Source organism: Drosophila virilis, chromosome 3, assembly GCF_030788295.1.
Source record: "Drosophila virilis strain 15010-1051.87 chromosome 3, Dvir_AGI_RSII-ME, whole genome shotgun sequence".
NCBI lineage: Eukaryota > Metazoa > Arthropoda > Insecta > Diptera > Drosophilidae > Drosophila > Drosophila virilis.
Genome location: NC_091545.1, coordinates 12022276 through 12144171, shown reverse-complemented (window position 1 = coordinate 12144171; position 121896 = coordinate 12022276). Strand labels below are relative to the sequence as shown.

Below are 121896 nucleotides of genomic sequence, written 5' to 3'. Positions count from 1 at the left end.
TGGCCATATCTTGGCCAAATGAAGTCCGATCTTGAAAAGATTAGCATTTTCGGACTCGTGGAGCTCCATAGAATCAAATAGAATCCAAGTTTTTCAAATTTGGAAGAAATCCCATTTTAAGCTAAAAGCGTGATGTAACAACCCCTTGCTATTTTTCGAAATTTGGTCAAGTCTAAGAATGTGGATTTTTGGATGCCAATCGTTAGTCGGAATCTGTACGAGTCTAACAAGCCATATCATTCCAAAATCTGACTTAATTTACACGAGATATTCAAGTTTTAAACATTTTCAAAAACCCTAAAAATGGCCATATCTTGGCCAAATGAAGTCCGATTTTGAAAAGATTAGCATTTTCGGACTCGTGGAGCTCCATAGAATCAAATAGAATCCAAGTTTTTCAAATTTGGAAGAAATCCCATTTTAAGCTAAAAACGTGATGTAACCCCTTGCTATTTTTCGAAATCTGGTCAAGTCTTAGAATGTGGATTTTTGGACGCCAATCGATAGTCGGGATCTGTACGAGTCTAACAAGCCATATCATTCCGAAATCTGACTTAATTTACACGAGATATTCAAGTTTTAAAAATTTTCAAAAACCCTAAAAATGGCCATATCTTGGCCAAATGAAGTCCGATCTTGAAAAGATTAGCATTTTCGGACTCGTGGAGCTCCATAGAATCAAATAGAATCCAAGTTTTTCAAATTTGGAAGAAATCCCATTTTAAGCCAAAAACGTGATGTAACCCCTTGCTATTTTTCGAAATCTGGTCAAGTCTTAGAATGTGGATTTTTTGGACGCCAATCGATAGTCCGGATCTGTACGAGTCTAACAAGCCATATCATTCCGAAATCGGACTTAATTTACACGAGATATTCGAGTTTTAAGATTTTTGAAGGCCGATTTTGGAAGATTCGGCTTTTTGGACTCATTTTTACCAGTTAAAGGCAGGCACAATATTTGTTTTTTGATTTTACAGTTTGTATTTTTTTCAATAGTTTTTATGCGACCTTAAGCATTGCTTGGGTATACATGTGTTTATGTACGTGTAGTTAATCCTCGAATGCTAACCCGATGCTCCCCTACCTTACTCAGTATAAACTAACGTATACGTAGTGTATGGTGAACAATATAATTAAATCAATTAATAGATTATTGCTGTCATAAATTATTAAATCTAATGCAAACACTACGAGTAGCTCGAGCACATGATACAATGGTCGATCGATCGATAGCAGCCTCGAGTGCTACTAAATCGTGCACACAATCATGCTAACTAAATCTAAATCAAATAATTTACAATACTTCTTCATGTGACTGCGATGAGTGGGTTCCCTAAATTAAATCGTTATATGATGGTTTGGTATATAATTATAAATGTTAATATTAATGCCATAATGGATGACAGGTGCGACTTCTATAGAGTATGAGTGTTTGTTTGTTTAATTGTTTGTTATGTTAAGCTGCCGTATGCCCTAACTAACGTAACCTGCTTTTACTACACGCTATTATTCATATAAATAGATATATATATATATCACAAAGTCAGTGAAATGAAAATTCGCTGGAGTATTTCGCTTGTTTCGCTTTGGATGATGCGTGAGAGGATGAAGCTTGATGAACTGGCTCTTAATTATGTTTTGGCAATGATTGTTATTGGTCCGGTCGAGACGCGTTTGTCATCTGAAGCTGATGCCGCACTTGCGACTAATCTTGGGCGTATGGATGTAGGCGATGGACAGCAGCAGCGGCACATCATTCTCGGAGAGCTGCAGCGGTGTCGTAATGTCGCCCAGGCGGCAGGGATCCGTTTCGAGCAGAAATGCAGCCAATGTTTCCGATTGCATATAGATCTCCTGCAGCTTCGACTCCAGAAAGGACAGGCACTGCAATTGGATACAAATTCTGATTAGCTTAAACAATTTATATAATTATATTGAGAAGCACTTACGTCGTAAGCGGGTATGCCGCCGGCGTGCATGGCCTGGACAGTCTCGAGCATGCTGGAAACCAGCTGGGACATGCCCACCGGCGAACTCTGACCGCCTGCATAGGGGAACTGCTGTGACTGTGATGAGATTAGGCGCACATCCCACTTATCCATGTCCGCCACAATGGCAATATTCTCCGCCGGCTGTGAGATAAGCGAGGCGGAACGTGCGGCCAGCGCCAGATCCTCGCGCAGATTCATTTCCCACTTAAAGGGCGGTGCACAGGTGCCCTGCAAGAAATATTTGTTAGCCATGCACTTGGTTTTATTAAGTTTCGAGTTTGCCTCACCTGGAGCACCATGTCGGAGACGTAGTGATCGCTGACGCTCAGCATCAGCGATGGAATGAAACCGGCGCGCAGCTTGTCGCCGGGTGGCTCATCCTCCTGCGGCAGCTCCTTGATGCCCGGCACGGGCAGCTTCAGCATCTGCTGCGACTCATTGACAGCCGCACACTTTGCGGCCACCGATGAGACGGAGCTGCGCTGGGAGGGCACACGCTTCGCCTGGGCCCGTCGCGTATAGCTGGGCGTGGACGCCGGCTCCGGCATCGACTTCAGCGTATCGATGGAGGCAGCTGAGTTGACCGGCTGCAAGGCGCTGGAGCTGTTGCTGCTCTCGTTGTAGCAGTGCACCTCATCCGTCTCAAACTCCAGTTCAGTGGCATTGGAGGGCGTCTGGTATGTGGCTCCTCCGCTGAGCGCGCCTCCGCTGTTGCACACGATGCAGCGTTCGCTGCCCACAGCCGCTGGCGAAATTGTGGAGCTGCTGCTGGCCGCCAGTTGCTGCTGCTGCTGCTGCAGGGTGACGCTGCTGTCACTAGACTTGAGGGATTCGCTGGCCTCCAGTTTGCTGACCTTGTCCATCAGCAGATCATAGTTGGACATGAGCAGGTTCTTGCTCTTCATGTAGTTCGTCGCAATCTGCGGATATTGCTGAAAGTTGAACTTCATGCCCGAGTGCTTCTTGTTGGCCATGCTGGCGTCATGGGTGCGCTGGTGCAGGGCGCACAGCATTGAGGGCTTGGCGTCATCGGTGAGATCCTCGTTGCTCTTCTTGAGATTTATCAGCGGCTCGTTGTCGCCCAGAACGAAAACAACGCCGTTGCCATTGTCCGCCGAGGTCTGGCGGCAGATGCCGTGCTCCCGTTCGATGAGTTTCTGGCAGAGATCAAAGTGGATTTGCTCCTCGAGACTAACATTCTCCTTGATGGGCTCAATGCCCCACGTCATCCGATCGCTCTTGCCCATGCTGTTCTGTGTGATCAGATCCGAGAGCGACAAATGCGAGACACGGCGATCCGCTCCCAGTTGTTCCAGCGACTCGTTGCCGACGCACGGTGGGGGCTCGTTCTCCACGGAGTAACTGCTGCTGCGGCGCTCCAGTTTGCGATTTATCATTTTGACGCCCTGCTGCAGCTTGGCCAGATCGCTGAGACTGAAGCCCTCCTTGACACCCGTCGTGGGCACAATGTTCCAGAAGAAGTTCTTCTTGCAGGGCAACGCCGGATTCTGCTCCGTTTCCGTTGCTGCTGTTGCAGCTGTTCGGCTCTCATCGAACTCGAGGGCTTCGATGGCGCCGTCATCAATGCTGCCGCCGGTGCCGACAGAGCCGGCATTCGAGTCCTCCTCCATGCACAACTCTACGTTCTCCGGCGTGGTCACAGTCAAACGTATGCGCCCATCCTTGCCGGTGCGAAAGTACTTTTGGGCCTGGCGCGCCAGCAGCGTCTTCTTCTCGATGCCCGTGTCCATGAGGTAGTTGCCAATGCGCAGCTCCTGCTGCACAAAGTGCGAGTCGCGGAATGCCAGCACCGTGGGAATCTCGTTCTTCTTCAGTGTGCCAATCAACTTGGCATCCTCCTCCTGCTGCTGCTGCTCTAGCTCCAGCTCCTCCAGCTCCTCATCCCCGCTGCTCAGTTCGTCCTGCTCCGCATCGTCCACAATGGCATTCAGATTCTGCTTGCAGGTTGTGGTGCGGCTGAGGCCAAGGCCAGCTGCCGCAGTACGTCGCCGCATGGCGGGCGGACTCTTGTGCCGCTCCTGGCCGCTCTGGCTGATGACCAGTTCGTTGATGAGCTGCTTGTTGAAGTCCTCCCGCTTGGCGGCGCGTCGCACCTCGCTGCAGCGTATGAAATAGGTGAGCACGTTGAGCAGCTTGTCCACCCACATCTTCTCCGAGCCGTAGATGATGGTGCGCGCCAGCTTGGGCGGCATGCCGATGGCGCCATACAGATCGCCCAGCTGTGCCCAGAGCGCATTGTACGGATGCTTCTGCGAGACCTGCAGCAGCTTGGCGCGCCGTTCAATGGCCGCCGACGAGGCGGATGCAGTGCAGCGACGCGAGCTGGAGCTATTGAATGCCGACACGGTGGCCACCCAGCCCAGATGATACGTGAGTATGCCCGTCAGCATGGTGCTAATGAAGCTGCAAGGCAACAACAAGAGTTTAGACCAAAGGAAAAGGACGAAAGAAGTGAACGCTTACAAGTTGGAGTCCTTGGTGTCCGCAAAGGAGAGCAGATCGCACAGCTCCTTCATGAAGCGCTCGGCCACGGTCTTGGAGTACTTGCTGCCGCTCGTGGTGATGCTCAGCCAGACGGGCGTCTTGATGCGCGGCGCCGTAAACAGATCGCTGAACCAACGCTGCGCATCCTGCCAGGCCTGGAACATGATCTGCAGGAGCAAAAGGCGAAAATATAGTATAAACGACATATGTGATCAGCCAGGGGGAACGCACCTGCAGAAAGTTCTTGTGATTGATGTAAGCGTGCTCCGTGCTGGCCCGCAGACGACTCAGCATGGACTCGAGCAGCGCAATGTGCTCGCTGCAAAAGAGCTCCATTTCCTCCTCGAAGGACTCGCTCATGGTAATGCACACGGCCAGGCCGAGCTTCGGACGACGTCTTAGGTTCGCCTGGCGGCGTCCCATCTCCGGATTGCTGCGCGACTCGTTCGCACAGTAGCTGGCGCGCCTGTACTGAGGCGGAGCCATGCCGCCTCCCTCGCTGCCGCCGGTGGCGACGCCAGCGCCAGTGGGATTGCCGCCATTGGGCGGGGCACTGTTGCCGGCGTAGTTGTCGCTGAAGAAGCCAATAAAATCGTTCTTGGAATGCTCGTACTCGAAGGAGGTGCGCAGATTGCGCGAGATTCGGCGCTGCAGGCAGCCATCGCTGGCGAACTCATCCAGATGCGGCGAGCTGGCATAGAAGGCCCAATCGTCCAGGCTGAGCTTGCGCATGGCCTCCGACTGGTCGGAGAGCACGCTGCCGAAGCTGCTGCGCGTGGAATACTGATACGACCACTGATCCCCGCTGGAATAGGCGCCGCCGGTGCCACTCCCACTTCCGCTGCCGCTGGCGCTGGCCGAGTAGCCCGAATCGGTGGCATTGCTGTACGTGGAGGAGAAGCGCGGCCCGCTGTCCGCAATGGACAGCGATTGTTGATCCGGCGCCGGCGCCGGCGTCGGCACATCCAGCGGCGGCGTCAGACTCATGTGCCTGCCGACGCTGACGCTGAACGGCATAGAGAAGGAGTTCATGGACAGCCCGTCCATGGAGCCGTGCTCGCTGCAAATCGAACTGCGCGGCGTCAGACTGTTCATCGAGAGCGTGGAATAGGGCGAGTGGCTGCCCGTGCCGCCGGCTCCCGTTCCCGTGCCCACGCTGCCATTGCCATGAGGCGTCAGGTACACCTGGGAGCAGAGTATGCGCGCCGGCTGCGGCAGCCAGTGCACCTTGAGCGCGGTGCCGCAGAAGGACATGGCCAGCGAGCCGAAGACCATCTCGCCAATGGGCGTAATATCCGCGCCCGTCGGACGATTGTGCTGCACAAGAAACGAGTCGAGATTAACCTAAGAAGCTGGAGTTGGGGTTCCGATTGGAATTGGAAGGCAGCCGCTCACCTTGTAGCCATATTCCGGGCACACTTCGATCAGATTGCTGCCGTTGTTGTTGGAATGTGCCTTGGCCTGAATCTTGCCATTCTGCAACGATGTGTACTTGTCATTCTTGAGGAACTTGCCGCCTGAGCTACCGCTGCTGTTGGATTCCTTCAGCGTCACCTTCTGCAGGGCATGCGAGTCGAAGAGCAGACGCCTGCCGTGACTGTCGTCCTCTCTGTAGAGCAGGACGCGCACCTGGCTCGCATCGAAGGGGAATTGGCTGCAAAGCGAAAACAGAGAGAGAGAAGGAGAGAGAGAGAGAAGGAGAAACACAGGAATTAAATGTCAATTCAAGCCAGGCCACATAAGGATGGGGTGAGTGCATCTTCTTGAGCTCATTTTTTTAATAAATTATACAAATATTTATATTAAACAGGGCTGCAAGCCCAACAAGTAAAGTCGCTGGTTCAATGCACGTATAACATTTGCAAATTTTTAAAAATGAAATATTACAATTTTTTATCTTTTGTTGCCCGTTCTACTGAGAATATTGCTAGCCATAAATATTTTCATATAGAAGTCGCGGGCTAAATTAGATCTGCGCCGAACATTTATCTAATCATTTGTGATGGATACATATGATTAGATAAATCCAAATTGTTTAAGGCTTAGAGCTGAATTGCCAAACAAAAGTTTTTTCATTTTAAGCCAAAAAAAATTTTGAGTATAGCAAAATATGCAAAATATGCGATTAGAAATATTTAACATTAAATTTATTATATATAATATAATATTAATATTATTATATTTATATTCAAAATAGAATATTTACGAATACAGCTTAGGGTTCGGGAAAAGTAAATACTAAGATTTGATGCAAATATCTTGTTGATGTTGATGTTAAGTTGAGCTCAATGCTATCATGTGATTTCCAAGCTGTTGATCACAATGTGATCTGTGACTCAGATGCGCCCCTTCAATAAACAATTTCTCTGTCCCTGTCTCAATGCCTGTCTCTGTCTCTCTCTGTCTTTCTCTCAGTCTCCCTCTCAATCTCAATCGCTCTTTCTATCTCTAGCTCTCTGCAAGTCTCAGTCTCAGTCTCTGTCCCTGTCTCAGTCTCTATCTCTATCTCCCTATTACAATCCCTATCCCTGTCTCTCTCTCAGTCTTTATCTCAGACCCTGTCTCACTCTCTATATCAGTCCCCGTCTCTGTCTCAATCTCAGTTTCTCTCTCAGTCTCAATCTCAGTCTCTTTCTCAGATTCTCCTTGAGTATCAGTCTATCTCAGTCCCTGTCTCAGTCTCTGTGTCAGTCTCTCTCTCTCTCTCTCTCTCTCTCTCTCTCTCTCAAGCTTTATCTCAGTCTCAGTCTCTCTTTCAGTCCCTGTCTCAGCCCCTGACCCAGTGTTAGCCTCTATCTCAATCTCTCTTCAGACCCTGACCCAGTTTCAGTCTCTATCTCAGTCCCTGTCCCTGTCTCTAATTCAGTCTCTCTCTCAAACTCTCAGTCTTTCTCTCAGTCTCTCTCTCCTTCAGTCTCAGCCTCTGTACTCGAACGACGGCAATTTGTGTATAATGCGCACATCTTTGCGCTATTCATTGTCGAGCGGATCATTTGGGTAACTTGTGTGCGCGCCTTATAAATAGAATAGAATCATTCGGCACGTGACGATTACTCATGACGAGCCATCGAATGCACCCCGAATGCCCGCGCGCGTCATCGAATGGTTTTCGCTTTTATTTTAGTTTATCTTATTTCGATGGTTGCCAACAAAGGTTTTTACGATGCTACCGAATAGCAAAGCGATAAGATCGATCCGATTCGTATTATCGTTAATTGGCTTGAACTTTGGGCACTTTTTGGATTATTTACGCCCAATGGAAGCGTGTTTTAACACACGGAATACGTTTGGTTTAAGGTTTCCAGTTATTTCGTCACATCCACTTGAATGTGAACGTCGCAGATTTGAGCTAATTTATTTTTAGTGGGTTTATAAATGGCTCGTCTAACAATAAGTAGCGCTAAATTGAAAATACGCCAACTGCCTAAATTAGCGCTATAATTAACGAATTTTTCAGTGTGCATGCTTTATGACTGGAGCTACGGGCGGGCTGGCACGGGGAGGAGATGGTTGCTCTGGTGGAGGCGGGCGCGACGTGTTTTATTGCTTCATTTTGTTTTATGCCAACGCGATAAGACGGGGGAAATTTTTGTGTACACATACATAGATTAGTTAGTGGGCCCGGCTGGATCACGAGTCTGGCCGGAGAATGTTAGAGTGTGTGTGTGTGTGTGTGTGTGTGTGCCAGCGCCCCACATCCACACACACACGGGCATTGGTCGGCCCGTTTGTACTTAAAGACCTAAAAGTCCGGCAATTTGATAATTGAGGCCGGACTCCAGCTGGAGGCTTACCTATGCTTAAACGGCGCCGTATGCATGCGGATATGCTCAATAAAGCGACGCTCGAGATCGATAAATATCGATTGATTATCAACTGTTAACACAAACTGGATACCGTTACGAATCTGTGTGCATTTGCAAAATAGACCAAATAGAAGTAGAAAAAAGAAAAAAACACGTATGATCGCGCTCACAATGGAAAACAATGTTTATGGCCGCGATGCTAGACGCCAAATGAAGTTCAAGGCGTTACGAATCGTAACAGAATCGGAATCGGAATCGGAATCGGAATTGAATCGCATCGCATCGCATCGGATCGGATCGGAATGGATCGTCCCGTTCAAAAAGTGTCGACTAAATAAACGACGATAAACAAACGAGTAGCGATGCCCTCCTCCCCCCCATCTCGCCCCTTCCTCTCCTGCCCACTCCGTATGAATATGAGTACGAACAAGTACTCGCATGATCGATATATATACACACACTTATATCTTACAAATACACAGTCAATTTATATATATATATAGAGAGAGATATATTTATGCAGATAGGCAACGTCTGCGACTACGCGGGCCAACTACTGCCTCATGAGGCACACGGCACCTGGGGCACGGGCACGGGCCACGGGGGCATCAATTGAGGAGCGAGCGCAAGCTCACATGATTCCCGTCCAGCTGCGACGCACTGACAGAGCATCACATGTGGCCCCGTCTACTTATTATTATTTTGTCTTGTCGGGTGATGTGTTAATATCTTGTGAGTGTTGAATATAATACGGCAAAGACTTTCCGACATTCGTGATGGATTAGCTAGAGCGAGAGAGGGAGAGATCGGCTGGCGCTCAAAGCTTGTCAATTACGGTTAGACCTTGCACCCGACCACAAAGTGGGGGCCAATAGACTTCCGGTCTACGTGCTTTGAGCGATGGACCTGCCACTGACCTGTCAACTGTCACCTGGCGTCGATCAGAGAAAAAAAATAATAATAATAATGTGCACAAATAATTATCGTACGATCGCTAAATTTTGGACTTATCAGCAGGGTCTACGTACTTTCATTCAGTTGAGTTTTTTTTTGCAATTGGTTTTCATTTATTTATAACAAAGGGTGGATTATATGCGATCCAATTGATTAAAGAATATATATATATATATATACCTTATCAGTCTAAGGCCATGACAATCGTATACAGAGAGCTCTTAGATATCAGTTGGCACTTTTTTTTTTATTTATAAATTTAGATGATATCTCGGAGCTTCATAAAAAAATGAAGATATTCTATTGAAAGATTAATAAGGAAATCTGACGAAGAAACCTCCAGGTTCAGGTTATAAATTTCCTATGCGAAACGATCCTATATCAAGGCGCACCCAACCCAAACCATATTTATGGCCAGCCTAGGCTAATTATCAATTATCAGGTACGTTCCAGTTGTGTCAGCAGATTATAAATCGTAAGCCAATTGTGAAATTTAAAGTTTAAATGAAAGGCAGCGAAAAAAAAGTTGTTGGCGACCTTTTTCTTGTGCTTGTAGATTATAGATAGTTGGAAAGTGCGCGCTATGCGATTATTAAAATCAATTTTCTAGGGTATCTCAGGGTCGTCTTCGTCGTTCGATGCACTCTTCTCCACGGAATGCGATTAGCCGCCTTGCACAGGGTAATCGAACCCAGGTCCAAGGCTGTTGTTGTTACTCGTGTTATTTACAAGTGTTTGTTGTTTTTTTTTTTTTTTTTTGTTGACTTAAGCTTTGTGCAAGGGTATCTTTGGCTTCGGTGCAGATGCATGCGAAACAGCTTTTACTGCTATCTCGCTCTCGCTCTCGCTCTTGCTCTTGTGTTCATGCTGTGATCTTGCCTTCTGCTTCTTGGCATACGCTGGGATCACATGCTTTTTTCAGCTACGCAAGCAAAACAAAAGAGAGCAACAAACCAACAAAAAAAAAAACAATGAAAAACAAGGCAACAATACTTACTAAGCAAATACATGCAAAGAAAAACATGAACTCATATACGTGTGTGTGTATATGTATGTGTATTCATGTTTGGAGAGCTACTCTGGGCCAGTGGCCACTTGAGCAGATTGCGTCGCTCTGCCCCGCGCTGCCCCGCGCCACCGTCGCCGTCAACGTCGACGTCTTTGGGCCAAGGCAATGGGGCAGGGGCAGCTGAACAATAATTTTGATTGATATGCTTCTGGTTATCAGCTAGAGCTTGAATTATGTACTGTATTAGCCCTTTGGATTTAGTTTGAATATACCACACATACATATACATACATAACTGTATATGTCACTATATATAGCCGCAATTGGCGGGCATAATCAAATCAAGCGGCAACATCTGTTAATCATATTACACAGCATGGACTCTCCTCGTGTGTGTGTGTGTGTGTGTGTGTGTGTGAAAGAGAGCGTGCAAATAAAAACAGATTTCCAAAGCGACTACAACAAAGCAGAAACAGCAGCAACAGCAGCAACAACAACAACAACCAGTTGCTCCATACAACAAGTCACATGACCAAACCAACCAACGATGGCGACGATGGCGTCGCTGCCAACGCCAACGAGCGACAATGAAAATGACAACAAGCTGCTGCTGCTGCTGCCGGCAGCGACGCCAGCGTCGGCAGCGCACAATTTCGTTTGGTATATTTTGTTATATTTTCCACCCTATACCCATTAAAAATGGGCAACAGTATATTGCAATTGTGCAAATTTATGTAACAGGCAGAGGACTTCGACTTTAATAGTTACAGGACCCGAAAAAGTCATCGATGAGGGTAAACTTTATTTGCATACATCATCAGGAAGAGGAACCGACTCGGTGCAGCCATAACCCTTCGATTCTGCAAACAGCTAGAGCTGAGCAGATTTGCAAAAGTGTGACCATGCACAAAACGGGTTAATCTCTTTCTTTCCGATATTTTACCCCATATGCATATCGATTAATATCGATAAAATTATAATTTAAAGATCATTAAGCTTAACAGTCATGTAAGTATGTATGTATGTATGTATTGAAGGTAATTTGAATGTTTGTCACAGTTTACAGGATATCTACACAACTGCCACTCTCGACTTCTAGCTGTGCCTTTTTTCTTTTTGTTTGCAAGCTACGGCAAATTGACTATCATTATCATGAGATGCAGCCCATTTTGAGCATGTATATTATATATATATACACCTATTGTGTGTGCACACACACACACACACACACACACATGCACATTTAAATACATGCATTTGTATACATATATAAGTAAAGATAACGTTGACCTTCACCCCCGCAAGCACAGCCCATTCAAGTGCGCAAATAATCGAATGTCAAGTTCAAAGCAAATCGGCAAAAGGCTTTGTTGCCGCTTCTGTTGCTGTTGTTGTTGTTGTTGCTTTCGGTAATTGCCAACGTTGTCATGTCCCCATGCAGAGTGGGCCAGGTAATAGCCACAATAACACGAGAAATGTATCTGGCAAACAAATGTGCAAATGACGACGACGACGACGACGACGACTGATTGCCAAGTGACACTTGAAACAGAGCAAATATAAATAAAAATCAACGCAAACAATGAATGGCACACACACACACACACACACACACACACACACACACACACACACACACACACACACTTGCGCGCACTTACAGACACGCGCCCCCAATTGATTAATGAATAAAACTTAAATTGAACCACTAAAAAGACAACAGAGCAAAAGAGTGAGAAACGCAAACCAGAAGCGTAGAAATCATAAACCAGTTAGGCAAACGAGCAGGTGCGCACAGGTGGGGGAGCGACGTCCGAGGGGAGTTGCCACCTTACCTGTGATCATGTGACGTTGGATTTGTGTACAGAATGAATCAACTTGGAGATGACGAAACTAAGCAAAGTTTCTGAATAATGATTTAGGTACTTGTTGAAACGTGCTGAAAACGGAGAAAGTCTATTGATCATGTCTAGAAGTAAATATCTCAAGTCTGGGCGCTCTTCAAGAGTCTTAGAAGCAGCGAAAGTCTGTTGATAAGGTCTAAATGCAACTATCCTGAGTCTGAAAGGGTATTGATTAAGTCTAAATGCCTTGGCGAAAAGCCTTAAAAGCACAAATCTAAAGTCTCGTAACGCTTTCAAAGTCTTTGAATGTCTAGATGGAAACATCGCAAGTCTGGCAACTCTTCAAGAATTGTTGAAGGTCTATTGATCATTTTTAAAGTCTTATAAGGAGCGTAGTCTATTAATCATGCCCAGATGTAAATGTCATTTCATATCTGGCAAGCTGTAAATGTCATATCATATCTCATTAGCCTTCTGAAAAGCATCAATTGTCACATAACTCTAGTTTACCTTTCTAAGCATTCGCTAACAGTACGCTAACATTAGCAACTTTATGTTAACATACTAACATACAAGTAACAGAGGCGAGCTATTGAGCACTCACATTTCCTGTTCTTTCTAATATTTCACAATAACATACGAGTGTTAACCTTTCGTTAACAGTTGCTTAGCATGCATATGTTATTTTAGCTGAACAGCAATTTGTAAATGACTGAAAAAGGGGTCAAAACATTTTCTGATTTTTCTTGAGCAATAGCACATGTTGACATTGATATATTAACTAAACTAACGATAAGAAATACATTTTCTTCGTATCGAAACACAAAGTAATAACAAAACAATATCAGCTTTGCAGCCAGAGACCATCTGGCTACAAACAATACCGAATACCAAGTAATTAATCTGAGCAAATACTTTTAAGCCGAATTCGCTATTAGAATTAAATGTATTTCTTATTGAATTGTGCAATTGCAATATTTATAATTCCTTGAAGTTGGCGCTAGTCACAAATTTCAAGTACCGAATTCCTCAAATCGAAATGTAAACATATCGCATTGATTGTCGGAATTGATTTATATGTCAGAGATATGCGTGTCTAAACAGAAGTACAACTTGACGTGGCCGGGCCGGGCCGGGCCAGGCCGGGCCGGTGCTTAGCACTTTTATTTACAGCTGACAGCAGCACTTTCTACATTTGGGCATTATGTCTAATTTGACGTTGCTTGTTGAAAAGCAAAAGCAATTTTGTTAACTGATAATTAGCAGCAGCAGCAACTACAACGACGACGACAGTAGACAACGCAGCTATCAGTCCCCTAAAACAACAACAGCAACAACAACAGCAACAACAACAACTGCGACGACTCACTCATATGACTTGGCAGACCACGAGACTTCACACATGAAGCCACAGTGGCAAAGTCGACAGCGTTGGCATTTAAATGTGATTATACTCTGTAAAATGCAGCAGGCCCAACTGGGCCATATTAGTTGAAAAGCCAGAGCTGAATTTGGCAACTGTAAGTTGGCCTAAACCGAACCATGATTTATATATTCTATTTATACTACGCTTTAAATCATGTCAGAGCTTTCAGAAGCTTTTGAAAGCACATATTCTGCTCTTAATCATATAAGAGGGAGAGCGCGAGCGCTTATTGAATCGCAGCTTTCGCATAGAACTTTAAGCCGCTTTAAAGCACATATTTTGATTATAGTTATAAATTATCTAATCCCATTACCATTTTTTTAAAGAGCTTTAAGCCGCTTAGGGTACCGCTTTATTCAGCGACTGCCTGCTTGGGGTATAATTTAAGTCAATCAAGGATCTATAGGCCATTTATAGGTTCATATTTACTGATGGCGAGACCGAGACTTGTAAATACACACACACACACACACACACACACACACACACGCGCACACACTCGCTTAAGGCGCATATACCCACTGATAATAGAGGCAGGGTGACTGTTTGCACTAAGACACGAGGCTGCTGCGAAGCAAATGTGTTGGCTCAAGGTGCACAAAAATAAAAAATAAGTTAACAAATAAAAATGACTCCCTAACAAATACACACCGTGTGAAATGTGATATGTGGCCGAAGGGTCCGGCAGTGACCAGACAGTTGGGCGCCCAGCGGCAAATTAGATGATCTCGTAATGGGCCATGTAAATCACGATATTTATACCACATAAGCAGGGGGATTACGTTCGCATTTGGCATATGGCAGAAGTGAAGCGCTAATGATTGATGTCTTGCCATGTGTGTGTGTGTGTGTGTGTGTGTATTTGTTAAAGCAATTCGCGCACACTTATCAAGTTTAATGAATTTCCAATTTACAATCAATTTTGGCACTCGGCTAGCCACAAAAAAGATTCGAAACCAAATTATTTATAACATTTGTAGATTGATTTATTTATGTGTGAAGGAGACGATGACAACGGCGCATTGTCCGATTTTGATTAGCAATCAAATAAATCGACTATTTCACACGATCCCCCCCAATACCATATGCAGACACAATATGAGTATATGAATACGATTGTTGGCATAAAATTTCCACAATCGAGTGCTAATTGGGGCATAGACATCGTCATATATAGAGATATGTATGGCCACGTGCTCCGCTGATCTGTTCGTGTGAAAGCTGGCGACTCACTGTGTAAACATTGAAAATCCCACCAAAAATAAATAATATATATATATATATATATATCAATTTATCGAAAATTATTAACCACGTGCTAAAAACTAAGCACACATATATAAGTTTATGAGAATGTGTGTCTGTCAAATGATTTGGCTATGTGGGTTAGGGGTTTCGACGCTTTTCAAATACATGATGCGCCGCTGTTTTTGGTTTTACCAATTTATTTATTTATATTTTTTTTTTTTGCCCGCACGCAAACTCCTAAATTTCGCATATTGAATGCGGGTCTGTGTAGTCATGTGACCAGCTGGCTAGCCAGTCAGCGAATGTCTAAATATGGACACGACTTGGCCATGATTCAGTGTGAGGGGAGCGGCCGGTTAGCCGGCCGGATGGCAGACATTTGCCAGCTAAGTAAATACACAGTTTTAGCCAGTTTTATAATAATAATTATTATAATAATGACGATCGCACACTTACTATACGAGATAAAGTGAGTGATAAAAAAAAGAGGAGCATTTACTAAAGAATTTAGTCGCAGGCCAAAATGGAAATGAACGATAACAAAGCACACACACACACATAGACACACAGACACGCGCCCGAAGTTGATGGAAATTTACCCAAGCGTGTCGCCCATATAAACAATTTAATAAATTAGCGTTAACTGTCAGCAAAAGCAAACACAATTTTATTTGGTTTACAGCGGCCAAAACCTGACCTACCACAATGTTAATATGCCATACTCCACCCACCAGAGCAGGGAGAAGCAGCAGCAGCAGCAGCAGCAGCTGAAATTCTCAATGAGTTTTAACTGCCAACGCTTTGAAGTTTACATTTTAGCAAAGTGCAAAAACCTCGCGTTTAATTAGCAGAGTGAAAAGTTTATCACGTGATGGCGAACAAGGGAGAGAGCAGCAACAGCTGAGTGCGAGAGAGTGCGACTGTAATGGCCATAAATACATGTGCACACACACGCATATGTGTGAGCGTGCGTGTGTGTGTGTGTGTGTGCGCCTGCCCTGTTGCCACGAATTGGCCAATACACACTTGAAAGTGCCAAAATGCTGATGATATATGCTATATATTCCGCGCCTTATCGGGCATTTAGGCCATTAAACCACCCCGCCCCAGCCCCCTTCACACACACACACACACGCACACACATACGCGTGCATGTGTGCTGATCGCGGTAATCGATTTAACAGAAATCGCTGCGCAAACGATTCGCGCACATTGTGAACTGAATGGGAAATGCAAATTGTAAGTGAACAATCGAAATAGCTGTTGTTATTATTATTATGATTGTTGTTGTTGTTGTGGCTGCTGCTGCTGCTGCTATTGATCGAACGAGTCACACTCACACTAACGCACAATCAATAAGCAAACAAATAAACAAATATGCATACAAACATACAAAGAGAGACCGCAATCAGAACCGTTGACGGCGGGTGCAAGCGTCAAAAATCAACATTGTTAACGCGCACAGTTCAGCATATAATATATAAGTAAATAAACAGTAATAAATAATAATTAAATGAATTAACAGCAAAACAACAGAGCAATGCATGTGACGCACCGGAGCGAAGACTAGATACCCTATCTTTCTATTATGTTGTCTAAGAATAAACCTATACTCGACAAATCTGTCCAATTTTAAATATCCTTCGCTTTAAGGGTATTTATACACACACACACTCAGCCATGCACATACCTCACCCAATTGCGGCGAAGCCAACAACAAAATGTGTATGACATAATAATCACGAGAGCAGGCAGCGACTGTGAACGCCGATTAGCAAGTCATGTGATTCGTTTTTATTTACATTTGCGCCTGACGTCCGCCGTTGCCGCAGCCGTCTCGCTGCCACCAATGCCAACACAATCATACTCACACACACATGCAGACGCCTACGTTACCCCAACGACGTTGTTGATCGGAAGAGAGCGCGAGAGTGGCTGTCTGAGAGCTCGTTTCTACAAACGAAGCGAAACTAGCCGAGGCGAAATTAGTGGGGCGAATGGAGAGCAACAGCGCAGTCGCGGGCTGGTTATAGTGTCGTTGGCTGGGGGCGCACCTTTGATTTGCACTTTGACTTCCAACAGCACCACACAACAGATATCAGACCACACACACACACACAGACACATAGATAGGCATATGCAGAGATGGGGCCGCGCAGCATTGCATTTTGGCGTACGTGACAAATATCGAAACATTTGCCAAAATGTTTGTTGGGTTATTGTCCCCATTTACGTTCGCCAATTTGCGTACGAGGCACAAAGAGGAAGAGATAAAGAGCGTCGCGAACTGCCAGTCACAAAGGCTAGGCAAAGCCAATGGAAATGCTATCGTTCCAATACATGTGCATAGCTTTTGTTTTTGTATTTTTTTTTTTTTTGCCCACACGCTGATTGCATGTGCAGCTGCCTCACAGCCACAGGGGTTGTGCGCCTTTGTTTTCGACGTCCTTTAACGGACGACTTAATGCCAGGTGCTGGGCGACATTAGCGACAGCCGTTAGAGATGGGTGCGTGATGAGTGTAGCTATCACGACACGTGCCGATCAACAACACTTAAACGTATTCATATGTATGTGCATATGTGTACGTTTACATACAAACACACTCTACGACAAACACTTACCTTAGATAATTTCTGGACGTTTGCGTAGCTTTTGCGGACGACGAACTATTGTTGCCGGCAGAGGCGTGTGTACGTGATGCCGCCTCCGCTACTGTTGTTTGGCCATAATTTAGCGTTGCTTGCGCTGTCGTTGTTGTTGGGGTTGTTTGTTGGGGCGCAGAGTACTGCGGTGGCGCTGCCGATGGCGTCGCTTGCGTGGGTGCTGCTGCTGCGGTTGGCGCTGGTACCGACGGAAAGAACAGTTTGTTCAACAAGGCCATAATAATATACAACTGGCGCAATCGCAATCATTTATTAAACACATCTGGCCAGCCAACACAAATTATTGCAATTCACTTGAAACAATTGCTCTGCCTTTTGCTTTTCCGTTTGCCTTTAGTTTTGCAGCTCTTTTTCTTTGCGTTGTTGCTGTTGTTGTTGTTGTTGTTGCTGCTGCTGTTGTTTCTGTGCATGTGTCTCGCGTCTGGAGAGCTGTGGCGGCGGCAGTTGCAAGTGCCGTTATTTGTCTAACACGCGCGCTGTCCGAGACGCACCAATACAAGCAAATAAAAAAGCTAAATAAACGCTTGACGCACACTCAAGATTTTACACAATTGAACTTTCGCTTTGCACTTTTCTTTTTATTTATATTTACTTGTATGCACACACACACACACATGCAACTTTAACAGACATTCACACACATGTGCACGAATGCTGCTTGCTCTTTTTGGCAAATGATCTCTTCCTGTCTTAGCCAAAATACACACGCGCGCGCTGTTCTTTGGATTGAATATTGCTATTTTTGTGTTTATTTGCGCGAAAGTCGTCCGGCGCGGGTTGGACGGAAGCGGCGGGCTCTGCCAATTTCACAAGCAAGCATACACAAATTCTGCATTTATTTTCTCCACTTTTAATCAAAATAATTAACGATTTTGCGCGCCCACACACACACACACACACGTTCGCCACAAATCAGATGTGTATTTGCTGTTTGATGCATGTACATATATACCGAATATTGTTGAAACCCACAAGCAATATATACGTATGCGCATTTAGTTGTCGTTTTATTTTTCAAACAAATTATTATTTTTTCATTAGACGCGCGACGTGCATGCTACTCCGACGGCAAAACAACAACAAATGTTATTCTTCTTTAATGTTAATACGTTAACAGGAACCACCGCGTCTACATGTCAAACTTATGCTTGAAGAGCTGTTATTGCTCAAATGAACTGGGGCTGCTCAAATGAACTTTTAAGTTACTGTTAAGTCTAACATACTATGTTAATGGTATTATCGAAAACTTATCGTTATTATCCCATTTTATTGGCTGTTATTTTCAAACTTGTATCACATTTAGAGAATAAAATTCGAGTTTTAAATTTAATTTAAACAACTGATTCAAGGTAGTGACAAATTTAGTTAAGCCACTTATATAATTTGATAAATTTTAATTGTTGAACTTTATTTGTTGACTTACATAAACATACTCAAAAAATTTAAGACCCACATACATGCGAGGAAAAAGTGGGAAATTGGTTTTACATATGCTGTTGCTTTCTGCTTTTTTCTTTCTATTCTTCATTTCTAGTTTAACTGATCAAAAGTAAAAAAAAAAAACATTTCATTCTTAGACATTAATGCTAAGTATTTATAATTCCTGCCACCAGCGATGTGTAGGAATACCGTAGATAATTGAAAGTGTTTACGTTTGTCGCAATAACTATAAGAGATTTTGATATCAAATAGAAATAAATGATGCGACTTTGAGCCGCTCCATAGAGAGAAGCTTACATAATGGTTTTAGTGTTTTATACTTTGTTAAACTGGTTGCTTGCTTGCGTGCCTGTATATGTAAGTATGCGTGTGTAAGTGTACGTGTGTGTGGTGTGTGTTGTCTGTGAGTGTGGAGCGTGGGAGAGAAAATATGTTGGCCACAGAGCTAACTATTCCTTGCATGTGGAAGTATCCATGGGACTGGCCGGCTGTATAAACGCCGTGGCCGCACCACTTGGTTGATTGGTGGGCGTAAAAGCCGAAAGGGATGAGTTGCTGCTGCTGTTGACCAAATTACCGCTGGACGAATTGTTCATCATCAAGTTGGACGACGAGGACGAGGCGCTGCTGGATGTGCCCGTTAACTGGTTATTCAACGATAAGATGCCGCCGGCAACGAAAGTGCCAGCACCGCCGCCGGCATTATGTGCCGTTCCCTGCGTTAATCCACCACCTAAGCTCAGTCGTTCGCTGCTAAGATTCGATAGAAAGCCGCCCATACCACCGCCAACACCAACGCCAGTACCAGCACCAGCGCCAGCGCCAGTTGTGTTGCCGCCATAGATGCCAGCGGGTCCGGTGGCCATCAATGGATTTGCGGTGGTTAACACATTCGGTGCGGAAGTGTTTAGGCCCAGCATGGGCGTAGGCAGTGCTGGCTTGATGAAGCGCTCGCTGGCGCGACGATTCTATAAAGTTTATATATTTTGTTAATATGTCTGTCCGGATATCACATTGTAATCGTGCTTACCACAAGTTGCCCGCAGGCATAGCAACGGTTCTGACCGGCCGTTCCGGGACTAAGGGGACGACTGCTTGAGGGACTGTGCGAAACGGGACTGCTAATGGTGCGCTGTCGTTGAGCATTTACAGCTGCGGCAGCCGTCGGGCCGCCAGCCATAAGATTCTCATTGTAAAAGCGCTCCTCGTCCATTTCTAGCGACGACTCCGATTCGGAGAGATGGCGGCACAGAGCCTCACGTCGTTCCACCTCCTGTTTGAGTTTGCGCTGCAGCCTGGCGTTCTCCTCCCTAATGGACTTCTCCTCCTTTTGGGCGGTAGCGAGATTGGCGCGCAGACGCAGCACCTCGGAGCGCAACGTCTGGATGTGTGCGCTCAGATTGGTGGCGGTGTCGCCATTGGCATTATTGGTGATATCACGTGGCGTTGTCGGATCAGAGACCGGCTGATCAAGTTTTATTTGCAGTGAGCGCTTCTCCGTCTCCAACTTGTCCATGCGCTTCCACAGTTTGTTGACCAGCGCCTCCTGTTCCTGTTCGAGTGTGTTCTCCAGCTCAACCATTTCGCGACGCAGCTGCTCGAGATTGGTCTGCTTGTTATCTGTTTCCGCTTGCAGTTTTTCGATTTTGCGCATCAGCTTGTTCACCAAGCACTCCTGCTCCTGCTCCAGCGTCTGCTCTAGCTTGCACTTCTCCTGGCGCAGCTGATCCAGTTTGCGAGACAAGTCGTTCGTGAGGCACTCTTCCTCGCGCTCGTAGTGATGCGCCAGGGTCTCCTTTTCCTTCTTAAGTGCTTGGATTTTCTTCAACAACGTGTTGGAAATGTACTCTTCCTCCTGTTCCGCCTTGGCTTGCTGTCAATTAATGGAAATCATTTGGTTATAGATGGCCCACACGTGTCTACTGCAAGTACTCACGATTATAACAGATGCCTGTTTCAAAAAGCGATTCTCCTCCTGCACCACTTTGCATTTTGTCTTGGACGTGTCCAGCTCAGCTTTTAGAACTCTGCGAAATAGAAAATTAAATAAAAGGTTTGGAACTGTACAACTCCTTGGGCGCACTCACTTATTTTGCTGTGTCAGCGACTCGATGCGCTTCTGTAGCTGCTCCCGGGAAACTGGACTCGGCGGCAGCATTGTGCCACCATCCAGGGAGCTCTCCGACTCACAAGGACTCTCCATAGCTGCTGGTAAAGAGAGAAAACAGTCGCAACGCGACGCTGGCAATTAAAACGAATTTCTTGACTTTGCTTTCGCTTGAAATTCAATAAAGAAAAATAAAAGGGAAAACAGCGAAAAACAACAAAAGAATAATGTATGCGCTTCTGGGACTCTGATCGCAGTTGTTGTTCTTTTATTTCTTGAATATTTTTTTGTTGCTGTTGTTGTTGCCGTTATTCTTATTGTTGTCGCGCAGCGCAGCAAACAAAGAACAGCGTCCGTGCCATAGAAAATTGTTTAACCTTCACTTGTGTGCAGTTCACTTGATTTTTGCCTCTGCTGTCTGCTTTTTTTTTTATTTTATTCTCATTTTCACTTTTTTTTGGGCTATTTTTTATGCAATTTCAGAAATCGATAGCAGCACAAGGTCAGCCAGAGTGGCAGTGGCAATGGCATTGAATGGAACATACATCTCACGCCGAAGGCGGCTCCAGGGAATCTGAATGTCCAGTGCCACCCACCCCAGCAGAGGCAGGCGGGCGCCCCTGCGTACGCCCCTTCTGCACAACGCCTGACCCCTTCAACAACAGCTGCCGACAAAAACGTTGCCGTTCAGGCGTTGTTCGTCGTTTTAATTGAAAAGTTTGCATTTACACTTGGCAAACATTTTGCATTGCTTTACACTTAATTAACATTTACCTGAACTCTGCCGTCGCTTCTTCTGTTTGGCTCCCTAAAAGAAAATTTTTTTTACTACGCGCCGCCTTTGCTGCTGGTGCTGCTTCTTGCCAGTGCCAGTGCCAGTGCCAGGGCGAGAGTATTGAGCTTTTATATTTTTTGACAGCGCTCTGTCAGTGTTACTGGGCGTTTGGCGTACAAAGGACGTGTATGCGTGTGCCAGTAAGTCGGGCCTATTTAATAGGTTTTCACTTTGCCAAAACGCAAAAGCATTTTGCAAGTTTAACTAAAAATGAATAATGCGAAAAAAATTGCTTCGCAGCACAGTGTGACCGTTTGGCCCGCAAAACTAAAATGCACCGACAGTGTGACCGGAATTCTTTTTCAAACGAAAATGTCAAAAACCCTTATGTCAAGCTTGGTATTAAAATACCAAACTGTTTCATTTCGCCGCTAGCACGTGCAATCCCACACATAAACAGTTGCGGAATTTTATATTATTTTATTTTGAATAATGGCCGATGATGCTGGCCAGGACAAGCGCAAACAGCACCGCGCACGCCAGTCCGGCGTCAAGGCGGACAAGAAGAAGGTAAAGGCCAAAAAGGACGCCAATCAAAAGGAACCAGAGCTGACTGCGCGCCAACGTAATCCAAAAGCGTTTGCCATCAACTCGGCCCAGCGTGCGGAGCGCAATTTTCGACGCAAAGAGGATCTAACGGCCAAGAAGCAGCACATACCCGTCGTCGACCAGACACCCGATGAGCCGCCGCCTGTGCTAATTGCCATTGTGGGCCCACCCAAAGTGGGCAAAACAACGCTCATCAAGAATCTGATCAAGAGCTTCACGCGCACCAATGTCACGGACATACGTGGTCCTATCACCATAGTCACCTCAAAGAAGCGCCGCATTACCCTGCTGGAGTGCAACAATGACATCAACTCCATGATCGATGTGGCCAAGTGCGCGGATCTGGTGCTGCTGCTCTGTGATGCCAGCTATGGCTTTGAAATGGAGATCTTCGAGTTCCTCAATATATGCCAGGTACACGGCATGCCCAAGATAATGGGTGTGCTGACGCATCTGGACATGATCAAGAATCCCAAACAGCTGCGCAAACGCAAAAAGGAACTGAAGCATCGCTTCTGGACGGAGGTCTACGACGGTGCCAAGCTCTTCTATCTGTCGGGTCTACTACATGGCGAGTACTTGCGCAATGAGATCAAGAATCTGGGTCGGTTTATATCTGTCATGAAGTTCCGGCCGCTCCAGTGGCGCGGTGCGCACAGCTACCTTCTGGTGGATCGTGTGGAGGACATCACCAACACGGACACGGTGCGCCGCAATCCCAAGTGCGATCGCGAAGTTGTCCTATATGGCTATGTGCGCGGTGTGCCGCTCAAGCAGGAGCATATGGTGCACATTGCAGGTCTGGGCGACGCACGCATCGACGAGCTGAGCCTTATACCTGATCCGTGCCCATTGCCGGGCACAGAGAAGAAGCGTAGCCTGTTGGAAAAGGAGCGTCTACTCTATGCACCTATGTCAGGTGTGGGTGGCATCGTATACGACAAGGATGCGGTCTACATTGAGCTACAAGGATCACACTCGCACAAGGAGAAGACGGCCGAGGCCACGGAGCAGGAGGCGCTAGTCAACAAGCTGATAGACAAGAAAACCACCATGGATGAGCAGATTGAACAGCAGGAGTTCCGGCTCTTCTCAGACAGTGTGCCTATCAAGTCCAAGGATTTCAAAAGCGAAGATGAAGCCGAGGACGAGTCAGAGCAGGAAGATGACAACGATGCCGATGATTCGGGGCTGGACGCAGCCTCCGGTGATGAAGACCAGCCCGACGAATTTGCGGCCGACGATTGGCGTGATGAAAATAGCGATGAGGACGAGCAGATGGAACAGGACAGTGACGATGCGTCCTCTGGCGATGAGGAGTATCAAAGTTTGGCAGATGTCAAGGGAGCCACGGCGCCCAGCGATGGCTCCGACGAAGAGGATGAAGAAGCACGCATCCTGGCCAGCAACATGAGCTGGAAAACGAATATGGCGCAAAAGGCGCGTGATGCTTTCCTGCAACGCCACTCGGAGTCGCGCAATCTGATGCGTCTGGTATACGGAGTATACAATCAGGGCGAAGTCAACAGGCAGCAGCAAGAGGATGCCGACGATTCTGAGGAGGAGTTGGGCGGTCTGTTTCGCGTGGCCACCAAAAAGCAAACCGAACTGCAGAAGGACAAGGACGTACGCGACAAGGACGAGCGCTGCTTCTTCGAGTATCAAAGCGGTAAGTCTGTTCAATATTTTAGGCTAGAGTAGATTAGAACTTTTCCCGCATCAGATGCTACGCGCGACTGGCTATCCGAAGCGAACAAGGAGCTAATCAAGAACTGTTTTGTGACTGGCAAGTGGAAAGCTTCGGAGGATGCCGAAAATTTGCTTAAGCTGGATGACATGAGCGATGCGGACAGCGAGGTGTATGGCGACTTTGAGGATCTGGAGACGGGTGAGCAGCATAGCGGCAAGCCGAAAGCAGCGATCGCTGAGGACGAGCCAAACGATGAAGAGGCAGCTGCTCCAGCTGCTACGGCTGCCAAACGTAAAATGACGCGCGTGGAGGAGGAGAATCTAACAAAAGCCGAGCTGATGGCCAAGAAGCTAAAGCTGAAGGCCAAGTTCGATGCGGAGTACGACAATAGCGGCGAGAAGGCTGAGGACGATGGCGGCCGCATCACTGGCGACCATTCCTTCTACGAGGACCTCAAGGCGGAGGCGCAGAAGCAAAGCGAACTGAACAAACGCGAATTTGCCCAGCTGGACAACGAGCTACGTATTCAAATCGAAGGCTACCGCGCCGGCCTATATGTGCGCCTGGGCTTCAAAACAATTCCTGCGGAGTTTGTGGAGAATTTCGATGCCAGTTATCCCGTGCTGGTGGGCGCACTCAACATGACCGAGGAGAATGTGGGCTATGTCAATTGCAAGGTGAAAAAGCATCGCTGGTACAAGAAGATCCTCAAGACGGGCGACCCGCTTATCGTCTCTATGGGCTGGCGTCGATTCCAAACGGTCGCCATTTATGCCAAGGTGGAGGATAACCTGAGGCATCGTTATCTGAAATATACGCCCAATCATGTGACCTGCAGCATGACCTTTTGGGGTCCAATAACGCCACAGAATACTGGCTTTTTGGCGCTGCAAACGGTGCGCCAGGATCAGGAAGAAATGAAGCGTTTGGGCTTCCGCATAGCCGCCACAGGCTGCGTTACCGAACTGGACAAATCGTCGCAGATAATGAAAAAGCTTAAGCTGGTGGGACATCCATTCAAGATCTACAAGAACACGGCGTTCATTAAGGACATGTTCACCTCCTCTCTGGAGGTGGCCAAATTCGAGGGCGCCAAAATCAAGACCGTATCCGGTATACGCGGCCAAATCAAGAAGGCGCATCACACGCCCGAGGGCTCCTATCGTGCAACATTCGAGGACAAGATTCTGCTCAGCGACATTGTTTTCTGTCGCACCTGGTTCCGTGTGGATGTGCCACGTTTCTATGCTCCAATCACATCGCTGCTGCTGCCGCCAGACCAGAAGAGTCAGTGGCAGGGCATGAAGACGTTGGGCCAGTTGAAGCGGGAGCGAGCACTTCAAAACGAGGCACAGCCGGATAGCATGTATACAGATATTGTGCGCAAGCCGAAGATCTTCCGCCCGTTGGTTATACCCAAGGCACTGCAGCGTGCGCTACCCTACAAGGATAAGCCTAAGCTGGCGCCAGAGAATCCACGGCAAGCGCTTGAACGCGTTGCCGTTATCAACTCGCCCTACGAGCAGAAGGTGGCCAAAATGATGAAGATGATCGAGACCAACTACAAGGATAAGCGCCAACGCGAACGCAAGGAAACCAAGCAGCGTATGCAAAAGTTCCGAGCACAAAAACGTGACGAAGAAGCCTCCAAGCTGAGGCGGCAGAAGGAGCTGCGCAAAAAGGTCTCCCGAGCCATCAGCAAGATGCGCGGTAAAAACAATAAATGATAGACCCTAGGATAAGCGTGAAAATAAATTTGTACAATTTAGAATGGTTTACACAACTCGCTTTTACTTGCTCAACGGCGCTGGAGCAGGTGCAACACGCACTGAACCAAATCCTGGCACAAATGGGCAAGCCATCCATATGGACCAGCACTTGTCCAGCAATTGCTGCACATGCTACGGCTGCCGCGCCTACGGAGCTCTTTACTTGGAATCAATTAAAAAATATAACTTAACGCAGCTTAAAGTCTAGAAAAAGAAAAACTGAAACTAGTCCTCATCCTTGTTGTCATCGATGACCTTGAGAGCGGCGAGCAGTGCATGCTTGCGACTGGCAACCATTTGGCCCCCAGCACCAACTCCGGCGGTGCCTGTCGAACTGATGCTGCTGCGCTTCTTCTTGGCGGGATCATCGCGCATGTTGCTGCCAGAGTTCGGGCGACAATGTATATCCAAGAAGCTCTCGCGTTCCTTGTAGTCATCAGAGATCAGCTTTCGCAAGCCAGACACATTCTCCTTCATGCTGGGCGCACGCAAATTACCCTTTTGCTGTGTTTATGGAATAGTTGTTATACTTATTAATGGTTACTTTAGAGATCATTTGATTAGTTACCAAGCCTGCTTTGCTTGGGGGCTTTGGTGATTGTTCGTCGTCGTCGTCGTCATCTTCATACTCCTCCTCCATCTCGAGCATCTCAGCCAGTTCACATTTTGTATCCAAGTAGGGGGCATATTCGTCATTTTGAGACTCCTCCTCTTCGGTTCCATAATCTTCTTGGTCCATGTTTCCGTACTTTTTGGCATCGCCATCTTCCTCCTCGTCCTCGGCACGCTCGGAGTCCTCTTCGTAGTCGTATTCAAATGTTTTTGCTAGTGCCTCCAGTTTGTCGGCAGCCGCATCGGCTGCTGCAGTGTGCTTGGCACTTATATCGTTGTCCCGGCGCTTGCTTGCCAGGCTGCTCCGCGCATTGCTGCTGGCCAGAGTGGATACACTGCCGCTAGCGCCGCTGCGCAGACGAGGATTGGGTTTGGGCTTGGACGGATTCAACATTTGGCCGAGACGGGACGAATTGTTTGCATTGTTGGCCAACGGCTTGGGCAGAGTGGTGGCCGGTGGCAGCGTCAATTTGGCGCGTGTTGGCTTGTCCTTATCCTGAGCATCCGGCATTTGAGCTGGGTTCTTCTCCTCATCGGCATCATCCTTCTCAAAGTCAAAATTGGAATCGGTCTCCAGGACGTCAGTCAGCGCATTAAATTCACTCTGGTTGTTCTTCTCAATGGCCTTGTCCAGCATTTCGAGTGACTTTTCCAGTTTCTCAATTTTGTCCGAATCCTCGACGGCAGTCAGCTTGGTGCGACGACCAGAGGCCAAGGGATTAGCCTTGTCGACCTGCAATGGCGCGTATACAATATTGTTCAATAAGTATATGTTTAATTTGGACTAACTGTAAACTCTTCCAGCTTGCGATAGCCGCTAATCTCGAGTCTGGCCTTCTCCAGCTTCAGCATGACCTCCTTGCATTTCTTCTGTTCGTTGAGCAGCTGCTGGCGGAAGTTCTTTGATTCCAGCTGCACCTTGCGTGTCATGAGCTTCATATCGTTATCCTTCTCTTGCAGGCGCTGCTCCAACGAGCGCAGCTTATCCTGCAGCTTTTGGCGTTCGTCCAGATTTCTGCAAAGTAACTTATTAGTTTCAACCATTCTCTTTGGCTCAACTAACGCTTACTTGTCCCTGATGAGCTGGCTGAAGTGTCTGTTCTGGTCGCTTAGCGTTAGAATCTGTGCCTCCTTTTGCTTCAGCTTCGCCTCCAGCTCCTTGTTGGCGGCTTGCACGTTGCGATGCTTGGTCTGCCAGACGCGCAGCTCCTCGGCATGGGAATGCAATAGCTGCGGCAGCTCGGCTCCGGTATTCTCATATTTGTTGAGTGCCATCGACTGGCGCTTGTGCATGGTGCGGAGCATGCGATTCTCATGCGCCAAATTGGATATCTCTGCCTGGGCATCGGCCAGCTGATTCTGAAAGGTTTTCGCGCGCAAATTGCGCGCCGACATTACGCGCTGATGTATCTCACTGGTGGCATTGTTGGGCACCATCGAGGGCTGGCGGATGCCATTGGCCTTCAAGCCGCGCGCCGGCTGCTTGCGCTGATAGATCTGGCTGGCGGATTCGCGAGAGCTGGCCGAGTAGAGGCTCTCACAGCTTTTTGCCGGCAACCTGAGAGTTGCGAGTCGAGGATGGGAGAGAGTTGAGCCACAATGTTAATGTGGTGCGTACCGCTTGGATACGGATACTTACGACATGGTGTTATTATCCCAGGCGAGATGCTGCACTAAAGGTCGATGCGGACTCGAGGCGATACCATCAAAGTGCACACACAGTGTGCAATATATTTTATTTTGTTGCGCTGAAAAGTTGTATTTATTGTAGCGTGCTTTTTTTCTATGTGTAAATATTGTTAATGCTGGATTCGAATGTGGGTATTGGGTATGTGTTGCCGGCTGTTCAGCTGTCGATTTATAACTGAAAATTGACTGGCTGCTGCTGTGGTTACGAATTTCTCGTTTGTTTATTGTTTGCTTATACAAATTCATTTAAAACTCTAGCCTTGGGGCTGGTCAAATCTGTAATCCGTTGCCATGGCAAACAAAAAAATAAACCAAAAAAAAAACAAAACGGTAGTTGGCGCAGATGTAACGGTACTGGCCAATTGCCAAGCAAATGTCTGCCTATCGATTGGCGCAGAGCTGGCAACTTGTTGCAATTGCCAAAATGGTTCGCTCATCTAGTTCGCATGGACCAGCCAACCGGTTCGGCCGTGAACGGCAACAGCTCTCAATTGAACACCGAACGGCGAACACTGGGCGCTTTCTATTTCAATGCATTTTCATTAATTGCTCCAGTTTGTTAAGTGAAAATCAATCAATGCAATTGCGCGCATCCGGAAGTATTACGACATATGTAGCGTGCCCGCATTAAAGTGTGTAGTTGAAACTGAAAGAATGCGCTTAAATGACGCTATAATTAAACAGCTGCCACACAAACTCATCTCATTTGTAGAAGAAATTCAACGCACGTAGGCGCCGCCACAAGGACGTTTGAGGCTGTCAGCCGGAGAGGGCACATTTGACGTCAGCATCCACAATAGCACAACAGCAAAAGTACAAAGAACAGTTCAAGAAGTCTCGCAATGATTCACGTTGGCGAAAACTCATGGAATCTGCGCATCTTCATAACGGATCTGGCGCTGGAGCGCACAATGCGCGTGCGCGGCGATCAGCACCTGGGCAGCATACTGCTGCAGCTGGTCGATCCGGAGAATCCGAAGGACTGGTCCGATCATGCGCTCTACTGGCCGGCCAAGAACGTTTGGCTAACACGCACACGCGCCACCCTCGACCAGTGCGGCGTGCAGGCGGACAGCTTGCTGCACTTTACGCCCATGCACAAGGTGCTGCGCGTTCAGTTGCCGGATCTGCGCTATATAGACTGTCGGGTGGACTACTCGGCGAAGACGTTCGGCGCTGTTGTGAATCTGTGCAAGCAACTGGACATACGCTATCCGGAGGAGCTGTCGTTATGTAAGCCGCTCGAGGCGGAGCATCTGAAGAAGAACTTTGCCCAGCTGCCGCATCTGAAGCGTGTGCCCATAGCCGAACCGGATGGCACCACATATCTGCAACCGGCACCGGATACCAACTCATTTGTGCCCATCAATTCGGGTTTTAATGGCGGCAGCAATGGCAGCCTGGACAAGCCATCGGCGCCGGGCCTGTTCTTCTGTGCGCCCCTGTCGCCGCACAATGCCGCAGGCAGGCGTTCACCCACGCCTCATACGCCCGGCAACTGGAAGCCCAGCCAAACTGGGTACGGCACCTACGACTCCTCCTCTAGTCTGGGCGATTTTCAAGAGAACTTGGCCAGCTCGCCGCATACGCCCAGTGCGGATGTGCGCGCACGCCTATTGCGACCCAAATCGCTGGTGGAGAAGGCACGCCTCAATGTTGGCTGGCTGGACAGCTCGTTGTCTCTCATGGAGCAGGGCATACGGGAATACGATACACTCTGTTTACGTTTCAAGTACTATACGTTCTTTGATATGAATCCCAAGTACGATCAGGTGCGGATCAATCAGCTATACGAGCAGGCCAAATGGTCCATACTGAACGAGGAGCTGGATTGCACCGAGGAGGAGACGCTTATGTTTGCCGCCCTGCAATTTCAGGTGAACCATCAGGTGGACATGCAGCCGCTGGCAGCCATTGACTCGGGCATTGAGACGTCCAGTCAGGAGAACGACGATGATGATATCGATTCCGCGCTCAATGAGCTCCAGATCACACTGGAAGGCAGCAATGCACACGATCCCGTTAATATCACACGCATACCGGAACTCTCCGATTATCTGCGCTTTCTCAAGCCTCAACGTTTCACGCTGAGAGGCTACAAACGCTATTATTTTATTTACCGCGACTTGCATTTGCATCTTTACAAGACGGCCGACGATTCGCGATGCACTGCCCCCGCGATTACCATCAATTTGCGCGGCTGCGAAGTCACACCGGACGTGAATCTTGCGCAGGGCAAATATGCCATACGCCTGGAGGTCTCGCCCGAGGACCATCATGGACCCAACAGCGAGGTCTGGGTGCGCTGCGAGAACGAGCAGCAGTACGCCAAGTGGCTGGCAGCCTGTCGCTTGGCAGCCAAGGGTCGCTCCTTGGCCGACAGCACATACGAGAGCGAGGTCGATGGCATCTTGTCGCTGCTGCAGATGCAGCGACCCGTGCACGGCGTGCATGTCAACATTGATCCGCGGAGCGTGGATGCCGTAGACTATCTGTCACCCAAGATGCTGCGCAAGCTGTCCGGCAAGGCGGTGCAGCGCATCCTGGAGGCGCATGCCAATGTGCGGGAGCTGACGCTGCTAGAGGCCAAACTGAAGTACATACAGGCCTGGCAATCGCTGCCCGACTTTGGCGTCTCGCTGTTCATCATCAAGTTCGATGGCCATCGTAAGGAGGAGCTGCTGGGCGTGGCTCACAATCGCATTATGCGCATGGACCTGAGCACTGGGGATCACATCAAGACCTGGCGCTACAACAGCATGAAGGCCTGGAATGTCAATTGGGGCATAAAGTGCATGATGATACAGTTTAATGACGAGAATGTTGTCTTCTCTTGCCACTCCGCCGACTGTAAGGTGGTCCATGAGTTTATAGGCGGCTACATTTTTATGTCCATGCGCTCCAAGGATAACAATCAGACGCTGAACGAGGAACTCTTTCACAAGCTGACGGGCGGCTGGTCGTAAATTGAATATTTTTGCTAATTTATTGAAATCTTTTGTTGTTGACAGTGGCCTTGCTTAGAGCCCATTTTTATAACCTGACGAATGTCCCTAATCATTTTTGGACGGATGCCTTTTTGAAGCGTTTATCTTAACTAATCCTGGATGGATTCTAACTGATTTTAACTGAAAGTCTACAATACTAGCCAAGGGCGCTTTTGCCTTCCTAACTTTAATAACTGAGCCTTTCTACAACTAACTTTTAAGCAGAAATAAAATGACGCATTCTAACAAATGGTATGGTATATCATATTTAAACTGGCCCGCGCGCCATTTCTGTTATCGATAGCACGATAACTAAATGGAAGCTGCACTTGATATCGATAACTGTATCAGCTGTTCGGCTGTAAACAAACCGTTTGTCAATGTTTTTGGCACTGAATGAAAAATGGCAAAAACCACGTACGGTAAACGAAAGCCTTGGGTCAAGAACCTCTATTCAAACCGCGAATATCCGGATAACTATACGGATGTGAGTTTCCTGAAAGATCTGCGCACAAATCTTCACGTGCGCCTGTACACTTTCGGCGAGGCTGTTGCCGGCATAACCGTGCTGAACAATCAAATCTCGTGCATAACCGGATTCCTGATACTCTACCATATGATGCTGGTCGAGAGTGTCGCACCCACCAGTATATTGGTGCCCTCGTGCATCATTACTGGCATCGGGTATTTGTTCTATCGCGGCAGCAGTCTCAGCATGTTGCTGTTGGGAGAGGACTCCAAGACGCTGGTCACGGTGCTGCTATTTGGCTACATCTTTTCACCCATGCTGCACACATTGACACAGGCCATTAGCACGGACACCATATATATGACGACTTTCTTTATGATGCTCTTCAATCTGATGTTCTCCGACTATGGCCTGGATGTGGCCATGGTCTCCAAGGCCATATCGCTGAATGCGGCCATATTCGGCGCCATCTGCCTGGCCTCGCGTCTATCCACATCGTATCACGCCTTTGTTCTGCTCGTCGAGGCGGCGATCTTCTTTGTGCTCTATCCCATAATGATAGCAGCCACATGGCACCCGCTGTGCATGGTGCCCATGTTTATCATCTGCTGCACGGCGCTCTATAATATATCACGGCCGGTTCTGTATCTATATGCCTGCAGCATGCTCTTCATCAACTTTGTTTGCCCGTTCATATTTGTGAGGCAACAGCGCCACAAGTTCAACATTCACGGTCCCTGGGACGAGGCAATCGTTGAGGAGAACACCGACAAGAATCTGGACGAGAATTTATAGCGCCAGCTTCGCTTCTCAGAGATGCAAAGCATCGATGACGGGGAGCATGAGCCAGAGCACTAAATACATAAAATGCACGCTTAATTTATATATTTATCCACATTCAATGTAAAAAGCCTTTCTAATTAATGTAAATTTATTTATTTTTTTTTAATTTCAAATTCATATCTAAATTGTACATAGAGACATTTCCACTGTAAATAAAATCCATTATTGTATTAAAATAAATTTATTGAACGTCGAAGAAATAATAAAAAAAAAAAGAATAAATTTATATTTACAAATGAAGATTAGTTGCACAATGAAACTAGAAGGGCTTTCGCATGGCTATTATAATAAAGCTATAGACCGAAAATAAAATGATTTGTATTGGTTTTAATTTGTATCATTTAATTATAATAATTATGTTTGATGTAGGCATATTTACAAACATAAACGCAAACATGTTGAAACAATCATAAAATAATACAGCATTTATCGAATTAATGACAAAGTTGACAAAGCGCTTAAATTAACTGAAGTCTTAATTGCCATTGCAGTAAAAACCTTTTTACATTTAGCATTATGATAAAAACTACTAAGAATAAGAAACTAATGCCTAACGCTTGCGTACATATACAGTATGTATTTGTGTTTTATTTTGTTTTCCTTTCATAGAATATGCATATGATAATACACTAGGTATTTGTAATTCTATCAACTTTTCGCTAAACATTCGCACTAAACGCGCCCAACGGCCACTGTCTTTGATCATTAACTATATATATATATATATATATATATATATAACTATTAAATACAATATATATATATATATTTTGTTGTTTTCGTTTCATGTATAAACTTTTTCAAAATGTAAAAAACGTACATATGCTTAATTGTTGTTACATGTTGCTTTGGACTTAATGCTAAAATTAACTATTCCTTTGTGTTATTTTGTTTTTTTTTTTTTTTTTTTTGTGTTAACGCTATCAACATCCCATACAATCATTTCTACGAATGACATTTTAACTGCATGTTTTCGCGGCTCTAAGTCTAAAGTTGTTTTGAATTGAATTAAACTAGCACAGAAAATCGAATGAAATACGCTGTGTGGTTTGTGGCTGTGCAGTGTTTGGGGTGGGTGGGGCTTCACAAAAACACAGACACGCTCAATATTTTGTTTTAAACTAGACACGCGCAATAACAACAACGCTTAACCACGGCTCAAGTCGACTGGCCCTATAAACGTAATTTGTTTATATGTAAATTCTACTAAAGAACAGTTTAAGTTGCCAAGAAGAATGCGTGTAATATATAAGATAGAAAAAAAAAAGCCCAACACTACAATCTCCTTTCTCTGTTTTTTAGGTTTAAAGCGCCACCTCGTCACCGTTGCGCGTGCAGGCGCCGCCGCTGAGCTTCACCTGCTCCTGGCAATGCTGCTCGGCGCGCAGCTGCAGTTCGCGGCGTCGTTGTGCGGTTAGCGAGAGACTTGGACTGGCATCGCTGGCCGCGATGACTTTGGAAGTTGCTTGACTGTTTGGCTCGTAAAATATATCACGTGTTGATGTGCTTGGGCTTGTGGCAAAGTGTACTTGATGTTGTTGTGCTGGCTGCTGCTGCTGTTGCTGTTGTCAGACTATTTCATTCTTTGGCGTTGGCTCCGCAGATCCTGTGACAGCGCTGCCGTTGCTTAACGCCTGGTTACCACTGGCTGCGGCGGCGGCTTCTAGCAGCGAGCCGGCCTCAACATCGCCAGCCTGGCGTGCCGCATTGCGTTGGCGGCACATGTACGGCGAATTGGTGGGCGAGGGCAGTTGATTCTGTAAGTAGAGTTAGAGTTAAGTTGCTGAGCAAAAGCAAAAGCTAATTTCGAATTACCAATTTGTTGTTGTTCTGGCAGCAGGTGGCCTTCACGCAGCCCTCGTCCGTGGTGGGGCAGTCGAGGGCGCAGCAATCGGAGCCGCTCATGTTAATGCTCGAGGTGCCATCGGACATATTGCAGCCCTCAATCTCACTGAACTCCGGCTGTATGGTAGTCGAGTGTATGCCCTCATTGTGAAAGAACTCCTTGACCTTCTCGGCTATCTTCATATACTCCGACAAATTGCGACAACTACGGCGGATGACAAAATATCATTAGATAGCGGTATGGAATTATGCTGTCGACTGCTTCCACCCTACCGTATATGCGCGGAGGCAATGATGCGATCGCCGGCCAATTGCCAGACATGAAACTCGTGCACGGCCAGCACGCCGTCGACCTTCTCCAGAAGACGCTTCTGTATGGCATCCACCTGAATGTGCGTGGGCACCGTTTGCAGCAGAATAAGCGCAGATTCACGCAACAGCGGCCACACAGAGTGCAAGATGAGTGCCACTAGTACAATAGACAGAGCCGGATCAATGTACAAGCGATACTGCCAGTCGCTCTTCCAGACGACCAAAGCGCTGACCACGACAATGACGCTGCCCAGGGCATCGCTGAGCACGTGCAGAAAGGCGCCACGCATGTTCATCTGGCCGGGATCATGGCTGTGACCGTGACTGGACTTCTTCACCTGCTTCTCCTTCTGCTTCTCATAGGCATAATCGTTCTGCTCATCCTCGCCCTCGTCCATGTTGGCCAGCTCCGTGAGGCGGCTGTGATTGCGCGTCAGACCACCGCCATGCGAGTGTCCATGATGACCGCCGTGCTCTAAAGGTATTTCAATTGATTAAATGCTTGATAGACAATTAAGTGATATTAAGTATACGCACCATATAGCAGACACAGGCCAATCATATTGACCAGCAGACCCAGTATGCCCACAATAAGCAACAGCTCCGGTTTATGTATCGGCTCCTGCTCGATGAACCTATTGGAGAAAGTTGAAAAGTAAGTTGTGGGAGGAATAACATTTAGTTTAAACTTAACAGACTTGAGCTCTGTTAAGCCGACAACTGTAAGCAAATGGCGTGCTGTTGTTTATATTCAAATAATAATCGATTCACTTGTAACGAAGTAAGTCTTAATAAATAATGTTTTACATTTGTATATTTAGAGACTCTGATGAACGTAATGAGAACGCATTGAACGTAATGTTTACATTTAATATCCAGTTCTATTGATAAGCGCGGGCGTGTGCCATATCTTGGATTACCTTGTTATTGACAGAACAACATAAAGGAAAGTGAGAACATTTGTTAAGGTAAATACTGTTAGCAAATGAGACGCCGTTAACGACATTAATTTGTTCTAATTTGTGTAAATGACATGCAACCAAAGTGGACTGAACTGGTTTAAAATATTTGTAATCTTATTGCAGCGATTCCGGGTCTACTGCGCCCAGCTCCACAGCGCTAATCATAGCTATTTGAAGGCAAAGAAGAAGAGCTGGCACGTTTATACAATCGTCAGGCGTATAAAAACGCGCATCGTAAAGTGGCAAGAAATATGCATGCGGCATGCAAATGGAAACGCTGCGAATAACAAATGGCGAATATCGAAAAACGTAAATTAAAATAAAAGATAACAAAATAAACGACTGACTAACAACAACAACAACAGCAACAATAAATAAAATAAACAAAAACAAATTCAAGAAAATGTGAGCACACGAAACGGTGACAAGGCGAAACGTTCGGAATTGCGCGCTGGGTGTGCGAAGGCGTTGACCACGACAGCAGCTACACACACACACACACACACACACACACACACACTTAGAGAGAGACACACACAGGTACGTAATGGCACAGGTGCCTCACCTTTTGCAAGCCTCAATCGTGATGCTGAAGCAGAGCGCGACCAGAAACACCGCATTGACCAGAGCGCCCAGGACCTCGGCGCGCGCCCAGCCGAATGTGTTCTTTGACCATTTTTTGGGTGACATCTGTTTTGGATTGAGAATATGCATTAGTTATAGACACAATCAAAGCATATAGCAAAATATAGTGCGCACCTTAACTGACAGAAATGATATGACCAGGGCAGCTATATCGCCCAGCATGTGAAAGCTGTCCGCGACGAGAGCCATCGAATTGGTCACATAGCCGACTATGATTTCCACAAAGAAGAAGAACGCCGTCAGCCACATCATCGAGAGGAGGCGGCATTTTTTGCCCGAATATTTGGACATCTTGGAGAAACTGAAAGCAAGAAACGTACATTCAAATTTGCACAGGCATTTTGGAAGACGCCGAAGATATTTCGGGTAAATATATATATATATATATAAATTACTTAATATAGCTACAATAACTAGATTAGTATATATGCAGCGTGTATATGCTTAATCTTTGACTATATAGTTGCTTTCATTAAGTTTTATTTTACGTTCATTCACCTTTCGATTCAAAATTCGATTGAATTGTTTCTTCGGAAAATCGTTTGGCAACAAATTTGTTTGGCAAACAAATTAACAACAAATTGAATGCATTCAGTTGTCACAAGAACAAAAATAGAATAAAACTTTTACCTGAGATTTAATTGAATGAAAATGTAGATAAAATGGGAAAACAATTTAGGCAACGCTTGAATGCGCCCTGCAAATGGGCTTGGCCTGTTCCTGGCCTGTTTTTTGTTTTTAATGCTTGACTAGAGCTGGGGGCAGCTCTTTGGGCTCCGATTGATTGATTTGGGTAAACTTACGCAAAGAACTTCATTTGGGTGCAGGATTTCTGGAAGCACAGAAGCTGCCGCTGCCGCTGCGTTGGCTCTGCGTGTGGCTTATAGACTGTTATGTGCAAGCTTCAATTGTATGTATTATATATAGATATATATAATATATTATTACTAAGAAGCGGGCGTTGCAGCAGCAGCAGTTTTTTTTTTTTTTTTTTGTGTAAACATATACAAAAATTATACAAAACAATTTCAACTGAAACGAATGAAATACAAAGAACCCCGCGCGCACAGACGACAATAAACTTGTCGTCAAGCGGCAGGGTAACTCGGAGAGGGGTAGAGCTGGGGGTGGGTGGGGCTTGGCGTTGTGGAGGCAGGGCAAGGGCTGAAGCAGCAGGCTAGTTGTTTTTGTGCTGGTAGCTAAGAAAACAATTTGCGATCAGCCGTTGACTAAGCAACCAAACAAAGCAAGCAAAAGTGGATTCTGGCCGGCAGTAATCGACTGGCAGATACCCTGTACTTCAGTTGAGCTTTCCTTACGCGATGGAAGTTTCTGCCTGTGGTCCCTATTTATATGTCGACATTTCCTACTAACTTGACTAGTTAAAGGGAATAGTTTCAGCGCCCAAATCTGACACACACAGGGGTTTTTATAAATAAAGAAAGCTACTCCAAATAACTGACAAACATTTGCACAAGTAGGAAAACAATATACCCCTTTACCCAGTCTTTAATTTGCAGGCAAGCATTTGGGCAATGCATCATCTGCTGCACGCCAAAAAAAAAAAATACAAAATCCCCAACAACTAAAATTGATTTTACAATCTGCTCCGTAGTTTTTGCCCCGTCTTGTATCGGATTATCTCGGCACACGAGACGCGAAAAAAATATGTTAACTATTTTTAGTTGTTGTCTGATACATGCGATAGAACAATGAGTAACTCTTATCGCGTCTAATATTTGCTTTTATCGTGTTATCAGTTGGTGCTAAACGAGTAGATAAAAATCTGAAGTAGACAGCGCAGGCATTGCTAATGTTAGGCTTGTGCGCCGAAAAAAAGCTTAGTGAATGAACGAAGCTTAAATACACTTACTTATATAAGACATAATAGTGTATATATATATAGTATATTCCCCATTCAAGGCGCAGCCAGTTATCTGTTTGCTATGTTCATAAATCTCGCCGTTTTATCAACCTGACAACTTGCCTTTCGTTCAAAGCTTAAACTTGTTGCGAATTTTAACTCATCAAGAGCCCAGCCATTGCTAAAAGAGCTAACTGAAATGAACGATGTCTCTTAGATATAATCTAAGGAATACAACCAGAACCAGATATAAAACCCAACAAAGCTGAGCATAGTTTCTGTTTAGCCTGTTTAAGTACCTCGAGGTTCTATCAACACGATATTGCCCACAGCTTGCCATTAGCTCAAAGCTTAAACTTGTTGCGAATTTTAATACAACAAGCTACGATAGTGGGGCATAAATATAGTATTTGATTTGATAGTATACAGTTTAAGATCATAGTCTACGTATAAGCTTTTTAATATCAATAGTTTCTACATAAAAAATGTAGTATCTATATATAAGCTTCATAATATCCACAGCTATTGAAAAACTCAGATCTTTCAAGTGTCAAGCCAGCGTATAGACCTGTCGGCAGGCATATAAGCCCTACAGGCTAGTTGTGTCTGCATAAATTCATGACGCGTGATATATGAACATGATAATACCCTTTTGAAGAGTAACCGCAGGCAATTGCTTATCGGGTTCTGTTGGGTTGGTTGGTTGGAAACTGCGGAAAACTGCCAGTGGAGATTAGGCATACATAATTACTAAAATAAAAAAAAAACAATGTGATTACAATGTTGCCAGGCTAATTGTGCGATAAGTATGCTATTGTTATATATTTATAGATATATCCATATGTAAATATACATGTGCAAATATGTAAAGGTTAAAAAAAACTTTGATTTGCTTTAATATAAATTAGTCTCTAAGGTTCGTATTACTTAACAAAGTTGGCTCAGATTAATCAGATGAAAACTTTGTTTCTTCTTTAAAAAAGCTTGCACTTAAAGCATATTACTGTTGAGCATGCCCAGCTATGATATACCCCGTATAATGTTATAATGCATATAACTTTTTCGATTAGAGTTTAGTTTAGAGAAGCCAAGAGTTCAATTTCTCTAAGTCTCTCAAAGTTTTAAACTCCTTAAAAATAAACTATATAAATATATGCACAGAGTAAAAGAGAGCGAGAAATCGGTGTTGATATAGACAGATTTTTTGTGGTTTCACAGCCTGTGACATCGATTGGCTATAGATTTGAACACTTTCATTTTCAGCTATTGTTCAACGCAATATTTAACTATATTAAGTTATCACTAAGGTAATGGCAAGCAGCTCTCACCTGCGCCTTGGACCTGCGAGGGTCCAACGGACATGGCTTTAACTGATAGCACCAGTCTGTTAAGCCTTTGAGCCACTGTCCGATAGCGACGCTGACAAAATATTCGATGCGGACGTGTCTGGCAAGCCAAAAAGGGGTAGCTCAACTAGCCGACGATCAACGGGCAGCAACATGGCCAAGTTAACAGAGAGAAGACAGCTAAACACCCTAAGCCAAAGTAGAAAGAGCGGGCTGAGGGGGGAGCAGGGGAAAGGGCAGCTACTACTAACACATTTAGTGTGGCGTCCATTGATGAAATCGACATTTCACATACTTAGCTCTCGCATTCGACTTCATGGTTATGTCAGAGCCCAAACGAATGAGCTATTTTTTTGTTTTTATTTGTTGGCACGTGATTGTTTTAACCAAACACGAAATGTTCAGAATCGGAGCTTCAGAAACACATGTAATATGCGTATAATAGAAAAATAGTAATTACTAAATTCAAACTGCACTTGACCATGGCCAAAAACGTAGCCCTCAAGTGTCAGCCACGTGCTGCCAGCTAAATTGTAACATTCCGATAAATATATATATATATATACTATATAGTATAGCTAGTCAAATCCAATGTCATTTCGAAGCGCTCATATTTATTATTTTTATGAATTTCCGGCTGCACTGCGCTTTGTTTGGCTAAGCACAAGGATAAATTCGTTCGAAATACGTTTTTATGCCCTTTCCAGTGGGTACTTTAGTTATGTCATTGAGCTAAGTTAGCATTTGCGAGCTTTGATTTGCTTCGAACTACTTTAATAAATAATATTATATATGTATGTGTATATGTGTGTATGTGTGTATGTATGTATGTGGGCGTGTGTGTTAGTGTTTCCATGCATGTATGAATGCATTTATGTATATATGTATGAATGCGTGTTTGTTTTCTAAGACCAAACTTATTTTTCGCTGTGCTGCAAATTTAAATAAAACGTATTTTTACCAAGTGCTCTACTCCTCGATTCTCAAGAATTTAAGTAGGCTCTGTAGTTTTCATGCTTAGCTAGAAGTGTTGTGCCTTTTTTTTTTTTTTTTTTTGGTATTTTTGCGGTTTGTACATAACTATTTACGTATATTTGTATGTGTGTGTGTGCATGTATGTATGTATGCATGTATGTATGTATGTATGCATGTATGTATGTATGTATGCATGTATGTATGTATGTATGCATGCATGTATGTATGCATGTATGTATGTATGCATGTATGTATGTATGTATGTATGCATGTATGTATGTATGCATGCATGTTTGCATATATGCAAACAAACATGCATACATATATATATGTACAAACATACATGTATATATAAGGAGACATGCACAATAATATATGTATGCATGCACATATTTATATGTACAAAAATGCTTACAGACATACATGCATGTAAAAATGAGTAGGTATGTACACATGTATTTGTGCATGTACGTAGATATCCTACATGTATTCATACATGTACGAATGCATGCACGCATGTACGAATGCATGCACGCATGTACGAATGCATGCACGCATGTACGAATGCATGCACGCATGTACGAATGCATGCACGCACGTACAAATGCATGCATGCATGTTTACATATGTATATACAAAACAAACATGCATACATGTATGTACAAATATATATGCAAACCCAAAACAGCTCAACAAATCTGTGAATCGAATTTCAACCGAGGAATCTTTAAAAATGAGCTAAAGGTCGATCGGATGGTAGACAAAAAGGTTGCATACAAACGTTTTTCGCAATTTTTCCACACATGCGGGTGGAATTTTCCTACAGTGAAAAGTTCTGCTTCCTAGCTAACACATGCCCTTTGTACTGAAAGTATTGATAATCGTAGATATTTTCACATTCAGATTACGGGCTAAACTTGATATCCACCTGAAGTTGTCATCTGCCAAAACATGGTTAGATGAATGTAAAGGTTGTTTCTGCTTTAAGACTGAGTCCTCCTCAAACGTTTTCATTTAGATAGAGAGTTCCGGGTTTGAATTAAACTCGGTATTTAATGTGTATATATTTTTATATATGTATGTGTACTTCAATCTATAGCTATACAAATAAATATCTGTAGCACGTGATGTGCCTACGCATTTATTACGACAATTAAACATGCAGAGCACATGCAAATGCTGCACACACACATTTGCATATGCTCATACATGTAAAACACACACACACACACACGCACATCTGTGATTTAAGCCGAGCCGCGCCGGGTCACAATTGGGTTACAATATTCTAGGTCATGTTGCTTAATTGGCCGCTCTGCATTTGCATGTGTGTGTGTATGTGTGTTTGTGTGTGTGCATGTGTGTTTGTATGCGTTAACTGACTTTCGTACATGTTGAACTTTTGGCATATGCCATGTTGACTTTATGCCCTTTAGACACTGCCTCCGCCCGCCCCTATCCCTTCGTATTTATTGTGGCAACATTTGATATGCCTCTTGGCAACCTGACCAGCATAATCTGCTCTGCGATAAGAACTGTTTTTTTTTGTTTTTTTGTTTTTGGGTTTGTAGAGCTCAAGACATGACCTATAAAAAATCAGTTGATTTGGCTTTATCAACGGATTGCGCCTCGATGCTGGTTTGATAAGTAATTAAGAAGCAGCATTATCTATATATATAAGTATAGAATGTTATTAAGTAAGGATTCTAGATGATATAATTATTGGCAATTGATTATAATTGTATACGGATAATCTATAAGATCGCTAAAACCAGCATTATATATAATCTATCATATTATCATTGAGTATTGTTTAGTTGTAAGTGAGCAAACTAATGTATCAGCAAGTCAAGTGACCATGGAGGACATTTAATATTTAAAGTACGCCTGTTGACTCTATATAAATCTGATAGATACATATACTGAACTGAATAGAATATTTAGCTAATCGAAGGTCTTGATAACTGATAACAGAGCAAACAAAGTGAACATAGATCCACAAATGATTGTTAGATACGAATACTGACCATGGGGACCACACATAAATATACACCCTTTGTTATATTTTATAGACCATAAAGCACCTCGTATACGTGTAATAAACCTATGCAACTATTAATAGGATGCATTCGTTAGGATCTAAGGAACCATGGAGGACTCCTTAAACGTGTAAAGCACCATGTAGGACACATACATAATGCATTTGTTATGTTCAAGAGATCATGAAGGATTACATTTGATATGCTTCCAAGTGACCATGGAGGGCATTTATACGCTGCTTAATAGTATTACAGGCCAGTGCAAGCTAGGATCAGTTATTAGGGATTATAATATAATAGAACGGAGACGCAACGAGCTGGAAACCAAAGCCCTTTCGTTTAATTTGACTGCAAATCCTGCTGCCACTCCAATAAATCGTTTGCTCGTGCAACATATTTGGTGTGCTGCCAGGGCAATAAGCTGGCACGACAATAAAAAGCGAATCAAATAATTACTTTAATTACAAAATTGCAAAATTACAAACCAACAGTGGCGGAAATTGTGCCGCCAACAATACTTTTTTATATACAATTTTTCTTCTTTTTTTTTTACAAAAACAAAAAGCAAAGAAGCGCCATCAACTACGCGGCTGACAATTAACCCGTTTTTCCTTCGCTGCAGCGCGGAAAAGCGCAAAAGGCTCACAAAAAAAAAATATACATATATATATATGGGAGACAACTGAAGAGTGGCGAAAGGAAGGGAGTGGGGTGTTGCACAAAAGTGGGGCAGGTAAATGAGTTTTGATTTATTTATGCAAATTCTGTGTTGCAGGCACAAAGCGAGAGAGAGAGAGAGAGAGAGGGATGTATGGTAGGGGGGTACAAGCGGGCGTGGCATTGGATGAATACACAATCAAACCTGCTGACCCAATTCGCACTAGAGTAGCCAAATGGTTCCCGTCAACAGCAACAACTCATTGCAATGACAGCCAAAAGCTTGCAAGTTGCAACGACACTTGTATCATATATACACATATCTTTGTACATCCTTCTTATAAGTCAAGGTTCTGATTCTCCATAGAATTGGAAGATATGTAAGGACCCAAACAGTTTACAGATTGTGCTGACAATATCTGTTAACAATAGCTGTTAGCAATAGCTGTTAGCAATAGCTTTTAACACTAGCTGTTAAGAAAAGCTGTTAGCACAAGCTGTTAGCAACAGCTTTTAACAATAGAACCAAGTATGCTTTACATTCGAAAAACTTTACCAGCTGTGCTGAGAATTTCTGAAAATAACTTATTTTTACTTACTGCTCTACTATGCGATTCTCATGAACTCAATCTTTAAAGGTTTTCATGTTTTGGTTATAATATATTCATATTTATTTTCACATAAACAAAGTTGTGGTATCAATTAATGGTTATACTCTCACCTCTCTCTCTCCCCCTCTCTTGTATTCCTCTTTCTTCTAATCCGCTGTCTACTTACTTTGTTATTTCAGAGATGAAAGCAAATAGCAATAAACGAAACACACTGGGGATTAGTTATTTCTGGATGCACATTTGTGGGTAAGTATACGTTTAAATTAATTAATATTATAAGTTAGGACATAAGTAAGACCACACTTTCGAGACTTTCACTTTATTTTATGGGAGCTGCTCGAGAACTAATGTGAATATTATCAGAGTCTGATTAGCTGGCGCTTATCTGGTGAAACTAATTGCGTGTAATACCGAGCTGTGCGAAAGGAAACCTAACCCAGTTAGTTTTGTCATAAATCTACACTCGTTTATGGTCGCTGGCAAACATAACCCAGTTCTAGTTTCACGTAGAGAGCGCTGATTATTGGGTTCGGGGTCTATACATATGTGTTTACCTACATCCAATCAAATGTTGGCCCCAGACGAATCGGTCGTATCAAATATTTAAGTAGCGCCAATATTTATGAGCAAAGCGAAACAGATTTATAAATAAACGAAATCATATTTGCCGCCAAATTTAATTAACACGTATTGATTTTTTTGCACTCGATGTCACTCAATTATATTGGAATAATTGACAAAGCAGAAAAAGCCACAAAGGGGCTTGAATATGGAGCATGACCTTTAAAGAGAGCTCCCACAAATGTCACGCGGCGCAGCATCCGAGAATGTTAACTAATGAAAATTAAGCAAAGTCAACGAATTGGAAAGAGCTTTAGTTAGATTTTAAAGAAATTCTCTGGAAAGGAAAAGGCACAAAGATCAAATTATGGATGATAATGGACAAAGCTAAACAAGTTGAAGAGCAAGAACAAAGCTTAAGCTCAAGCAGTTGAATTAATAGATAAAACATTAAAATGTTTATTCAACTATGGAATTAATCTGAAAAGAATATTTACTCCAGACTCGACTGTTCGAGAATCTATATACTTTATGGGATCGCAGATATCTTCAATTCCAACCCACATACGAAACAAAAAGGAAGCTAGCGTAAATCACACGCTATAAAAGTTACCCACAACCAGAATTAAATCGTTAAGTGAGTCAGAATTATTTCTGATAAAGAGTCATGCTTACGATAATGACTAAGATGCCGAGGGACTGAGCTTCGATCGGATGTGCCAAGCAGAACCGGTTGCTGAAGCCGGCACAAGTACACAAAAAAAAAAAAAAAAAAAAAACGGCAGGAAAAACAAATCCAACAAGATGCCCGCCCTGCTCAGGTAAATACATATGTAGATAAGCTGGAAGGGGTGGGCCTTTGCGGGGAAAACAAGCGGCTGGCGAGTAGTTTTTCACGAATGTCAACAACTATTGAGACGCATGGAAAATGCCTCATATGGGCCTGTCTACCTGTGCCCAAATGGGCGTGTGCGCGCAGTTCGCTGACCCAATAAAACAACAACAACAGCAACAGCAAGTGCTTGAAAGGGCGTGCGGGTCGAGACATGTTCGCACAGGTTTCCTTTGACTTGGCTCGTTTTGGCATTTGTATTAGTTCTTTGTGTGTATTTGTGTTTTGTCAACAAACATGTGCTGAGAAGTGTTGCCCAAGTTTACGAAACCTGCTAGTTCAAAGGCTAACTCCAATAGTTCTTAATCTAGCTATTAAAAAGCTAAAAAGCCATAAATAAAACCCAAATTGGCCACGTTAAAGGAACTTGAAATAAAGTTGGCTTAAAGGCTAAATCGAATAGTTCTTAAGCTAGCTATTAAAAAGCTAAAAAGCCATAAGCAAAATACGAATGGGCAGCACTGTTAGCTTTGCACATCAATTTCACGATTTTGATTTCATTCCGATTCTTTGTGTGAGTGAGAGAGGGGGAGGCTAGGAATAGACAGCGGGCGAGTGAGTGAACTTACCGAACTTTAAAAGCTGCCGGCACCTTTTCTTTATTTTTTTTTTGTTAATCTGTTCAATTGCTGAGGTTCAGCGCGACTGTTAATGTCCGACGACGTTGGCCGCAGGAAGAGCGGCTGTGATTTAGATCTATGAACACAAAGTGTAATTGCTTATTTATGACATGGTTTGCACTCTTAAAGTCTTCGGCAAAATTCATTGCGACACAATAGGGCTGCCGTTTCGTATGTGTGTGTGTGTGTGTGTGCGTGTGGCGCTCTCGACATATACATGCACACATGCATATACATGTGCAGCTATGATAAAAACAAAGCGAGAGCCGATAAGTTGACGTCGATAAGTAATTTGTAACGCGTGCAAAAAGTTGGTGCTTCAGCAAAACTAAATACAAATCTATAAACAATGTGCAGATTTAAGAGAAATATGTGCGGTGTGCAGTTATCTTGTTAAATAGCACGCTACACTCAAAATTCCTGCACTCTTTTGGACTGGTGGGTGGCGCACGGCACGCCTGATTTATGTGCAACACATATACATACATGCATGCATATGTATGTATGTATGTATATATTGTTAACAGTGAACAACTTAATGACATCGCTACACGTTAACACACACACACACATACACACACACGACACGCTCACAGTGAGCAATACACCCAGCATTTTGGACAACATTCGCCAGCAAATTAACACTTCTGCACTCAGCACGTGCACTTGCCAATATGTGTCAATTGCTTTTATTTCAAACTTCGCATTACCAATTTTTTATTTATTTATTTTATTTTGCTTCCGACACTGAACTGCGAGCACCCTGCACTTGCGACTTTATTAAAATTTTCAAGACGACTAACTGCGCTGACCGAAACTGCCAAAGCCGAAAATACCAGCTACTTTCAGCAGTGTGACCAAACTTGATTTTTGTTAAAGCATGCTATGTGATGCCTGCAGTAATGATTTACGGCTGTTCAGCGATATATCGATATATTTGGTAAGCATTCGTGACTGAACATGTCGAGTGCAACGGACGCACCAAAATAGCGAGCAACGAGTGCGACAAAAGTATAAAATGAAAAAAAAAAATGAACAGTAGAAGAAAGTCACCAACTAAATTCAAGATAGCATTATATCTTTGGCTTCGCATCTGCAGTATATATTGTCACAGCAGAGTTACAAAAGGCTAATCCAAACGTTCAAAACTTGATCATTTAATTTTTAAAAACTAATTTACCTGAATATTCTGTAGGCAGCTATTTAGATCGCGTTAAAATGAAGACCGACTGATCAAGAATTTATATATGTATACACATATTATCGATTTGAAGTGCCATAAACATACAATAAAATCAAAGTAATTTACGAATTACCGTAGAACATAGAAACTTCGAGTTAAATCAGCCATATTATGTGCGCTAACCGGGTATACATAACGATACAATTTCGTTTGAAAGCTCAGAATTGAACGGACCATGAAATCTATAAGCCAAATACACAATTTGTATTAAGATTAAGAATATTCATTAGGTACTAAACACATTCATATACACTGATCCATATGCTATGCACAATTCAGACATTTTCAGGGAAACACCCTACTTTGACACTAAAAGTTCATGACTGTACTCGTTACTTTACGAGTAGCGAGTAACCAGCGCGGGCAATTTAAATTCGGAATAAAAGTACATAACGTATTTTCAGATCCAGTTCAGGGCGCGAGTCGTGTTTTCTTTGGTCATTCAAGCAAAAAAATGTTTAAGCAACAAATTTAATCATTTTTAACTTGATAACTGATAATCATATCGAAATCAACAAATAATTCAATGTAAATAGAAGCTTGAAGGGAACATTTATATAGAATAAACTGGATATATTTATTTTCTGGAGGGTTTTCAAATTGTAGCTCTCCTGCGAAAACTAATGCTTGGTTTATTTATTTTTGTCAAAATTCTGTCGTTCAGATATAAGGGAATTAAACCAGTTGAATATCCCGCCGATTCCATTAAATACTCATAATAATTCTCTTTTGTACTTAAGCACTATAAACTTTATTAAAATATATTTATATAAATTGCTTGCGCTTATAAATAAAATTTTACGCTTGGAGTTAAAACAACATGTTGGTATTATGCATGTCTGCTTACGTTCTAAGACAAATAAATATATGTATGTTTGCATATATATATATATTATGCAGATATTTTTCATTTAAACGCTTACGCGTGCGTTCTAGAATCTACAAAGAATTGAGCAACAATTTGCATGAAAAGCGAAAACATTTAAAGTACACAGTTTATGCAAATTATCATTTAGTTATATACTAGCTTTGATTGAGACAGTGATGAGAGAGAGTATAGGAGAAAGGGGGAGAGTGTTGGATTTGGGGCATGAGTTGAGCATGCCACCAAAAATGCATGCGTGCAACTGCCGCCTTGGCCTAGCTCTCCCAGACTTCGTCGCGCTGTTTGGCAGCTAAAAGTTTCCGTTCTGTGTAGCAAAAAGACAAGGATAAATAAATAGTTCGGATGATTAAAGGGAGTCTTAAATACACACCTTTGGCTTCGCGTAGCACACGCCTTTCGTTCTCCCGCTCCTCCGGTGCTGTGGGCAGCTTAACACCCAAAGCGCCGGATACCAATCGACGCGCCAGCGCCGTACAAGTCTCTGGTCGTTGGCGATATGGCTGCAACGAGGTGGCACCCGCCTTTTTTGCCTTAAGACGTGATTCCAGGGTGGCCTCGGCTAGGGGTTTCAATTTGACAAATGGATGGCCCATGGTCAGTACCTCAGCAGCTGTCAAATGTCGATGCGTTAGATATACATTGAAATGGACAGGAATCGTGCTACTCACCAATGCGAGAGCTGCTAAAGACGGCCAGAGCATGTGTATCATCCACCCACTTGATGTCGAAGCCGGCGCTTTTGTACTGTGAGAAAAGCATTAGCAAATCCGGAGTCTTGAATTCAACAGGAAAATTCGAGATTTCCAGCACATGCGGAAACTCCTCCTCATTCAAAAGTGATTGTTTTATATGGTAGACCTGGCGCAAACAGTAAACAAGCAAATAATTAATACAGTCTGTAGCAATAAAGGGCAGCATTTACTCACGCTATAGTCCATTTTGGGCAGTTCGATTTTGCACTTGCCCACCGATTCGGTGAGCTCTTGCAGAATTTTTGGATTCAGACAGTCGCCGTTCTCATCAAACATATTCTCCCAATCATCTTCGTTTTCCTCATCATCATCCTCGGTGGTGCTGTCGGCAGGTAGTGTAATGGATGCCTGGGTTGCCGTTGTGGCAGCCGTAGCTGTTGCGGCAGCAGCGATGCTGTTCTTGGGCGATCCTTCAATCATTTCGGGTATCTCTAGCACGTCCGACACAAAGGTCTGCTTCATAATGCGACGGTTGCTACGATTGATTTCCTACACGAAAATACAATTAATTAAAGTTTATATAAAATATAAATAAATAAAGTAAGTCTACCTTAGAGGCTCGCTGCAGCTCGCGCACATCGTTATCACATTTGTTGGCATCCTCAGTCGTTGGCGCATTGTGGGCTCTCGGCAGCGCCGCATCCTCGATGCGCAGCGAATGCTGTTGCTGTTTGCCATTGCTGTGGCTTTTGCCCGTCTTTGTCCGCTGGGCGCCGCCCATTGTCTGCAAATGGGAATGGATTAGCTAGCTGGGCGACAATAATATTAAGCATTGGCTAAGCACCTCCTTATCACAGTTGCTATCCGGCGGTGGTGCTGACGTTGTAACCTGGTTGTTGGCTTGGTTTTCGCTAGGCGCAATCACAAGCAGCGTATCTGGCTCAATTGTTTTGCCAACTGTTTTCTTGGCTCGCTCTCTGCGCGATCTCGACTTCTTGGGTTTTGCCTGATTACCGTTGCCGTCGTCTGGCTTTGACGAGTTTGTATTTACAACTGGCATATCCAATGGCTGAGGCAGCTGTTGTGGATTGCACGTAGCCGATGTTGGCGCTGCCACTACTGCTCCGCTGGGCGTCGGCGTCGGCATCGGCATCGGTGCTGGCATTGTTGTTGTTGTTGTTGTTGTTGTTGGCGGCGTTGTCTGACTGCGTCGTGCCCTTGGCACATAAACGGCACGATCGGGACGTCGTTCACGGCGCGTTGCTGCTGCAGCAGCGCTAGCTTGTTGCTCTCTGCGAAACATATGATCAAAACAGAAGCGACAAAAAATCGAAAGGTGCGCGATTAACACAACAGAATTTCGTAAAAACAGTTAAACCGTGCAAGCGCCTTACAAAGAATTGCAAAACAAAAATGCAATTATCAATTATCAAAACTTGATTATAAATAACGTTTGCAAACACTAAATTGATTTATGAACATATACAATTTATGTTTACTTTGTGCACAGATGCTTAGGCTGCTAGGTTTTTAATTTATGATCGTTATATTCGTGTCTACCCACCTTGATGGCGATGCCTTGCGAGCGGCTGAGGTAGTTGTCGATATAATTGATGTTGTTGTTGTTGTTGTTGCTGCTGCAGACTCTGCAAGGGTTTCGTTCGTTGCAGCTGGTGCTGATGCGTCCTCGCTGCTGTTGTGTCTGAGCGCGGGTGGCCTGTAGAGATCCACAGAGTTCGATTTACTTACTGAGTGCGCAAAAAGAGCAAAGAGAAAGGAATACAAAATAAGAAACATTAGCAAATGTTAACAGGCATATATCAGGTGTAGCAACGCGTTTGGCAAAAGGCATGTACAAACATACACACACATTTAAAATCCACTAATGTTGACCCAATTTTACGTTGATTCGCTTTGTGCGCTGCTTCGTGAATGTCAACACGGTTCGCTCAGACGAGGCGCAACAAGTGAGCGAGCGCGCGTGCGAGTGAGCGAGAGAGCAGGCATACAAGAGCTGAGAGCGGAGAGTGTGATGCAACCAAAAAGCTGCTCGCGAAAGAGGGCGACCTTGAATAAGCTGCGTGACCCGAACAAACAAACGAACTGGCGCCCCTACGTTCGCCGGCGTGTTTGGCTTTATTTTTAGTCGTTTGCACATACATAATTAATGGGTTTTTTTGTTAATTTTTTTTTATATATTTTTTTTTTGCACTTTATCTTTGTTTTTGCTTTGTTTTTTTGCAAATATTTTTAAGCTTGCCAACTTTGTATGCATATGGGTATGTTATATATGTATGTACATTTAAGTCGTGGTATTCCGTCAGGTGCGTCCATTTATTTATTTAACAATAATAAAAAAAAAACCTGTAACAAATAATAATGAAATATCACAGTGATATTTTACAACATTGCTGTTTAGAATTCAATTACTAATTTTCCTAGATATTAGCAACAATTGAATATACGGAATACCACTATTATCTTATCTTCATACCACTACTTACAAGGTGTTTCGCTGATATGCTTCTTAACGCCCATTTTACACAGTTCCGTTACGCGTTTTCTGCTGGCGCTGCTACTTCTACCGTTGCTTCGCCAGCTCTTTACTGGCTGTTGCTGTTGCTGCTGTTGTTGCTGTTCCTGTTTACGGCTGTCAACAACAGTTAGATTGTTAGCTTAAGCTGTATTAGTATGGGTGCGCTACTCACGCCTCGAATCCGTGCGGATCAATAAGCTGATTTCGAAAACAGACGACTGTGCGTCGATGCGGGCCTTGACCCACGGAAAACGTCAAAAGATCGTATTGCTGCCGATAGTTCTCACATGTTTGATGTATGAGATAACGGCGATAATTGTTCACAGGTGGAAAGAGCAGCACTCTGGAAAATAAAGAGGCCAAATCATGTTAGCTTCGTGAGTACTGAGCGATATATGCGATGAATGTCTCTGTGTGTGTGTGTGTGTGTGTGTGTCACTCTTTCGCTCACTTTGTTCCGCTCTATCTCTTTCTGACTTTACTGCTAACAGGTTGTTAAGAGCTTGAGAAGACAAGCAAGAAGAAGCACGCAAAGCCAGACTTGTAAATGATTTCTTACGCAACAGACACAACCGCGCAATGTAATAATAACGTGCATCTAATAAAAATAATAATAACAGCAATAGCATATAAAATACACCAACATACAAATATTACACGAACAAGCTGCTAAGGTTTGCGCGTCGATGTTGTTGATTGCACGGCAATTAATTGTTTATTAAACGCGTCGTGCATTTTAAACGGCACAAAAACCGTGTTACCAGCTCCAAACGCAAACGATGCAATGCGGAAAGCAAAGTTGCATGCAACGTTACCGATGTTGTTGTTGTTTTTGTTGCTGTTGTTGTTGTTGTGGGGCAGCTGGGAAAACTCGAAATTGTGGCATTTGCAAACCGGTAGTATTGCATCGAGGCCCCACAATTTGCAGGCATACATTTCAGTGCATTGTTGTTGTTGCACATTTCCGCGTTGTTACAGACACAATTGGGGAAAGAGCTGGGGCAGGGTTGGATATCAGGAGTCTAGTGTCACACACGGAGTTGTATTATTTTTGTTGATTATGTTGCTGCTGGCGCGCAACCAGCTGCTGCCGTACACGACCGAAGCCTATTCACACCACAGACACAATGGCACGCACACACGTTCGCATGTATACATAATATACACCCACACATGTTCGTGTGTCAGAGAAGTTCTAAGAGCTCTTACCCACTGCTCAGGCGCTTTTTTAAAAACAATTCAATATCGATTCCAACATTATAAACAAATTCCTGATCGATCAAGCTTAAACTAGCTGTGAACGTGGTTTTTCGTTCGCCGTTCTCCAGCTTTTTATTAAATATGCGACAATGTCGCCACACATAAATACAGTTTAGAACTTTTTTCACGTTTCACGAAGGCAGTGTGTCCACATCAACTGATTATTTATGCATCGTTCATCGATATAGACTATCTGTAAGGGGTTTGATACGATAGTATTGTCGCGATACTTACAGATATGAAATCAACTATCGATAGCTGTGCAACAAATAACAAGCTAGCCAAAATGTGCTAAAAATCCCTAAAAATCAAGGAAATAATTTAACATTTTCAATTTAACTCGTTTAACCATGCATTTTTCATTGGCTTGCAGCTTAACTCCGTGGTAAGCAACGTCATTTCGTCCCTATACTCCTAAGGTCAATCACAGAGTTTCTCGTACAACTGGATAAGTCAACACATAGCTTATATAATTTCAAATAAATGCATACACATTTAGCACAAAAGTGCAGTACACATGCACTTTCCATGCAAACAAAAAACGTAAACAAAAATCAGCTGTGTGAGATCTATTTGCAATGAACTAGTTATCGAGCCTAATCGGGAAAAATCGTTTAAGGCTATCGTCGAAAACATCGATAGTAATAAATCGCAAAGCAAAAAATTTTTTGGAAAGTGCGAATTGCGAACAACGGTAATACGCAAAGTTGTTTGTTTGTCTGTAGGTTTTTTTAATTTTTATTTTTGGGACAAGTGCAAAAATTATTTGTTTATGGTTTTGTCAAAATCTTAAGTGTGTTAAATTAAAAAAAAATAGCAGCTGAGCTCAAGGTTGCAGCAATAGCAACAACAATAGAATACGAACGCGTCTTTAAGAGTGTGGGGGTGAAAAGCAGACAACGACAACTGTGCCATTGGCATAGAAAATTTTGCATATACATACATACAAGGCGACCAAAAGGGTCACACACACACACACATTTACGCTGATTTGAACTTTTAACAATCATATAATTGCAGACTAAACTGATACAGGGCCAGGGACGTTGACGTCGACGCCATCGTCGTTTTAATTGGAAAGTGCCAAAAAAAATAGAAAAAAATAAACGCCAGCGTACAACGGTAATAGCAATAAATACTCTCACACACACATACATATATGCACACACACGCACGCACACATGGAGGCGTCTGTTTGATGTACAATTTGGAGCAACGAACAAAAGACAGACAAACAAATTATGACGACGCGCGAAAATGTTGCCAGCCGTTTGTCCAAATTGATGCTCAGCAATGCCAGCAGCAACAGTAACGGCAGCAGCAACACAACAGCAGCCACTGCGTCAACCATGTCCATGGTGCAGTCTCCGACGTCGCCTGGCGAACAATCAGAGCTGAATCAATTGAAACGCGATGCGGATCCGCAGTTCTCACGCTTTGCCGATTACTTTGTGATATGTGGCTTGGATTTGGACACGGGCCTGGAGCCGGATCGCTTTGCAGGTGAGGCCACGTCTTCAGATAGTGGAGAAAGCGATCCAATTAACTAATATTTTCCATTATAGGTGATAATCTGCACTGTTCGCCGCTGGATCGCGCCTACAAGAGCAAACCGTTGGCCCACTATCCCGAAAATGTGCCCTGGAATCCATTCGATGCGCACGGCATATGCATGGTAGGTGCAGCAGCCCCTCCGTGCAGCTATCTCCATTCGCTTTGTCTGGGTGAGGTCTTCAATTAAGTTCAATTGCCTGCATGATGCAAGCAATTCTGGCCGCCATAGCCCTCCAATCGGCTCCAACCCATGTGCCCTGCACACACAAATATGAAATTCATGCTTCACTGAATTGATTTGACGCTCATTGATATGACTGCGCGCTGCTTTTAATTGATGCCACATCGACGACGACGACGACGACGACGAAGCCAGCGACGACAGCGCTGCCGATAAGCAAACAGCCACGCGCCGCTTATCATAGAAAAATCTTGACATGTGTTTACTTTTGAGTATTTTAAAATGTCGCTCAATGTATATATACATATTGGGCATCTGTTATAGAAACGTTTTCAAGCCCTGCATTTTATGAACACTCAAAGCCACTTGAGCGCACAAACGATTCCATTGTACGCCATGTCTTGAGGTCTGATCATAATTGATGTTCTAATATGTCCATTAAAAAATAAGCGCTTGGTTACATTTTGTTATGGAATATCTTATAAGTTGATTTGTTTGTTCACTTCTAATCTGTTAATCGTTTTTTTTTTTTTCAGCTGTCGCTGCCGCAGGGTCTGCGCTTTCGCACCCAAAAGCACAACATTGAGCCAAAGTTTCATTCGTTTGCGACAACGCGCGAGGATGGCAAACGTTGTTATGGCTTCAGTCTAGTCTTCTACGAGGAGATACGGAATCGCAACATTTGCGGCGCAATACACACACTGCAGTCCATGTTCATCACGGAGCTATCGAATGGCCAGCAGACGCATTCGTTGAGCAGAATCAAACAGGATGGGCCAGTTAGTCGCTCGCTGCCGCGTCACTTCAAGGTAGCCGGCCAGGCGCCGCAGTCCGCACAAAGCTATTACGACATCAGCAAGGATAAGCTGTATGTGGCCAAAAGCATCTCGCTGATATGCCAGGCGCCATACGCCTTTGCCGCCCAGCTGTTCCTCAAGAATTTGTACCGGTAAATAAATACGATATTATTTTAAATATATATTGAATCCTATCAAAGGTATAGACCTTAGCTGCCTTCATTATCGCCTTGTACTTGAATGTCCTTCATTTTCATATTTATTTTGATTTGAATTTTGCGTATGTTATCAACCATATTTATTATTTTAATATGATCTATGCTAGACTCTGTGATAACACAACTATCTAATCTTGTGCTCGGTTTTTATTTTTAAACAAATATCGATGAGCGTTCAATAACTTTTCGCTATAAGTTAAATATGAGAAGTAGCTTAGCTAATTTTAAAGAATGATCCATTTAAGCTAATATTTGCCATTTTTTTGCAGTTGTCTTCCACGACAGCCAGGCGCTGGCATTAGTCTCGAGTCCTATGTGTACAACATACTGTATGAAGTGATGCTACCTCAGCCGGGCAAGTCCATACGCGTCTATTTGCCGCCCGCTGAGCCGCATTTGCCCGCAATCGCATTGATTCTGCAGCGTCCATCGCTGGCCACCGAGCTGCCGCTGCTGGACTTTCCGTTGCGTCTGCTTTTTAGCTATTTGGGCGTAGAGTGCGTCATTCAGCTGCTGACCTGTGTGCTGCTGGAGAGCCAGGTGCTGCTCCGCTCGACGGGTGAGCCAAAGATTACTTTCGCCTTGATCCACATTTTCATACTAATCTTGCTTACATGTGCAGACTACCAAAGACTCATGATTGTGGGCGAGTGCATAACTTCGCTGCTATTTCCGTTTACCTGGCCGCATGTCTATGCGCCCATTTTGCCCGCGGCACTGCATCATTTTCTGGACGCGCCCGTGCCGTTCGTAATGGGCCTGCATGCCGGATGCGAGGCAGCGCACAAAATTGGCAGCGAGGCTGCATTATGTTTTGTGGACATTGACAAGAAGCACATACAGCTGCCCGAGGAGCTGCCCATATTTCCACACAAGCTGGATTTTATGACCGAGATCATCTCGGTGCTGGACAAGTTCGAAATAGAGCGCGATCGCGCCCAGGAGCCCAGCCTAAAGAATGGCTATGCTTTGCGTGGAGGCGCCGATGCAATGATCTCAAGCTGCACACTGCCCAACGGCCTGCAGGCGGCGCGGCGCTGCAAAGAGCGATTCCCGCAGCTGCAGGAGACCGTCTACACGCTGTCCAGTGCCGGCGGCTCACCGGCACAGCTGCCGGGCGTGGACTATCAGCCGTTGGTGGCGCATCCTTCGAAAATAGATCATGTGCCGCGCATTGCGGATATTCTGCGTCGCAAGGGTGGCATGCGTGCCGCCCAGGGCGGTGGCTGCTCGCCCGTGGGCAGCCCCACGCTGTCGCTGTCCTCGTCGCCGGTGGGCATCTATCATGATGTTGATGCCGTGGATGCCACACTGCCGCCCTCGCGCATGGGCTCGTTGTCGCGGCGCGCTGAGAAGCCGGCTACGCTGTCCGCCGTCGATCAATACTATCAGGATTTGCGCATAAATAACTGTTTACGCGAGATTTTCCTGAATCGTTTCGCGCACATGTTCCATGCGTACGAACACTTTGTCATCTATCCGAATCAGGCCAAGGACGAGTGGCTCTCCAATCGGGAAACGTTGCAGAACTTTGATAAGTCCTCGTTTCTATCCGATCAGCCGGAGCATCATCGCGCCTTTCTATCGCGTTTCCTTGAATCTCAAATGTTCGCCACGCTCATTGACAACAAAATCCTGGCCATGTGGGAGCCGCTACCCGATCAGCAACTGCAGCTTTTCGATCAGCGCATCAAGCTGCTACGGTAGGCAATTCCTGTTTCCCGTCTACTCATGATATATTGATTATACGTCTTATTACTTCACAGACGTCGCCATGGCGAGAACATGATCTGCGCCACCAGCTACGAGCCGTGCGTGCTCAGCCAGGACTCGCAGCAGTGCTTCGAGAAGCGACTCAATTGCGTTGACATTGAGGTAACGCCGCCTAGTGAGATTCTATCCAATCGCGCCGCCTATTTTCGCAGCTTTCCGCTGCTCGAGAAGGGCGTGCTGAATCAGGAGTGCGCCTCGAGGTAGTGTTTTATGCACTTGTATAATTTGCCACCTCCCAAAACCTAAAGCACGCTCCCTTTCCACCTGTTGCACATATTGTTAGCCCCATCATTTTACATTTCCCTCCAGTATGTTGCCACCTTCCCCCTCTGGTCCCTAGCTGAAGCCTCTGATTGTTAGCATATGTATTATGTAGTTTCCGTTTAGACTGTTTAGCCGTCTTCCAGTAGAATTTACTCGTACTACGGTTGCTTTATTTTGTACCTTAATTTATTGATTAACTTTTACTTAAACCAATAAATTGCATATCTCAAAAAAACAAACAACAAACGGTTCGTCAATTGTTGTTAAATTTTTCGTTTCTTTTTTACTTTAAATGCATCTCTTTTTTCTCGTTTTTGCTCTTTGAACCGCATGCGCACACACAAATCCTCGATCCCTGATCCTCCCTGCATTTTGGTTACACTTTTAGTTCCCTCAATTAATCCAAATCTTTATCATATCTTATGTTCTGTTCAAAATTGCACTAAAAAACTTCAATCTCATGCCGCTAACCTTCATAAAATAAAAAACAAAAAACAAAAAAAAAAAAACGAACCAAAAACCAATCCCCAAACAGAGGCAACAGCTTGCGACGCGTCAAGAATGGCAACAAGTGGCGCGCCCGTGAAATCTCGCTGGATCAGAAGCCGGCAAACAGCAGCGGCAATTGCAACTCCAATGTGGCCATCAATCGTCTGTCGGCCAATCTGACAACGGCAGACGTGAGTCCCGCCTTGATAGCACAGGCCAACTGGACATTTGTGGAGCGTCTGCTGAAGGTAACTAGAGTGTTCACACAAGCCCTTGCTCTGCTCCTGCTGTAAATATCTGGCGTTGGCAGGACATTAAGTCGAAGACGAAGCGCATGCTGCTTGAGAAGATGGGCAACGAAGCGGTGGCGCTGGGCCTCAAGGGCGACGGCATTGAGGAGAACACGCTCATAGCGAGCATGTGCGATCTGCTGGAGAAGATTTGGTCGCATGGCCTGCAGAATAAGCAAGGCAAGTCGGCGCTCTGGGCGCACTTGCAGGCCTATCTGGAGCAGCAAGACTCACGCGGAACGGGTTGCAGCGTGGAGCCCGTAACGCCAATTTCCAGCAGTCCCGGCGGCAACAAGATGAACATTGCCAGCGCCTCGCCAGCGTTGGCCTGGAATGCTATGCGCAAGCGCATGGACTGTAAGTATAGTTTTGGAACTTGGCAAGTAACTACTCGTATCTTACATAGCTTTTTCTTTACTTGCTTTACAGACTTGTCCACATTCCAAACGGACTTTGAGAGCCCGCCCAGTCCGAATCGCAGCCGTTCACGGGATCGCAACAAGTTTGTGGGCCTGGAGCAGCTGTGCCCGTTGCCCGAGTCGCTGGAGTTTGATGTCAAGTGGGTTTTTGAAACTGGTCTGGTTGTTTCCGCTTATACTAATAGCTATTCCTTCTCTGTGTCTAGAAACGTGCTGGCCATGGCGGACATCAAAACGCATATTGGTTATACACGCGCCTGGGTGCGTCTGTCGCTGGAGAAGAAGCTGTTGTCGCGTCACTTTCGCACCCTACTCTCGGATGAGAGTCTGCTGCGCACCTTGTACAAGCGCTCCGCTTTTCTGCGCTGCGAGGAGGAGAAGGAGCAGTTCCTCTATCATCTGCTGACACTCAATACCGTGGACTATTTCAGCTTTACCAACATTTATCCCACAACGAGTAGGTTGCGCTAGACAAAAGGTTCCCTTTCGAGCCAAATTAGATTTACATTGCCTCTTTCCGCCTCTTTCCACGCCTTTGCTTAGAGCTGCCCTATCGCGTTGTCATCTTCCCTTCGCGTAAACATGGCTCCTATCACACCTCCAGCAATGTGTGGATCATGGTCTCTGGCACCATGAATGAAACCCAACGTGTGCCCGTGCCCAAGGGCTCATTGGAGTTTATCTTTCATGTGAGTCGTAATTTTATAACATTCATTTGAAGCTCTCTTAACGCTGGCTTATTGCAGTATAAGAATCTGGGACTGCTGACCACCATGCGCATAGGACACGACAACTCGGGACCTAGTCACAAGTGGCTGGTCGAACAGGTGGTAATGCGCAATGAGGTCACCGGGCACACCTACAAGTGAGCAACAGACATATGAGACACATTTAAATATTAACTAAACAAGCAATACTTTCTTTAGATTTCCCTGCGGTCGCTGGCTGGGCAAGGGCGTCGATGACGACTCCACGGAACGTTTGCTGGTTGGTCAGCGCGTTTGCACCAGTGTAAAAAATGCCGAGCTCTTGCCGCCCACGCGGACACCGCCGCGTACACGCAGTCCCAGCGTGCAGCGTCAGGAGTCGGTGCCGCCATCGGAGATACAACATCAGCTGGGCAACTGTGTCAATGTGATTGTCAAGTGGCACTACAAGCCGAGTCGGGATCGGGATGTGGGCACGCTGACGAATCTGCTGTGTGGCGATGATGGGCTGGTTAAATGCCTGGAGCAGGTCTTCCTTTGCGGTTTTCGCTCGTCCCGCTTCTTCGGACGTAATCTATACATCTGGGATTACTTTAGTAAGTGGCCTAAAATCCAGAACTTGATATGTTTTAAATGCGTGTCTCCATTTTGCAGCTAAAATCAAGGAGCTGTTTGAGCAGAATCTGCAACAGGAGCTGGATGACTCGGCTTCCAGCATGGACTCCTCCTTTAGCAATGGCAGCTCCAATAGCCTGCAACGACGTGAGATAGCCAGCATTTGGCGTCTGTATGTGCAGCTCATGGATGAGATTAATGGCACGGCCAGCACACTGGGCAAGGATGGCAAATTTCAACTGCTCATTTGCCTTAGCCTGAGGTAATTAAATGAAGTTTCTTTGCGTTTTTCCCTTAATAAGGTTCTCTGTTTGCAGGGAGCATTTGTTGACGCGTCTTATCAAGCCGATGGCCTTGACGAAGGTCACCCAAGAGCTGTACGAGGAGGAGAGTTTTCTGCGTCGTCGCAATCTTTTGACATTTCTCATACAAATTCTGGAGCCGCTTGATGATTGCCACATCGTGCTGGAGAACTCCATAACCCAGGGCATACGCATTCCATCCCAGTGCTGAACCGTGGCTCAACTTAGCCCGCACCCACACTTACCCACAGACATTTGCAACCAGTGACCTAGAATACTCATATACATATGCCCAAACAGTACATGGAATCACACGGGGAATCTCTGTAACTCGAATTCGTTGTTAGTTTTATGTAAGCTAAAGACTTGTCATCCTTTTTAAACCTAATCCAAACACTTGCCATCTACTCGCTTGCCAAGTGTTCAAAGTCAATGTGAAGCCAAAGTTGAACAAAATTCTGTGCAATTATGAAATTAATCCCAAATAATTCTAAAAGTGTTGTTCAATATGCAATTGCGTAGCTATTAGCGTTTAAGCTTTTACATTAACATGTATCATCAAAATATCTTGGTAACTTTTTCTAAGTTAGTGAATTTATTTTTGAACGTTAGTTTTCCATTTAGTTTATATACACCAAAGATTTTTAGTTTTGTGACACGAAAATTGTCGATTTTATGATATTTTTATTGAAATTAAGAACATGGTGTTTTTGTTGATATCAAGCTTTATTTTTATATTTTATTTAGCCAAAAATGAAAATATTTACAAAGTTATTGAGTGTCAATAAATATATACAAAAGACAGCAACAATATAGCCAACATTTTCGGCTAATTGTCAATTTCAATTCAATTTTAGTGTATAAAAGAAAATTAATGAGATTCAGTACTTCCCCGAAAATACGTTTGGCTTTGGCGATATCGATAACCTAAAAACGTAATTACGATAGTCGCCTTGTATTACTGAAACAGAATCACACTGCGGTTAATAGCTAAGCAATTATATAATTTTAATTAACTTTAATTATATGGATAGTCGTTAAGCAGTGATTATACAACATAAGCTCTAATTAGTATTCGATTGTAAAATGCAGCTAGTGGCAACGTGTTATTAAACTATCGATATAATTGCCATTAACCGGTGGGTGTCGTTAACAGTGTGGCAACGCCAAATGTCAGTTGATGTGAGCGCGATTCCCACTCGTTTTGTTGCGACGCACAGACGCGGACATATAAGCTTTGTACAATTTACAACAATCAACAAAAAGCAATATTAACAAGATAAGCATCGTCGACAGCTTCCAATTGCCACCAGGCGCAGTGCTACATAAAACAATTTTAATTCGCAGTGCGTCATTTTGTGTGAAAAGAACAGACAGAAATTATATATAATACAACGTTGTGCCACGAACACTCATCGATTTTTAGCCGAAATATTGAAGCTAAATTTGAAAGAAAAAGTTGAAAGTAAGTTGCCCTCAATTTTCTTTTGTTATAGTGTGTCCAATGTTTCTTGTTGTCTTTGGGTCACACCAAAAATGTTTGTGCACAAATATATACAAAACGACGCACTGTCGCTGCTGCTGCTCCCTGCCTATTGGCGATGACGTTGACGCTGCCCGTGACGTGAACAGTTACCCTCTCTCTCACTCTCACTCTGTCTGCTCTCTTGGCATATTTGGGCAGCGTGAGCTGGATTTGGATTGTTCTCGTTACATTTAATAGCTGCGTTGCCCACGAAATATGCATCTTTATGGGTTGAATTCGCTGCCAAGGCCCGGATACTTACATAATACTGCCGCCAGCCCCCAGATTTTTGATGCATTCGCACAACAGCTGCTGCTGCGCCATCGATTTGTGCTACCTAACCGGCGCAGCGACGCCAGTCCCATCCGCCTTGTCCCATCCCCTGGACATAGACAACCGCCGCCGCCACGTCATTTCACGGCATCGTATGACTTTCTTGGGTTTGTTGTGGCACTTGCAACGCGTTGGCGCTAGCGTTGCTGCTTTCAGCTCTCTCTCAATCTCATTCTCTCTCTCTCTCTCTGTCGCGCTGCCCTTTTCTGTGTTATGTGGGACCCCTGCTAACGAACTTTGTGCTCTGATCGTACGATTTTAAAGTTGGCATTCGTCATTGTTGGATGGCATTGCGAACAAGAAAAAAAACTAAAAACACATTTAATAATAACCTAAGCAATGCGCACACATTACTCATGCTTGACGCTGACGTCGCTGTCGCTGCCGCCGTCGCATATACCCTCTGCCAGCTGCGTTCGTGCTCCACTTTCCCAAGCGGCCACTCAATACGTTTTTACCGTTGCCTAATTTCAACTCTGGTCTCAAAACTATGAATGTACATGCGAAAGCGCAACAGAAAGAGGCGGTAGAGGAAGAGAGACATAGAGAGAGAGTTTGATCGTGGCGTACGCATGTGAAGCCCACGCACAGTTAGTCAGCTGTTTCAGTTACTCAATGAAACTGTTTATCGTCAGTCATGTGTGGGTGAATATTGTGCGTGTGTGCGTATTTGCGTGTGCAGATTTGTCAGTGTGTACAAACATTTGAAATCGAATTTTATTTGACTTTGTGCATTGCAAATGTCAGATTAGCCACGTTTCGAGCAGCATTTACAATAGGTGTTTAAATAACGCAATTAAAAACCGCTAATAACTCCTTATCTCGCTTAACTGTGAGAATCTTAATTACGTACTTGCAGTAAAAGATATTAATTACTTTTACATAATTTTTCAATATTGTATTGTTTTGCTGTTGTGCAGCGTCACCGGACAAGTTCCAATTTCGTTTAAGTGCGTCCCACATATGTTATACATTTTGGGCATATTTTTTTAATGATGATAATGCCTGGTGGCAACTGTGGGGTTATCAATGCACATGTGCTCATATGGTAGTATATTTGTGATCTATATATAGCAACAGGCAAGAAACAGCAGCTTATCAATGAATAACAGCACTCCTAACCCGTATTAACGTGGATTCAACGTGCCAACTGTACTTTGAAGCCGAACGGAAACTTCTACGAAAACGTAAGGTAAAAATTGTATTTCTTCTGCTTGGCCATTCCACACAGTTTTGGTAACTTAACTTTAGCAAGTCCGAAAGAAACGCGAGACGCGTACGTTAACCCCGTATCGGGGCTAAGGCCCAGAGACGTTTCCGATGACGATTCTGAGCAATGGTTGCGTGTTGGAAATTTTGCAAGGTCCGCTTATTAAAAATATGTAGTACACATATTATATACATGCATACATATGTAGATCCGCCCGAGCTGTTATCGCTGGGTATTGCTGATAACCGGCAAGCTCGTGCCTGAATCAATATATTAATTACTAGCTAAGCACAAAAAATATAACTTTATCTATTTACTTAGTACATATCGTCATTCGGGAACTCATTAACTTATGTACAGAGTGCAGCGGAAACATGTTTCAACGATAATAGACAAAAATTAAAGATAAGACAACAGGTAGCCAAAAAGCGGCCTATCTTATCATTGCTGTTGAGACGGACATCTCTCAATTAGCAGATGCGCTCTGCTCGCAATAACACGTAACCATGTACTCACTTTTTCTCAGTTTGTTTACATTGTGACTCGCATTTACTTTGTGTGTATACGTGTGTATACACTGGCAGGCTATGTCTCTTGTGTATGCATGCGTGTGAGAGTTCGCCGATCGTATGACTGAGCTGACGTTCGCTTGTGACGTCACTGCCTGCGTTGCCTTTGAACACAGTGCAAAAGTTGGCCGCAGCTCTTAAGCGCGTAACGACCCTCCTTGCTGCCTGGCAACAAAATTATTGTTGTTTTTTTTATTGTTGTGTCAATTTCACCATTTCTTCTAGCGCAGAGTAAAAATAACGATTACATCAGTGCCATAAAATCGAGTTTTTTGTAAAACCAACTTGAACTTGAACGAGCGCGCGCAGCCATAGAATTGGCAAGTTTTGAGCCGGTTTTCGCATATGCATGAATCAGCTGCAGCATTAGCATTAGCTGCCTTGAACGGAATACCTTTGCCACATTAATGTTGGTCTATGGCCTGGTTTTCTTTCTCCTTATAAGCTTATCATTAGGGCGATAAGAAGCGCTCATGCTCTTTAATACAAACAAAAAAATTAATTTGACGTAATATGGCAAATCAAGGCCAGGCAGCGCTCTGAGCAAACTATATAAATATTTCATGAGCATTGGATATATTTAAAAATGCCAGAAAACACGCACTCAACAGCTGATTCTTCACAGCAGCGCGTCTGTGTGTGTGGGAGAGAGAGCGAGAGAGAGAGAGAGAGATCATCAAACATATGTATTTGCTTCCCGCTCACACAGCACAAGTTGTGTAAACACTTGTGTTGTGTTCACGTGCGTTTTTTTTTTTTTACATTAATTAATACATTTTGTATGTGTTTTGTGAATACTAATTTTATATTGTGAACGTAACAAGAACAGGCTTGTTCAACTTGCTGTGTCAAGTTTACACACACTCGCACTTGTCTCCAATTGAGTGCGCTCTCTTGCTACCGCTCTCTCTCTCTCTCACCTACTGCTCTTCTTATTCTTATTCTCTTTGATTAATTGTTTTGCGTTAAGTACGTGCCAAAATGTGATTGTTTTTGACATTTTTGCCCGTTGCTTTGATTGTCGCTTTTATTTATCTGTTGCATTTTTATTTATTTTTTTTTTTGAAGAAATTCGCATGAAAGCGCGTGGCAAAACGAAACGAATGTTAATTAAAGCGAATTGATATGTCCATGGCATCCGGCAGCAATGCAATTGAAATATCACGTGTCTCATGCGCCACAGTCGGCAAGAAGAAGCAGCGCCAATCACACACACACTCGCACACAAATAGGTTACTGCAAATTACATATGTACACACTTGTTTATGCATGTATTTACATATTTATTTATGTAAACACTTTCACGCTTTTCTTCCAGTTTGCCGGTGCAATAAATAACAACAGCAACAAAGAGTTCCATATTAACGTACAAGTTCTTGGGAATCGGAAAAACTGCCGCGACCGTTGCAAAAGATACGCTGCGATGGCAACTTCATCGGTAATCGCCAATAACACGAACAGCACAATTAACGCGGGCTCAGCCGCTGCCGCAGCCGCCGCCGCCGTCGTGGTCACATCTACGCTGAGCACACGCAAGCGCACCTACGAAACAGCCATTAGCATGCCTGCCATGGACGCCAAAGAACTGACGACAACGACGACAACAGCACGCACAGCCACGCCATCTGCTAAATCGAGTAGCCCAATTCCCGATGAGGCGGTAATTGTGGACATGAATGGCCCACAGGTAGCTACCACATTGCGCGACTCGACGCGCACAATCTCACAGAGCGATGCCGATGATGGCACCGAGGCGAGCTCACCTGACGACACCCTGCCCTCCTGCTCCACCTCAGCGGCGGCAGACTATCTCACTGGCAGCGCCGGCGTAAAGCGCAAATATATGCCGCCCTCGGCAACGTCCCTCCTGCTGGCGCTCAACACGAAATTACCCTCGGCACAGCCGCCGCCCATGCTGCTCTCCGCACCAACGCTGACGTCCGCATCCACCTCCCACCAAGCGTCCAATAGCAGCGGCTTTGCCGATCTAGCGGTAAGTGAAAACGAAATGTCCTTGACAAGGTCATACGATATTGAATCATCGTCAGCTCGCCTCTCCTCCTCCTGCTCCAACCAGATGCAATGATTTGAGCAGTGGGCGGGGCGTATATAAAGCAACCGTTTCCCGGAACAAGTTCTAAGCAATTGCGCCTTTGTTCTGTAATTGGCCCAGAGATATTATTATGATTTTTTGATAAGGTATTATCAGCTCAGAAGTTAGTTAATTCCTTGGATGTGCTCGTGGTAAATGCTATAACTATATTGTTAAGTATGTATATATGATTTGTATAGTGCATGTTGTATAAGTGAGTGCACTTCGAGATACCCTGTAACTAGTGAACTGGGGTTAGCATTTAAAAATCTAAATATTCTTGATCTGTGCGGCGCAAAAATCGATATTTATCGATGCTTGCTTAACGAGCTATCTTGATCTACGCGGACTGCAGACTACAAATCGATATTTATCGATATCTGCTTAACGAACTATCGAAACGGATACATTTTCTTGATCTAAAGAGGAAGAGATATTCCTTCGATCTGTTACAACCATTATGCCCATTATTTGATTTAAGCTACTTTCTGATAACCTTTTTAAACTATTTTTTTTTATTAATACTCGTTGTGCAATTATTATTAACAAACGGATTTGTTAAAAAGCGCTTGGAAAAGGCATTCGATATGCATTTTGGCCTCTTTAGTTTTTGCAATTTTTCATTTTCTGTTTTGCCGCAAATACATGTATTTGGCCATGCTTTGATTATTCGAGCGTGAAACGATTTCGATATGGACACAAATTTAAAAATATATATATATATATATATACATACATATACATATATATATAAATATATATATATATATAAATACTGTCAGATGTCTGTGGTTTTTTCTTCCCCTGTTTAATTTATGAGCTTTTACTTTTGTTTTGTTTGTGTTGCCCGAAACGAGCTATTAACTTTTTAATTGGCAATATTAGTGGCAAATGTTCAATTTACTCAAACCATATGCTTTTCCCACTCTTTTTTTGTAATATTTACTTTATTTACATTTCACACACTCGAAACTTGGTCAAGTTCAGTTCCATTTCTGCTCCATTCGATGCGGTTGCTTTCAAGTTAAACAAGCGCTGAATGTATATATATATGTATATATATATATTGGTTAGGATATTTTCGGAAATAGCATAGCTGCCCATTCATGGCCAAGTGATAAAACATTGTTTTTTTTTTTTTGGCATTCAATCTTCTGCGCTGCGAGTCTGATTGACGCTTTGTTAGACGCTGATTGTCAGTTATATCGTATGATATCGCCAGATGCCTCGTGCCAGATCCTCCCTTTTGCCATAGCTCTATAAATATACGTGCTCAATTTGCGGCAATTGAAATTTGTCGTCGCCGGAGCAGTCGCTAGCCTGGCCGGGGGGCACGCCGTGTCGAGCCGACCCGACCCGAGCGGCGCCCGCTGCCGTGTCCGTTGTTCACTTTTATTGTAGGCAATTGTATTGATTTGTGGGCAGTTGCCGCCAATTAATTGAAAGCCGCTGCGCAATTGTAACGCCGCTGCCAATCCTCGACAGAAACAGGCACACACACGCACACACTCACTTAGATACTTGGTCGCAGTGAGCCGAGCATTTGTTGTTGTCAAAGTCCCAGCAATTGGTGCCTGGAGCTCTCAGTTAGACAGCTGTAAGCAACCCAATCAGATCATATTTGTACTCTGAACCGACAGCCATATAAATAGATCTGTATATATATATATTTGATAAAAAAAAATTGAAAAAAAATAATGTCTGAGCAAGAAGAGGCGCCACCGTCGCCACAGATGTTCGAATACAAAATGTTGCCCCTGCACATGGACTTTAAGGAATTCGTAAGGGGCGCCGCAAACCGGAGGAAACTATCCGTCAGACCCGTTGACTAAGTTTCGCTTTCTATTCTTACTGTTTTGCAGACCATTTGCAAGCCAGCGCCGTTCTCCTGCGATGAGGAGGCGATTTTGGAGCGCGAACGTTGCGATTACACAAACCGGATTACCTATCAAATGGCCCGCTCCGGGCAGACGAGTCGTCGGGTGCGCGTCTATGCGGATGGTATCTATGATCTGTTCCATCAGGGCCATGCCAGGCAACTGATGCAGGCCAAAAATATCTTTCCCAATGTCTATTTGATTGTCGGCGTTTGCAATGACGAGCTTACGCATCGCATGAAGGGACGCACCGTCATGAACGGCTTCGAGCGCTACGAGGGCGTGCGTCATTGTCGTTACGTGGACGAGGTGTGTGTGTGTGCATGAGCCCATATCAAAATATTGAACCCTCATACTAAACTAGTTGCTTGTGCTTGTCTACAGATTGTGCAGAATGCCCCATGGACGCTGTCGGACGAGTTCATAGCCGATAACAAAATTGACTTTGTGGCACACGATGACATTCCCTATGGCCACGACGGCCTGGATGATATTTATGGTCCGCTTAAGGCGCGAGGCATGTTTGTGGCCACGGAACGCACCGAAGGCGTCTCCACGTCGGACATTGTGGCGCGTATTGTTAAGGATTATGATTTGTATGTGCGTCGCAATCTGGCACGCGGCTATTCCGCCAAGGAGCTAAACGTTTCCTTCCTATCCGAGAAGAAGTTCCGTTTGCAAAATAAAATGGATGAGCTCAAGTCGCGTGGCAAGCGCGAACTGACCAAAGTCAAGGGCGACATCATCACCAAATGGGAGGAAAAATCACGTGAATTCATTGATACATTTCTGCTGCTCTTTGGCCGCGAGCGTCTGAATCATCTGTGGAACGAGTCCAAGGGCAAACTCATACAGGCGCTCAGCCCGCCCGGCAGTCCGTCCGGCTCTGTCAACGGCGATGATTTGGATAACGATGGCAATGACTCCGACGAATACTTGGAACTGCCCGCCGAATATAGCGGCGGCAGCACGAGCTCCCTGAATGGCAGCAAGCAGCGCTACTCACTGGCAAGGCCCAGCTATCAGAGTCGTTCGGTGGTTGCCTCCTCGCCGGATGACTACGATGATGATGATGACGCTGTCTACGATGCAGAGTTTGTCGAGCGGCGCAGCAATTGAATTAGTTGTAGTGTGTTGCAAGCACAACCATTTTCATATTTGGCTAGTTTCACTTTCTCTCTTAAAGCTATTGTATATTTATTAAATTGTTTTTTCGTGCGATAATCGTAGGCATATCATTTGTTGAGAAGCGATGCGAACCTCGTAGTAGTCGTCGTCGTCGTTGTCGTCCTCCTCCTGTTGCCCACGCGTACACAATTTTCTATAAATGTATCTCTAAATGGTATTTTATAAACAGTTTAGATTTAGTTGCAACTGCACTCGCTCCTCCTACCTGTTGCCACCAATCTGCGCTCTTTCTTATTGAAACCTGTAGCCAATTTTAGATTTAAAACAAAAAGAACGGGGCCGCAGCTGCAAAAGCAAATCCTACACGATTTATAAAACTAAGCACGGCATACAAAAATATGCTGTGAAAAAAAAAAGAAGAAAACCAACGCAAGACTCATTTTTTGTATTAAGCCTTAAAGATTTTGCGTGAAGATAAACAATATAGAATTATTTATATTAAATTATTTCGCGTAAGCTAAAACCAACATAAACACATCCATATACAAAAACTATACACATTCGCAGCAAGAAATTTATTTGCAAAACTCAGTTTGCAAACGATAAAAATGAAAAGCTTTGTTGAATATTTTTTTGAAAAATAAACATTGGAATGAAAGCGAAATTTAAAGGAATCTAAACATGTTTTCTTAAAATATAAAAGGAAAAGAACAAGTCAACTTTTTGCCGTGCTCTCGCTGCCTTTATTGGATTATATATTGTTATATATATATATTAATGCGAAATACATATGAATATGGTTTAATTAAATTATAAAGGTTTTATGGTTCAGAAAAAGTTATTTGTAATAACGTTGAAATAATCCCGCGACTTTGGCGCGCACTAACAAAAATTTCTTACTACAATGTATTAGATTGTGTTAATTGGATAATAATGCCAGGAATCAATGTCATCTGGGATTGATTTACGGAGCTCTGTTCATGCCCACAGCGAACAGGGGCACCATTTTCTTGCCCTTGGCCTTCTTCTGCTTCTTACTAACAACAGCATCCACTGGAGCAACATTCGATTTGGCCGCACGCTGCTGCTGCTGCTTCTGCTGACCCAAGGCGCCGACAAGTAACTCGCCCAACGCCCAGGGTCCAACGGCACGCAATTCATGCTCCTCATCCAGTGTGGAACGACTGGCAACAGCAGCGGCTGCTCGGTTTACTGGTGGTGGCGGTGGCGCAGCGAGACCCCAGGCACCCATGTGGAACTCCGATGAACTATGACGCAAGCCCGAGGAGTTACCGGGGGAGGAGCTGCCAATGGTGGGCCACAGCTCCTGTTTGGGACTTGCAGCCACGCTGGAGTAACGCGGGCCGCTTACCTGAGCAATTGTAATGGGCATGGCGCCTCGAGGTGCCGGCAAATCCTCCTCAAAGCCGCACTGCAAAGATTATAAATTGGGATTAGGCGCAAGCAAAATAGGATGCAACAATGCCATGACGTACAGTGGGAAACTCGTGGGTAGAGTTAAGATTCAAATTGGCTGCACTGGCAATAAGTTTGCCCATCTGGCGATCGTTTATCTCATTGATGTGCTGTTCACGTTTGCGTTCCTCGCGCTCACGACGCTGACGCTCCTTCTGGCGATGAAGTAGATCATCTGCAGGATTGAGAGAACTAGTTAGCCGCGACTGGATGCTTATAGTCTGTGGCATAATTACCCTTGAATAACTTGAGTATGCTGCCTGAAATAATTGGTGGCTGGAGCTCCACCTCGACAACTGCAAACTGGCAGGTCAGAGGCAAATGGCCCAAGCACGTAAATTTGCGACGATGCTCCTCGTCCATGGAGTGATGCTCCTTCTGTATTATCTGCGCCTTAATCAGCACGGGTGCCAAATCCAAGGTGCCGTAGCATGCCTGCAGCATTTTCACGTTCAATGGATGCAAGTAGATGTTCTGCCCATCATTCGACTGATAGAAATAATAATATTTGTTGTTGTTGCTGCTGTTGTGGATTGTGGAGCTGCTGCTGTTGCTCGCCTCGCCTAAAGATGAAACGGAGGCATCGTCGGGCTTCTCAATATCAATATCTGGAGTCTTGGCTTGTTGCTGCTCTTCTTCTACCAGCTGGGGCTGCTGTGGCAGCTGTTGTTCCTCCGGCTCCAAACCCAGCTTCTCGCAGCGCTCATTCAGTGTCAGCAGCGCCTGCTGTATGAAAATATCCTCTGGACAGGACACATCGGACTCTGCCCAAAGTTCACGGCGTTCACGTTCAATAATGGCCGCAATATCCGACCGCTTGGCAATCAAAAACTTGGAGAAGCGTTTAGCCTCATCTGCGGCGCCCAACAGCGGGAAACGCTCGTGCGGCTCTAGAGCAGTGGCGGCTGCGCCTGCATAGCGCTCAATGTACATGGAACCCTTGCGACGACGCATCAATTGAAAGCTGATGGTATCAGCCACATTCATGGCGTGCTGCTGCTCGATGGTGCAGCTCTTCAAATCTGCAGCATGGATGGCATCATAGCAGATGGGACACTTGCGCCAGGACTTGTCGCTCAGCGAGAGATAGTGCAACAGACAGGGCCAGCAGTAGGCGTGGCCGCAGCGAGTAAGCTTGGCAGCCACCGGCGGATAGAGGCAAATGGGACACTGCGGCTCCTCGGTGGTGTGTATATTGATCTGTTCGATTAGATTCCAATCGATCAGTGTGTCCGGCGAGCCATTTACTTGGGCTTTGGCGCTGCTGCGTATAACAAACTGAAAGTTGGCCTGCAAGAACTGCTCCTTGTTGTAACGTGGCTGACGGCGTGTCGACAGGGTACCACCATGTCCAGTCGCATGCCAGTCCGATGAGGATGACGTCTCGCGCGGCACACAATGAAAGTTCAGCAGATGGTTCAGATTCTGCTTCTTGCTGCCGTGCGCATACACAGAGTTTAGTTCATAGTCAAGAACGCTACGCATGTAGCCTTCTCCCGCTGCTGCTAATCCGGCGCCGCCATGAGTGTTATCCGTACTGGCGCATGCAAGGCCATCGCCGTGGCCAGACTCTTGGCCATAACCGGAACTGCCACTGCCGCTGCCGCCGCCGCCACCACCGCGGGCACGTGGACGCTTGTCCACATTAGGACGTAGTTTTGCCGGCTGCTGTTGTTGCTGCTGCTGCTGCTGTTGCTTGTTGCTGCGCTGTGGCTGCTCGTTGCGTGGTGTGGGAAGCTGTTCGCGACGTCGAGAATTGCGTGTTTTGTTGTTAACATACAAGTCTGCAGACGAGATCAAAAGACAGAGTTGTTAAATATGACCTATGGAAAACAGTCGGCAGACGAGATCGAAAGACAGAGTTGTTAAATATGACTTATGAAAAACAGTGTGACTGCGCGTAGTAAAAGTAAATATGACCAAAGTGCTCACCACTAGATTTGCGTTGAGCTTCAGCAGATGATTTGTTTGCACGTTGTTGTTGCTTCTTGTTGTTGTTTTCCATTGTAGTTGTTATTTTTGGCTGCGCTTAGGCCGCAAAGCTCGTTGGTGGAAAGGTTGAAAAAGATGGGAGGGGATTGTGCGTTGGCCGTTTGTTGCTGCCAATTGACAGCAAACTGCGTCTCGCGTTGACGTTTGTCTCCACACGGAGTGCGTTGCGCGATTATTTTTCGTTGAGGATTCATCTTTACTGAGCCATGATTATTAACAAATATACCCAGAAATAATACTTGCGTAATATTTCCAAAAGGTTATGCGTGTGGTTTTCGGTATAAATCGAAAATCGAAGCGGTGAAAAGTACTAGATTCAGTACTTGTGTGCTGTTCTTTTTTCTCTTTTCTGTAAAAGACTTTTTGCCTTTTGCTTTACTTTACGTTCGCTTTTTTGCCGTTCTCTTTTATTAATGTATTTGTTGTTGGTATTGGTGTGATGTCCAAAGGTGTGACGACTGCGTTTTTGCACTGCGTAAAATGTCGAATTTGTGGCTCTAATTTCACTTGTCAAATGTGCGCGCACAGACTTAAAATGATTACAAATTGTTGAGAAATATATTTTGTGTCGTGAAAGCAACTAATTTTGATATAAAAACCAAAAAATCCTCGGTTGGAAAAATCAGCATCCGTGCTGACCTATGAAAAACAGTGTGACTGCGCGTGACAAACGGAAAAATGACCTAAACTAAATGAAATACCTGTGAATGGCAATACGACGATAACCATTATAATGCAGCATTATTAAAGATTCTTGCAAAAATTTAGTGAAGAAGCTACTTAAGAATTCGAGCAAATTAATTCATACATTTATTTATACAAGCAGTATAATAGTCGGTAGCGTATATATAATTACCGTACATTTAGTTTAATCAGCGTGCTATTCTTCGGTACAAGCATATATCGATATCATTTGGTATCGATAATAGTTACGGCCGCCATTTTTTTTTGTTACTACTACAATTGAAGTCGACTAGGCCGTGTTGCTGAGAGAAAATTCACATTTTCACATCAATAAACTATAGAAATTGTCAAAATAAATATAGCGTTTGACCTAAAAAAACGAGCCCTTCTCTTTGTGCATTGGTCCCCAATAAGTTTGCATTGCGTTTTTATGGTTTGCCATTGGTGAGTAAAAGTTCATTGATAAAAGTACAAACATGCATGCATACGTATGGAAATATGTATGCATGTATGTACTAGTGCGACGACAAATACATTAGAAATCAGCGCCAGCAGCGGATACACCCAACTACAACGTTCTGCTCTGCACCTAATTAATTAATTAAACCCAGCTATTGGCTACGACGCCAGAGAAAGTGCGCATCGCGTCACGCATCGATTGCAATTTTCGCAACACAGTTTGGCAACGCTATCGATTTATCCAGCCTGTACTTTTGGTCCTGTGTGCGTGTGCGTGTGCGTGCATGTGCGTGCGTTTGTGAGTGTGTTGTTGTTTGTGTGTACACATTTAGGAATACGCTTGCATTCATAATACATAAATACATAAGTCTTAAAAATATAGTTGTAAGTTTAACAGTTTGATGTACGTATTTAGTATTTTAAGCCACGCGATCGAAATGTGTTCGGACGATTGGCGCCAAACGAGTTGGTGCGATAGCTGGGCACACCATTGACATTATTTCCAGTTGCGTAAGCTGGCAATGGAGGCGGCTGCGGTGTTGGCGGGCCCCGATTGATGCCCAGACCATTGTTGCGCAGGCTGGGCGCCACATAAGGTCGCTGGCTGGTAGAGGCCCCAGCGCCAACACCTGCACTTGCACCTCCAGCTCCACCTGCACCTGCACCTGCACCCAGAGACGGGGACTGGGGCTGCTGTTGCTGCTGGGGCACATTTGCCGGAAGATTATTACCCTGCTGTGGCTGTACAATTGGCGGCACCAGCGAGTTAACCGTGGAGAAGTTTGGCGGCTGTTGTGCCTGTGGCTGTGGCTGAGTCGGTTGGCTTGGCTGAATCTGCGTCCGCTTGGCCAGCGCTGGCGCCAAGTAGGGATGATTGGCGCCGCCGTTGATGCCACTGCTGTTGCTCTGCGGTATATCGTAGCTGCGTCCCGACGGTGTCGTCACCTGAATGCTATTCGGCGGCGCCGGCAGAGCGCACGGCTGTGGCTTGCTATAGTCATAGCCATTGGGCAGCACCTGCACATAGTTTTCAAAGAACTGGCTAACCGAGTGCATTGGCGTCGAGTAGTTGACATTGATGAGAGATTCGCGCGTGCGCAGTCGCTTGGCCGGCTCCTGTTCTTGTTCCTGCCTTTGTTGCTTCTGCTTCAGTGCCAGCGCTTGCAGGCGCAGTATGTTCGCCTGTTTGATGTGGGGCAGCAGCTCGGCATCACCCTTGATCTTCTCCACGATTGCCTCATCACTGTCCAACGCATCCTCGGCATGCTCGCTGGTCGCCTTCGTAGCTGGTTGCGCCTTTGTTGTGCTCTCCACAACTGTTGGCTTTGTCGGCTTTGGCTCCTTTGTCTCCTTCTCGGCCGACGGCGCATTTGTCTTCTTGCCATTTACAAAATCAAAGAGCTCGTCTATGTCTGGCACCTCGGGCAGTCCACCATAGGATTCAAAGTTATCACGAAACGTGTTCGCCCAATCCTCATTCTTGTGCAGCTCGGGATTGATGGCCAGCTTCACTTGCCTATTGCTCGCTGCACCCGACGAGCCCGACTCCCCGCCGCTGCCGCTGCCGCCCACATTTTTGATCACTGTTATGGTCTTAACGCGCGTTCCCTCCTTGGAGTCAATGTTGGTAGCCGCATAGCTCAGACTCAGATCTCGTTTGGCCGGCTGGCTGCGCTCTAGGCCCTCGGCGCCCTGCGGCGGATACTTAATGCTGATTATGGTGGCGCCCTGGACGCCGACAAGCAATAGCAGCCCCAGTGCCGACATTGACTAGAAAATTAGGTACAAAAGTGATTTTAGTTGAGTTTTTCTTTCGTTCTAGAATCGGATTCATGGTTAGTAAGGCCACTGAACGATTCTATGTGCCAACTCGAAAATAACTCATGGATAAATAATGGTTAATCCAACATTAGATAGAGTGTTGTCTTTTAACGAACTGTGACGGACTGAGACCTCGTAGGATAATGGGAATATTTAAAATCGTTTTCGTTCCTTTTTTGCTTTAGAACTCTCACAAGAAATCTTGCTCCGTATTTAGTTGAGATTGTATTACTTTGCTTTTGTTCCCCATGCTCTACAATAAACATTGTTAAGATCATATTTATTGCTAATCAATAGTTTTAAGCTTCTAATCAAATTATTTATTTCGCTTTGAGTTCCGCGCAGATCCGACAGCTATTTGAAAAGATATTTACTTTTGTAGTCGGTGGCAGAAAATCCGTTTCGAGTGCAAATAGTTTTTAATAAAGAAAGCCTAGAAGCTGTCTTTAAACAGAAATATCAAGTGCATTTTAATATAAACTATTTTGTAACTTTGAGCTAATTGGTTTGCCTTGCAATAAAGTATTTGCTTTTCCGGATAACATAGAACTCTTAAATGTCGTGCTTAGATATATTGCTAAATTGCTCGAAAAATAGCTTTAAGTTAAGGTTTTTTTTAATGTCTAGAGTCAGTCTTTTCAAGATCCGGCTATTTGGGAGTGCAATTAAATAAATAATATCTTAAGTTCTGTCGAAGATTCTGAAGCTTCGGAAATTAGCACGTAAAACAGCTACCGTTAATATATACCCAAAGATCGTTCGATAGGCGCCTCACGGGATCTTTAATGCTTCATATATATAGATATTTATATATATGTGTATATAGTTTGTTTTTTAGTGTTGTAGTGAAGCACTCACAATTGCGAATCTCATTTCTTTGAATAGTCCTCAAAGCACGCGCCGCTATCTGGCGATAGATGAGGCTGAACAACAACTACGACGACGACGACGACGACGATTGGCAACGATGACGGTAACGCGGTCAAATCTTTTGTGTAACTGCGGCCCAGATGGCCAACAATGGCTTTTTATATAGCCAAGCGGAAGGAGTTGGAGTTGTGGCTTCCTGTAATGTTTTGGCGTTAATCAGCCAAAGCAAAGCGTCAAAGCCAAAAACAAACAAACAAACAAACAAACGCAACGCAAATTAAAACGGGCCGCGGCCACCGCCTCCTCCGACTGCTCCTGGACGCACACTTGGCGATCGGGCTGCTTATTTATATTTGTGCTCTAAGTTGTCGTTGTTGTCGCTCCTCCTCCTTCTCCTCGTTGTTGTTGTTGTTGTTGTTGTTGGTTGGTGGAACGGAGCGTGGCCGCAAATGCGAACCGCGAATTGAATTGTAGCTGCATAATCGCTTTCCAATTACGTTCAATCTGATCAACTGGTTTGGCGCACATTTCTTTTTGGCCAGACAGTTTACGTTTTCGGCCCCGACGCACCATTAACAGGTAATTGAGTGCGTCTAATGAGGAAATTGCAAACGCTTAACGCCAGTGCGGAACGTGCTCAGGTAGTTGTTGCGGCTGCTGTGGGAGCGCCTATAGGCTAGGGACACAGTAGCATCATATTTGGTGGCCAGTTCCTGGGCGACCTTCATTCGGAGCGGGAAGGTCGCGCTGTCTGGGTAAGTGCAAGACGATTTGTGCAAATCTTTCTAATTTCATTAACCACTCACACATTATGGCATCAACATGTCCGCCTGCAATCAGTTTTACAAAAAAAGAAACTGGTCCTCTTATGCAATACACGACCCAAACAGAAACTGTCGCCCGACTTGCCAAACAAAGTCACAGTCAGTTTAGAGAATCTGGCTCGTGATGAAACGCAGCTAAACACAACAGGTTGACAGAGATTAGGTATTCATTAGAGCAGGTGGGAATACCAGCATGACTGGGAAGTGGAAATGGTTTACACTATGTGCTTTATGTTAGAAATGGGACACAAATATAATGTAACATTCTACGAATTGCAGTCGAATCATAAGAATTTCAAGGTTCATTCAAAAAAAGCCTTTGAAAACATTCTACGCCAAAATTTGCCTGATGCTTGTCTGCCACAGATCTAATAATTATATTCTTTTATAATTGATAATTGTAATAATATGTGCCTTGCTTTTAATATAAATTCCATTTAACATTAACAATTTGCTGCCTTCGGAGCCGAGCGCCGGAACGTGCCAGAATAGTCAAAAGATCAGTTTAGTATAGAAATTTCTCTATTGAAGGGCATTGAAAAAAAGTGCTATTAAATTAAAAACAAATATTTACGAAATATAAAAAAAGTACGTATTTTCTTAAAGATTTGAGAGTAGAGATATATATTTTAAATGAAAATTGTTTTGAAAAAGATCTTAAACAAAGAGCATCTTTAGCTAATCCCAAACACTATCATCATGAGTACAGCTTTATCTAAAACTTCAAGGGATTTTCAGCTTTAGTTTAGTCACGTTTAAAAATATAAAAGATTAAAGAAATATGTTGCTTGCTTTGGTAAACGAAATTTTGGTAAGTTTAGCTAAAAATGTTTTAGAATAAATTATTACGTGAGCGAATATCTAGTTAAAAATTTGCTTGATTTGAAAACTTTTGAAATATTCAAAAGAGAATAGAAAATTAGTAATACGAGAGGGGGCTACACATAGAACATAAGGTAAGAGAGAGAGAGAGAGAGCAATAAATATATAATGTGTTGAGCCGCTGTCAAAGATCTGATTGCAAGGATTGAAGTAAACCCTATTATCCATAGAGTTTTTTTTCAAGAACTTAGTACAAATATATCTAAAAAAAGCAAATAATTTTGTGCGATTTTTGTATGCACTTAATTTGCAGGATAGAGATATATACAGACTTATCTTATTACAACGGTTAACTTATATCCAAAACTCAAAAATTGAGTGTGTAAAAAATATTTAAAAAAAAATTATCTTGGTATATTTGAATGCCCAAAAGATATCAGATATTTTTTAACAATATTTTCATATACTCAATTTACGAGATAGGCATTTTTTACAGGATCTTAATGAGATTTAATCCTCGTAAATGAAAGTATAGAAACAAAATTTTAAATCGAATGTTCTTCCTACGGGTGCAATATACATATATTTAGTAGTTCGATGCTGATAAGATATGATGCAAATATATATATGGGGCCTATTTGGAACTGGATGCTGCTTAGTTTTGTTCGAACTATCTAGGAGTTAAAGTTGAAGGATTTCCATGTCTGAACTATTGATTTTTCGCAAGTTTCTTGGTACAGTTTTATGATATAGTTGGGAGATCGATCCATATTAGTCGGATCAGAAATAGAATATCTTATATGTATATCCATAAAAATCGTCTTCCCGATAATCTGATACTTATCTGATATAAACCTGCGAATGCCTTGAATCGTGTTTAATCGGAATCGAATATAAATTGCTTAAAATATAATTTTTCGAAATTTTTCCAAATGTTTTTAAAATCATGAACTATAATTTCCTATATATAGCATGTAAGAATTGTTGGTGGCATTTTCTCCATAAGAGTGTGATTCTTATTTCAGATGCGTGAAAACTGGCTGGGACTCGGCTAGCTGGTCATGTTGGACTGCCCAAATGAGAGGGATACAAGTGTTAGAAGAGGCTGGCCAAAAGCTTTTTAACTGATTCATAGATCAGTACAAACAAACAAACAAAAAAAAAAACTTAATAAGAACAAAAGAAAACTATAAAAAATAAACTGCAACAAAAACAAAAGTCTTAAATCAAGATGAGTGTCATTATTCGTTTGCAAAACCTGCCGTGGACGGCAAATGCCCGAGACATACGAAATTTCTTCACGGGCCTCTCGATACCGGAGGGCGGTGTTCACATAATCGGTGGCGAAATGGGCGACGCATTCATCGCTTTCAGGTAGTTAGCTAACTCTGATCTCTCTCTCTCTCTCTCTATCTATCTCTCTCACTCTATATATGTAAATGTTTATGTAGCTACTCAAGCGGATCCGACTAGGCAGATCTAGATACTGTTCTGTAACATCTGTTATCCTTTAAATTTAAGCCATTGCCCTTATTTGTTGCTTCTCTTCTCTCTCGAACATCCAACAGCACCGACGAGGATGCACGCTGCGCCATGCTCAAGGATCGCGAGAAACTGATGGAGGTTCAGGTGCGTTTGCTGCTCTCCTCGCGCGCCGAAATGCAAAAGGTCATCGAGACGGCGCGCAAAGTGAGCGTTGCTGCTGCCGCCGCAGCTGCCGCTGCAACGTCCACGTCCAAGCCAGGGGAGGCGGTTTCGGGTGCGTCGGCGGTATCAATGCCGCCAGTGCCACAGCCGCCAATTATTGGCGGTCTGAACAGCTTTCTGCTCGGCCAGCAACAGGGCCAACAGCTCAAGCAGCAGCAGCAGCAGCAGCTGGCTCCGGTTGTGGCAGCGGCGGCGGCAGCGCTAGGAACTGTGGCCACGCCCTCATTTTTGGCATATCAGCAGCAGGCAGGCATTTCACTGGCCGATGTGGGCGGCCTCAAAGCTGAGAAGCCAGCATCCGAGCTGGGCCCATTTGGCGCGCGTCGCCGACCGCACAGCCGTAGTCGCAGTCGCAGCCGCTCCAGCAGCTCTGATGACAGCGATCGCAGTCACGATCGTGCGACACGCGATCGTGGACGCAAGCGTCGCTCCGAGCTGCGCGGCGATAGCAGCGAGCGTGAGCTCAAGGTGCTGCCAAGGCCACAGGCGATGCCCATCGGCGCCGTGTCCAATCTGCTACCCTGGGCACTGGGCGCCAGTGCTCCGCCAGTTGCTCCGCCAGTTGCTTCTGCTGCGCCCGCAGTTAATTTGCCCGGCCTGAGCGCTATGCCGGGCCTGCAGCAGCAAATGGGCGTTATGAGCGTGCTGCCGCCCGTGCTGCAGAGCTATAGCACCACCAGCAATGTCACCACCAACAACTACAATCTCAATCTGACAGCTGCTACACAGCAACAGCAGCAGCAGCAGGAGCAGCAGCAGCAACAACAGCTTGCCATGATGGCTGATCTGGGGCAGCCCAAGACTCAGGTAACCAGCGGAGTTGCGGCTACGGCCCAGCAACAGTCGGAGCCAATTGCCTTTGCCAATGTCAATCCGTATGCCCAAATGTATCCGCAGCTGTTCCAGCAGCAACAGCAGCTGCTGCTGCAGCAGCAGGCGGCCAAAACGACACCAGGCATGGCCAACTCACCAGGCTCAAACGCAGCGGCAGCTGCTGCTGGCGGCGGTGCGGTTGGTGTTGGCGGCATCAGCAGTGGCGGCAGTGGTGGTGCTGCCAGCGGCTTATCTGCTCCCATTGCCATTGCGGAGACGTGCTACATCAAGATAAGCGGCATGTGCCCCAGCACCTCGTACAGTGATCTGCGCAAGTACTTTGCCGGCCTCTATATACCGCACAATGGCATCAAGATCGTGAACGGCGCGAATGGCACACGGACGGGCATTGCCTATGTTGAGTTCTCGCGCGTGTCCAGCGCTCAGAAGGCGGTGCTGCGCAACAATACCATGTTCCGGGATCGGCTGGTACAAATCGTGCCCATCAGCGACGAGGAGTTCGAGCAGGCCGATGAGCGCGCCCAGCGACACGGCGGTGGTGGTGGCGGCGGCGGTGCTCTCCGGGGCGATGAGCGTGCCTCGGGAGTCGCTGCCGCAGTGCAGCAAACGAATGTGCTGTACGTGGAGGATTTGCCGCAGCTGACCACCGAGCAGGATATTATGAAAATGTTCTCGGCTACGTGCACCATTGTGGACATCCTGTTGGCGCCCAGTCCCAACAATCGCCGGGAATTCGTTGCCTTTGTGCTGTTCGCGCGCGAGAACGAAGCACGCTCCGCGCTGGAGGATGCCTCGCGGCATTACATTGGCTTCCGCAAGTTGCGCGTGCGCGCCAGCAGCCAGGCAGAGATGCAGAATGCCAGGGAGAAGATGCGACGCGCCAGCGAGCAGCTGCAAAAGGAGGAGCAGCAGCAGCGCGAAGATGCCGAACGCGAGCAGGTGAGCAAACAACTACAGCTACAACAACAACAGCAGCAACAGCAGCAGCAGCAGCAGTTGCAGCTGCAACTCCAACAACAACTCCAACTCCAACAGCAACAACAACAACAGCAGCAACAGATACCACCACAGGAGCTTTTAATGGCCATGGCCAAATTCAACAATGATCCGCGTCGACGCAGTCACGAGCCGCAGCAGCAGCAGCAACAACAAAATGCTCACATACACAACAACAACAACAGCAATACCAACAACAACAACAACAACAGCCATAACAATTTGCAACCGTTTGCCAACACTGCCATGCATAACGGTAACATGCCCTTTGCATTTCAGCAGCAAAATAACGGTAACGCCATGAACATGATGAACAACGGCAACAACATGGGACCATTCGGCGGCATGCCACCCCACAATCAACAGATGCAACAGCAACAACAACAACAACAACAACAGCAGCAGCAGCAGCAGCAGGGTGGACATCCACGCCGTCAGGAGGACGTGTTTGTGCGCGTCCACAACTGCGAATATGCGACTCGCATTAACGATCTGGGCGAGCTGTTTGTCTCGGAGAATCTGCGCATTGAGCACATCGAGATGCTGTTCAATGAGCGCAATCAGAGCGCCGGCGAGTTCATTGTGGAATTTGCCGATCCGCTCAATGCCAAAATTGCCATCCGAGAGTTTCACAATCGTCGCTTTCGCGGGCGTGGCCTGCGCCTAACGCCCATTACGCCGCAAGAGATTGCCGATCGTATGCACAAGCCGTTTATGGACTATTTGCCCGGCGGCAACGGGCCGCGCCAAACGGACGTAGCCGATGCCCTGTCATCGCCCAATCAGCAACCCCAGCAGCAGCAACAATCTTCGCGACGTCGCGGTGCTAGTCGCTTTGATGATGCCGGCAATCGCGGCGGCGGAGGCGGCGGCAATCAACCGCAGCTGGACAGCGACGATAGCAGCAATTCTAAGCAGCACTTTAATCCATTTGCCAAGCGTGTCGGCCCAGAGCTGGGTCCCGATGAGCTAGGTGGCAGCTCACCCATGCTCAGCTCAAGCATTAAGGCGGCCAACAATGGTGGCGGCAGCGACGGTGGCCCGGAAGATGATGGCATACCCGACAAGTTTAATCGCGCCGGCTGCGTGGTGGCCATGCGCAACGTACCCTTCAAGGCGGACCTTAAGGATATACTGCGTTTCTTTAGCGATTACAAGCTTAGCCCAGATGATATTATACGTCGTTTCAATGATGACGGCAAGCCTACGGGCGATGCGCGCGTCGCCTTTGAATCGCCCTCGGAGGCGCGCTCCGCCTTCGAGTCGAAACGGCGCAAGCAAATCTTCAATCGCACTGTCTATCTGGACATTATTTAAGCCTGGGCTCGGCGATTAAAATCGAATAATAAATGTAAATATATATTGTTAGGTTAGGTTAGACACCATGGCAAACAGGGTGATAAGCCAAAATGCAGATGGCACTATTGTCAAATGCCACCAAAGCTGTTAAATATCATTATTATTAAACATTGTACATTAAAGCTTCAATAAATTACTATACACAACTGTATGATGAAGATACAATTAAGATTGTCCATAGCATTTAAATACTTAGACGTAATTTTGTAGCTGTATCACCTGCGACTTTTTCAACGATTCGCGGCATAGTGGACACTCGTCGCGCTCCTCCAGCCAGTCGAGTATGCAGCTCCAACAGAAGAGATGGCCACAGGGCGTTAGGCTGGCGCTCTGGCGCGGCTCCAGACAAAGTATGCACTGCGGCACATCGACTGACAAGGGCTTGGTGCTCGTCTCACGCTGCAGAAAACCTTTGGTCGCCTGTTTGAGTGCCTCCAGCTGCTGGCGTTTGTGCTCCTTCCACGCCTCCCAGCCGCCAATGGCCAACGAGACGGTGACTTGCAGGAATGTGATAATGCCAAGAATCTTGTAGCCGTACAGCGAGAACTCGGGCTGCAGCCAGTGCCGGATGAGAACGTAGTTGATGCCCGTGACGCGCTTGGACACCTGATACTTGCCGGCATCCAGATAGAATAGTGACTTGTGCAGCGCCTTGATATAACTAGGAGACTGTCGCATGTACTGTATCAGCTTCTGCAGCTTCTTCTTGGCGTCCGGCACAATTTCATCATGTTCGGCTATGTGGAGCTCCAGCTTTTGCAGCACTCTGAGAAACAAGGCATCCCCACCGAATTCCAATATGATTGCAACCAGTTGCAGCTGCAGAAAGTAGCTAAATTAGGATTTAACTATAGTTTTATTGATGTTCTTACCAATCGGCTGGGAATATGTTTATACTTCCCGTCGACCTGTATAATGCCCGTGTACTCCTCACCCAGCGTTTGCAGATTGTTTAGCGAGGCAAAACCATGATAGCTCAGCTGCGCTATCAACTGACACAGTTGATTATATTTGATCCAGTTTCGAGGCCCTGTTAAACGCAAAATATCTGACAGATCCTCGGCCAGCTCGTTGGTGTAGCGTGCATCCTTTTGTACTGAGCGCACAATTTCGGGCTGTCGTGCCCGGGCGTTACGAAAGTCCATTTTGCTGCGAGTCTAGGCTGTGTTTACATTTTTTAACCAGTAGTGGCGATCTGCAACGGCAGTTCAAAGTTCAACGGAGATAAGTAAACAAAATGTGTGTTTTGATTCCATGGCTAAATCTTGTACATATATCGATAATGCATACGATAGCCCAGCAATTTTGCAACACTGCTGATCTCAGTATCGCAATATCGATTCACAGCTGTTGGCACTGTCAAATATATCGATATGGAAAATCCCATCCCTGAAAGTGAAAAAATCATCGTCAGTATCGATAATGTATCAACAATCCTGGTTCGCATGTTAGTGAATTGCCAAAAATTGCTGAAATTTGGTGTGCATTATATATAAAATCAGCACGTAAATAATTCACTAATAGAGTGCTGGTTTTATCTGTTGTATTTTTGCTGTGACGGTGTTTAATTTGTCCCCTATTAAACAGCAGAGGAGCACGAACGTCAGTTCGCGTCTCAGCGACGAAGAAAAAAAAATTAACCAGCAATTGTTGGAGCAAAATTAAACGGAATTTCGAGCTGTGAAAATTAAACGCAAAAGCAAATTGTGAAAAGTTGCACTTAAAAGAGGTAATTAAACTGCATTAACGTGTTCGTGTAGCTAAGTGTCTATGTGTGTGTAAAAGTTGATTTCCCTGAAATGGACGTGTTGCAAGTAAAATAACCATTTTTGATGACGAAATTTGATGAGTGTGTGTGTGTGTGTGTGCGTGTTTTTATTTTCAACGTCGTCGACGTTTTTATTTGCATTTGATAAGCAGGTGTGAGTGAGCAAAATGCGTGTATGTATGGGACTTGATAAGCAGCGCAGCGACAAGTCTCCCCCCAGCAGAAAGGTCGCATATGTTGGCATTTAAGCCTCGTATTTATTTACAGTGTGTGGCTAATATTTTGGACACACGTTCGAAAATCAATTTGACTGCTCAAGCAGAAGCCTCACAAAGCGATAGCTTTGCACCCCCCCCTGACCAAAAATGTAATTAGCACTGGCTGAAATTGTTGCTGGTTTTGATTTCGGCCCATACTCCCACAAATCTACATACATACACACACACACACACAAACACATACACACTGTTGGCATTTTCTTCGTGTCTGTCAAAAACGCTTCCGCGCTGCGACTTCAATTGGCCCAGTGGAGACTTTTGCTTGTGGAGACCTTGCCTTGTGCCAATATAATAGCTCTGCTGTATCTTTAGCAGACAGCAACTTGTTGTTGCTTTTTTTCTTCACTTCTGCTTATACTGTGTATTTCTCTTTTTGCTCTACTCTTTTCTACTGTTATTGCAGATTCGTTTTTCACACTTTTTGGGTTTCAGTGTCACAGAATTTATATATGATAATGATTTGTTTAAAAACAGATTTTGTCTTGGGGAGAAAACAGTTCGCTTAACTTCAGGTTAAGTTTCCAGTTCCAGTTTGCATGTCTGAGTCATTTTTGTGTTAATTTTGTATTAAGCGTACTTTTTCTTTGTTTTCGAATAAACGCGATAGCGGTCGCTGAAATACCGCAGTTGTTATATTCAAAATATCCCAATCATTTTGCTTAGAGGCTTGCCCATTCGAGTGGAAAATGGTTATAACTGCACATTTCGTTAATCTTCAATGCCTTAGCCCACACTGATTTTGTAGAGATTTTGAGTTAACAAGTTTAATAACATTGTTTTGTGCACTTTTTGGTTGTTGAGCAGATTGGAAATTACATAGCATAGATTTCTCCCTTTTCGCCCAACATAACACCTGAATATTTCATTAAGTTTTGCACAAAGTTCGATTCAATTTGATTTGAAACGCTCCATGCAGCATTTAAATTAAAATCTGTATTGTTTCCGACTGATTTCAGTTGAATGAACCGGCGCACCGAGCATATAAGTGTGCGTTTAATTGAAAATGAGTGCCATAATGCATATATAATTGCCGATTTGCGTCGCCATTGAGCAGCTTCGCGTGTATACAGCCTGTTTGACACATGTTTATTGATCGGGCAACACAGCTGTATTTAACTACGTTGCATACTTGTCCATAGATCTAGTATAGAATCGATATGGAGCCGTTAGAGTTGGCCCTGAGCGGGAAACTTTTCACGCTAGCAGCCCAAGGAAAGTCCATTTAATAATGTTGCGTTGCGTGTTAGTCGCTATGTTTACTATCATCATCACCATGATGATGAATATGATGATGATGATCTAATGCGTGCCTGCCGCCTCACTGCCCCACATTTAGCTGCTGACCCCATTTGGCTAACATTGCAAGCTGTCTCTCACATTTACAATTGTGGCGTGTCGGAGCTGGCAAAAGTTTCGTGTGGATTGTCAAAAACTAAACAAAAAGTAAACATATTGCTTGTGTGCCTAATCCTAATACTAACATTTTCTGTTTCATCACAATCTAATTCTCAACTTTGTTTTATTGTGGCAGAATGAGCACAACGCCGGCCAGTCTCATCGAGGCGGCTTTAACTGTGAGCAGCGTCGCTGCCGCTGCTGCTGCTGCTGCTGTTGGCAACGCAACTGCTGCATCGACGACCCTGAAACCGAATACGAACTACGTTGTACAAATGAAAAGTCCGTCGAGCGTCGCACAGGAGCCATTGGATCCCCTCCTGCACGTGGGCGATGGCATATTCCTGCAAACCAAGACCGCACAGGTGCTGGCAGGCGTGTTTGTCTGGGCGGCGCTGTTTGTCACGTGTCAACAGGTATCAATTTATTATCGAAATGTATCCACTGCACGATTAACTAATCGCATATCCATTTACAGATCTATCAGCATTTACGTTGGTATACCAATCCTCAGGAGCAGCGTTGGATAGTTCGCATTTTGTTCATTGTGCCCATCTATGCGACATACTCGTGGATTAGTTTGCTATTCTTCAACTCGGACAACGTTTACATTTACTTCTTCACGGTGCGCGATTGCTACGAAGGTGCGTTCTGCTCATAATCGCTTTCTGGCCACAGTCTGCTTTAATCCTACTTCGTTTTTACAGCCTTTGTAATTTACAACTTTCTGTCGCTATGCTATGAATATCTTGGCGGCGAGGGTAACATCATGTCTGAGATACGCGGCAAGCCCATAAAGACCTCCTGTTTGTATGGCACCTGCTGCCTCAAGGGCAAAACATACACTATTGGGTTTCTGCGCTTCTGTAAGCAGGCCACGTTGCAGTTCTGCTTGGTTAAGCCGCTGGTGGCATTTATCATCATCTTTTTGCAGGCCTTTGGCCACTATCATGATGGCGATTGGAGGTATGTTTCTGATTACTAATCATCTTAAATGCTTGCTAAATGTCTGCTTGTTCCTTTACAGTGCCGATGGTGGATACATTTACATAACCATCATCTATAACATTTCCGTTTCGCTGGCATTGTATGGCCTATATCTGTTCTACTTTGCTACGCGCGATCTGCTGACACCGTTTGAGCCCGTACTGAAGTTCTGCACCATCAAGTCTGTCATATTCTTGTCGTTCTGGCAGGGCGTGGGTCTGGCCATACTCGAGAAGGCGCAGGTCATATCGCCCATTGTGGACAGTGCTGGCACTGTCACCTCGGCGGGTACCGTTTCCGCTGGCTATCAGAACTTTTTCATATGCATTGAAATGCTGTTTGCAGCCATTGCGCTGCGCTATGCTTTCCCCTATCAGGTGAGTGAATTGCTTGTAAAATTTGACAGGTCGGGCGACGGATAAGATAAGATCCAAGTCGCTTATCAGCGAAATGTGCCACGCACGAATGACGAACTACAAAGTTTCACAATCACAACAAATGCTTTTACAATTTAACTATCTATTGTTGTGGCTTAATGCAGCTACAGTCATGCGTGTCATGTGACTCATATGGTAGATTCCCTATTTGTTTATAATGTAGCTCCAATTTGTAAATAGTTATTCGATAAGCATGGGCATATCAGATAATGAACAATGTAGGAACATGTTAAACTATCTTATGTATACAGATTGTGAGGGCTGTTCCATTGTATAAGATATTTATATGTAAGCAGCAGAATGACTATTAATAAATCCATTATCTGCAGGTCTATGCGCGCAGCTGCATTGGTGACGGCCATGGACGCTCTGTGACTATGCAGTCCATCTCAAGCAGTCTCAAGGTAAGCCATATAAATGAATTTGTTGGCAAGAGCAGGCGCTTACCATTTTCGTATTTCGTAGGAAACCATGAATCCCAAGGATATTATGACAGATGCTATACACAATTTCCATCCGCAGTACCAGCAATATACGCAATACAGTTCAGGTATGCATTGATTTTTTTCAGTGTACTTTCTGCCTTTTGTCTTCTGAATGTCTGTTGCCTGCGCTCTCTATAGCTGTTGTTAATCTTATCTTTTATTTTGCTTTCATTCGCATTACATTATCATTATGTTTTACACTTTTGTTTTTCTTTCTGTTTCTTATCTTTTGCAGACGTAACCTCAACTCAACGTTACGAAAAACTCTAAAACTCTTATTAAAATACAAAAATACAAAACAAAACAAAAACTCTAGCGATGCCCGCTACTAAACACTCTAATTATAATTCCGAAACAAAAGGAGGGACAAACAAAAAAAAAAAAAAAAAAACAAATTATACAAGCAGATAAAGACAAATCAAGTGTACTTATAGCTAATTATAGGCTTACAATTTGACACCACAGTTGCCTTTTGTTGCCGCTTAAAGATAAAACTAAAAACAAGCGATTAACAATTAAATACGTATTAGGCCTAGTTACTTACAGAAAGCGCGCACTCGAAAACCCAAAACAGAAATTGCCTAGTTACCTTAGAACTTTATGTATCTGAATTATGTACTCTAAAACCGTTTAAAGACATGCCTTGAACAACCCTCTGATGATTTGTGTATTTTTTAAATTATGTTTACGTTACGATTTAAGTCTTTTTATCAACTTATTTAAATGTTAGCATTCTACTATACATACTATACATATACACATATATATATTTCTATATATATATGTATATATATGGGTAATATTGAATAATATTATGTATGTGTAAACAAAGATTTTATTATTATATATGGTATGTAATTATTTGTAGAAATGGCAATACAAACAGATTCAAATGGAGCTTAGCTTGTACTAAACATGGCCCCCGATTAACACACATTTTGGACAGATATCTATCCATATCCAATTTTAACTTGTCAATTTTTATATCAGAATCTTCAAGCAACGCTCAGTTTCTTGCGGTTTTTGTACACTTAGCTTATGATGCATTTAAATTTTTAATTACGAACTTAAAGATCTTTCGATTCAAATATCCGTTAGCTCAAAGATACCAAAAACAAAACATAATATTTAGAGAAGAACATTGTTTGCTTTTTGATTTCCTTTTTTGTGATAGACTCAAATCGAAAGCTCGAGCATTTTAAGTTCGCGTGCATATGTGTTTTTTTTTTTTTTTGATAACTTTTGTAAATGTTTAAACAAATTGTATAAATTATCTATAAATTATCTATATAAAATAAATGTACAATAAGCTTAAAAACGTCGCATTTACTTTGCTTGCAATGTTTATAAGCCCGCATTTTGCATGTTCTCTTACAAGGCATGAATTTCGATCTATTGTAATTCCAACTAATCTACTTATGTGAGCTTTGGCTAATAACTAATTCGTGCAGGTGGCAAGAACTCGCGCGGCATACGCATCTCCAGCTACGACCCAGATGATCCGAACAGCGGCGGCGGCGGCGGAAACCAGGCCGCCTCCATGGGCGCCTCCAATGCGTGCAGCGGTGGATACAATGCGGTGGCCACCGGCGGCGGCAACAACAGCTGTGTGGCATCCAAGACGCTCGGAAATCAGCGTAAATTTATACCGGGCGGACAGCGTGTGGCCACCATAAGCCAGAACTACAACGAGAAGACGATGCTGCTAAGCAGCGACGACGAGTATCAGTAGAGGAACGCTGGCGAGAGCAGAAGTAAGATTAGAGGAGTTGGTCAAGATCCCGAGTGGTTCCATGTTTTGTTTTGACGAGTTGTTCGTTGTCACTTTTCTTCTTTTTTTTTTTGGGAATATTGAAAATGTTTCGTTCGATTTGCTTGTACAATAATCTTAAGTAGCGCAACAGCAAAAAAAAAAAAACAAAACAAAAAAAAAACGATAGAAAATGATTGATATATTTATATACATATAGAAAGGGCAGATGATTTATATACCAGATGTGTATATAATTTGAAGCCAATCAATATGATGATTACTTTGTATTTTTACACCGTGTATGTAAGATGTTTGATCAGTGAAAGTTAAGTTTAGTATGAAATTTTAATTTCATTTCGTTTGAAAAACTTTGTATAAATCAAAAGAAGACAAAACTTCACCTCTAGCGTCTAAAAACCGTCGTTGAGCAAATCTACAGGCTGCTTATACAATAAAACTTCAACAAATATATATATATATATTAAAAAATTCAAAGAAAATAAATAGCAACACAAATGGAAAAACAATATATATATATACACATATATATATTTAACGACTAAGAGAACATTTTTAAAATCAGCAACATAATTATAGCGCGAATATGGTGGGTCCGGGTAAACGCGTAGCAGCAAATAACTAGGTGAATATGTATGTATGTGAAAAAACATTATTGATTGTTTGATTATAATTATATAATTGAACAATTGATTATAACGGATTTGTAGGCAACTTCCGAGCAACAGAAATGTAAAAATCTTTTACCTGTACAGAGTATGATAAATATAAGAAAATTTCCGAAATTCAACTCACTTTTAGTGCGAAATAGAAAAGTATGGCTTCTCAAATAACAAAAACTATTAATTATCAATTAAGGAACGTGAAAATAACACGAAATATGCGCTGATCGATGGGCAACTGGCAATGTCAAATTATGTAATTTTATGTGCAATGCGAGCCAACATAAAATAAACGTTTTTATGTACATCAATTTTGTTAACCCAAAAGAAAAAAAACCGAGAATAAAGTACATAAATGTCATTAAATACACAACATAAAATGTAACCAAAAGAGAAGCCGCGCTCAAAGACGAGCTCGAGAAATGTGCACTTACCCACACTGGACAAGGACAATAATCGATATAAATAACGGTAACTAAAGATGCCTAAGTCGCGCTTACTAACACTGCTCGGACATAATGGTAAGTGCGTTAAATATGATTCGAATTGGGTTTATCACAATTAATTTTTTTTTACTGGTTTATATGCTCATATATACATATGTCTACTTTATCAATTGTACGGGGATAATATTTAAGTGTTTTAAAAATTATTATATCGATAAGCTTCTTCTCTTCCTGGGCGGTCCCTCGTCGTCTAAATCTTCTGCGCTACGCTTGCGTTGAAGCCGCATTGTGGCGACTGTTCTTCGAACTTCATCTCGTCTGATCGGAGGCCTTGGCGGCGGCGTCCCTGTGACCGGCATTGGCGTCACCGGCTTAAGGGGAATCACATTTTCCTCGGTAATCTCTATGCAACGCAGCACGTTTTCGCGTATGAGCACCATGCTACGCTCCTTGTCTGGCAGCTTATCTCGGTCACTCCTTAAGGCGCCATAAACTACCTCGCTGCACAGCTCCACAGTGTAGTCGGTGCGTATGATGCACAGATCCACACCAGTGCCGGAGGCCAGATCATTGTTAATGCCAGCGGTGACAGCGTCCACCATCAGTTCGCGTGCATCGTCCTCCTCCAGGCCGAGCTGCCAGCGATCCTCCAATATGCCCATGGCTCCAAACTGTCCGGATCCAACAGAGTTATACAAGCACTTCTCGGATGTGCCATCGAAGTGCACACTATACAGATGCACGCCAGACTTGTCCACGCCGCCGATCACAAAGCTGACCATAATTCGACCCAAGTTCTGCATGAGGGCTTCCTTGGTGAGTTGCTTGGCGCAGACGACGGGCACGTGCCTTTGATTGATGCTCTTGTAATGCAGCTCCAGCTGCTTTTCCAGCAACTGCGTTAAATTGTCCAGATCGCTGGCATAGCCACTGCCCCCACAGCTAGGCATGGATGAGTGGGTCAATTGATCTCAGATCTGTCACAAACTTCACACTTACTATATATTGTTGTGCAGCCGACGAATCTTTGGACTCTCAGCCGAGCTGACTATGTTCCTGCGCGTCGCCCTAGTGTCGGTGCCAATCATGACGCCCTTGTTGAAGTGCAGCCCCACCACGGTGGTGCCACTGTTAAACGGCAGCGGCGGATGGAAGCCTGTCTGCATCAGCTCTGCGTTGCTGCAAAGAATCTGCTGGGTATTAAATTGAACAGGTTGTTGTGCAAATGTCTCTTACCGCAGGTAGTTCTCATAGTTAAAGCCTCCATAGCAGTGCCTTATGGTAAATGAATTGTTGTTGGAGATCATCGCGTCTGTCGTGTTTCTGCAAAGTATATTTAAAGACAGTTGTGTGCGCTGTGTTAATAGCGAATATAAATGTTTATAGAAATAGACTACTTGGATGTGGACGTCATACATACTAGGTAGATTTAGTTCCATTTTTGTGTTTTCCTCTGTAATTATTGCATTGGCCCTTGGCAAAGTCGAAAATCTACATTTGCAGCCCATTCTTCAATTCGCCTCTAATGCTGTCACATTCAAATCATATGGTCCCTCTGGAAATCATTAAATTACGCTCGCAGCATTAAGTCGAATTCGCCGCCTACATATGTATGTACATATGTATATTTCACCGTATGGGAGCGAAATGCATCGCTGCAGTTTCGTCAAATTAGTTATAATTCGTTTCTTAGCAGCAAACGTCGGCGGTGAAGCTGCATATTTAACCGGGTGTTTTCCGTTGTTCTATTTGTTTGTACATATATATATATATCAATATATTAATATATCATATATTAATCAATATATCATACTAGCAAACGCGCTCAAAATAATGCCGAAAAGCTGCATCATGATCGCCGTCGGGCTTAGGAAGTCGCATAGACACCCAACCAAAGACAATCTAAATACGTTATATACATACATATATGTATATTTGATCCAACTCTTGTGCAATTTAAAACGGTCTCGTTTATACATTTTCTTTTGTCAGCTTAAGAAAACTGCATGTAAATTATCAATTGCGCATTTGTTTTCCCTCTTCTTTTTGTGCCTTTCTTTTGGTTTTCGTGCGGCGATCGCTTTTGGCAATGAGAGCAAATAAAGTGTGCGTAAGGAAGTGACAAAAAAGTGAGAGCGTAACTAGAGCGAAAAAAAAGATAGCTCGAGCACACAATGCCGCGTTTTTTTCCGCTTGCGCCCTCGTATGCCTTTTTTCGTTGCATCAATTCGCCGCATTAAATCAACGAAAGCGTTTTTGGACATGGATGGCATATGCATATGCATACATACATGTGTACTTAAGCTTGCGTACATAAAAACTCTCTTTATTAAGAGAAGGTTAAACAATTTTTTTTTTAAGAAAGATATCAAACATTTTTAAGTACAGTGCCATATTTTATAACATAATAAATATTCAAAACTGAAAACGAGTACATATTAAAGGAAAAAGAGAGAGAGAAAATAATCTAGCGTTTGGATACATTTTCAACTTTAATGACATATTTTCAGCGGGTAAGAGCTATACTTTAATTTAAGTAAATTAATTATAATTTTCTAAAGAAATGAAAAATTGTGCTTCAATTCAGCATAATTAAGGTGATTAATAATATGCTTATTGGTCACGTTCTTAATGCCATGCTATTTATTTTAAATTGTTTTCCCATTTCCCCAAATATTATTAAAATAGTCAGTCATGTAATTTTAAATAGGTGTCTAATTAAAGCAGGCCCAAATGATCAGCAATGTTTAATAATAGTTATTAGCATTAAAAACACTACGATTTACATTTTTCAGAGCAACCAAGCGCGCTTCCCCTTTGAATGCTTTTGCCTAGAAGCAATAATACCATATGAATATCATAAGTTACAATGATATTAGCCCAAATAGACCCATTTTCCTTCACACACACACACACACACACACACACAACACAACACACTCACACAAGGGCTGCTCATGTGCTCGACTTTTGGAAACCCAAACGCGCCAGGCTCCATTAAACACCCCAAAACAGTTTTGTGCACCTCCCCCCCCTACACGCGCAAGCCCTGCAAATTTGGGGGTTGTGGGGCAGGTTATTGGGTTGGTTTCGGGTCGCTGCAAGCCAAGTATAAAAGTGTCAAAACTTTCTGTTCAGAGTTTGTTGTATCCTTTTGTTATTTGTACTCGGAGTGTATATACAAACACACACACACACACACACACTGGGGCTTATATACCACTCCGAGCAGCCCACACAAAAATCTAACAAAAATCAACGAGTGAGCAAGAGAGATGCAGATGTGGAATAAGGGAAGGAGAAAGAGAGAGCACAAGAGCAACAGCAAAAACCATAAGCTTTTTCCTTTATTTGCACGTCTTTTTGTATGTGTGTGCTCTGTGTGGGTGTGCGAAGGGGTGGGATGATGCGGGGCGCCGTTGGGTCGGGTGGTTGGGTGGTTGGGTGGTTGGCCCATTCGAGGTTCGCCTGCTCGCAGCTGCTGGGCGCCCGTTCAAAATACAAACGGAATGATAATGATGTGCGTTAAAAAATACACAGACACATCCGCATAAGGCCACGGAGTGCAGGGCGTGGAAAGAGGGAGGTGATGGGGATAGGGTGGACAAAGGGGAGCGACGTGACGTGAGAGCAGCAACAAACATGGCGCCTGAGCCAAAGTCAAACAAGTGTCTGCTCTGCCTTGCGGCGCTGCTCCGATTTTTATTTATAGCTGAGCGTATCACAAGCCTGTGTGTGTGCGCGCGTGTGCGTGTGTGTGTGTGTGTGTGTGTGTGCGTGTGTGTAGGATATACACGGGAAATGCCTTAACACAATTACAATAACTTTGACATGAAAAGTGGAACAATAAACCAAACCAAACCGAACTGAACCAAACCAAATGGCATCGTTGACACCACAGGCGGCGCCCAGTTGTCCAATTGTCCCGCTCCCTCTCTCTCCTTGCCCGGCGGCCGCTGCCGCTGCTGCTGCCGGTCCGACAACACACGCGCGCGCTGCTCACTTCCGGCTCTCGAAGCCAACTACTGTGTGCATGTGTGTGTGTGTGTGAGTTGTGGTGTTGTTGTTGGTGTGTGAAATGAACCGACAGCCGTCGGCAAATGTTTCATAAACAACAACAAAACAGTTATTAAGTGAAATTACAACAAGACGCGCCACACGAAGCAACATTTGATGCGCTACAGCCACTTGCAGCGGGTAGCTTAGTTAGAGTGTTAACATAAAAAGAACTTTCAGGTTTTGAGCTTGGAAAGTCCATTAAGTCTTTAAGCAAAATTACTTGTATTGCATAAGTACACACTTGTTCCTTAAGCCTTAAGCGCTTATTTTGAAAGCACATGGAAGCTCCCAGCATTTGCCATAAGTTGAAGCTTTTAGCTTGTGTTTCGCATACATCAAAGAGCTTTGAGCTTTATAGGTCTTTGAAAGCTTTAGGCATCACTAATTGTGTTGAACAGCTGCTCTGTGAAGCTTTTAGATTTCGTTATAAAAGCACATTAAAGCTTATAAAAGCGCGCTAGGTCTTAAAGTCTATCAACTATTTTAGGTGCACTTATTTATTTCTAATTTAGGCTTCAGGCTGAGCTAATCGATTACTATCGATCCTTTTGTTGTGAGCTAAGTAAAAGTCTCGCTGGTAGTAGGGCATGCCGCAGGCAATGGCAGTAACTTATATTCTGGCTGGCAATCACACACGCACACACACACTCACACACACGCACACATACGCACACAGCCAAGCAGCTTTCATATGGTAGTTGCGCAGCCTTTTATTAATTTAGGTTAGTGACTTAAGTTTAGCATTTGCCGCAATTAACTTAATTAGAAATGCATTTCGTGGAGCCAAGAAGCAAGAACGAGCCGACAAATAAACACTCAAGTGTGAGTGTGTGCGAACGAGTGTGTGTGTGTGACTGTGACTGTGAATGGTTGTGTTTGCCTGGCAAAAGGACTTGCCGCTGCCTGACGGGGCCATAAAACATTTGTGTCATTGCTTTGCACCGGAACACACTCGCATGTGTGTGCGTGTGTGCAGGTGTGCGAGTGTGTGCGTATGCTTGGTTTATTGGCTATTATGACAACAAATATACCAGGCAAGAAACATATTTATTAAAAGCATTTGCGCGATTAACTAAATGCGTTTTAGCGCTGCGGCAAAGTTGCGTATACGTAATGCGCATTACCAATGCCTGCACACATGTGTGTGCGAGTGTGTGAGTGTGTGCGTGTTTGTGTGTGGGCGTGGCAGCTCGCAGACAGCCAAAATTTATAAGTTGCCAGCAGGTTTTGTTTGGTTTCGAGTCTTGATGTTTGTTTTCTTGAGCATTTCTTGAAACAGCCAAGTTTTTTTCTTGTCATTATCTTAAACGCGACCCACGCATCGCTAGCAACACGTTTTAATTTTAGACTTTTGGTTTAGATTTGGTTTTCGATTGGACATTTGTCAGCTGATTTGTTAGCCAAAAATTAGCAATACATTTAACCATGTGACATTTATCTAATAAGCAATATTATGTAATCGCCTTTTAACAATAAGTTATTGTTCACATTGTGAATGCTTTAATTAAGCACTTAAATATATGGCAAACAGGTTGTTAAGAGTGCGAAAACTTTTACCTTGTTGACTTCTCTCAGAAGTTATTAATTGAATTCAAATATAAAGAGCTCAACATTTATTTGTTCAACAATTAAAGCTTGATTTATTGACGCAATTCCATTTTGTTTAAGTTGTGCTTTGGCTCACATATGGCAGACGCTTCTTATCTTTAGATTTAGTTTGTTAACTACTTTTCCTCATACTGAAACTCTGGTTTTGGCTTTAGCTTTGGTTTATCATATATGTTCTTAATTTTAAAGAAATTTATAAAATTATTTTCTATTATCAATTGCGCCCGTTCTCCTGAAATGATTGCAAGTTGTAAATAATTTCATATACGAAATGCGTGCTAAATTAGATCTCTATCCAAAAGTGACATGCGTCAAATATGGTTAGATAAATTCGTAGGTCAGGGCCCAATCTATTTATACCTTATAGCTGGGTCTACCTCAAAAAGTTTTTCGTTTTTGTATTACATCTAATTTATGTTTAATTTATCGTAAGAGATTAAATGGAATTTCGGCTTGAAGCTATGTTAACTTACATAGCTCTGTTAATTCTAAGCAGAATATTTTTGCTAGCCTAATATTATCAGCTTTAACTAACTTATTTTCAATCTATATTTTATATCCAATTTATTAAAGTTAATTACATTTATGTTGAGTTGATAAGCACATATAAGACCTAAATTCCCAGAGATCTTTTGAACGAAGCAACACACAACTCAGCCGCAAACACTCTTCCATCTTGAGAGGTTTTCATTGAATAATTACATTATGGACTGGGTCAGAGTAACTTGTATTGCTGCTAAGCGCTTCCCATGGCAGTCAAGTGGAAGTGGAAGCGAAGGGGGGCAGGCGTGTTGTTCGAGGGAGTTGGTGTGTATTAAACAATAGCAACTTCTGCGCCCCCGCAATGCTGCCTTATGTGGCAGCAGTCGTTGAATTAGCATAACTTGTCATAAGTTGAAAAATCTCATTAGGCAAAGTTTTGTGGGCCAGTTCCTCTTCTTCTTGTTGTCGTTGTTGTTGTTGTTGCTGTTTTCAGTTTTGGCAGCCGCTTCGCTTGTTTGTCTTCATGAACGTTGATCATTTTTTGAAATTCCATCGAGAGCGGCTCAATACTCGACGCGGATTCCCTTCACTTTCGGCTGTGACTTGTCTACTTGGCTAAAGGCCAATTAATTAGCATATATAAACAGCCGGTAGAAGATGTATACTGTTTTGTTTTTAATTGCCGTTTCTGTGTCTGTCTAGGCCTTGTTGCGCCGTATTCCAATTTAATGCTCGGTGAAGATTTAACGCTAACTCCCTGTCCGATACCATTAAAAAATAACATCAAATGCTACCGAATTGTGGGATTTTGTGGGCGTCACATTAACTTAAACGTTATCGATTAATTTGCATTCGTTTTCACGAAAACTTTTGCGTTTTTGCGTAATTAAAACGCCAAAGGTGCCACGCCCTAAAATGCTAGCCCCAACCCCTAGCCGATGCTTTTATAAACTCGCAAACTCTAGAAAAGAAACTGCGAAGAACAACAAGAACAACAGCAGCAGCAGGCGAAGGAGGCAAACGTTCCAGGATGCGAGAATGTCTGGCAAAAGTTGGCAACCCAAAAGCGAAATGAAAGAAGTCAACACTGAAGAGGACAAAGTTTTATGCCAAAAGTAATAGGCATAGGCCAGAGTCAAGAGCTCCAGACCTAGGGCGTCTGCGCCAGCGGCACGGCCCCATCTCCTGCCCTACGGCATTTGAGGCAGCCGTAAGTAGCATTTAACAGTCGACTTATGGCCACGGGCAGTGGCCAGCCGGCGGCCTGTCCTAGACTGGAGTCCAACACAAGCTGCACAAAAAAGTTTTGCCAACGCCCAATCAACTCCAACCAATTTCGACTAAATTTTTAAAATCATTTTAATATTTCAAAAGGCCCATTAATACGTAAATATTGCTTTCCATTTTGATAACTTTTTTGATACAATATAACCCAAATGATCTGTATAAAGATTTAGATTTTCCAACTTCACAAGTCTTGACTTTGGGAGAAAAGACTGTAACAAATTAGTATCGGATATATTAGCTGTGTTATAGCCTGATTCCACTTACATAATTTACAAACTTCACGTTCTGAGAATCCATTCGTTGTCAGGTCAAATATTAACGCCTTGAATTAGGGGTTCCCTTTAAATGATATTTATGTTACATTAGCAAAAATGTAAGAAGTGTTAAAAGTGGAATTAGGCTATTAGCGTTTAAGAAAGCGTAGCCTATTACAAAAAGTCTGCCTTCATCGGTCAAAGAGACTTAAGTCTCCTAGTTCCTGCACAATTCGATAATGTAGCATTCAAATCTGCATACCGGTTTTTTAGTCGAATTTCATGTCCAAATCTTACGCCCAGATTCGTATACAGACATGGGTCAAAATTTCCCACCCCCATAACTCCGTCAAAACTCATCTGATTTTTATGAGGTTGGGCTTTTTGTTCATGGTTTTCTCTCTAGAATAATCTGGCATTCAAATCTGAACACCGATTTTTTAGTCGAAATTCATGTCCAAATCTTACCCCCAGATTCCTATACAGTCATGGGTTAAAATTCTTATACACACATGGGTCAAAAATTCCCACCCCCATAACTCCGTCAAAACTCATCTGATTTTTATGAGGTTGGGCTTTTTGTTCATGGTTTTCCCTCTATAATAATCGGGCATTCAAATCTGCATACCGGTTTTTTAGTCAAAATTCATGTCCAAATCTTACGCCCAGATTCGTATACAGACATGGGTCAAAATTTCTATACACACATGGGTCAAAAATTTCCACCCCCATAACTCCGTCAAAACTCATCTGATTTTTATGAGGTTGGGCTTTTTGTTCATGGTTTTCCCTCTAGAATAATTTGGCATTCAAATCTGAACACCGATTTTTTAGTCGAAATTCATGTCCAAATCTTACCCCCAGATTCCTATGCAGTCATGGGTCAAAATTCGTATACAGACATGGGTCAAAAATTCCCACCCCCATAACTCCGTCAAAACTCATCTGATTTTTATGAGGTTGGGCTTGTTGTTCATGGTTTTCCCTCTAGAATAATCTGGCATTCAAATCTGAACACCGATTTTTTAGTCGAAATTCATGTCCAAATCTTACCCCCAGATTCCTATGCAGTCATGGGTCAAAATTCGTATACAGACATGGGTCAAAAATTCCCACCCCCATAACTCCGTCAAAACTCATCTGATTTTTATGAGGTTGGGCTTTTTGTTCATGGTTTTCCCTCTAGAATAATCTGGCATTCAAATCTGAACACCGATTTTTTAGTCGAAATTCATGTCCAAATCTTACCCCCAGATTCCTATGCAGTCATGGGTCAAAATTCGCATACAGACATGGGTCAAAATTTTTCACCCCCATAACTCCGTCAAAACTCATCTGATTTTTATGAGGTTGGGCTTTTTGTTCATGGTTTTCCCTCTAGAATAATTTGGCATTCAAATCTGAACACCGATTTTTTAGTCGAAATTCATGTCCAAATCTTACCCCCAGATTCCGATACAGTCATGGGTCAAAATTTCTATACACACATGGGTCAAAAATTTCCACCCCCATAACTCCGTCAAAACTCATCTGATTTTTATGAGGTTGGGCTTTTTGTTCATGGTTTTCCCTCTATAATAATCGGGCATTCAAATCTGCATACCGGTTTTTTAGTCGAAATTCATGTCCAAATCTTACGCCCAGATTCGTATACAGACATGGGTCAAAATTTCCCACCCCCATAACTCCGTCAAAACTCATCTGATTTTTATGAGGTTGGGCTTTTTGTTCATGGTTTTCTCTCTAGAATAATCTGGCATTCAAATCTGAACACCGATTTTTTAGTCGAAATTCATGTCCAAATCTTACCCCCAGATTCCTATACAGTCATGGGTTAAAATTCTTATACACACATGGGTCAAAAATTCCCACCCCCATAACTCCGTCAAAACTCATCTGATTTTTATGAGGTTGGGCTTTTTGTTCATGGTTTTCCCTCTATAATAATCGGGCATTCAAATCTGCATACCGGTTTTTTAGTCAAAATTCATGTCCAAATCTTACGCCCAGATTCGTATACAGACATGGGTCAAAATTTCTATACACACATGGGTCAAAAATTTCCACCCCCATAACTCCGTCAAAACTCATCTGATTTTTATGAGGTTGGGCTTTTTGTTCATGGTTTTCCCTCTAGAATAATTTGGCATTCAAATCTGAACACCGATTTTTTAGTCGAAATTCATGTCCAAATCTTACCCCCAGATTCCTATGCAGTCATGGGTCAAAATTCGTATACAGACATGGGTCAAAAATTCCCACCCCCATAACTCCGTCAAAACTCATCTGATTTTTATGAGGTTGGGCTTGTTGTTCATGGTTTTCCCTCTAGAATAATCTGGCATTCAAATCTGAACACCGATTTTTTAGTCGAAATTCATGTCCAAATCTTACCCCCAGATTCCTATGCAGTCATGGGTCAAAATTCGTATACAGACATGGGTCAAAAATTCCCACCCCCATAACTCCGTCAAAACTCATCTGATTTTTATGAGGTTGGGCTTTTTGTTCATGGTTTTCCCTCTAGAATAATCTGGCATTCAAATCTGAACACCGATTTTTTAGTCGAAATTCATGTCCAAATCTTACCCCCAGATTCCTATGCAGTCATGGGTCAAAATTCGCATACAGACATGGGTCAAAATTTTTCACCCCCATAACTCCGTCAAAACTCATCTGATTTTTATGAGGTTGGGCTTTTTGTTCATGGTTTTCCCTCTAGAATAATTTGGCATTCAAATCTGAACACCGATTTTTTAGTCGAAATTCATGTCCAAATCTTACCCCCAGATTCCGATACAGTCATGGGTCAAAATTTCTATACACACATGGGTCAAAAATTTCCACCCCCATAACTCCGTCAAAACTCATCTGATTTTTATGAGGTTGGGCTTTTTGTTCATGGTTTTCCCTCTATAATAATCGGGCATTCAAATCTGCATACCGGTTTTTTAGTCGAAATTCATGTCCAAATCTTACCCCCAGATTCCTATGCAGTCATGGGTCAAAATTCGTATACAGACATGGGTCAAAAATTCCCACCCCCATAACTCCGTCAAAACTCATCTGATTTTTATGAGGTTGGGCTTTTTGTTCATGGTTTTCCCTCTATAATAATCGGGCATTCAAATCTGCATACCGGTTTTTTAGTCGAAATTCATGTCCAAATCTTACCCCCAGATTCCTATGCAGTCATGGGTCAAAATTCGCATACAGACATGGGTCAAAATTTTTCACCCCCATAACTCCGTCAAAACTCATCTGATTTTTATGAGGTTGGGCTTTTTGTTCATGGTTTTCTCTCTAGAATAATCTGGCATTCAAATCTGAACACCGATTTTTTAGTCGAAATTCATGTCCAAATCTTACCCCCAGATTCCTATACATTCATGGGTCAAAATTCCTATACAGACACGGGTAAAAATTCCCACCCCCATAACTACGTCAAAACTCATCTGATTTTTATGAGGTTGGGCTTTTTGTTCATGGTTTTCCCTCTATAATAATCGGGCATTCAAATATGCATACCGGTTTTTTAGTCGAAATTCATGTCCAAATCTTACGCCCAGATTCGTATACAGACGAGGGTCAAAATTTCCCACCCCCATAACTCCGTCAAAACTCATCTGATTTTTATGAGGTTGGGCTTTTTGTTCATGGTTTTACCTCTAGAATAATCTGGCATTTAAATCTGAACACCGATTTTTTAGTCGAAACTCATGTCCAAATCTTACGCCCAGATTCGTATACAGACATGGGTCAAAAATTCCCACCCCCATAACTCCGTCAAAACTCATCTGATTTTTATGAGGTTGGGCTTTTTGTTCATGGTTTTCCCTCTAGAATAATCTGGCATTCAAATCTGAACACCGATTTTTTAGTCGAAATTCATGTCCAAATCTTACCCCCAGATTCCTATGCAGTCATGGGTCAAAATTCGCATACAGACATGGGTCAAAAATTCCCACCCCCATAACTCCGTCAAAACTCATCTGATTTTTATGAGGTTGGGCTTTTTGTTCATGGTTTTCCCTCTAGAATAATTTGGCATTCAAATCTGAACACCGATTTTTTAGTCGAAATCATGTCCAAATCTTACCCCCAGATTCCGATACAGTCATGGGTCAAAATTTCTATACACACATGGGTCAAAAATTTCCACCCCCATAACTCCGTCAAAACTCATCTGATTTTTATGAGGTTGGGCTTTTTGTTCATGGTTTTCCCTCTATAATAATCGGGCATTCAAATCTGCATACTGGTTTTTTAGTCGAAATTCATGTCCAAATCTTACGCCCAGATTCGTATACAGACATGGGTCAAAAATTCCCACCCCCATAACTCCGTCAAAACTCATCTGATTTTTATGAGGTTGGGCTTTTTGTTCATGGTTTTCCCTCTATAATAATCGGGCATTCAAATCTGCATACCGGTTTTTTAGTCGAAATTCATGTCCAAATCTTACGCCCAGATTCGTATACAGACATGGGTCAAAATTTCCCACCCCCATAACTCCGTCAAAACTCATCTGATTTTTATGAGGTTGGGCTTTTTGTTCATGGTTTTCTCTCTAGAATAATCTGGCATTCAAATCTGAACACCGATTTTTTAGTCGAAATTCATGTCCAAATCTTACCCCCAGATTCCTATACATTCATGGGTCAAAATTCCTATACAGACACGGGTAAAAATTCCCACCCCCATAACTACGTCAAAACTCATCTGATTTTTATGAGGTTGGGCTTTTTGTTCATGGTTTTCCCTCTATAATAATCGGGCATTCAAATATGCATACCGGTTTTTTAGTCGAAATTCATGTCCAAATCTTACGCCCAGATTCGTATACAGACGAGGGTCAAAATTTCCCACCCCCATAACTCCGTCAAAACTCATCTGATTTTTATGAGGTTGGGCTTTTTGTTCATGGTTTTACCTCTAGAATAATCTGGCATTTAAATCTGAACACCGATTTTTTAGTCGAAATTCATGTCCAAATCTTACGCCCAGATTCGTATACAGACATGGGTCAAAAATTCCCACCCCCATAACTCCGTCAAAACTCATCTGATTTTTATGAGGTTGGGCTTTTTGTTCATGGTTTTCCCTCTAGAATAATCTGGCATTCAAATCTGAACACCGATTTTTTAGTCGAAATTCATGTCCAAATCTTACCCCCAGATTCCTATGCAGTCATGGGTCAAAATTCGTATACAGACATGGGTCAAAAATTCCCACCCCCATAACTCCGTCAAAACTCATCTGATTTTTATGAGGTTGGGCTTTTTGTTCATGGTTTTCCCTCTAGAATAATCTGGCATTCAAATCTGAACACCGATTTTTTAGTCGAAATTCATGTCCAAATCTTACCCCCAGATTCCTATACAGTCATGGGTCAAAATTCCTATACACACATGGGTCAAAAAATCCCACCCCCATAACTCCGTCAAAACTCATCTGATTTTTATGAGGCTGGGCTTTTTGTTCATGGTTTTCCCTCTATAATAATCGGGCATTCAAATCTGCATACCGGTTTTTTAGTCGAAATTCATGTCCAAATCTTACGCCCAAATTCGTATACAGACATGGGTCAAAATTTCCCACCCCCATAACTCCGTCAAAACTCATCTGATTTTTATGAGGTTGGGCTTTTTGTTCATGGTTTTCCCTCTAGAATAATCTGGCATTCAAATCTGAACACCGATTTTTTAGTCGAAATTCATGTCCCAATCTTACCCCCAGATTCCTATACAGTCATGGGTCAAAATTCGTATACACACATGGGTCAAAAAATCCCACCCCCATAAATCCGTCAAAACTCATCTGATTTTTATGAGGCTGGGCTTTTTGTTCATGGTTTTCCCTCTATAATAATCGGGCATTCAAATCTGCATACCGGTTTTTTAGTCGAAATTCATGTCCAAATCTTACGCCCAGATTCGTATACAGACATGGGTCAAAATTTCCCACCCCCATAACTCCGTCAAAACTCATCTGATTTTTATGAGGTTGGGCTTTTTGTTCATGGTTTTCCCTCTAGAATAATTTGGCATTCAAATCTGAACACCGATTTTTTAGTCGAAATTCATGTCCAAATCTTACCCCCAGATTCCGATACAGTCATGGGTCAAAATTCCTATACACACATGGGTCAAAAATTCCCACCCCCATAACTCCGTCAAAACTCATCTGATTTTTATGAGGTTGGGCTTTTTGTTCATGGTTTTCCCTCTATAATAATCGGGCATTGAAATCTGCATACCGGTTTTTTAGTCGAAATTCATGTCCAAATCTTACGCCCAGATTCGTATACAGACATGGGTCAAAATTTCCCACCCCCATAACTCCGTCAAAACTCATCTGATTTTTACAAGGTTGGGCTTTTTGTTCATGGTTTTCCCTCTAGAATAATCTGGCATTCAAATCTGAACACCGATTTTTTAGTCGAAATTCATGTCCAAATCTTACCCCTATACACACATGGGTCAAAAATTCCCACCCCCATAACTCCGTCAAAACTCATCTGATTTTTACAAGGTTGGGCTTTTTGTTCATGGTTTTCCCTCTAGAATAATCTGGCATTCAAATCTGAACACCGATTTTTTAGTCGAAATTCATGTCCAAATCTTACCCCTATACACACATGGGTCAAAAATTCCCACCCCCATAACTCCGTCAAAACTCATCTGATTTTTATGAGGTTGGGCTTTTTGTTCATGGTTTTCCCTCTATAATAATCGGGCATTCAAATCTGCATACCGGTTTTTTAGTCGAAGTTCATGTCCAAATCTTACGCCCAGATTCGTATACAGACATGGGTCAAAATTTCCCACCCCCATAACTCCGTCAAAACTCATCTGATTTTTATGAGGTTGGGCTTTTTGTTCATGGTTTTCTCTCTAGAATAATCTGGCATTCAAATCTGAACACCGATTTTTTAGTCGAAATTCATGTCCAAATCTTACCCCCAGATTCCTATGCAGTCATGGGTCAAAATTCGTATACAGACATGGGTCAAAAATTCCCACCCCCATAACTCCGTCAAAACTCATCTGATTTTTATGAGGTTGGGCTTTTTGTTCATGATTTTCCCTCTATAATAATCGGGCATTCAAATCTGCATACCGGTTTTTTAGTCGAAATTCATGTCCAAATCTTACCCCCAGATTCCTATACAGTCATGGGTCAAAATTCGTATACAGACATGGGTCGAAAATTCCCACCCCCATAACTCCGTCAAAACTCATCTGATTTTTATGAGGTTGGGCTTTTTGTTCATGGTTTTCCCTCTATAATAATCTGGCATTCAAATCTGAACACCGATTTTTTAGTCGAAATTCATGTCCAAATCTTACCCCCAGATTCCTATACAGTCATGGGTCAAAATTCGTATACAGACATGGGTCGAAAATTCCCACCCCCATAACTCCGTCAAAACTCATCTGATTTTTATGAGGTTGGGCTTTTTGTTCATGGTTTTCCCTCTATAATAATCGGGCATTGAAATCTGCATACCGGTTTTTTAGTCGAAATTCATGTCCAAATCTTACGCCCAGATTCGTATACAGACATGGGTCAAAATTTCCCACCCCCATAACTCCGTCAAAACTCATCTGATTTTTATGAGGTTGGGCTTTTTGTTCATGGTTTTCCCTCTATAATAATCTGGCATTCAAATCTGAACACCGGTTTTTTAGTCGAAATTCATGTCCAAATCTTACGCCCAGATTCGTATACAGACATGGGTCAAAATTTCCCACCCCCATAACTCCGTCAAAACTCATCTGATTTTTATGAGGTTGGGCTTTTTGTTCATGGTTTTCCCTCTATAATAATCTGGCATTCAAATCTGAACACCGGTTTTTTAGTCGAAATTCATGTCCAAATCGTACGCCCAGATTCGTATACAGTCATGGGTCAAAATTCGTATACAGACATGGGTCGAAAATTCCCACCCCCATAACTCCGTCAAAACTCATCTGATTTTTATGAGGTTGGGCTTTTTGTTCATGGTTTTCCCTCTAGAATAATCTGGCATTCAAATCTGAACACCGATTTTTTAGTCGAAATTCATGTCCAAATCTTACCCCCAGATTCCTATACAGTCATGGGTCAAAATTCGTATACAGACATGGGTCGAAAATTCCCACTCCCATAACTCCGTCAAAACTCATCTGATTTTTATGAGGTTGGGCTTTTTGTTCATGGTTTTCCCTCTAGAATAATCTGGCATTCAAATCTGAACACCGGTTTTTTAGTCGAAATTCATGTCCAAATCTTACGCCCAGATTCGTATACAGACATGGTTCAAAATTTCCCACCCCCATAACTCCGTCAAAACTCATCTGATTTTTATGAGGTTGGGCTTTTTGTTCATGGTTTTCCCTCTAGAATAATCTGGCATTCAAATCTGAACACCGATTTTTTAGTCGAAATTCATGTCCAAATCTTACTCCCAGATTCTTATACAGTTATGGGTCAAAATTCGTATACAGACATGGGTCAAAAATTCCCACTCCCATAACTCCGTCAAAACTCATCTGATTTTTATGAGGTTGGGCTTTTTGTTCATGGTTTTCCCTCTAGAATAATCTGGCATTCAAATCTGAACACCGATTTTTTAGTCGAAATTCATGTCCAAATCTTACCCCCAGATTCCTATACAGTCATGGGTCAAAATTCCTATACACACATGGGTCAAAAATTCCCACCCCCATAACTCCGTCAAAACTCATCTGATTTTTATGAGGTTGGGCTTTTTGTTCATGGTTTTCTCTCTAGAATAATCTGGCATTCAAATCTGAACACCGATTTTTTAGTCGAAATTCATGTCCAAATCTTACCCCCAGATTCCTATGCAGTCATGGGTCAAAATTCGTATACAGACATGGGTCAAAAATTCCCACCCCCATAACTCCGTCAAAACTCATCTGATTTTTATGAGGTTGGGCTTTTTGTTCATGATTTTCCCTCTATAATAATCGGGCATTCAAATCTGCATACCGGTTTTTTAGTCGAAATTCATGTCCAAATCTTACCCCCAGATTCCTATACAGTCATGGGTCAAAATTCGTATACAGACATGGGTCGAAAATTCCCACCCCCATAACTCCGTCAAAACTCATCTGATTTTTATGAGGTTGGGCTTTTTGTTCATGGTTTTCCCTCTATAATAATCTGGCATTCAAATCTGAACACCGATTTTTTAGTCGAAATTCATGTCCAAATCTTACCCCCAGATTCCTATACAGTCATGGGTCAAAATTCGTATACAGACATGGGTCGAAAATTCCCACCCCCATAACTCCGTCAAAACTCATCTGATTTTTATGAGGTTGGGCTTTTTGTTCATGGTTTTCCCTCTATAATAATCGGGCATTGAAATCTGCATACCGGTTTTTTAGTCGAAATTCATGTCCAAATCTTACGCCCAGATTCGTATACAGACATGGGTCAAAATTTCCCACCCCCATAACTCCGTCAAAACTCATCTGATTTTTATGAGGTTGGGCTTTTTGTTCATGGTTTTCCCTCTATAATAATCTGGCATTCAAATCTGAACACCGGTTTTTTAGTCGAAATTCATGTCCAAATCTTACGCCCAGATTCGTATACAGACATGGGTCAAAATTTCCCACCCCCATAACTCCGTCAAAACTCATCTGATTTTTATGAGGTTGGGCTTTTTGTTCATGGTTTTCCCTCTATAATAATCTGGCATTCAAATCTGAACACCGGTTTTTTAGTCGAAATTCATGTCCAAATCGTACGCCCAGATTCGTATACAGTCATGGGTCAAAATTCGTATACAGACATGGGTCGAAAATTCCCACCCCCATAACTCCGTCAAAACTCATCTGATTTTTATGAGGTTGGGCTTTTTGTTCATGGTTTTCCCTCTAGAATAATCTGGCATTCAAATCTGAACACCGATTTTTTAGTCGAAATTCATGTCCAAATCTTACCCCCAGATTCCTATACAGTCATGGGTCAAAATTCGTATACAGACATGGGTCGAAAATTCCCACTCCCATAACTCCGTCAAAACTCATCTGATTTTTATGAGGTTGGGCTTTTTGTTCATGGTTTTCCCTCTAGAATAATCTGGCATTCAAATCTGAACACCGGTTTTTTAGTCGAAATTCATGTCCAAATCTTACGCCCAGATTCGTATACAGACATGGTTCAAAATTTCCCACCCCCATAACTCCGTCAAAACTCATCTGATTTTTATGAGGTTGGGCTTTTTGTTCATGGTTTTCCCTCTAGAATAATCTGGCATTCAAATCTGAACACCGATTTTTTAGTCGAAATTCATGTCCAAATCTTACTCCCAGATTCTTATACAGTTATGGGTCAAAATTCGTATACAGACATGGGTCAAAAATTCCCACTCCCATAACTCCGTCAAAACTCATCTGATTTTTATGAGGTTGGGCTTTTTGTTCATGGTTTTCCCTCTAGAATAATCTGGCATTCAAATCTGAACACCGATTTTTTAGTCGAAATTCATGTCCAAATCTTACCCCCAGATTCCTATACAGTCATGGGTCAAAATTCCTATACACACATGGGTCAAAAATTCCCACCCCCATAACTCCGTCAAAACTCATCTGATTTTTATGAGGTTGGGCTTTTTGTTCATGGTTTTCCCTCTATAATAATCTGGCATTCAAATCTGAACACCGGTTTTTTAGTCGAAATTCATGTCCAAATCTTACGCCCAGATTCGTATACAGACATGGGTCAAAATTTCCCACCCCCATAACTCCGTCAAAACTCATCTGATTTTTATGAGGTTGGGCTTTTTGTTCATGGTTTTCCCTCTAGAATAATCTGACATTCAAATCTGAACACCGATTTTTTAGTCGAAATTCATGTCCAAATCTTACCCCCAGATTCCTATACAGTCATGGGTCAAAATTCGTATACAGACATGGGACGAAAATTCCCACCCCCATAACTCCGTCAAAACTCATCTGATTTTTATGAGGTTGGGCTTTTTGTTCATGGTTTCCCCTCTAGAATAATCTCGCATTCAAATCTGAACACCGATTTTTTAGTCGAAATTCATGTCCAAATCTTACCCCCAGATTCCTATACAGTCATGGGTCAAAATTCGTATACAGACATGGGTCAAAAATTCCCACCCCCATAACTCCGTCAAAACTCATCTGATTTTTAAGAGGTCGATAACTTAACACTTTTTCAAGCAATTGATCAAAATTGATATCGTAATCTAGTTTATTTTATCGAATCTCTTAGGTCTTAAGAGTTAGAATCTCAGAATTTGACATTTAGCATCTAGAATAGCATATCAAACAATTAAGATATCTCATTTTGTAGCTCTTTAGCTTTTCATTCACATTTAACCTAAGCTGACTTCAATCGAAGGGTTTTATTTGCCCATTTCAAAGCTCTCTCTTAAGTGCATTAACTTGAATTTTAATTAGCTAGACAATTTAAAAAGGTTACTCGCAAAGCATTTCAAACGAAAAAGTGGGATGAAAACTGAAGTACTTATGTGCATTCCATAAAATTCTTATGTATCGAAACTTGCCCAAAACTTTTGCCTCAGTTTAAGAAGACCTTTATTATTTATTTAGATACCCTAAAAGAAGAAATATCGATTTTATCCCTTGTTATAAAAGTGTCTGACCAAATACTATGTAAACTTCAGGTATTGCTATAGCAGATATATTTTATATACACTCGCATATGTTTATTTTTGTGGCCAGGAATCCCGTTTCAAGTTTTTCTTCTTAGTCTCTTAGAATGCAGCATGAAAATTTCATTTAGTTGCTTTGGAAAAACTTTTGTCGTGGAAGCTGCCTTCGGTTTTGCCTTTAAATTTGTCTGGATTTGTTGTAATTGCTTTAGTTGTTGCTGCTTTTGTCGTTGTTGTTTTCGTTGAGGTCCTCTACAAGGAGTAAACCGTTGCAATCCCCGTCTGAAAGTTTGCCGGCATGTCGGGGGTACGGGTTGGGTTGGCTTGCAAGAAAACTTTTACGTTTCTTGCTGCTGCTTTTTGTCATATTAACAGCAGCCGCATTGGCGCCGAGGGTAGGCGGCGGGGCTGCCTTGGCGGAGCGAGCAGAGGAGGGGATTGGGGCGAGGGAGCGGCTGCATCGCTTTGAGTGGTCTTCAAGTATTTGCTTTTGCAGCATTATTGCAAAGTTTTTTACAAACTATTTTGCCTGCTCTGGAGTGTTTGCCACTTCATCAACTCGATGCGGTGCCCAAAACTGATCACAGCCGGGCAGTATTGACATTTGAAATGTTGCGTGTGCCACTCGAAGGCATTGAAGGCATTGACTTGCCGCAAATCGCTGACAGCCTGGTGGGCCGGCGGGTGGTCTGCCACATCCCGTTGCAAGTAATTCTAGAGCTCAATTTTTGCCAGTGGCAACGCACTTAGCTGCTGCATGCAACTCTGCTTGAGTGCATTGGCGTCTGCTTGTCCTTGCAAGTTTACACACACACACACATACACACACACACAGTCGCACACACAAAGGCAAGGAGCAGCAGACAACTTCCTTGGCTGGCTCTGCTGTTCATTGCAGGCAGATACTTTTTTGTTGCCCTGGCATGTGAATGTACTTCAAGCGTTTCCGTTGTGCATTACGATGACGATGACTGCGTCGCCATTGTTGGCGCACACAGGCACACCACAACACACACACACACACACACACACACACACACGCACGCACACATACAGGCACACTCACACATACTTACAACTCGCTTCGCAGCAGAATCAACTTTTTGCTGCGCTTTCTTAACAGGAACTGAAAAAAAAAATTATCAATTTAATTTTGTAACTCAACTTCCGCTTACTGCTGCTGCTGCCTGACACGCCCACTCCCTCTCACCCTGCCCATCGCTTTTGCTCATTCTCATTCTCCTTTTTCTTCCCTTTCTCCGTTGCTCTTATTCAGTGTTCAACTGTTTCGCTTGTATTCGCTTTTCTCGCATTTTCCGCCATGCAAAATGTTGACACTAAAGCGCTGCCTTTTGCTTGCTGCCTTTCCGCCAGCTCCTCAACTCCCCAGCTCCCCCGCCCACGCACTTCCTCTCCCAATGCTTACATAAGCTATGTGTGTGTGTGTGTGTCTGTGTGTGTGAAGCTTGCTGCATGCCACACGCTGCCAACTTGCTGATGCAACGTACTATATGCAATATGCGAAAATTACGTATACGCCGCGTTGGCAAATATGTTTGTCTTCTTCCAACTTTTTTCATGTCGGAGCGTCTATTAAAAATGCATGGGCGAAAGTGACAAGTGGGTGAGGAGCGGCAACTGAAATGAAAAGAAATGTTTGCTTCTTATATAAGCTTCATCTTCTTGCTCTTGGCCAAGTTGCCAGCTCTGCTTTGACTAATCTTGAATAATACGTAGACAGCTTATGCAGCAGCATAATAATATAATACGTATAAGAATTCTATTTTTAAAGAAATTAATTATGAAATGCAAGCACATTGAGTGCTCCCTTTGCCAAACATCTCCTTTAGTTGGTCCATTTTTTTATTCACAATTTTGTAGTTCCATACCCAAACACAAAGTGGCCAACGGATGCAGAAATATAGTTTGCTCTTCTTTTTTGTATGTCTGTGTGCATTCAAAGACCCTGAAATCAAAACTTTGCCCTTAGAATTATACATTTTGATTGACAATTTAACCTAAATATAAAAGTGTGTTTGTAAATGTATATGTTCTTTTATGCGGACCAAGTTTATTTCATTATTCGATAGCTGCCTCCGCTGCTCTACAAATGAATAAAACGTACCGTTGGGTATCGCCTTACGATGCGATTCGCTTAACTGTTTGTTCAAAGAGTCTAGCTTATATTATTTTCTCTCTCTCAGTTTATCTCTCTCTCTTTCTCTAGCTTATCCTCCTCCAATTCTCATTCGATCTCTAATTCTGCTTCTTCCCACAAGAGATATAAGTTTGTCATTCGAAAAGTTGCTTAGAAGTTTTTAAAGAAAGGCGTAAATTGCGTAGATTAAAATGCATATTTTTGAATAATTAATTTGTTTTGAAGAAAATTGTGGCTAAACTTTGAGATTTTGCGTTATGATATTATTCCATAATTATCGTCTGCTTTAACGGGGCCCTCGGTATCTTTGGTGTAGCCCAGTTTTGGTCTGTACTTAAATTCCCAAAGCTTTTTATGGCATTCGACGCTGGGTGCACTTCAAAAATCGCCCGAGCAGAGACAAGTTTCCATTTTTCATTTATGGCGTTGGGTAAATTTTACTGCTGCAATTTGAGCATTTTGCTATTTCAGGCGCTGTGCGCTGTTTTGTGCCTTTGGTTTCGTTTTATGTGCTCTCCAGGTGGAAGCTGTCCAACAACAACAATAACAACAACAACAACAACAACAACAACAACAACAACAACAACTACGACCACAACGCCAACTACAACGAGCAGAACAACAACAATGAAAAGCTGCGCCACACGCAACGACATCAACGCAAGATTTTAAAAACCCACAGCATAAAACATCAGCTAGCAGTAAGCGCTCCCTGCTGCCCCACTTCACCCAACCACCGTTCTATCTCCCCCTCCCTCAGCCTCTCTCTCTCTTTCTAGGCCCCTTCTGCCGAGCCGCCCCCTTTTGGCTTCTGTTTCTGCGTCTACTTTACGAGCACTGAATACGAAATGTGTTTTTGGGCGCACAGAACTCCGCTCTTGTTGTTGCCCGGTCCGTTCCGCATGTGCCTCCCCCTCTTCTTCACACGTGCGACTCGCTGAATTTCGTTTGCCGCGTGAAATGTGCCACTTGCTGCATGCGCTTCTCGCCTGTTCAACTTGGCCTCCGTCACCGCGTCGACGTTGCAAGAGGACGCATTTTGTGGGCATGCCCCTTGCCTTTTGCCCCATGCCGTATGCCGGGGCGGCACCTTCCGCCCCTTCCGCTTGCAGTCAGCGAGTGGCACATAAAGTTTATTTCATTTTCGCGCACGTTACGTTCGCGTTGTTGCTGTCACTGTGCTCGCTACCCAATTCCTGGCAGTGCCTCCTTAAATCCTCCCGCCCCCCCTTCCCCCTGTGGACCACACGTCTCCCTTTAGTTGGAAAACAAAGCGTACGAAAAGGCAGCGTCATCGTAAAAAAGGACAAAAAACAAGGGAAAAAAACTGAAACTGAAATCATTTTCGCCATCAAATCCTGCAGCAGCTGCAGGCCAGGGAAATGGCGGGGCAGGGGAATATGTTGCCGGGCAGGGGGCCTGCGAAGACCGTAAATAGTGTTGTGGGCGTGGCAGCTGCATAAAATGCAAGGCGAGCTTACTTTTCTATTTGCTTGTGTGCGTGCTACATGAGGCTCGCCCGTTTTTTGTAGCATACTTTTATGGGCAGCCAGAGGAATGGCTGAGAGCAGTGACACAGCGTGCGGCGTGGCGGGGAGCGGGCGAGTCCTGGCTGGTTCGTGCGTTTATCGCGCTCGATCCCATGAAATTGCTCGCTGCCGCACTCGCAACTCTTTCGAGCATCCCACATTTAACCAACAATGAATGAAGCAACAAAATTATACGAAATCCATGCACGAAAAAAACACATCTACTTCATATACATGAATACATATATATGTATATATATGTGTAAAAGCAGTGCGAAACGAGCAAAAAATAAGAGTAACAAACCCGCCCGCACGCAAACAGGCGAACAGAGCCAACAGACAGGCAACAGAAGCAGCAGCAGCCACAACAAGACATTCGAGCAAAAACGTTGCAGCTGAGCATAGCCGACCGCACAATGCTCTGTTCATTATGTGAGAACAGCTGCTTGATCAATTTAAAACGAAGAGTACTCTGGATTATACATTTTGTCAGGGATTCAAGTTGATATTTGGGGGGCGTGATCACAGAACTAACTAATAAACTTTCTAGGTCTGTGAAACTGAAGGTAATGTTGATTGTTGTTTAAATAATTAAAAAATTAAGGGCCCGATATGGGACAGAAGCAATAGCCGGACATTGCTCAAGCCCAATATACTCATTTTAAGCTAATAACAGAGCATATAAATAAAAGAACAAACATGCTAGTCTGCTCTAGATACGATGAAACGTCCTGATAATACCCATTAACATCTTAAAAGTATGCAGAATCAAGCTAGTGTAGAGTCCCGGCTCAAACTGACAACAAACCGAAAAATTCCCTCAATTTGTTCAGTTTTTAAGCTTAAAATAAACAGATTTGAAAGCTTTCTCCATCACAATTTTTGTAAATGATGCAGACATAGCGTAATAATTAATCAACTACCCATTTTGACAATTATTCAAAATGAAAACTCTCTTAAAAATTTGTTATGAAATAGCCAAATTATCGTATTCTCAAATACAGATCATGTAGAAATTCCCATATCTACAACATATACGTCCGCATGTATACTCACAGTGTGGTGCATTAATAAAAAAGAATCTCACTTGAAAAAATGACAAAAGAAAATGAGAAAAGTGTAAAGAAAAGCCAAAGCCAAAAGCTGTGGAGGCGCAGCAACAACAACAATAATAAGTGGAAAAAGGCAACACTAGAGTGGCTAACAAAAGGGAAGTAAAGAAAAGTATATATATATATATATATATATATATGCATGTATATATATATGCAGAGGGGGAGGTAAGGGCAGGCAGGAGACATAGTCGAGAAATGTTTTTGTATGTATTGTACCACTGGGGCATTATAGCGTTATCCTTCTGGTTATGTTTCCGCTTGCCAGTCAGTGCCAGCGACAGGAGTGGGGGGGCGGAGGCAAAGGAAAATACAACACAGGCTGACTGACTGACTGCCAAGAGACACACACCCACACACACCCACATACACAGACACACATACAGCGAACAAATGCCAACACCCAAGCAAAGTTTTTTATAGCAAGTGGCACAGCGAGGCGGCTGGGCAGAGCAGGGGGAGAAGGCGAAATGCGAGAAAAGCGTGGAAAGCGTGGCACGAGTGCAACTTATTTTTATGAGCCAGCACACACACACACACACATTCATAGACACACACACACACACAGAGAGAACTGCTGCTGGCAAGCTCATAAAATTTATAACACAACGTCCTTGCCGCTCCTGCGGCTTTAGCTGCCTGTGTGTTTGTGTGTGTGTACGACTTATGTTTGAGTTTATCTATCTCTCTCTCATTCTCGCACCCTCTCTCACTTTCTCTCTCTCTCTCTCTCTCTCTTGCTGTGTGTTGGCGGCTTCGTTTGCTTTTTCATAGCATTTTATGCGCTCGCTTCTTGTTTTTGTTGCCTTCGGCTGCGCTTGTTAAAGAAGATTTACCAAAATGTCTTAGCAAAGAGCATGGGGCCCGGGGCACATCGAGTAGAACCGAGCGCCCACAATGCCGCCCACTTAAATGCTAAGTGGCGCATTGGGCGGCGTGGGCGGCGGACTGGGGGAAACTGAGCCCTGAGCACCTGTCATTCTGTGTAAACGTGTGCTTGTGAATGTGTGCGTGTGTATACGTGGGCTTGTGTGTGCATGTATGCCTGCCTAATAATGTACACTTATGAATTTCTCACTAAAAAAAAGCTAAGAACATTTCCAGGAAAAGACTTCAAATAATGCCTGAAAATATATCTTGGAATGTAAAATTTGTATACTACTTTTTGTAATCTAAGCAAATAAAATCGTTTTGCAATCAAAAATGTAAAATGAAAGTCAACTTCAGAGGCTCATGGTATGCAATAAAAGCAAATATGAAGCTTAAGTGGCCAGTAAATACCCTGTACTGAGTACAAGTGTACGCATGGTGGCTTAGAACCAGCTTCATTCAGAGATTTCAAGCTTTTTTTTGATACTTTTTACTGAACCTTCAACTGAACAAGTTTCTTAAACTAAACTCGACGAGCTTTGGTTTGAAATATATTTTCAAGTAGTTTTTTTCGAGGCGAATATTTACACATATAAAATATAATATTTGTACAATGTGTCCTTGGAGCTTAACTAAAAATGAGCCTAAAATGAAGCTGTTAGGTTTCAAATCTAATTTTCACTTGAAGCAGTCAAAATAACAGAAACCCGGACAGACTCGCTTGCATCTCAGCTGTAGGGTATTGCAGCAGTAGTTATTCTTAAATAAATGAAATTTGTAAAAGTCTTTGAATGCCCGTTGCAGAAGAGTTTAGCAAAGGGTTTGTGAAAAATTGCCAAGCATGCGGCGAATTTGAGGTGAACAATTTTTGAATAAATTTGCAATATTTTAAGCATCTGCAAGAGATTCAGTTTAATAATTATTTAATTTTTGGTGCTCGGTCACAATGAAACCGGTGTCAAATTTATACGCCAACATAAAATATAGAAACAGGCAAATGGAATTGGTTATTTAATGCCGGGCACAACAGCAAAGTGTCACCTAAGAACAGAACACACATGTCTATTTATGCTTTGGCTGTGTGTACACACATATGCACACATATTTGCACGGACATGCACACACATATGTAAACACACGTATGCATATATGTCTGTATATAAAGACGAAATTTAAAAATTTGCTTACAAAATGCCAGGCGAACAGAAGTCGAAAGCAGTGCATATGGCAAAATGGCAGGCGATCAACAAGGGACAGCATATTCTCACATACACACACACACATACACAAACAAACGCAAGCTGTATGCGTACGCAGGACATGCAAAGGACATATAGAGGTAGCCAAATATTGTACCCCGACTGCTTTTCCAAGTGCCAAGAGGCTTTTGTGAGTTTTGTATGCGGATTTCGTGTGCGATTTGCGGGTCATGATGGTAATAAAAATTGACCCGCCTCCTCCACCGCCCCCGCCTCAGCACCCACCCAAGCCCTTGACTGAGCCATCAAGTAGCTGAAGCAGCTGTGGAATGGCATTTGTGATATGCCAAATACTTGTGTGCGTATTTGCCACTTCTGTCAGGCCGAACTCGGTTGCTCAAGTGTTTGAGGTAAATCTTTTCATGCTCGAGTATATGCTGATATGTCTCACAGTGTTACAGGTAATTAATATGCACAGAGAGGCTTTAAATATATTATGAATTTAATACGCATGGCAAATGAAGTAATCATCGAAATTCTCAATCAGTTGCTGCTGCTCGACTTGCCATATTCTGCTGCGCCAATGCTGTTGGCATTTGCCATGCAAATGTTTGCCGGGCGTTGTTGTTTTTGTTAAGCTGTGGGCGTGGCAGTCTAGCATAGCAAATGCATTGTCAATGCCTGTTTTACCGTTACGCACACACACACACACACACACACACACACACACACATACATACACACAGGCAGATCAACATTTACATATGTGCATGGGGGCCAATACTCACACACTTATATACATTATGTATATATGTGTAGGTCTTTGTGTATGTGCAGCTGATATACAAATTGTAACTGTCTGTTTAACACACGTGCGTTGTGTGTGTGTGTGTGTGTGTGTGTGTGTGTGTGTGTGCGGGACTTGCTCCAATCTACCAAACGAAATGCCCATATTCAGTGCGTTTGGCTTACGTGCTCATATCTCGCTGTGCTGCTGTCTCTCGCTTTCTCCCATGTCCAATCTCTCTCTCCCTCTCTCTCTATTGTGTGCGTGTGTAAATGCGTGCGTGTGTGTGTATGTGTTTGCATAAATAGACAATGAGCAAACAGCTTGCACGCTGAATGATAACGTAGGAGCAGCAGAAACCGAAACGGGAGCTCGCAACAACAGCAACAACAACAACTGTTCCATTGTGCTATGTGGCAGGCAAAACAACAACAACAACAACAACAACAACAACAACAGCAACAAGAGCAATGAGACAACACACTTACTTATACATCTCGTATATGTATGTATGTCACCAAGTGTTTGGCTGAGGCCCTACCCTGTAAAACGGGGCCTAACCTCACCTAACTCAAACTTGACTGCTAAAAACAACTCTTACTACCTTTCTAAAGGGAAAGAACGTGCAACGAAACGTAAATACCCTGGAAATACAAAAACTACGCATGAATCTATTTTAAAATAGCGTTTTATTTTAAAGATTTATATGTTTTATTGCTTTAGCAAGGCAATCTTAATCTAAACTTAATATCTAAAGAATAAATAATTGTCAACATAGTTTCTATAAGTCTATTATATTCTAAGCTATTCGACAAAACGTCGAGTAAAGACTATAATTTATATTTAAAACTAGTCTATTATAATTTTAATATTATATTCCCAATAATTATTTATATTTTAGTTCGCCACAAAAAAAAAAAACGTAATTTATTGCCAAGTGTTTTTCAGTAAACCTATAAAAAAGGCATTTCAAATAGTTCATAGTCGACTTGCTTTCACAGTTTCTGGTATAGCATATAGTTTTTCGATACTTATCAGGCTGAGCTTGAAGTTGAAAACTTCGCTAGCGTCCATTAAAATAAAATTTCACCCAAAAAATATGTTTGTTGGGCCTGGAACAAAAAGTTGTTCTACCCTTTTTGGCTCGCGTATAAAAAGCAGCAGACGCTACGCCAACAGTCGCTTTCCTTTTGGCCCAACCCCTGCCCCTGCCCCCTCCCCTACCACGCGCTTGCTGTCAGATTTGCATTGTCTCTTTTGCTTTAATTTTCATTTTCATAGATTTTTCTTGGCATTTTTTTGTAGTCGTTGCTCGCTTTTTGTGCCATTTTCTGTGTTGAATGCTGTGGAAACTTTTTGGCATTTTTGCAGCGCTGCTTAAACTTTTATGCGTTGCATGTGTGTGTGTGTGTGTGTATGTGTACTGTTGTATGTGTGGATGTATGTATGTATGTGTATTTCCGTGCAAAATTGTATAAATGTTTTTTGGCAGCCTCTAAACGGCAGCACAGGAAGCATCACCAGCAAAAAGGACGACGTCGACGACGACCGAGCGAAGCGTTTGCCTGGCACAATTTGCGACTCTGAGCGGGTGTTAGGGCGCGGGGTGAAGAGTGGGCTGCGGTGGCAGCGGCCGGGGGCTTGAGGTCGGGCGCTGGGGATGAGTGCCGTTGGTTGGTTGACTGTGCTCAACGTCCTTCGCACAATGTGGCGTATGCGTAATAATTAATACGCTTGAATTCATTAGTTGAGCAGATTTTGCATGCCATGCCAAGGATGTGTACACAAGCACACGTACATATGTTGCTGAGTGTGTGTGCGTGTGTGTGTGTGTGCGCGCTTTTCGGTGAATAAGTGAGTGTGTGTGGGCGTGTTTATGTGCGTGTGTATATAAAAGTTAATATAATTGGTTAGCTTTTAGAATTTGAAAAATTGTTCAGGTAAAAATATAAATGTCGCGTATGCATTAACAAGTGTCACCACTCAGAAAGTTTACTTAACTAAACTAACTAACTAGCTTCGCATAAAATTAGCGAGTTAAGCTCGAAATGATACATTCAATTTATAATCTACTTTTGTATCTAGTACTTATAAGTAAGTTCTCAAATAATATGCCACACCTTGTTATTCTGCAAAAACAGTAGTATGTATATGTGGCTCCCAATAAAGTGTTGTTACAGCTTATGAGTGTTGGTTAGTGTCCGAAAAGTGTTGCAAGCTGACAATAATTTGCAAATAGTAGAAAATGTTGTCAGTTGACTTTCATTAAATTCTTTATCTATTAATCTGTATTTCACCATTCGGCGTTGCTTTTCCAAGATCAAAGAGAAACGCTGTTGAGCAATGCCTTACCTTAAAATTACAGATTACAGGTGTATACTTTTAATTAAGGTTCAATTAATTGCATACACGAAAAAAAGTACTAGATATATTTAAAATTCTATCTAGCACTTTTATGTTTAATGTTTATATGCCCTTTGATCTAATGTGCGTTTCGCATTTTAATTAGCCGCAGAATAGTAGAAGTGTTTCCCACATTACGCATACGCCATGTTGACTACGCAAAATTCAAGTAAACAGCAGAAGGTAAACATTTCCTCATTTCCGACTCTGACGTCTTTGTGCCCCAGCCCCTTTTGCCACTTGGCTGCAGTGTTTTTAATGGGGTACCCCGCAACAAATCTTCATTGAAGGCGTTCGCAATGAAATTATTATTTAAATGAAAACAGCAACAGAATGACAGCGGCAGGAACAAAGCAAGGGAGGCCACAGTGACAATGCCAGGGACGACACAACAGCAACAACAACAACGTAGCACAAAAGCGAAAATGTTAATAATTACATAAATAACAACTAAAAAACAAAACGTCGAGTAAAATGTTTAAGGAAACGGCAGGCAGCAAGGGAAAGGGACTTGAAGCTCCCCGTCTATGCATATATATTTATATATATCTGAATGTATATATATATATTTTTATATACAACAAATGACAAACAGCAGCAGAAGGTGGAACAGTTAGTGGGCTGTTGGCCTGGCATGGTGTGTGGTGCGCCATTGTGCGCCGTGTGGCAGCAACGCGGCAATGAGGCAACGAGGCAACAAGGCAGCGAGGCAGTGAGGATGCCTGCGAAGAGCGACGCCAGCGCCAAAAGTGACAGCGCACAATATGTAATTATGTTTCATGCACAGCTACATACAAAACTGTACACACACACACACACACACACACACACACACACACACACAAACACACGAATATATGTATATAGCAAGAAATATGGCAAAGGATGCAAAAACGTTGGCAATTTGTGTCGCGTTTTAAGCGTGCGAGCGCGACTGTTCCCAGTTAAGGGAACAAAAGCGCAAAGAGGCGGCTGCCATTGTGAATCTGGGCGTGGGCACTGAATGAAATGTGGGGGCACACACACATACACACACAAACACAAAGGTAACGCGAGTGACTGCGTGTGGCTTTTATTGCTTTCGTAAAGAGGTGGCTGGGTCAAAAGGTAGGGAAACTGGCGACAGGTTGCGCGTGTTGACAGAAACCAGAAAACCGAAAGACACACGAGGATACGCGCTAACGAAATTCCATTTAAAATTAAACAATTTATTGATTAAAACTTATAAGAAAGGCAGTCGAATGCAAGAATGTCAAACAAAGGCTTTGCAGGCAAAACTTTAACTCTAAATAGAGAGAGAGAGAGAGAGAGAGAGAGAGAGAGAGAGAGAGAGAGAGAGAGGGAGAGGGAGAGAAAAATATAATCAACGTATTTCTAATTAATTTCTATTCTGCAGTATATTAAAAATGTGTACGTAAGCAATTATTAGCTAGTTAGCAACCCCTTAAAAAACGTTGACGTCTTTGCGAAATGTCAACTTCATTACAATTGTGGTGCTCAACCTTTGACCTTAGCTGGCGCCCACTTCAATTGATTTTCACTCTAAGCGCCACAAAGTATGCAACAAAATGAGAAACAAACGACAACACGACAACGAAATGGCAACATAGAATGTGGGTAACACGAGGAGCAGCAACAGCAGCAGCAGGGGGGTGGGGAAAGCAGCTATTTATATATCTGTG

General features: G+C 43.4%; 16 protein-coding genes and 1 long non-coding RNA gene across 27 annotated transcripts; 8 read left to right on the top strand and 9 right to left on the bottom strand.

Moving 5' to 3' along the window:
- Positions 1–957: 957 nt before the first annotated feature.
- LOC6622528 (folliculin-interacting protein 2) lies at positions 958–18652 on the bottom strand. Of its 2 annotated transcripts, none has more exons than XM_002047211.4 (7): positions 17407–18652; positions 5892–6150; positions 4728–5813; positions 4476–4663; positions 2279–4415; positions 1950–2219; positions 958–1884 (listed from the first exon to the last, which is right to left on the bottom strand). In XM_002047211.4, exons 1-7 carry the CDS (start codon positions 17664–17666, stop codon positions 1678–1680), a joined length of 4407 nt encoding a protein of 1468 aa, XP_002047247.2. In that variant the 5' UTR covers positions 17667–18652; the 3' UTR covers positions 958–1677. The 2 variants fall into 2 exon arrangements, with proteins under 2 accessions (XP_002047247.2, XP_070064079.1); XM_070207978.1 differs by lacking the exon at positions 17407–18652 and adding an exon at positions 8291–8331.
- A 139-nt stretch (positions 18653–18791) lies between these two features.
- LOC6622976 (coiled-coil domain-containing protein 6) lies at positions 18792–22102 on the bottom strand. Of its 2 annotated transcripts, none has more exons than XM_002047210.4 (5): positions 21770–22102; positions 20976–21096; positions 20825–20915; positions 19919–20761; positions 18792–19856 (listed from the first exon to the last, which is right to left on the bottom strand). In XM_002047210.4, exons 2-5 carry the CDS (start codon positions 21089–21091, stop codon positions 19338–19340), a joined length of 1569 nt encoding a protein of 522 aa, XP_002047246.1. In that variant the 5' UTR covers positions 21092–21096; positions 21770–22102; the 3' UTR covers positions 18792–19337. The 2 variants fall into 2 exon arrangements, with proteins under 2 accessions (XP_002047246.1, XP_032290468.1); XM_032434577.2 differs by having other exon boundaries at positions 20976–21093.
- Positions 22103–22186: 84 nt separating this feature from the next.
- LOC6622840 (ribosome biogenesis protein BMS1 homolog) lies at positions 22187–28771 on the top strand. Its single transcript, XM_002047209.4, has 2 exons — positions 22187–24048; positions 24103–28771. The coding sequence occupies exons 1-2, from the start codon at positions 22263–22265 to the stop codon at positions 25794–25796; spliced, it is 3480 nt and encodes a 1159-aa protein (XP_002047245.1). The 5' UTR covers positions 22187–22262; the 3' UTR covers positions 25797–28771.
- LOC6622826 (DNA ligase 1) lies at positions 25834–28317 on the bottom strand. Its single transcript, XM_002047208.4, has 5 exons — positions 28090–28317; positions 27520–28008; positions 27240–27465; positions 26407–27183; positions 25834–26342 (listed from the first exon to the last, which is right to left on the bottom strand). Exons 1-5 carry the CDS (start codon positions 28092–28094, stop codon positions 26064–26066), a joined length of 1776 nt encoding a protein of 591 aa, XP_002047244.3. The 5' UTR covers positions 28095–28317; the 3' UTR covers positions 25834–26063.
- Positions 28772–28912: 141 nt separating the features above from the next.
- On the top strand, positions 28913–31376 carry Fit2 (Fermitin 2). The gene has a single exon (XM_002047207.4). It carries the CDS (start codon positions 28982–28984, stop codon positions 31103–31105), a length of 2124 nt encoding a protein of 707 aa, XP_002047243.1. The 5' UTR covers positions 28913–28981; the 3' UTR covers positions 31106–31376.
- Positions 31377–31423: 47 nt separating this feature from the next.
- Positions 31424–33193, top strand: PIG-C (phosphatidylinositol glycan anchor biosynthesis class C). The gene has a single exon (XM_002047206.4). It carries the CDS (start codon positions 31530–31532, stop codon positions 32388–32390), a length of 861 nt encoding a protein of 286 aa, XP_002047242.1. The 5' UTR covers positions 31424–31529; the 3' UTR covers positions 32391–33193.
- Positions 33194–33315: 122 nt separating this feature from the next.
- On the bottom strand, positions 33316–46615 carry ZnT63C (zinc transporter 63C). 2 transcript variants are annotated; one of them, XM_032434578.2, is made up of 7 exons: positions 37006–37072; positions 36317–36503; positions 36123–36247; positions 35133–35230; positions 34557–35070; positions 34254–34488; positions 33316–34195 (listed from the first exon to the last, which is right to left on the bottom strand). In XM_032434578.2, the coding sequence occupies exons 1-7, from the start codon at positions 37017–37019 to the stop codon at positions 34007–34009; spliced, it is 1362 nt and encodes a 453-aa protein (XP_032290469.2). In that variant the 5' UTR covers positions 37020–37072; the 3' UTR covers positions 33316–34006. The 2 variants fall into 2 exon arrangements, with proteins under 2 accessions (XP_032290469.2, XP_032290470.1); XM_032434579.2 differs by lacking the exons at positions 36123–36247; positions 36317–36503; positions 37006–37072 and adding exons at positions 45717–45843; positions 46478–46615.
- Positions 35144–44324, top strand: LOC116650572 (uncharacterized). Its single transcript, XR_004303576.2, has 4 exons — positions 35144–35250; positions 35417–35563; positions 35681–36568; positions 43874–44324. It is a non-coding gene; the product is annotated as an uncharacterized lncRNA (long non-coding RNA).
- Positions 46616–47991: 1376 nt separating the features above from the next.
- LOC6622293 (coiled-coil domain-containing protein R3HCC1L) lies at positions 47992–52535 on the bottom strand. Its single transcript, XM_002047204.4, has 10 exons — positions 52334–52535; positions 51297–51467; positions 51093–51238; positions 50153–50336; positions 49433–49880; positions 49199–49372; positions 48823–49137; positions 48565–48754; positions 48267–48506; positions 47992–48200 (listed from the first exon to the last, which is right to left on the bottom strand). The coding sequence occupies exons 3-10, from the start codon at positions 51124–51126 to the stop codon at positions 48151–48153; spliced, it is 1635 nt and encodes a 544-aa protein (XP_002047240.2). The 5' UTR covers positions 51127–51238; positions 51297–51467; positions 52334–52535; the 3' UTR covers positions 47992–48150.
- A 452-nt stretch (positions 52536–52987) lies between these two features.
- Positions 52988–65144, top strand: pns (DENN domain containing pinstripe). Of its 6 annotated transcripts, XM_070207979.1 has the most exons (19): positions 53048–53105; positions 53405–53887; positions 53950–54059; positions 54656–55068; positions 55404–55693; positions 55757–56837; positions 56901–57107; positions 57707–57908; positions 57971–58307; positions 58380–58509; positions 58576–58826; positions 58913–59058; positions 59116–59234; positions 59296–59672; positions 59731–59953; positions 60009–61458; positions 62926–63043; positions 64699–64881; positions 64949–65144. In XM_070207979.1, exons 2-16 carry the CDS (start codon positions 53626–53628, stop codon positions 60202–60204), a joined length of 4344 nt encoding a protein of 1447 aa, XP_070064080.1. In that variant the 5' UTR covers positions 53048–53105; positions 53405–53625; the 3' UTR covers positions 60205–61458; positions 62926–63043; positions 64699–64881; positions 64949–65144. The 6 variants fall into 6 exon arrangements, with proteins under 6 accessions (XP_015030718.1, XP_070064080.1, XP_015030715.1 ...); XM_015175232.3 differs by lacking the exon at positions 62926–63043 and having other exon boundaries at positions 52988–53078; XM_015175229.3 differs by lacking the exon at positions 62926–63043.
- On the top strand, positions 65054–68823 carry Pcyt2 (Phosphocholine cytidylyltransferase 2). Of its 2 annotated transcripts, none has more exons than XM_015175236.3 (3): positions 65054–65623; positions 67585–67908; positions 67984–68823. In XM_015175236.3, exons 1-3 carry the CDS (start codon positions 65054–65056, stop codon positions 68716–68718), a joined length of 1629 nt encoding a protein of 542 aa, XP_015030722.1. In that variant the 3' UTR covers positions 68719–68823. The 2 variants fall into 2 exon arrangements, with proteins under 2 accessions (XP_015030722.1, XP_002047238.2); XM_002047202.4 differs by lacking the exon at positions 65054–65623 and adding an exon at positions 67325–67503.
- A 699-nt stretch (positions 68824–69522) lies between these two features.
- LOC6622880 (E3 ubiquitin-protein ligase RNF10) lies at positions 69523–72843 on the bottom strand. The gene is made up of 4 exons (XM_002047201.4): positions 72136–72843; positions 70440–71987; positions 70224–70378; positions 69523–70159 (listed from the first exon to the last, which is right to left on the bottom strand). Exons 1-4 carry the CDS (start codon positions 72206–72208, stop codon positions 69692–69694), a joined length of 2244 nt encoding a protein of 747 aa, XP_002047237.1. The 5' UTR covers positions 72209–72843; the 3' UTR covers positions 69523–69691.
- Positions 72844–72966: 123 nt separating this feature from the next.
- Positions 72967–82740, top strand: LOC6622788 (RNA-binding protein 12). Its single transcript, XM_032434571.2, has 3 exons — positions 72967–73323; positions 78701–79049; positions 79244–82740. Exons 2-3 carry the CDS (start codon positions 78907–78909, stop codon positions 82527–82529), a joined length of 3429 nt encoding a protein of 1142 aa, XP_032290462.1. The 5' UTR covers positions 72967–73323; positions 78701–78906; the 3' UTR covers positions 82530–82740.
- On the bottom strand, positions 72976–76297 carry LOC6622794 (uncharacterized). The gene is made up of 2 exons (XM_002047200.4): positions 76018–76297; positions 72976–75108 (listed from the first exon to the last, which is right to left on the bottom strand). Exons 1-2 carry the CDS (start codon positions 76030–76032, stop codon positions 73750–73752), a joined length of 1374 nt encoding a protein of 457 aa, XP_002047236.2. The 5' UTR covers positions 76033–76297; the 3' UTR covers positions 72976–73749.
- On the bottom strand, positions 82655–83847 carry Pex10 (peroxin 10). Its single transcript, XM_002047198.4, has 2 exons — positions 83444–83847; positions 82655–83390 (listed from the first exon to the last, which is right to left on the bottom strand). The coding sequence occupies exons 1-2, from the start codon at positions 83714–83716 to the stop codon at positions 82764–82766; spliced, it is 900 nt and encodes a 299-aa protein (XP_002047234.1). The 5' UTR covers positions 83717–83847; the 3' UTR covers positions 82655–82763.
- A 137-nt stretch (positions 83848–83984) lies between these two features.
- Tmep (Transmembrane endosomal protein) lies at positions 83985–90720 on the top strand. 2 transcript variants are annotated; one of them, XM_015175237.3, is made up of 8 exons: positions 83985–84300; positions 86149–86428; positions 86491–86656; positions 86720–86978; positions 87040–87376; positions 87766–87840; positions 87902–87986; positions 89373–90720. In XM_015175237.3, exons 2-8 carry the CDS (start codon positions 86150–86152, stop codon positions 89651–89653), a joined length of 1482 nt encoding a protein of 493 aa, XP_015030723.1. In that variant the 5' UTR covers positions 83985–84300; position 86149; the 3' UTR covers positions 89654–90720. The 2 variants fall into 2 exon arrangements, with proteins under 2 accessions (XP_015030723.1, XP_002047233.1); XM_002047197.4 differs by lacking the exon at positions 89373–90720 and adding an exon at positions 88157–88316 and having other exon boundaries at positions 83987–84300.
- A 185-nt stretch (positions 90721–90905) lies between these two features.
- On the bottom strand, positions 90906–92354 carry LOC6622120 (uncharacterized). The gene is made up of 4 exons (XM_002047195.4): positions 92221–92354; positions 92037–92123; positions 91800–91979; positions 90906–91742 (listed from the first exon to the last, which is right to left on the bottom strand). Exons 2-4 carry the CDS (start codon positions 92105–92107, stop codon positions 91007–91009), a joined length of 987 nt encoding a protein of 328 aa, XP_002047231.1. The 5' UTR covers positions 92108–92123; positions 92221–92354; the 3' UTR covers positions 90906–91006.
- Positions 92355–121896: the final 29542 nt, after the last annotated feature.

What these genes read in the sequence shown, in the direction of transcription:
- LOC6622528 (XM_002047211.4), bottom strand. Translation starts at nt 17,666, where the DNA reads ATGGCCTTGTTGAACAAACTGTTCTTTCCGTCGGTACCAGCGCCAACC. An exon ending in ACGTCCAGAAATTATCTAAG is followed by an intron (nt 6,151 to 17,406) that starts GTAAGTGTTTGT and finishes TTCGCTTTGCAG; the next exon opens with CCAATTCCCCTTCGATGCGA. An exon ending in GACACCAAGGACTCCAACTT is followed by an intron (nt 4,416 to 4,475) that starts GTAAGCGTTCAC and finishes GTTGCCTTGCAG; the next exon opens with CTTCATTAGCACCATGCTGA.
- LOC6622976 (XM_002047210.4), bottom strand. Translation starts at nt 21,091, where the DNA reads ATGGAGAGTCCTTGTGAGTCGGAGAGCTCCCTGGATGGTGGCACAATG. An exon ending in TCGCTGACACAGCAAAATAA is followed by an intron (nt 20,916 to 20,975) that starts GTGAGTGCGCCC and finishes TCTATTTCGCAG; the next exon opens with AGTTCTAAAAGCTGAGCTGG. An exon ending in ATGCCTGCGGGCAACTTGTG is followed by an intron (nt 19,857 to 19,918) that starts GTAAGCACGATT and finishes TAAACTTTATAG; the next exon opens with AATCGTCGCGCCAGCGAGCG.
- LOC6622840 (XM_002047209.4), top strand. Translation starts at nt 22,263, where the DNA reads ATGGCCGATGATGCTGGCCAGGACAAGCGCAAACAGCACCGCGCACGC. An exon ending in CTTCTTCGAGTATCAAAGCG is followed by an intron (nt 24,049 to 24,102) that starts GTAAGTCTGTTC and finishes TTCCCGCATCAG; the next exon opens with ATGCTACGCGCGACTGGCTA.
- LOC6622826 (XM_002047208.4), bottom strand. An exon ending in AGCCAGCTCATCAGGGACAA is followed by an intron (nt 27,466 to 27,519) that starts GTAAGCGTTAGT and finishes GTTACTTTGCAG; the next exon opens with AAATCTGGACGAACGCCAAA. An exon ending in CCCCAAGCAAAGCAGGCTTG is followed by an intron (nt 26,343 to 26,406) that starts GTAACTAATCAA and finishes CCATAAACACAG; the next exon opens with CAAAAGGGTAATTTGCGTGC.
- Fit2 (XM_002047207.4), top strand. Translation starts at nt 28,982, where the DNA reads ATGATTCACGTTGGCGAAAACTCATGGAATCTGCGCATCTTCATAACG.
- PIG-C (XM_002047206.4), top strand. Translation starts at nt 31,530, where the DNA reads ATGGCAAAAACCACGTACGGTAAACGAAAGCCTTGGGTCAAGAACCTC.
- ZnT63C (XM_032434578.2), bottom strand. An exon ending in ATTGCCTCCGCGCATATACG is followed by an intron (nt 34,489 to 34,556) that starts GTAGGGTGGAAG and finishes CATCCGCCGTAG; the next exon opens with TTGTCGCAATTTGTCGGAGT. An exon ending in GCCAGAACAACAACAAATTG is followed by an intron (nt 34,196 to 34,253) that starts GTAATTCGAAAT and finishes CTCTACTTACAG; the next exon opens with AATCAACTGCCCTCGCCCAC.
- LOC6622293 (XM_002047204.4), bottom strand. Translation starts at nt 51,126, where the DNA reads ATGGGCGTTAAGAAGCATATCAGCGAAACACCTT. An exon ending in GCATATCAGCGAAACACCTT is followed by an intron (nt 50,337 to 51,092) that starts GTAAGTAGTGGT and finishes TTGCGCACTCAG; the next exon opens with TAAGTAAATCGAACTCTGTG. An exon ending in AGCTGCAGCGAGCCTCTAAG is followed by an intron (nt 49,138 to 49,198) that starts GTAGACTTACTT and finishes ATTTTCGTGTAG; the next exon opens with GAAATCAATCGTAGCAACCG.
- pns (XM_015175232.3), top strand. Translation starts at nt 53,626, where the DNA reads ATGACGACGCGCGAAAATGTTGCCAGCCGTTTGTCCAAATTGATGCTC. An exon ending in ATGCGCACGGCATATGCATG is followed by an intron (nt 54,060 to 54,655) that starts GTAGGTGCAGCA and finishes TTTTTTTTTCAG; the next exon opens with CTGTCGCTGCCGCAGGGTCT. An exon ending in CATTGGAGTTTATCTTTCAT is followed by an intron (nt 59,059 to 59,115) that starts GTGAGTCGTAAT and finishes GGCTTATTGCAG; the next exon opens with TATAAGAATCTGGGACTGCT.
- Pcyt2 (XM_015175236.3), top strand. Translation starts at nt 65,054, where the DNA reads ATGGCAACTTCATCGGTAATCGCCAATAACACGAACAGCACAATTAAC. An exon ending in GCGGCTTTGCCGATCTAGCG is followed by an intron (nt 65,624 to 67,584) that starts GTAAGTGAAAAC and finishes ACTGTTTTGCAG; the next exon opens with ACCATTTGCAAGCCAGCGCC. An exon ending in ATTGTCGTTACGTGGACGAG is followed by an intron (nt 67,909 to 67,983) that starts GTGTGTGTGTGT and finishes GCTTGTCTACAG; the next exon opens with ATTGTGCAGAATGCCCCATG.
- LOC6622880 (XM_002047201.4), bottom strand. Translation starts at nt 72,208, where the DNA reads ATGGAAAACAACAACAAGAAGCAACAACAACGTGCAAACAAATCATCT. An exon ending in AGCTCAACGCAAATCTAGTG is followed by an intron (nt 71,988 to 72,135) that starts GTGAGCACTTTG and finishes TCTCGTCTGCAG; the next exon opens with ACTTGTATGTTAACAACAAA. An exon ending in CATACTCAAGTTATTCAAGG is followed by an intron (nt 70,379 to 70,439) that starts GTAATTATGCCA and finishes TCAATCCTGCAG; the next exon opens with ATGATCTACTTCATCGCCAG.
- LOC6622788 (XM_032434571.2), top strand. Translation starts at nt 78,907, where the DNA reads ATGAGTGTCATTATTCGTTTGCAAAACCTGCCGTGGACGGCAAATGCC. An exon ending in GACGCATTCATCGCTTTCAG is followed by an intron (nt 79,050 to 79,243) that starts GTAGTTAGCTAA and finishes AACATCCAACAG; the next exon opens with CACCGACGAGGATGCACGCT.
- Pex10 (XM_002047198.4), bottom strand. Translation starts at nt 83,716, where the DNA reads ATGGACTTTCGTAACGCCCGGGCACGACAGCCCGAAATTGTGCGCTCA. An exon ending in AACATATTCCCAGCCGATTG is followed by an intron (nt 83,391 to 83,443) that starts GTAAGAACATCA and finishes TACTTTCTGCAG; the next exon opens with CTGCAACTGGTTGCAATCAT.
- Tmep (XM_015175237.3), top strand. Translation starts at nt 86,150, where the DNA reads ATGAGCACAACGCCGGCCAGTCTCATCGAGGCGGCTTTAACTGTGAGC. An exon ending in TATCATGATGGCGATTGGAG is followed by an intron (nt 86,979 to 87,039) that starts GTATGTTTCTGA and finishes GTTCCTTTACAG; the next exon opens with TGCCGATGGTGGATACATTT. An exon ending in CCATCTCAAGCAGTCTCAAG is followed by an intron (nt 87,841 to 87,901) that starts GTAAGCCATATA and finishes CGTATTTCGTAG; the next exon opens with GAAACCATGAATCCCAAGGA.
- LOC6622120 (XM_002047195.4), bottom strand. Translation starts at nt 92,107, where the DNA reads ATGATCTCCAACAACAATTCATTTACCATAAGGCACTGCTATGGAGGC. An exon ending in AACTATGAGAACTACCTGCG is followed by an intron (nt 91,980 to 92,036) that starts GTAAGAGACATT and finishes GATTCTTTGCAG; the next exon opens with CAACGCAGAGCTGATGCAGA. An exon ending in CGGCTGCACAACAATATATA is followed by an intron (nt 91,743 to 91,799) that starts GTAAGTGTGAAG and finishes ATCCATGCCTAG; the next exon opens with CTGTGGGGGCAGTGGCTATG.